This window comes from Pseudopipra pipra, chromosome 12 (assembly GCF_036250125.1).
Source record: "Pseudopipra pipra isolate bDixPip1 chromosome 12, bDixPip1.hap1, whole genome shotgun sequence".
In the NCBI taxonomy this organism is placed as follows: Eukaryota; Metazoa; Chordata; class Aves; order Passeriformes; family Pipridae; genus Pseudopipra; species Pseudopipra pipra.
In genome coordinates, this window is record NC_087560.1 from 21,197,603 (window position 1) to 21,309,442 (window position 111,840).

Sequence of the window (111,840 nt, forward strand, 5' to 3'; positions counted from 1 at the left end):
TGTCCCACTCCCACTACCCGCCCCATGGCACACCACCTTGCCAGCAGCCCCGCAGCCGCATGCCAGCACTCCTGGGGCTGCCACCCAGCACAGAGCCCAGGGGGCTGCCTGGCTTCCCCCCCCAGATGCCCTCCCAGCTGCCCTTGCCCTGGCCCCGCGGTCGGAGCCGCCCAGTGACCGCAGCACTGGCAGGACGAGGTCAGGCCAGCGCGGCAGTCGTCCCCCGCGAGGAAAGGACAAGAGCAGTCATGTGGCACAGGCCCAGGAAAGGCTCCAAACAAAGGCATCGTCCGTCCATCCCTGGCTGCAGCCCAGCCACCCGCCCTGTGTCACACCAGTGTCCCCAGTGAGGTGTCCCAAGGGGAACTGGAAAGCTGGCAGGGCTGGCTATGGGGCTGGGATCTCAGAGAGCAACAAGTTGGGGACCCAGGCAGGGGATGAGCAAGGACATGGAGGAGGGTCTGCATGTCATCCCCCTGCCCGCAGGCAGCCCCATATCTGCCCGTGGGCAGGGGCACCAGGGCGCTCATGGGGGCCACGGGCTCAGTGGGGCAATGTGCCATGTTTCCTTGTGCTGCCCCCAAATGTGGGAGCTGCTGGCCTGCAGGCTGGGGTGGGGGCTGCAGTCCCCCCTTCAGCAACCATCCGACTCCCCCGAGCCTGCTGCAATGACCCTGCCGCGGGACCCCTATGGGGACCCCTGCCCACCCAGCACTGACCAGTGTTTTGGTGCCCACTATCCCAGCAGGTGCTCTGGGCCCTGCTGACATCCAGCTGGCAGCCACTGGCTCCGAGCGTGCCACCATGGGGACACCCATGGCCATGGTTACCCCAAACCTCACAGAGCCATGGGTCACCATGAGGTGCCCAGAGCCATGAGTTACCCCAAAACTCCCAGAGCTGGGTGTCACTTCCAGGATCTCACCGTGATGCCTGGGGCCAAGTGTACAGGCACCAGCTGTCCCCACGGCCACCCTTGCTACTGGGCAGCCTGAGAAAGGACCCTCAGTGGGTGCTACCCCCTAAAACCACGCTCCCCGCCCGCCCCACGGCGCTGTGGGCCCCTGGCTGTGGAGAGGGGGCTGGGACATGCAGCCTCGGGGACACCACCATGGCCCCATTTGGGCCAGTGTCACTCCAGCAACGGCGAGGGGGGTCGCAGCCCAACCCTACAGCTCCCGCCCCCAGAGCTGAGCCCGAGTCAGGCAGGAGCTGCCGCCCGGCCCCTGCCCCCCGGGACCCCCGGGACCCCCGGGGCGGGCCGGAACGGGGAGGGGCGGGGCGGCCTTTGTTGTGCCGCGGGCGGAGCCCCCGGAGCCGCCCCCGCACCGCCCCTCGGCGCCGGCGGGGAACACCCCGCAGCCCGCCCCGCTGCCGGCGGCTCCCGCCGCGCCCCGGAGCCGCCGAGCCGGTGAGCAGGGGGGGCACCGGGCACGGGCGGGGATGTGTGTGTGTGTGAGGCGGAGGGAGAGAGAAAGGGAGAGAGTGTGTGTGTGTGTGCGGGGCTGTGTGTGTGTGTGTGTGTGTGTGTGTGTGTGTGTGTGTGTGTGTGTGTGTGTGTGTACGTGTACGGACGACTACGTGTGTGTGTGCGAGGTTGTGTGTGTGTGGCTGTGCGTGTGTGTGCGGAGCTGTGCGTGTGTAGGGGGATGCGTGCGTGCGGGGCTGTGTGTGTGTGTGCGGGGCTGTGTGTGTGTGTGCGGGGCTGTGTGTGTGTGTGCGGGGCTGTGTGTGTGCGGGGCTGTGTGTGTGTGTGCGGGGCTGTGTGTGTGTGTGCGGGGCTGTGTGTGTGCGGGGCTGTGTGTGTGTGCGGGGCTGTGTGTGTGTGCGGGGCTGTGCGGGTGTGCATGCACAGGGGTGGTGTGTGCATGGGCACGGAGGTCCCCGAGAGATGGGTGCACAGGGGATGGTGGAGGGGCTGGGGTTGCGGGTGAGTGTGAGAATGTGTGTGTGTGACTGTGTGTGAGTGTGCATGTGTGTGCCCATGTGTGTGACTGTGTGTGGCTGTGCATTTGTGTGTGCATGGGTAAGCGTGCATATGTGTGCGTGTGTTCGTGGTGTGTGTGTGACTGTGTGCACCTGGATGTGAGTTTGCCTCTGTGTGTTTGTGAGTGTGCCTGTGTACACGCGTGTATGTATGTGCAAATGTGCTTGTGTGTGTGTTTGTGTGTGTGTATGTGCAGGGTGCAGGCACACCGGGGGCCGTTCCCTCAGCCTGTTCCAGACGTGTGTTTGCTGCCCAGGGTGTGAACACCCCGTGACCTCGCTGCGTGTGTTTACATGTGCCGGGTGTGCGTACGCCGTGGCTTGGCCGAGGGTGTGGAAGCACAGGCACGGACGGTGCTTGGGATGGGTGTCATTGGCTACTCGTGGGGAGGCATGTTAGTGCACGCTCAGGGGTGGGACACACGTGTGCGTGGTGTGTCCCACTGTGTGCTGTGCCCTGGACACCTGCACACATGCTGTGTGTCACGGGCGTGTGGCCACAGCACCTGAGGAAGTATTGGGGCCCAGGGAGCCCCTGGGCTGGGGGCGCAGGGAGAGTCAGCATCCCATGGGCTGTCAGGTCACTCCATGGGCCCCAATGCCTGCTCCACCCGGGCCTGGGGCTGCTTGGGGGGCTGGCACCCCCTCTGATCCAGGCATCACCATGGCAAGGGTAACAAGGGTGCCGTGGGACCAAGGAGACCAGTGCTTGTTTGGGCTCTGGAGAGCCCAAACTGACTGGGAAGGGGGCACCCATCCCTGAGCCAGAACCCCCCATTCCTGCACTCCGGGGTTCTGATGTGCCTGTGCTTGGGGCCCACCACCTTGCTGCCCACCAAGGGTGCTCACTGCCAAGGGTGCCTGCTGGCTCTGCTCTGCCCTGTGCCAGGGGTGCCTGACAAGCAGTAGGGGCTCAGGGAAGCATCCCATGTATCCTGCAGCCCCCTGGGCAGGCAGTGCAGAGGTGCAGGCAGGCACTGGCATCATGGGGGACAACTGGGCTGTCCAGTGGGGATACCCCATGTGGGGATACCCCATGGCCCTCAGAGCTGAGCCTCTAACATTGTGCAGGAACAATTGGACAAGTGTGTGTTTTGGGGTACCCGGTGCCCTGGGTGCAGGGTCCCCCACAGCACCCTGCTGGGGCAAAGGGGCCTCTGTGGGGCAGTGAGGGGCTTGCTGTGTGCCACCATCAGACAGCATCAGCACCCCAGCCTGGAGGTCCTGGCAGCAGAGTCTGAGCTGGTGGCAGGCCAGGGTCATGGTGGCAGCCCAGCTTTGCCCCATGGGAGGCTCTTGGCTCAGGCAGGGTGTCACAGCTGGTGCACACGGAATGAGGGATGCCCCGGGGCCCTGTGGGGAGCCCTCATGCCGCAGGCCAGAGGCTGCCCCAGCCCCTCATCCTGCTTGAGGCCTCTCCTGGGGGGCTGGTGGGAAGCAGCAAAGCTGAGCCATGCTCCAGCTGCGGCCATGCCTCCAGGTATCCCCATGCAGAGAGACCTGCGATCTCCGAGCAGCTGGTGCTGAGCAGCTGGAGCTGGAGCATCTGTGACTCCGCAGGGCCCACAGCCACACGCTGCAGGTGTGTGTCACGCGTGCTCACACGCTGTGCATGTGTATGGCCAGGAGGAGGGACCGCCTGCTTCTGTCTGGCAGCTCCCACAGCCAGCCGAGCCGGGGGCGCGTGTGTGAGCCCCGGGAGCTGGGGAGAGCCCAGGCACGTGGGCTGCGTGCGAGCCGGGTGTGGGTCTCTGAGCAGGGGCCATGCCCACACTGCTGCCCATGCTGGGGCAGGCTGTGGAGGAAGGTGGGAATACACAGGCAGCAGCAAAATCGAGGCACACGCAGCCCTGTCCCCGTTCCCTGCAGGCAGCAGCAGCACTCAGCTCCACCACCACCTTCCCAGGCGCCCGCTGCCAGTGGAACAGGGCGGCAGGCACTGGCTTTGGAATTTGGTGCAGAAACCACCACCCCACCTGCCCACTGACCCTAGGCTGTGTGTTTTGGTGCTGCCCAGACACCCGGAGTGGTTTCCCCATGGCTGGCAGCAAGCAGGGAGGGTGGCATGGCCACCGCACGAGTGCGTGCCGGTGCCTGCAGCGGGGCACAGGGCACGCACGGGCCTGCGCGGGTGCAGAGTGGGACAGGGTGCTGCGGGTGCCCCCGGCGTTGCCCCACTGGCAGCTGCGTGGGCAGGACGGGAGATAAATGGGAGTTTGGCGTAAACAGCCCCAGCTGCCAGCAGCACTGGAGCGGCACTTAAAGGCGCAGGCTCTGGCCTGGCTCCACTGCCTGCTCCTGCCCTCCCTTCCCACTCTGCCTTCCCTCCCTCCCTGCTTGACCCTTCCCTCTTTCCTTGCCTGCCCCTTCCTTTCCCTCCTGCTCCTGTCCCCCCTGCCCACCCCAGAGCAGCTGCCCTTCCCACAGAAGGGTTCTATCCTTGCTGTGTGCCATCACACCGTGGTGTTGGCACTGCACTCCCACGGCCATGTACAGGTGACGGCTCAGACCGCAGAGTCCCCCAGGGTGCCGTGGGGTGCCATGGGGAAGGGGGCCATGTCTGCAAGGGGAGTGCCTGCTCCCACCCCACACAGGGTGACATGCCTGGCTGATTCCTGTCTGTCTGTGGCACTTCCCGGGCAAAGGGTGCTGATAAGGCCGGGGTGGAGCTTTGGGGCTGTCCCGGGCCTGGGAAGGAACGTCGGGCTTCGTCAGGCACGGCAGGAGCAGCAAGAACAAGAAGGAAGCAAGGCCAAGGGGGACAGCGGGGTACCCCACAGTCCCAGCCCCTGAACACCAGCCAGGTACAGCCCAAGAGCCGGCACTGTCCAGCAATGCTGAACAGGCAGAGTGTGCGAGTGTGGGCACAGTTTTTCCAGGAATGTGGGCACAGCCACTCAAGGAGCATGGCTGCAGTTGTCCGGGGAGTGTGGGGAGTGCTCCTCCTATGCAGGGGGCTCACAGGGTGTCCCACCAGTGGGGTGCCAGGGCTGGGACTGGCCAGGCAGGGCATGGGGAGTGGTGGGAAGGGCAGCGGTGGGCACCCCAACCCCAAGAGAGCTGTCTGCTGCAGGGTAGCCCCCAACCTCCATCCCTCTGTCCCCCTGTCACCTCGTTGCCATGGCAATATGAGGAGCTGTAATTAATAACAGTTGCGTGGGAGCTGCTGGCCGGGCGGGCAGCACTCCCCGGGGTGTGGGGGCTGCAAATCCTCCCCACACCTTGGCCGGGAACAAAGCCCACCGAGGGCCCGGGCAAAGGGTCCTGCCCAGCAGTGCCTGCTCGGCAGCATGGCCACACCAGGACCCCCGGGACGGGCACAGGGGATGGCAAAGGATGTGTCCCCTCTACCGGGTGCTGCCTGTGGGGACACCGGTACGAGCCAGTTCTGCCCGTGGCAGGGCTGGCACAGGCACCCCGTGGGACCCCAGTGTTCCCGAGGGAGGGCAGGGAGCGCTGGGCTGTGCCAGGCAGAGCCCTCAGCCCCAGCAGAGCGGCCATGGGGCACAGCCTGAGCTGAGGGGCTGGGGGGGCTCTGGCAGCAGCCGTGGGGCCGAGCTGTCCCCAGGGCAGACAGACACCCCCAGCCAGTCCCTCCCGGGCCATCCCCGGGGTCCTGGGTCCGCCGGTGATGGAGGGAGGTGCGGGGAGTGGCGGGGACAAAGCCCCGTCCCCTCCGGACCGTGACGGCCGCGGGGCGGGGACCAGGGCCGGGTCCCACCGGGGCGGAGCGGGGGCGGTACCGGCGGGAAACCGGCCGCCTCCTCTTCCGAGCGGCCCGCCCCGCCCGGGGCACCGGCGGGACTGGGGCGGCCGGAGCGGCTCGGTACGGCGGGGAACGGCTCGGCAACAGATCGGTAGTGCTCGGTCGGTTCGGTGCGGCCGGGCGGGGCTCTGCGCGTGGCCGCCCCGCCCGGTGCCGAGTGGCGGGCGGGCAGCCCCGGGGCCGGGCGGGCGGCGGGGTCGAACCGGGCCGTACTGTACCGTACCGAGTCTCTGAGCCCCTTCTCTTCCTGCAGGTCTGCAGCGCCCGGGCGGCTTCGCGGCGGCGGCGGAGGCTCGGCCCGGGATGGCGACCCGGCCGGTGCTGCCGGTCCTGGCTGCGCTGCTGCTCTCGGCGGCTCCGGAGCCCGTCCCGCGGGTCAGCCTGCCCTACGGTGAGTGTCCGCTAACCTTCGGTGGGTGAGGGCCCGCCGGCACCGGGGGGGGACGTCAGCCGTCGCCGGGGGCTCTGGCAGGCGAGGTCCCACGTCCCCCCGGGCTCCCCGCGCCGCGGGACGGGGCGGCCCCGCGTGGAAACGCCGTGTGACAGTGCCGAGGCTGCACAGCCCCTGCCAGCTCCCCGGGACACGGGGGGACACGGGGACGCCCTCGTCAGCGGATCATGGACCGAGGGCTGGGGCAGAGCCCCGGGGATGCTGTGGGGCACAGGGACACGCGTCTCTGTGTCCAGACCCGCACCAAGGGCGGGAGGGTCTGGGGCACCCAGGGGTGCTCATGTCCCTGCACGCAGGGCAGTGGTAGCAGCCGTGTCCTGTACAGGATGGGATGGGCTGAGCCGGTCGGGAGGCTCTGCCTGTGGGCCCCCTCCCCGCTGAGTGTGTCCCCGGGGCTCCCCCAGCCCTGCACTATGCTGTGCTCAGCTCCGGGCAGCCCCGGGCCCCACTGAAGGCCCCTGTCAGCCGCATGGCCCCAGAGCACTGAGGGCTGGGGAAGGACATCCGGGAGGGTGCTCAGCTAGGCAGAGCCCTCACAAGTGGGGAGCCTGGCTGCAGCCCCCTCCTGCCCTGCAGAGCCCCCCAGCAGCCGGCACAGGGTGGGATAGCAGTGGGGCACGCTCCTTGGGCTCAGCCTTGGCAGCTGTGTTGGGACGGGAGGGCTGCCCACGGGTGTCCAGACTGGCTGCACTGCCAGGAGAAGGTGGCTGGATCCAGCTGCCCCCGGCCAGTGGAGCCCATCCCATCCTGCGCTGGGCAGGGCCTGGGAGGGTGCCGTGGTTTGGGCAGCTGGGAGCACTCCCTGGCTCAGCACGCTGTGGCTCGCTGGTGTGGACGTGGCCCCACCACATGCTCCCGTGACCGCTGGCCATGGCCATGGTGGCACCAGCAGATGTGGGACCCGCCGAGCTGGACGGGAGGCTGGAAGCCAGCACGATGGCCAGCTCGGTGTCGTGCTGTGCTGTACTGTGCTGTGCTGCCCAGCCCTGCCTGCACAGACCAGTTCTGCCCACCTGAGAGGCTATGGGGCTGCAGCCACAGGCAGTGCCTGAGGGTCCCAGCTGGACCCCAGAACTGCAAGAGGAGCTGGGCAGGAGGCATGGGCCGGTGACCGGTGTGTGCCCAGTGGTGGCTCCCGTGGAGCATGGCTGCATGGGGCTGCAGTTAGTGGGAGGGAGGAGCTGGGAGCTGCTCCCCTGGGAGCGCTGGATGTGCCTGCAGCAGGTTTGTCTGGAAGAAGCAGGTCGTGTCCTGACAGGTCCCTGGCAGCCGCACCAGCAGCTCCCCATGTCAGGACAGCTCTGCAGGGCGCAGGGGCCCTGCTGCCCCTCTGCTGCCATGCCCACCACAGGTGGCATCGTCCCAGCACTGGGGTGCAGGACCCCTTGCAGGGGATGCCCTGGGGCATTGACTTCCCTCTCTCTGCACCACTGTGGGAGAACTGGAGTGGGTGCTGGGGCAGGGGCCAACTGAGTCTCGCAGGGTAGGGGGAGATGCTGCCCCGTTCAGAGGCATTTGAGGTGTGTGGAGCAATGGGGGGGAGAGCAACAGGGTCCTGCCCCTCAGCACTGTTGCCTCACAGGTCCTCAAGCGCTCGTACTGGCTCTTACCTGGCAGGGACTGGCAGGAGCCCCAGGGCTATCCTGGTGGGGCTCTGGGAGCAGGCAGGGGGTCGGGGGAGGTCGGGGAGTTCCCAGGGTGTCAGAGGTCAGGGAAGTTGGCAGTATGAGTCAGCCCAACGTGTCTCGCTGACACAGCCAGGCCCATCTGATTCAGAGCAGCAGCAGGAGAGGAAGGGTTTCCGGGGCCAGGCCGCCCACGCGGGACAGGACGGGACGGGCACTCCCTGACTCAGCACAGCCACTGCCCCGTGTCCGGCACAGGCTGAGCCCCAAGGGCCAGGGTGGGCAGCATCGGGCTGAGCCCTGAGTCCAGCACAGGCTGAGCTCTCTGATCTCTCTGATGCTCTCCCTGCTGCGATGTTGGGGTCCCCGTGGGCCCGGGCTGGGCTGAGCCTCCTGCGCCACAGGGCTGAGCCCTGGGGCTGTGTGCAGCTGGGCAGCTGCCCCAGTGCTGGGCAGGGCTGCTGCAGCATCCCCAGGGCCTGGACACAGCAATGCCTCATGGCTGCCCTCGGGCACTATTGTGGCCGTGCACAGTTCACCGCAATGTGTGTGGTGCCACACGTGTCTGGCAGCATAGGCCAGATCCAACCCTGGTTGCTCTGGGTGGATGGCACGGCCGAGGTGCTGAGCAGATGGGCCGTGGTGAGGAGTCTTGGGGGTCAGGTGCCCATATGAGGCTGATGCCAGTCACTGTCCTCCCAACAGACTCAGCCGAGCGGGTGGTGCAGCGGTTTGAGGCACCCGGCGTGTCCAACTACACGGCCCTGCTGCTGAGTCCGGACGGCAGGACCCTCTACCTGGGGGCACGGGAGCTGCTTCTCGCCCTTAACACCAGCCACTTCCAGCCCGGTGCCCCGGCTCGAAGGGTGAGCTGAGGGATGGGATGGGCTGCCCGCAGGGAGGGAGGGGGCACCTAATCAGCTGGAGTGCAGGGCCTGCCCTCCCCACCAGCATTTTGGGTCTGAGTGAGCTGCTGTATTCAGGAGCAGCCACCCCGGAGCAGGATGGTTGGCGTGGGGAGGACATGGGTGCTGGGGATGAGACCAAGGAAGGTGTGGGTGGACCAGGCAGAGACAAGGGGCTCCCAGTGACTATCCCCTCTCCACAGTTGCTATGGAGTGCGGATGAGGAGAAGAAGAGGCAGTGTGTGTTCAAGGGCAAGGACCCCCAGGTGAGCCCCACTACCAGTGGCTGTCAGGGGCTGCGGCAGAGTGGGCAGTGCCCGTGCAGGGTGGATGCGGGTGGGAGGGCTGAGCCGAGGGCTGAGCCAGCTCCTCTGACCCCTGCAGAGGGACTGTCACAACTACATCAAGCTGCTGCTGCGGCTGAACAGCACCCACCTGTACACCTGTGGGACCTGTGCCTTCAGCCCAGCCTGCGCCTACATTGTGAGTACAGGAGCAGGGCCCCACTCAGGTCCCCCCACGCTGATGGGGCCCTTCAGCGGGGTCCTGGGCACTGGGGTGAGCACTGCCAGCTCACAGCCTTGTCCTGTTGCAGAACATGCAGCACTTCAGCCTGGAGCGGGATGTGTCAGGGAAGGTGCTGCTGGAGGATGGGAAGGGACGCTGCCCCTTCGACCCCGAGTACCGCTCCACGGCTGTCATGGTCGGTAAGGCACACTGCCCTGGAACTCTCACTCTCCCTGTGCTGCCTCAGGACCCTTGCCCTCCCTGTGCCACCCTGGCACCCTTACCCTCCCTGCAGTGCTCTGCGACCCTCGCCCTTCTCCCCGTGTCTTACCCTCCCTGCATCTGCCCCACCAAGCTGAGCCAGGGCCGGGCTGTCATGGACCCTGGTGGGGAGCAGGGCCATGCCAATGGCATGTGCTGGGTCTCAGCAGGAGCATATCTTTGGTAGATGGAGAACTCTATGCCGGGACTGTCAGCAACTTCCAGGGCAACGAGCCAACCATCTCCCGCAGCCAGGAGAACCGCATTGCCCTCAAGACCGAAAATTCCCTCAACTGGCTGCAGGGTGAGCACTGGGGCTGGCACGGTTGGTCAAGGTCCTCGTCCCCCAGAGCGTGGGAAGCTGGGGATCGGGCCAGTAGTGCTAAGGGTCCCTGTGTCCCCAGACCCAGTGTTTGTGGGCTCAGCCTACCTGCGCGAGAGCCTCCCTGCCGGCAACCCTGAGGGCGACGACGACAAGGTCTACTTCTTCTTCAGTGAGACTGGAAAGGAGTTTGACTACTTCGAGAACACCATTGTCTCCCGCATCGCACGTGTGTGCAAGGTGGGCACAGAGCAGTGGGGATGCATGGGGGACTGTGCCTGGGGTATGACTCACTGTTGGGGTGGGGGGTATGTGGGAGCACCCTGCACATTTCTAGCCCTCGGTGCCTGGACCCCTACTCCACTCACCCAGCCCCTGAGGCTCCCCGTGGGCACAGCTGTGGTGTCACGCCCTGACCCGCTGTGCCACACAGGGGGACCAGGGCGGGGAGCGCGTGCTGCAGCGGCGGTGGACGACCTTCCTGAAAGCTCAGCTGCTCTGCTCACACCCCGAGGATGGGTTCCCCTTCAATGTGCTGCAGGACATCTTCGTGCTCACCCCGGGTGAGCTGCGCTGGAGGGACACGCTCTTCTATGGGGTCTTCACCTCACAATGGTGAGTGACAGGGACCTGGGCCACTGCGGGGGGCAGTGCAGGGGGTTCAGCAGAGGCAGAGGCCTGATCTTGCCACGGGCTCTGCCTCTCCCCACCAGGAACAAGGGGGGGCTGGGCTCTGCCGTCTGTGCCTTCCCCATGCGCAGTGTGCAGCGTGCCTTCGGCGGGCTCTACAAGGAGGTGAACCGTGAGACGCAGCAGTGGTACACGGACACTGGCCCGGTGCCAGAGCCCCGGCCAGGCACAGTAGGTGCCCCCTTGGCGCCTGCCCAAGCGCAGGACGCGACACAGCCCCTCGCGCTCTCCTGGTCCTGGCGGCCGCCACAGCAGAGCCGCCCACCCACCCGCTGCCCTGAGGACTACCGAGCCCCTTCCTCTCCCCCACAGTGCGTCACCAGCCACACGCGGCACCTCAAGATCAATTCATCGCTGCAGATGCCAGATCGGGTGCTGAACTTCATCAAGGACCACTTCCTGATGGACAGCCCAGTGCGCAGCCAGCCGCTGCTGCTGCAGAGCCGCCGGCGCTACCAGCAGATCGGCGTGCACCGCGCGCAGGGCCTGCACGGCACCTACGACGTCCTCTTCCTGGGCATGGGTGGGTGCAGGCAGGCTCTGGTGGGGCAGAGTGTGCACTGTGCACCCTGGCCCCACTCAGCACAGCCCCTCTGTTCACAGATGATGGGCGGCTGCACAAGGCTGTGCGAGTGAACCACGGCGTGCACATCATCGAGGAGATCTGCCTCTTCCCTGACGGGCAGCCCGTTCTCCAGCTGCTGCTGGACCAGGACCAGGCAGGAGCCAGGGCAAGGGGGGAGGGACACAGGGGGCTCAGCCTGCATGAGGCAGGTCCTGTCTGTGGGCTGGGAGACAGAGACCTGGGAGGGCAGGGGTGTGCAGGAACCCACCCCCTGACACTGCCGTGTTTCTTCTCACAGGGCCTTGTCTATGCAGCCACCTACACAGCAGTGGCCCAAGTGCCCTTTGCCAACTGCAGCCTGTACCGCAGCTGTGGGGAGTGTGTGCTGGCACGGGACCCCTTCTGTGCCTGGAGCCGTGGTGCCTGCCGCAGGGTCACCCAGCACCCCCCAGCACACCCACAGTAAGTGCTCACCCATTCTCCTCCATTCCCCTGCATCCCGCAGCACCCCACTGCCCTGACACCTGTCTGTCCCCAGGCTCTGGGCACAGGACATCGAGGACGCTGACACGGAGCGGCTCTGCCAGCTGGCCAATGCCTCCCAGCCCCGTCCCCGCATCCTCCTGCCCCCAGGTGAGCTCCTGTGGGTGCCACCATGGGACTGGGTGTCTCAGGGGCTCCCACACAACCCAGGCTCCCAATCTGCACCCCCATTACTCCCCCATCCGCATCCAGGGTCCCCTCGCTGACCATGAGTTCTGTCTGCAGCCTCGGGTGCCCCATGCCAGCGGATCCAGCTGCCGCCCAACGCGGTGCGGCCGCTGCCATGCCGGCTGCTCTCCAACCTGGCCTCGCGGCGCTGGCTGCACGACGGGGCACCTGTCAACGCGTCCTACTTGGTGCTGCCCGACGGGGCCCTCATCCTGGTGGGCAGCCCCGAGCGCGCCGGCACCTACGAGTGCTGGTCACTGGAGGAGGGATTCCACAAGCTGATGGCCAGCTACTGTGTGAGCGTGCAGGAGCTGGGCCGTGGGCCGCTGGACCCTGGCAGGAAGGTGGCCTCCGGCCATGGTGCCCTGGAGACGGTCAGCACGTCCCGGAGTACCTCGGCAGTGGGCAGCGCCGCAGCACGGCTGGATGGCAAGACCTACTGGACTGAGTTCCTGGTGATGTGTGTGCTCTTTGCTGCCGCCGTCTTCGTGCTGGCCCTCTTTGTCCTGCACCGGCACCGCGATGGCATGAAGGCCTTGCTGGAGCCTGGAGACCCAAGCCGGCACCAGAAGCCACCTCGCAAGCCAGTGGAGAGCCTGCCCCTGAATGGCAGCAGCTTGCCCAGTGCGGCATCTGAGCACAAGGGCTACCAGGCCCTGCAGGACAACTACATCGTCAGCACCCCAGTGCACGAGCCCTCGGGCACGCCACGCGCCTTCTCCGAGTCAGAGAAGAGGCCCCTCCATGTCCGGGACAGCTTTGTGGAGGTGTCTCCTGCCTGCCAAAGACCCCGGGTGCGCCTGGGCTCTGAGATCCAGGACTCAGTGGTGTGACGATGACGAGAGCCAAGCCCTCGCCCGTGACCACCTCTGCTCTGCTGAGCCTCACCGGACCGTGCCGCGGCCGGGGTCTGTGTTGTCTGTGTGTGCATGCCTGGAGCCTGGTGCCCATGGCCTGCGGCAGCACCCACCAGCCAGTGGGGTCTGGACCCCCGGGAGCTCCCTGGGCATCACCTCGGTACTGGCAACGGTGGGTGTGAGGGGTGCTGCATGCCTTCCAGGGATGTCTGCGGGACCGTGCCAGCCCAGCGTCCCCACCATGGGAATGGACACAGTGCCTGGCTCGGGCTGCTGGTGCGGCCCCGGCTCCGCAGGGCCCAGACCCCCTCTATGCAGAGAGCAGGAGGGGGCAGCCACAGCCTCCTCGCACCCCGACTCACTGTGACGTCCTGCTGTGGGACCCAGGGCCACACGTGCGGCCAGGTGGTGCCGGCCCCGTGGCATGTGCTGTGTGTCTGTGTTTGGTTCATTTTTAATACGTGGAAAATGTGAATTGTGTCCGGGGAAGGGGGCAGGGAGCAGCTCCCCCTGCACGGGGTGGGCAGGGACACCTCATGGCCCCATGTGCGTGTGCAGAAATGTCAGTGGTTTTTATATAAAGTCCAAGTGTCTCCTTTGGACATGTGGTGCAGTGGGGCTGGGCGACTTCCCAGGCTGGAACCATCCTGGTGGCCCCACGGAGAGGAGCCATGTCCGGCTCTTGGTGCAGCTGGGGGAAGATCTGCTGTGGCTGCACCTCACTCAGTCAGGGCAGGAGGGCCATGCTGGCTGTCAGACTTGCAGAGTCCCCATGTGCTTGGCTGAGCGTTGGGCCAGGGCACACGGGGCCCTGCAGCACGGTGGCTGTGTGCCTGCACAGCTGCCCAGGGCTGTGCCAAGGGTCCCTGTGACCCTCTGGCAGGGTGTCACTTGAGCAGCCATTGGCTGTCTTGGGGCCGTGCCTGGAGGCCCATGCTGCAAAGGGCAGCGTGGTGGAGGCAGAGCAGGGCTGATACTGTCTTGACACCATGAGAAACTGTGGAAGGCAGAGGTGAACAGGACTAAGAAAACTTGGTGCCTGGGGCTGGGAGTGGAGCAGCCTCCAGCAAGAAGGGGCTGTGGCAGCCCCCTTCCCCAGGACCATGGTGTTGTGCTGCACATAGGACCCACTGCCCATCTAGAGAGCAGCAGGTCCTTGTCCCCATCCCACCTGGCTGTAGGCAGACCCCAGCTGCTTTGGTGGCAGGACCTGACTCCATGGTAGCTGAAGACCAGGACTGGGACTACGGTGCAGTGCTGCTCATGAGCCCTCACACACCTTCATGCCTGGGAAGCACCAGCTGCACCAGGACGGGGCTGACGGAAGCAGTGAGTGCTGCACAGAGCTGGCGTGTTGAGGCAGGATCACCCCCAGGGACCAGCACTGCCTCACTCCCAGCTGGACCTGCACACTGTATTTCCAGCCCAGCCTGTTCTGGGACATCAAAAAAGCCACCGGAGGCGTTGGCTGGTGCGCTGCCAGCAGACACGGCCCTGGGGCCACAGGGGCACAGGCCTTGGCGGGCAGATACCGTCAGCTACACAGGGCATTGAGCTGGAAGGGCCAGCAGCACAAGGAGCGGGAGACAGTGTGAGAAAGAGCCATGCCAGTGCCCCAAGCTGCTTCTTCCCAGCACAGGGGCTCTGCAGGGCCAGCTGGAGCCCAGGCCCAGGCCCCTCACCAGCCCGATGGGGCCGCTGGCTGCGGGCCAGGGCAGAGCCGGTGGCTGAACGGGCACAAAGGGCCCCAGCGCTGCCCACAGCGAAGGCCCCGCTCGCCTGGCCGGGATTTCCCTCGGTGCCTCTGACCAGAGCACCGAGATCTTTGTGCTGCCCAGAACAATCCCATCATGGAGGAGGGAGGGAGGAAGGCAGGGGGTGGCCATGGAAAGGGCAGTCACTGCGCAGGACGTGGGACCTGTCCCACAGCGGTGGCTCGTATACGGGCAGACGGGCCTGGCAGGGGCCCGTGTCCCCAGCACCCTCGTGGCACCCGTCCCGCAGCCAGACAAAGGCAGCAAAGAGTGAGGGTGAAACCGGAGCCCTTTATTTGTGTCCTCACAGGGGCTGGGGGAGGAAGAGGCCGGCACAGCCAAGCAGCTGCTGGGCTGGAGCCAGAGGAGGGGCAGAGAGGGAAAGGGAGGAAGAGGAGAACAGGCTTTGAGAACGGTCAGTGCTGAGGCAGCACGGGGGAGTCCAGCTGCACACCCGTGGGCTGTGCCAGTGGGGAAGGAATGTGTCCTGTGCAGCCGTGGGGGGACAGCTCTGCTATGGGTTGGCACCTGTACAGTGACACGGGTTATTGCTCAGAGAAACGGCCCCTGTTTGGGTCATTGCTCAGGGAAAACGATCCACAATTTGGTTATTGCTCAGAGGATCCATGTTCGGGTTACTGCTCACAGAAATGAATCCATGTGGCAGCAGGGACGCTCCCAGGAAGATGAGGAAGCTGAGAAGAGGCTGGAGAGGGAGGCAGCTCTCTGCCTGCTGCTGGAAGGCACAACTTGGGAATTGGCCTTAGGGATTTGGGAATTGGTCCCGAGGGCAGGGAGGGGCTGTGCTGGCGCAGAGTGGCCCCAGGCAGGAGCAGCTTAGCCTCCCCCACCTGCAGAGCTGCCCTTGGACTGCATATGGAGTCAAACTGGTGCTGGGAGAGCAGAGGGGCTGCAGGAGAGGCAGATTCCTAGGGCCCCCCACTGTCAGGCACCTGAGAGGAAAGCAGGAGGGCTCCTGCCCAAGGCACTGTGGCATTGCTGGGCCAGCGAGGGGCCAGGCCTGTGCTCTCTGAAAGAAAAAATGGCTGAGCCCACAAGGAGCTGCAGGAGCCAGAGGAGCACTGGAGGAACTGGAGGAGTGGTAGAGAAACTGGAGGAATGATGCTGGAGGAACTGGACAAGTGGTGCTGGAGGAACTGGAGGAGTGGTGCTGGTGAGCCACGGGGCTCACAGGACGATCTTGAAGGAGCTGCAAGAGATACAACAGGTTCTGCACCTCCTCGCTGGGTCACACAAAGAGTTTGTGAGTGCCCACTGCTGCAGGGACCCACGTTCCCACGTGGGAGAGGCTCTGCAGAGCCAGCTTGGCATGCAGAGCCAGCTGGGGATGCAGCTCGCTCTGCCATTATGGCAGACCTGGCAGAGGGCAGCCCTGCCCTCCTGTCACCATAAGCTCTGCCCCAGCTCAGCAACTGGGACAACGAACCCCCAGACAGGCCCAGGGATGGGCTGTGCTGCTGGGCACCACCGCACCTGGCAAAGTCTGGGGAGCGGGAGACGACATGCTGGAACTCGGAGAGGTTGATGGTGCCGTCCTTGTCGATGTCAGACTCCTCCAGGATCTGGGGGGAAAGGGATGATGAGCTCTGTGCCTGGGGCCGTGCAGTGTCCGTGCCCTGCCCGATGCGCTCACGTTTTGGATGAGCTGCTCCATCTCCGCCCTGCTCAGCCGGGACTCCTCGCCCTGCCCCGTCAGGCAGTTCACCAGTTGCTCCAGGTCCTTCCTGTCCAGAGTCCCATCATCATCAAAGTCTGTGGGGACAGGAAAGGTACCTTTTGGCAGGGCCACAGAGACCCCAGAGAGTCACAAGCACCAGCACTGCGCAGCTTCATGCGCATCACTGTGCCAAAACAGCCAGTCCCACTGGGAGTTCCTAAAGCCACCGTCCCCATGGGCAGCCCTCCTGAACATGGATTCATCCCCCCATCCCCTCTTCCTTGAGCTGTGGGGACCCCGGGATACAGCAGCAGCCCCCAGCCTTACCAAAGATGCGGAAGGCATAGTGGGATTTGATGTCGAAGGTGGCAGAGTCACTGAAGACGCTCAGCATATCAAGGAAGTCTTCAAAGGACATGCTGTTGTCCCCGGCCTCTGAGGTGGAGAACACATGGCAGATCCGGTGCTGGAAGGGGTTTGCCTGTGGACACGGGAACGGCTCAGGCAGGGCTGGGCTGGGCTGGCTCCCTCCAGCACACACTGGCTGTGGCTGCTGCTCCAGCAGCTGAGCAAGTGCCCCACTCTGCCACCAGTGCGGCACCCACAGCATAGCTGAGCCTGTCCTGTGCCTCCTGGGATGCACCACAGGGATCCCTGGGATCTCTGGGATCCATGGCACAGCAGGAGGAGGATCCCCGGGATCCTCAGCGGCTCACTGGGGACAAGGAAGCTGTTTGTGGGCACAGCTGAGGGCAGAGCATTGGCACGGTGAGGCCGTGGTGGGTAAACCGAGGCCCTGCCCAAACATGCCCCCACCCAGGAGTAGCAGCGTCCTGTGTGTGCCAGGCACCGTACCCGCAGCTCAGGCAGCGTCAGGATGTGGCTCTTGGGAACCCGCGCGGAGCAGGCGTTCTCCCGCTCCTGCTTTGGCAGCAGTTCACTGAACCTCTTGTAGGCACTTGAAGAGGAAAGAACAAGAGCGGCTCTGTGGTGCTCCCGGGATGGCAGCAGCCCCGCAGCGCTTCCCAGGGCCGGGCGGGTGCATGCCGGCCCGGGGGTCCCCCAGCTGCTCCCGGGGCCAGGGAGAGGAGCCGGCCTGGTGCTGCCCGCCCCAGGGCTGGGGATTCAGAGGGGGCTCGGGGCGGCTCTCCAGTCCCCACCCCGCCCGTCAGGGCGGACCCGGCCCGGCCCGCGCCACCGGCAGCACCCGCGGACCTTTGCCCTGTGACACCCCACTGTCAGGGAACGGCACCGGCACCTCCCGGCTCAGCGGGGCATCACGGCGGAACGGTAGCCCCGGGGCAGGGCCGGGGCCCTCCGCGACCCCAGCACAGCCCGAGGCCCCGGGACTACGGGGGACCGGGGGTCTGCACCCACATCCCGCTCCAGGGGCGGTACTTACAGCAGGATCTCCTGCTTGCTCAGGAACGTCAGCTCCTGCGGGGAGAGTGCGGGTCAGCACCGGGCACCGGGGTCAGTACCGGGGTCAGTACCGGGGTCAGCACCGGGCACCGGGGTCAGTACCGGGGTCGGCACCGGGGTCAGTACCGGGGTCAGCACCGGCAGCGGGGTCAGGGCCTGACCCGGGGCAACGCAGCCCCGGGTCCCTCGGCCTATGGGCAGCTGCCCCCCGGGGTCGCGCCGCCCCCGTGTCCCCCCGGCGCCGCCCCTCTCCGCCGGTGCCGGTGCCGGTGCCGTACCTGGTACTCGCCCAGCGCGTCCCGCGGCAGCAGACTGGCCGAGCCGCCCATGGCGCCGCTTCCGCCGCCTGTCACTCACCCGCTGCCGTGGCAACGCCCCGCGGCCAGGCAGCCACGCCCACCCGTCCCGCGTAGCCCCGCCCTCCCGGCGGACCCCGAGTCCGCGGGTTCGCGGCTGAGCCCGCCCCGCACCGGCAATGGCGGCGGCGCCGGCGGCGGGCGAGGAGCGGGGCGAGCCGAGCCCCGAGGAGTTCGTGTACGGCGAGGAAGATTTCGTGCTGCAGCCGGCCGGCTGGGACGACCCGGACTCCGCGCCCTCCCGCTTCGACAGGGCGCTGCTGGCGGGCTGGAGCGACCGTATGGAGCGGGGGCTGTTCCGCTACCGGCTCGGGCCGATGCCCACCCGCGTCCTGCCCGGCCCCCTGCGCCTCGTGGCGCAGCTGAACGAGCAGCGCAGCGCCGAGCGCCGCCCACCGCAGCCCGTCCGCAGCCTCCGGGACCCCTTCGACCCCGACGCCTTCAACTTCACCCGGCTGCGCCCCGCCGAGCTGCTGCTCCGCCTGCGCCGCGCCGGGGGCCCGGGGCCGCCGCCCGACCCGCTGCTGGTGGCCATCAACGCCAGCCCGCTGGAGCGGGGCCACGTCCTGCTGCTGCCCGAGCCGGCGCTGCGGCTGCGGAGGGGATGGCACCGGGGCTGAGACTGGGACGGGAACCGGCGTGGGTTGCTCCATGGCGGGCCCCACACCAGCACAGGGGCTCGGCAGGGCCAGCTGGAGCCCAGGCCCCTCACCAGCCAGTGGGGCCGCTGGCTGCGGGCCAGGGCAGAGCCGGTGGCTGAATGGGCACGAAGGGCCCCAGCGCTGCCCACAGCGAAGGCCCCGCTCGCCTGGCCGGGATTTCCCTCGGTGCCTCTGACCAGAGCACCGAGATCTTTGTGCTGCCCAGAACAATCCCATCATGGAGGAGGGAGGGAGGAAGGCAGGGGGTGGCCATGGAAAGGGCAGTCACCGCGCAGGACGTGGGACCTGTCCCACAGCGGTGGCTCGTATACGGGCAGACGGGCCTGGCAGGGGCCCGTGTCCCCAGCACCCTCGTGGCACCCGTCCCGCAGCCAGACAAAGGCAGCAAAGAGTGAGGGTGAAACCGGAGCCCTTTATTTGTGTCCTCACAGGGGCTGGGGGAGGAAGAGGCCGGCACAGCCAAGCAGCTGCTGGGCTGGAGCCAGAGGAGGGGCAGAGAGGGAAAGGGAGGAAGAGGAGAACAGGCTTTGAGAACGGTCAGTGCTGAGGCAGCACGGGGGAGTCCAGCTGCACACCCGTGGGCTGTGCCAGTGGGGAAGGAATGTGTCCTGTGCAGCCGTGGGGGGACAGCTCTGCTATGGGTTGGCACCTGTACAGTGACACTTGGGTTATTGCTCAGAGAAACGGCCCCCGTTTGGGTCATTGCTCAGGGAAAACGATCCACAATTTGGTTATTGCTCAGAGGATCCATGTTCGGGTTACTGCTCACAGAAATGAATCCATGTGGCAGCAGGGACGCTCCCAGGAAGATGAGGAAGCTGAGAAGAGGCTGGAGAGGGAGGCAGCTCTCTGCCTGCTGCTGGAAGGCACAACTTGGGAATTGGTCTTTAGGGATGTGGGAATTGGTCCCGAGGGCAGGGAGGGGCTGTGCTGGCGCAGAGTGGCCCCAGGCAGGAGCAGCTTAGCCTCCCCCACCTGCAGAGCTGCCCTTGGACTGCATATGGAGTCAAACTGGTGCTGGGAGAGCAGAGGGGCTGCAGGAGAGGCAGATTCCTAGGGCCCCCCACTGCCAGGCACCTGAGAGGAAAGCAGGAGGGCTCCTGCCCAAGGCACTGTGGCATTGCTGGGCCAGCGAGGGGCCAGGCCTGTGCTCTCTGAAAGAAAAAATGGCTGAGCCCACAAGGAGCTGCAGGAGCCAGAGGAGCACTGGAGGAACTGGAGGAGTGGTAGAGAAACTGGAGGAATGATGCTGGAGGAACTGGACAAGTGGTGCTGGAGGAACTGGAGGAGTGGTGCTGGTGAGCCACGGGGCTCACAGGACGATCTTGAAGGAGCTGCAAGAGATACAACAGGTTCTGCACCTCCTCGCTGGGTCACACAAAGAGTTTGCGAGTGCCCACTGCTGCAGGGACCCACGTTCCCACGTGGGAGAGGCTCTGCAGAGCCAGCTTGGCATGCAGAGCCAGCTGGGGATGCAGCTCGCTCTGCCATTATGGCAGACCTGGCAGAGGGCAGCCCTGCCCTCCTGTCACCATAAGCTCTGCCCCAGCTCAGCAACTGGGACAACGAACCCCCAGACAGGCCCAGGGATGGGCTGTGCTGCTGGGCACCACCGCACCTGGCAAAGTCTGGGGAGCGGGAGACGACATGCTGGAACTCGGAGAGGTTGATGGTGCCGTCCTTGTCGATGTCAGACTCCTCCAGGATCTGGGGGGAAAGGGATGGTGAGCTCTGTGCCTGGGGCCGTGCAGTGTCCGTGCCCTGCCCGATGCGCTCACGTTTTGGATGAGCTGCTCCATCTCCGCCCTGCTCAGCCGGGACTCCTCGCCCTGCCCCGTCAGGCAGTTCACCAGTTGCTCCAGGTCCTTCCTGTCCAGAGTCCCATCATCATCAAAGTCTGTGGGGACAGGAAAGGTACCTTTTGGCAGGGCCACAGAGACCCCAGAGAGTCACAAGCACCAGCACTGCGCAGCTTCATGCGCATCACTGTGCCAAAACAGCCAGTCCCACTGGGAGTTCCTAAAGCCACCGTCCCCATGGGCAGCCCTCCTGAACATGGATTCATCCCCCCATCCCCTCTTCCTTGAGCTGTGGGGACCCCGGGATACAGCAGCAGCCCCCAGCCTTACCAAAGATGCATGGCAAGGAAGTCTTCAAAGGACATGCTGTTGTCCCCGGCCTCTGAGGTGGAGAACACATGGCAGATCCGGTGCTGGAAGGGGTTTGCCTGTGGACACGGGAACGGCTCAGGCAGGGCTGGGCTGGGCTGGCTCCCTCCAGCACACACTGGCTGTGGCTGCTGCTCCAGCAGCTGAGCAAGTGCCCCACTCTGCCACCAGTGCGGCACCCACAGCATAGCTGAGCCTGTCCTGTGCCTCCCGGGATGCACCACAGGGATCCCTGGGATCCATGGCACAGCAGGAGGAGGATCCCCGGGATCCTCAGCGGCTCACTGGGGACAAGGAAGCTGTTTGTGGGCACAGCTGAGGGCAGAGCATTGGCACGGTGAGGCCGTGGTGGGTAAACCGAGGCCCTGCCCAAACATGCCCCCACCCAGGAGTAGCAGCGTCCTGTGTGTGCCAGGCACCGTACCCGCAGCTCAGGCAGCGTCAGGATGTGGCTCTTGGGAACCCGCGCGGAGCAGGCGTTCTCCCGCTCCTGCTTTGGCAGCAGTTCACTGAACCTCTTGTAGGCACTTGAAGAGGAAAGAACAAGAGCGGCTCTGTGGTGCTCCCGGGATGGCAGCAGCCCCGCAGCGCTTCCCAGGGCCGGGCGGGTGCATGCCGGCCCGGGGGTCCCCCAGCTGCTCCCGGGGCCAGGGAGAGGAGCCGGCCTGGTGCTGCCCGCCCCAGGGCTGGGGATTCAGAGGGGGCTCGGGGCGGCTCTCCAGTCCCCACCCCGCCCGTCAGGGCGGACCCGGCCCGGCCCGCGCCACCGGCAGCACCCGCGGACCTTTGCCCTGTGACACCCCACTGTCAGGGAACGGCACCGGCACCTCCCGGCTCAGCGGGGCATCACGGCGGAACGGTAGCCCCGGGGCAGGGCCGGGGCCCTCCGCGACCCCAGCACAGCCCGAGGCCCCGGGACTACGGGGGACCGGGGGTCTGCACCCACATCCCGCTCCAGGGGCGGTACTTACAGCAGGATCTCCTGCTTGCTCAGGAACGTCAGCTCCTGCGGGGAGAGTGCGGGTCAGCACCGGGCACCGGGGTCAGTACCGGGGTCAGTACCGGGGTCAGCACCGGGCACCGGGGTCAGTACCGGGGTCGGCACCGGGGTCAGTACCGGGGTCGGCACCGGGGTCAGTACCGGGGTCAGCACCGGCAGCGGGGTCAGGGCCTGACCCGGGGCAACGCAGCCCCGGGTCCCTCGGCCTATGGGCAGCTGCCCCCCGGGGTCGCGCCGCCCCCGTGTCCCCCCGGCGCCGCCCCTCTCCGCCGGTGCCGGTGCCGGTGCCGTACCTGGTACTCGCCCAGCGCGTCCCGCGGCAGCAGACTGGCCGAGCCGCCCATGGCGCCGCTTCCGCCGCCTGTCACTCACCCGCTGCCGTGGCAACGCCCCGCGGCCAGGCAGCCACGCCCACCCGTCCCGCGTAGCCCCGCCCTCCCGGCGGACCCCGAGTCCGCGGGTTCGCGGCTGAGCCCGCCCCGCACCGGCAATGGCGGCGGCGCCGGCGGCGGGCGAGGAGCGGGGCGAGCCGAGCCCCGAGGAGTTCGTGTACGGCGAGGAAGATTTCGTGCTGCAGCCGGCCGGCTGGGACGACCCGGACTCCGCGCCCTCCCGCTTCGACAGGGCGCTGCTGGCGGGCTGGAGCGACCGTATGGAGCGGGGGCTGTTCCGCTACCGGCTCGGGCCGATGCCCACCCGCGTCCTGCCCGGCCCCCTGCGCCTCGTGGCGCAGCTGAACGAGCAGCGCAGCGCCGAGCGCCGCCCACCGCAGCCCGTCCGCAGCCTCCGGGACCCCTTCGACCCCGACGCCTTCAACTTCACCCGGCTGCGCCCCGCCGAGCTGCTGCTCCGCCTGCGCCGCGCCGGGGGCCCGGGGCCGCCGCCCGACCCGCTGCTGGTGGCCATCAACGCCAGCCCGCTGGAGCGGGGCCACGTCCTGCTGCTGCCCGAGCCGGCGCTGCGGCTGCCGCAGGCGCTGACGGCCTCGGCGCTGCGCGGGGCGCTGGAGGTTGCGCTGCTCAGCGCCCACCCGGGATTCCACGTGGGCTTCAATGGGCTGGGCGGCGGAGCCTCGGTGAACCACCTGCACCTGCACGGGCTCTACTTGGGTCGCCCATTGCCGCTGGAGGCGGCGCCGGCTGAGCCGCTGGGGCCGCGCCTGGGACTGCTCCGTGCCGGACCGGCCACCGCCTTCCTCTTCTTTGCCACTGGCCCCGCGGCGCTGGAGCCGGTGTCGCGGGCCGTGTGCCGGGCGGTGGAGCACCTGGGCGGCGCTGGGCTGGCCTGCAACGTGCTGGCCACGCGGGGCGACCCTCCGGCGGGGCCCGGCGCCAGCAAAGACCGCGGGCTGCGGGTGTTGCTGTGGGCGCGCCCACCCCGCTTCGGCCCCAAGGTGGGCGAGCCCTTCCCCGTGGCGGTGTGCGAGCTGGCGGGGTTCCTCCCGCTGCCCGCCCCTCCGCTCTACTGGCACATCACCGAGGCAGAGGCCTTGAGCGCCATCCGCCAGCACCTACTGCCCGAGCCCGAGCTGCTGCGCCTCGGCGGAGAGCTGGCGCGGCTGCTGGAGAGCTGATGGCACCGGGACCGAGACTGGGACAGGAACGGGCACGGCTGCTGGAGAGCTGATGGCACCGGGACCGAGACTGGGACAGGAACGGGCACGGCTGCTGCAGGGCTGGTGGCACCGGGACCGAGACTGGGACAAGAACGGGCACGGCTAATGAAGAGCTGATGGCACCGGCACAGCTGCTGCAGGGCTGGTGGCACCGGGACCGACACTGGGACAAGAACGGGCATGGCTAATGAAGAGCTGATGGCACCGGCACGGCTGCTGCAGGGCTGGTGGCACCGGCGCGGTTCCTGGTGCCGCCCGCCAGGGGCCGCTGCGCGGCGGAGGACTGCGGAACTGACAGTCACGTGCCCTCAGCGGGGCCGCTCTGGCTGGCACCGCCCGCGTCTCTATAGCCTTGTCGCCATGGGAACGCGGCGGCCCTGGGAGTGGCGCGATGGCGGCGGGCGGTGGCGGGGGGGGGCCGGGACCGGGACCGCCCTCGGGAACCCCACCGGGCGAGGAGGCCGCCCCTGAAACCCCACCGGGCGAGGAGGAGGCGGCCGCCGCCGCGGTCCCCCTGGACCGTGCCGGTGCCCCCGTCGGCCCCGAGACGCGGAGGAAGCGCAGGCGAGTGCTGGGCCGCAGACCCCCGGCAGGGCCCGGGGAGAGCCCTTCCAGCCCCACCCCGGGGCGCCTCCCGCTGCCTCAGTCGTGCTCGGTTCCGGTGTAGCCCGGCCCCGCTGCTCCCTGCGGGCACTGCCCTGCCGGGGCCCGCCGCCCCCAGCCCCCGGGAGCTTGTCCGGGGACCCACAATAAACAGTTCCCCTGAAACTGCCCCAACGATCTCCCATGTGACGCACCCAGGCGCGGCCCCGTGCCCGGGACCCCTGTGCCCCATCTCCTCAGGGCTGTACCCGATCAGACCTGACTGCTGTGCTGTGTCTGTGTGAGGGATCGGGCTGTGTCCCCCCTCCATCCCGTGCCCACTCCCTCGCTGAGCCCCTGTCTTCTCATCTCTCTCAATTCCAGTGTCCCCTCCATCAACCTGAGCGGCTGCAGGTACGAAAGCGGTAAGTCTGAGGGGCTACAGGGTCCCTGTGGGGTCCCTGAGGGGCCCAGCCCACCCCTGCAGGCTCTGTGGGTGCCTGTGCAGCCGGGAGCACTGTTGGCATCCAGTTCTCACTGTTTTATTTACTGGTGCCCAGTGACTGGGTCCCTGTGGTAGTGGGGAGTTTGTCACACTTTGGACTGAGGTTTCCCCTGGTTTAAAATGTGTAACAGCAGCATAAGCCCTCAACATCCCCCCACACCTGTGTTTGCCAGGTGTCTGCTAAAGTGGGCGAGAAGGGTTCAGTCAGGTACAGTGCAAGGGGGTACCTGGGCTTGGGAACAGGACCTAAGGGCTCTCAGCTGTTTCAGGTAAAGCTGGTGGTGGAACAGTCAGGATCCATACCTTGAACCTCCCCCTGTGCCATCCATCCCCAGTGACTCCAAGGAGCTGGTTCCCCTCCCCTGTCCCGCTTTTCTTTCCTGCCACAAGCTGGATCTTAAAAGAACAAACTCCTGGCCCTTGGGGGGTGTTATTAAGCCACTTTGCTAAGGTGTCTTGGTGTGCACAGACCTCCATCACCTCCCCAGCCCTGCGAGAGCCAAATTCAGACCTGGCACTAACATGAACCATCCCAACAGAGACCCTTTGCCCCAGAGCTGTCTTCTGCTGCCAAAAGACCTTGGATTTGGAGATTAAAGTCACACTTTCCTAAGACTTGTACCTGCCTGTGAAGTATCAAACCCGTGGCAGGTTCAACCCTGCTGTCAAGTGGCCCTGGCACCCCAAGGCAGGTGGAATTAGAGGGCTGAGAGCACCCAGAACATCTTCAGCCAGAGGCTGGGGGTAGGCCAGGTAAAGCTGGTGTTCCTGACACCTCCCAAAGGGTCCCGCCAATACCTTGTACTTCTGAGAGAAGTGCAGCCCGGAGAGGTTTGTTCCACGTCCTGTCCCTGGTTATTTTGGGGGTTTGTCAGTCACTGTGGCTCCCCTGCCTGCCCCTGTCACCGCTTGCCTTGGCACAGTGCGGCGGGCGGCGCAGCACTGCGGGCTGAAGGAAGCGGGAGAGAACGAGGAGTGGACAGTGTGCTGGACAGACACCTCGGTGTCGCTGGAGCGCCTCATGGAAATGAAGCGGTTCCAGGTAAACAAATGGGCTGTCCAGCAGGAATCGCTCAGGGAGGAGGGTAACGCGGGGACTGTTGATGGAATAGCATATGGCAGAGTGGAACAGAGGCATCCAAAGCAGTGCCTGTTACTCATCTGTGCCTCGGCCCCGCACCTTTCCTTGTGCCGTGTCTGTGGTCGGTGCCTCAGGAGAAGTCAGCAGCTGCAGTAGGAGTGGGAGCACTGCCAGCCCTGTAACGTGCTGTGAAATAAATGGGCTGGGATGACAAATGGTTTCTGTGGTGCTCCGGGCAGGGAGAGCTCCAGGGCTGAGATGGAGCAGATAAATCACTGGTGACGCTCAGATAGAGCAGCTGTAGTGCAGTCTTGCCCCTCAGCAGCAGTTCAAGGCAGCTGCAGGCCCAGCCTCCTGCCTGCTCTGCTGCCGGTTCTCTGCAGGGCCGGGAGGATGCATGCGTGCGGGGCTTCTGCTGATCTGGCTTTTTCTGCCCCTCTTTCAGAAAATCAACCACTTCCCAGGCATGATTGAGCTCTGCCGTAAGGACCTGCTGGCTCGCAACCTGAACCGCATGCTCCGGCTCTTCCCCGAGGAGTACAACATCTTCCCCCGCACGTGGTGCCTGCCAGCCGAGTGAGTAGTGTGGGACAGCGCCACGGGGACGGGCTCACACTGGCAGGGGTAGCCTGCTCGCCTGCTCCCTCTGGGCACCAGAGCCCAAATCTTACTGGCTCCGGCACATTATCGTGGTGACCTCTGCCACGGACCTCCTGGTACAGGTGCAGATGTGTACAAGGAAAAGGTGGGTCTGGGAGAGCTGAGTCAGGTCACACAGGGACCAATCTGTGACTCTTGTAGATCAGGAATGGAGGTTCTATATCTCCCCTGTGGACATTTGATTTGTACTGGGCCACAGTGCCATGGTTTCAGTACCCAGCTGTTAGAGTTCAGAGGGTGTTTTTTGCAGCTAGTGACCATCACCCCTTCCTTGCACAGCTATGGAGATTTCCATGCCTACAGATCCATGAGGAAAACCAGAACATTCATCTGCAAGCCCGACAACAGCTCCCAGGGAAAAGGCATCTTCATAACCCACCACCCGGAGGAGATCAAGCACGGGGAGCGCATGATCTGTCAGCAGTACATCTCTGAGGTACCAGGAGAGTCCTGGAACACCAGGGGAGGATTCCAGCCTCCTCATTCTGCCAGAATCCCACATCCTTCCCATGTCTCCCCAGGTCTGCTGGGGGTGGCTGTGGCACAGCAGGGGCACGGCCAAAGCTCTCCCCTCTCCTCTGCTGCCAAAGAGCAGCACAGGCAGATGGGGCAGTTCCTGATCTCACCCTTGCTCCTGACTTTCCTCACAGCCCTTCCTCATTGATGGCTTCAAGTTTGACATGCGCATCTATGTGCTGGTCACATCCTGTGACCCGCTGAGAGTTTTTCTCTACAAGGAGGGCCTGGCCCGGTTTGCCACCATGAGGTACATCGATCGCAGCAGCAGAAACCTGGTAAAAAAAAAGATGTTTCAAAAAACCTCATATAGTATCTGTAGGTGTCAATCCCTAACTTGTCCTAGGGGCATTCCAGGCCTCGAAAAGGTTGGGGGCTGCAAGGATCCCAGCTTGCTGCTTTCCTGTTCTCCCTCTGTACCCCTTCCTTGTTCTCCTCACAGGAGGTATTTCAGGAGGGTCTGAAATAGATCTACCCCCAGATCTAGCCTCACATTTGGGCTGTTTACTGACATTACCACAAAATCATAGAGTTGTTTTGCATTGAAGGAACATTGGAAGGTCTCCAACCTCATGTTCAAAACTGGGTCAACAATAAACTCAGATCTGGTTTCTTGGGGTCTCACCCTAGCAGGTGTTGAAAACCTGCAGGCCAGAGCCCCCCTGGTGCCTCTGGCCATCACCTACTGCTCCCGGCCCTGAGGAGCGTGCTCCATTCCACACCATTCCTGCTCTGCCCATGCATCAGGCAGAAAAGAAGGACCTGGGATTGTCTAATGGGGCTGTTTCTGTTCTCGCTGCGTGGTTCAGAGTGAATGAATGTCTCTCCTGGTTTCCTGCTAGGGTGACATCTGCATGCATCTGACCAATTATGCAATCAACAAGCACAATGAGAACTTCGTCCAGGATGACACAATGGGCAGCAAGAGGTACTGGCACATCCAGGCACCACAGGAACGCTGTGGGACTCTGGTTTACCTCATCTTTCCTGGGGTGGCACAGCTCAGCCCTTACCACCTCCTGTCCCCATGCAGGAAGCTGTCCACCCTGAACACCTGGATGGCAGAGCACAGCTACGACACAACAAAGCTCTGGGCAGATATTGATGACATTGTCATAAAGACACTGATTTCGGCTCACCCTGTGGTGAAGCACCACTACCAGAGCTGCTTCCCCAACCACGCTGCCGGCTGCGCCTGCTTCGAGATCCTCGGCTTTGACATTTTGCTGGACAGAAGGCTGAAGCCCTGGCTGCTGGAGGTGAGGGAGGAGCAGACAACTAAAACCTGGGAGAGGCCTCAGGACAGGGGGGTTGGGATGAACAGGACTCGTTTGATTCAAAAGGGCCACCTCACTCACAGAATTAACCAGGCTGTGAAGCCAAGCACCCTGCTGTGAGTGGGATCCAAGACAACCAGTTTCCTGCACACCCTTTAACAGCAGGGAATTTCCCAAACCTTAGGACCCCTTTTCCTGTAAGAGCACCCTGAGTTTGTGACAGCTGCCCTCTACTTGCAGCCTGTGGGATGGGATCTGGGTGACCTGTGGCACAGTAGGCACCACACTGCAGGGACAGAGTGCTGTGTGTGGCCTCCTGCTTCCTGTCACTGATATAGAGAAGAGCATCCATGGATAGTGTGGGGGGTGGCCAGGGCCATGGGCTGGGAGCTGGGGTGCCAGGTTAGGTTACTTGCTTGTCTTGGCAGGTGAACCACTCTCCCAGCTTCTGCACAGACTCTCAGCTAGACCGTGAGGTGAAGGATGCCCTTCTGTGTGACACCTTCAACCTGATCAATGTGCACGCCTGTGACAGAAGGAAGGTGCTGGAGGAAGACAAGCGGCGGGTAAAGGAGCGGCTCCTTCAGGCCAGCCAGACCCAGACTCTCCGTGAGTCCAGGTATTGCTGTTTCCCTCAGTGCTACATGTCTCCAGTGAGGAGAGACAGGGCATGGCAGAGCAGGGTAATGCCAGGGCTGGCAGGTGAAGCTCCCAGACCCCATGGCACTGTGCAGCCTCTGAGCTCTCCCAAGCCATCTGCATCCTGGAAGGAAGAGCTAAGGGCTCCTCTCTGGGTACCAAGAGATTTGTGACACCTAGTGCTCTGTGCCCCAGCAGAGACATCCCCATTGAGCAGCACCTGCTTGTCACATCCCTCGGTGCAGACAGGCAGGGCCAGTGTCCCTGGGCTGGCAGGGATGCTTACAGAAGGGACCACAGCCCTGCCTCAGGGACCAGGAGCAGCTGAGGGCATGGACCCTTCTCCAGAGCAGGATTCCTTTCCAGGGTTGAGGGTTTCCCCCTCCTCTGTCTGCATGCCCTTTCACAAGGCCAGTGTTTACTGAGCCTGCTGCCTTGCAGGCAAAGCGGGGACTCTCTCCAGCTGCTGTTTCCATATGGAGTCCTGGGATAACCCTGGGAAACACCAAGCACGTCAGCCCTGTGCTCTGCCTGCCCCGGAGCTCCCTGTCGCAGCTCCCTGTCCTCCCTCCGGCTGCAGGCGCAGGGAGCAGGAGAGCAGCCAGGCTGCCTGGCTGGCACAGGCCGAGACCTACGAGAACGAGCACCTGGGCGGCTTCCGGCGCATCTACCCAGCACCTGGCACAGAGAAATACGAGCCCTTCTTCCACCAGGGCAGGTCCCTCTTCCAGGAAACGGCAGCCTCCAAGGCACGAGAGGAGCATGCCAGGTACACTGCTCCTGTGGAGACCCTCTCCTCAAGGGGGGTATGGACACCACTCGCTCCTGAGCCCTCCTGGGGAGCCACTCTGCTGCTTGGCAGGTGTAAGCAAGTGGGGAGAGCAGGAGGGGAAGGGAAGGAGCCTGCACGTGCTGTGGCACCACAGCAAAGCAGTTCCTTTTGGATGGACCCCAGAGAGGCAAGGGCAGCGCTCCATTGACTTTTGGACCCTGGAGAAACCATGTCCCAAATGTCCCACTCCCTTCTGTTAGGCACAGCCTAATCTAAGCCCATTTCTCTTTTTAAAAGTCTCTTTACAAGCATCCCTGGCCTATCTCTTGGCACACTTCTATTATGGGCTGTTTAGACAGAACTTTGGCCTGCAGTAAATGTCTTCAGGTCAAAGGCTGCCCTACAGCCTTTTGCTGTTGTGGCTCTGACTGAGCAGTGAGTGACTCTGCTGTTCTGTGGCAGGCAGCAGCTGGAGGAGATTCGCCTGAAAAACGAAAAGCTGGAAGCTGCCACCAGGAAGAAAAAAACAGAGAGGATCCAGAATAGAAGCACAGCTTCTACAACCCACCTCACTCACAGAAGCACCAAGACATGGGATAGAAAGGTATCTCAGTGTCAGCATTGTTCATGGGCTCTCCAAGGCAGTGACATGCCTCTGGGAGCCATGCTGGGCCATGGATGCTCCCATGGAGCAGAAATTCCAGGTTTGACTCCCTGTATGAAGTCCAGAAAATCGACAGCTTGTGGTGGGCAGCACTTGCAAGCACCAGTGTTGTCCTTTCCTGTTGTGGCTCCCACTAGGATCTCCATCCCACCCCAAGTCTGTGACTCTCCCCAGGGTTGGAGCAGCCCATGGCTTTGTCTCACCTGTGTGTTATCCCAGGTTCAGCTTTGCTGTAGCTCAGGTGTTTCTCTGCCGAGGTGCAGCACGTGCAGTATGACTCCATGCAGCCCCAGGACATTGTGGAACACGAGGAGAAGAGGAGAGTGAATGCTCTGCTGCAGCGTGAGAAGCTGATCCGAGACCTGGGCATCACCAACCAGCTCTCTCGGCTGCTCCCCACAGCTGACAGCCAGGGATCCTGCACCCTCCGGAGCCAGGTAACGGGGTCACCCAGATCCACCCACAGCCAAGGCAGAGGATGGTGAGGAGTGAATAGGGCACTGAGTGTCTGGGGCAGGATGGGGGTCCCGGCTCCACTGCCGGCAGATCAGCTGCTGTGCTCCTGGGGTGATGTGAGTCTGGGATGGTTGTGGGGGTGTACCTGGGGACAACGTGCAGGGGATGCTTTAGTGAACACCTGTACATGACTAGAAAAGACTTTTTCTTCCCATCTCCTGCCAAGGCCTCCAGAGCTAAGCCATGGCCACTTGCCTTTCCTCCTTCCAGCTGCAGTTTCCATGGGATGCCCTTGGGAACCAGGACACCCATGACTTAATGATGGTCATCTCAGTCCTGGGAGGCCCAGCCCATGCCTCAGGACACTGGGTCAGAGCCGAGGCCCTGCAGCCGGACACGCTGGGCCCAGCCCCCAACGACGTGGACACCCTCTGTGTTCGAGGCCGGAGTGTCCCGTACCACACGCGGCAGGAGGGCTCCCGGGTGCTGGGCGGGGGCTGGCTGCGGGGCCGGGCAGCACGGGCAGCCGTCACCCACCCCGAGGGGCTGCTGCTGAGAGACCAGCAGCTCCCTGGTGCCAGAACACAGGCTGAAGGCTGTGAGTACACATCACCTTCCCATGGATACTCCTGGCCTTACCAGGGTGGGAGGAGTGGGCAGGCTGGATGAAGCTCAGAGTGCAGAGGGGCTGCTGTGCTCTGCTCAGGGCACTGATGACCGCTGGAAGTCTCTGCTGGAGGCCATCAGCATCCCATTCGCAGGGGCAGGGATGAATGCGGGTGGATTCCCAGAACCAAGGGTTGATGTATGGGGAGGAGGGAGCGTGAGAAGCCCCAGTGTATGGGAGAGAGTGAGTTGGAAGCACAGCAGATGGGACAGTCGAAGGGGTGCGTTAGCTGCAGTGGGTACGGAGGGGACACGGTGACATAGCATGGCCCCCAACAGGCCCATGCTGCTCTCTGCCCACAGTCCCACCACCCCTCACCCAGCCCTGCTCTGCTTCCCAGCATCAGCTCCACCCACTGGGCAGCCAATAAGGCTGGGTCAGCAGGGCCAGAGGGAGAGCTGCCAGGGCCAAGCCCCACCGGGGAGGGCAGTGGGGACTGCTGACCCACAGAGCTGCCCGGTCTGCAGACAAACCCACATCTGTCTGTGCTGTTCCAGGTGATGCTGCCAGCCCGTCGTCCTCCCATGCAGGCAGCTGTCCCCCAGCATCCCCAGCCAGCCCGGGGGAGGTCAAAGACGATGGCATCTTCAGCTGTGCTGTGGTCCGGGAGCTCCCCGCCGCTGCCGCCGCCGCTCATGTGCAGCACACACGTGCCTCACACCATGGCAGAGCCGCACTGTGCCAGTGTGTCACACACTTCCAGCATGAAAGGCACAAGTAACGTGGCCGAAGGCTCAGCCTTCCTCTTGTGGGTGCTCGCTGGACAACCAGGGCTGCTGGATAGGTTGGCTATCCCCATCAGCCCGGGGCCGGCTGCGGAGCCCCCTGACCGGAGCCTGGGCCCCGCCCGGGTCTGGCCACGCGCCCCGGGCAGCTTCACCTCTGCCGGGCCAGGGGCTGGTGCCTGTGCCCGCACTCCTGGCCGCACAGGCCACCTCGCTGTGGATCCCGCCGGGGCCGCCCCCCGCCGGCCCCGCCCGTTCCCGCTGCCGGTCATGGCGGCGCTGCTGCGGCCCGGGCTGCGGGCGGCCGCGCTCCTCGCCAGGACCCCGCGGCGGGCGGCGGCGGCGTGGCCCGGGGACCCGGAGCCGCCGGACCCGGCGCTGGAGGAGGCGGAGAGGTGCGGGGCGGCTGGGCCGGGGCCGGGCCGGGCCGGGCCGGGCGCTCACGTGTGTCCCCCGCAGGGGGCGGCGGCGGCGGGTGGCGGCGCGGATGGAGCGGCTGCGGCGGGAGCTGGGCGGGGGGCGCGGAGCCCCCGAGCGCGTCCTGACCTGGCAGGCGATGGAGCAGATGCGGTGAGCGCGGGGATGGGAGGTTCGCGCCGCTCCCGGTGACCGCCCCGGTGACCGTGCCCGTGCCCGCAGGTTCCTGCGGCAGGAGCTGCCCGAAGAGTGGCCGCTGGAGCGCCTGGCCCAGGGGTTCGGCGTCAGCACCGACGTGGTGCGGCGAGTGCTGCGGAGCCGCGGCTGCCCTTCGCCGCGCCGCCGCCTGCGGCAGGACCGGCGGGCGCTGAGCGCCGTCGCGGCGGCACCGGGGCACGAGCGCGAGGTGCGCGCCCCCGACGGGACGCTGCTGTACCGACTGCCGCGGGGCTGGGGCGGGCCGGGGCCCGGCGCGCAATAAACGGTGTTGGGACCCGCCTCCGATCGCGCCGCTTCCGCCGCGCCGGGCACGGGCTGCGAGGTGGCGGGGACGGGATTCGAGCTGCCGGGCATGGGCTCCGAGCTGCCGGGCATGGGCTCGGACGTGGCGCGGCTGCTGGAGGCCGCGGACTTCGCGGCCAGGAAGCACAAGGAGCAGCGGCGGAAGGACCCCGAAGGCACCCCCTTCATCAACCACCCCATTGGTGCGGAACCCCCTGGCACCGCGTCCTGCTCCGGAGGGATCCTCAGGACCCCTCCTGCCCCTGAGTGCCGCCCGCCCACGGGAGCCCCTCACCCCGGCCCCCGGGGAAAGCCGTGTCCCCTCTCCCATCCCACGTCCCTGAGCCCCTGCCCTAGCCACGTGTTCTGCTGTGGGTGCTCCCCCCACGCTGTTGCCGTGCAGTGGACGGTGCCCATGGGAGCTGATGAGGGACCCTTGGGGGCAGTGCCAGCCTCCGGGAGTTGCCTGCTTGCCCAGCCTAAGGATTCACCCCTCAGGATGTGCCCAGGGTGGATCTTGGGGACCCCTCCTTGCCCTCTGTGCAGTGCAGCCCCTGTGTAACCCAAGGAGCGGCTGTCCTGGCCCAGAGCTGCCCTTTCTCCCCCCGTGCCCGTTCCCAGCTCTCTGCTCTGGCCGCAGGCGTCGCCAGGATCCTGGCACACGAGGCTGGTGTGACGGACATCGTGGTGCTGCAGGTAAGGCCATGCCCTCCCCTGCCTGCTACTGCTGCGGCAGGGCCTGGCCTGGACCCTCTGGCCCCCTTGACCCTCCCTGGCCCCAGGCCGCCCTCCTGCATGACACGGTGGAGGACACAGACACCACGCTGTCTGAGATCGAGGAGCTGTTCGGGATGGATGTGAGGCGCGTGGTGGAGGAGGTGACAGACAACAAGATGCTGCCCAAGATGGAGCGCAAGCGGCTGCAAGTGGAGCGGGCGCCCGGCTGCAGCCCCCGAGCCAAGCTGGTCCAGCTGGCAGACAAGCTGTACAACCTGCGGGACCTGAACCGCTGCACCCCCCAAGGTACCACGGCAGGGCCCGGCCGTGCCCAGGGCAGCTCCTCTGCCTGGGGCAGGGCTGGTCCTGCACCCTGCACGGAGGGACAGACCTGCCGAGGTCACCCCGGACCTGGGGTGGCTCCAGCCAGGGGCAGTGTGGGGAGCATCTGTCCTGTTGTGTGCCAGTGTCCCGGTGTGGGTGTGTGTGTAGTGATGTCTCAGTCTGTCCCGGGGTGTGTGTGTGGTGGTCATAGAATCACAGAATCAGCCGGGTTGGAAAGGACCTCTGAGATCAAGTCCAACCCTTGATCCACTACTGCTGTGGTTACTAGACCATGGCACTAAGTGCCACATCCAGTCTCATCCTAAAAACCTCCAGGGATGGAGAATCCACTACTTCCCTGGGCAGCCCATTCCAATGGCTGAGCACCCTCTCTGGAAAGAGTTTCTTCCTAATATCTAACCTAAACCTCCCCTGGCACAGCTTAAGACCGAGCCCTTTTGTCTTACTGATAGCTGCCTGGGAGAAGAGACCAACCCCCACCTGGCTACAACCTCCTTTCAGGGAGTTGTAAAAAATGATGAGGTCTCCCCTGAGCCTTTTCTCCAGGCTGAACAGCCCCAGCTCCCTCAGCCTCTCCTCACAGCACTTGTGCTCCAGTCCCTTCCCCAGCCCTGTTGCTCTTCTCTCTCAATATCCTTCCTGAACTGAGGGGCCCAGAGCTGGACACAGCACTCAAGGTGTGGCCTCACCACTGAGTCCAGGGGAAGAATCACTTCCCTGGTCCTGCTGGCCACACTGTCCCTGACACAGGCCAGGATCCATTGGCCTTCTTGGCCACCTGGGCACACTGCTGGCTCCGTGTCTTGGTCTGTCCTAGTGTGTGTGTGGTGATGTCTCGGTTTGTCCCGATGTGTCTGGGGTGGTGATGTCTGGGTCTGTCCCGGTACCGAGGTCAGGGCCGGGGCGGCTCCAGCCGGAAGTGACGTCGTGTTTCCGCAGGGTGGTCGGCGGAGCGCGTGCAGGAGTACTTCCGGTGGGCGGCGCTCGTGGTGTCCGGGCTGCGCGGGACCAGCGCGCCCCTGGAGGGGGCGCTGCAGCGCCTGTTCGAGGAGCGCGGCGTGGCCACGCGACTGCAGGGCGGCCAATAAACGTGCGTGCAGCTCAGCGTCCTGCGTTGCTATGGTGTCGCTCGCTTCCGCCGCTGCGGGTTCCGGCCGCGCCGCGGCCGCGCTCGGGCGTTCCGGGCGCCGTGCCGGCCCCCGCCATGGCTTTCGCCGGGCGCCGCGACGCGCCCGAGCCGCCCGACTTCGGGATCCTGAAGCGGCTGGCGCGGGACCAGCTCGTCTACCTGCTGGAGCAGGTCCGAGGCCGCGGGACAGGGGTGCCGCGGCGGGGTGGCGGGGCTGGGGTGGGCTCGGGCGGGGCCGGGCCCCGAGGCGGGCGGTGGGTCCCAGCCCACGCGCACCCTGCCCGCAGCTCCCCGGGAAGAAGGACCTTTTCATCGAGGCCGACCTGATGAGCCCCTTGGACCGCATCGCCAACGTGTCCATCCTGAAGGTACCGCCGGGCCCGGCGGGCGGCCCACCCCCCCCCCGGCCGCGCTGAGCCCGCCGTGTCCCCGCAGCAGCACGACGTGGACAAGCTGTACAAGGTGGAGACCCGGCCGGCCCCCGGCGCCAGCGACCAGTGAGTGCCCGGCCCGGCCCCGGCGGCAGCTGCACAGCCCAGGCACGGCTGTGGACGGGAAGGGCCCAGCGCAGGCAGGGCCAGGTACGAGGAGCCCTCGCTCCCCTCTGTAACGCAGGTTCTGCTTCCTGGTGCGGCCGCGGGTCAGGACGATGAGGTTCATCGCTGGTGAGTGCGGCACCGGGGGCAGGTGTCCCTCGCCGGGTTCCGGTGCTCTGGGCCGCCGCTGGGAGCGGGCCTGAGAGGGGCTCCAGACGAGCCCCGTGCCCGAGGCCTCACTTGTGCCCGGGGCGTTGGGGCCCCGTGAGCTGTGGGGCCCCGGGCCGAGGGGGGGCAGCTGTGCAGGGGCTGTACGGGGTGTCCACAGATATTGTCAATGCTGACAAGATGTCGGGGAGAAGCAGGAAGTACAAGATCATCTTCAGCCCCCAGAAGGTCAGTGCAACCCCGCTGCCCGTTCCCACATCATACTGTGCCTGCCCAGCCTTTGCACCTCCCACCCCATCTGTTGGCACCAAAAGTTGTGTGTCGCTAACCCAGGAATGTTTAACTAAAATCGAGTGTTATGATGCCTGGGAAGGAGCTGGGCCGCTCCAGAGCTTCTCCCGCTCAGAGCCTGCCTGGTCCTGAGGCTCTCCCCTTCTCTTCCAGTTCTATGCTTGTGAGATGGTGCTGGAGGAAGAGGGGGTCTTTGGTGGTGAGTGGAGCTGTTATGCTGGCTCAGGGTAGCTCTGGCACCGCAGGGTTCCGGTTGAGTCCCAGTATAGGGATCCCTGTGTGGGCAGGGAACACCAGTTGCTTCAAGGGTAGCTGCCAGTCTGTGGGCAGGCATGTGCCCACCACAGCACCAGCCCCTCTCCTCTGCCTGTAGGGAAGAGAGAGGGTCCTGCCACCCATCCTGTCTCTCTGACACCCTGTTTTGGGGTTGTCACGATCCCTGGGGCTGTTCATGCACAGGGATGGGTAACGGTCCCCTCTCCCTGCCCCAAACCCAGATGTCACCTGTGATGAATGGTCTTTCTACCTGCTGCCCCTGGACGAAGATATCATCAGCATGGAGCTGCCTGAGTTCTTCCGTGACTATTTCCTGGTCAGTGGGATGTGGTGGGTGGCAGCCTATCGTGTCCCCTGTGTCTTGGGACAAGGGCAGCATTTGGAGAGCAGGTGTGATGTCCTGCTTGGCCCCTCAGCCACACCACGGGTCCTGTCTGCTCCCCAGGGGTGCCTTTTGGGGGTAGTGGCTGCTCCCACCCTGTGCTGGCCCCTCTGCTCCCTTTGGAGCAGCTTTGGGGACCCAGCATGTTCCTGTGTGTATTCCTGTGCACGTACCTCCTGGAAGCGCCCAGCCCAGGGCCCATTCTGTCCCCAGTCCAGTCCCCTGGCAGTCATTCCCAGCCAGCTGCCCACACACACTCCCTGGTCCCACAGGAGGGGGATCACCGCTGGATCAACCCCGTTGCCAGAGCCCTGCAGTTGCTGAACTCCCTGTACGGCCCTTTTGGGAAGGCCTATGGCATCGGCCGCTGTGCCAAGGTACAGCCGGCACCGGGAGTCCCTCAGGTCCCCTTCAGCTGTGTGGCAGATGAGCTGTCACAGATGAGATGTGCCCACAGAGCTGGCACACCTCCGGACGGCGCTGGGGGCTCGGCAGGCTTTTGGGGGTCCCATCTGCCAAGGGTGGGCAGGAGAGGAGCGGCTCCTGTTCACTGGGGTGTGTCCTGGAGGGGGGAACGCTTGTGCCTGTCCTCCATCATGAGCCTCAGTGTCCCCCGTGGGACACCCTGGCCGTGCCTTGGCTGCACCCCCACCCTGGCACATTCTGCCCCTGACAGATGAGCCACGAGCTGTGGCGGGACCTGGAGGAGGAGAGCGAGGGTGAAGGCCAGGGCAGGAAGCCCGAGATTGGACATGTCTTCCTCATGGACAGAGGTGGGCTGGGGTGGGAGCAGCTGGTGAGAGTGGCCAGGGGGGAGCAGTTTGGGCAGCGGTGGAGGGGCAGGGAGAGCCCCCGGGAGGGCAGCCTGGCACTGGCTCTCCTTGCAGATGTGGACTACGTGACAGCGCTCTGCTCCCAGGTGGTCTATGAGGGGCTGGTGGACGACACCTTCCGTATCAAGTGCGGTGGGTGCCCGGGGACGGTGATGGGGCAGCCGGGGGCTCCGCACTCAGGACAGGGGTGGCATGGGGCTCTGCACCCCCCTGCCCAGAGTCCACAGGGTTTGTGCCCGGCACTGTCGTGCACAGGGCCGTTCCCACAGGGACAGCCCTGATGTGAAGTGCTGCTGGAGGTCATCCACAAGGACAGCCCTTGCTCTGACCAAGCAGCTGGGCCACATCCCCTGCCTCTGCTGCAGCAGGGCTGGTGTGTGCGGGGATGCCACTATGGCTGGGACAAAGCAGCTCTTCACTTTTCCCTGCAGGCAGTGTGGATTTTGGGCCAGATGTCACTTCTTCTGACAAGAGTATTAAGGTGCTGCTCAATGCCCAGGACAAAGTGAGTCCTCCCAAGCCTCAGGGGAAACAGGTCCTCATGGGGGGAGAAGGCAGAGCAGGACATTCCCTCCCCTAAGCCTGAGCAGAAGTGGCCAGGGGCTGCTGGGCCCCTGAGTACAGATTGGGATGAGCTGGGGCACAGAGACCAGGGAAACATGGTCTGCAGGTGCAGCTCCACTTCTGAACTTGGCAGAGTCCCCACACACAGGGGCTGTTTCGTGAATGAGTGTTTTAAAGTTGCTTAAGGAACTGCCATCAAAGGTATTGGAAAAAACATGTTTAATATAAAAGTGACAGCTTGACAAAGTTCGGTGGCAAAACAATCACTCTAATTCAAAATCAACCCAAAAATATATATACGGAGGCTGAGATGGCTGTAGGGGCAGAGAAAAGGATAGGTAAGAGTAAGGAAAAAAAGGAATATGGACTATGAAATGGAATATGGAACATGAAAAAGGAATATTGTGGCTCAACTGCTGTGACTCAACTGCTGTTGAGTCACAAGGTTCATAGTAACTTTTCATCCTGGCCACAATTCAGGTCGGTAACTTTCTATGAAAGTTTAATAATAAAAATATTATTCCACTTGGGTCGAATAAAGCAAGAAAAATAAGTTTCCAAGGCTGTTTGTTAAAAAAACAGAGCTTGTTAGACAGCACTAATTCTTGGGAACAGACAGTGCTTCTGAAAAGCTTGAGAAGAGCTCGACCCAAGTGCTGTTCATAAAGGCTGATCCCTAAGGAGCATTTCTCAGATGATAGTGCGGGGGATGCATCACCACAGGCTGCCGTGCCTCTGGCCAGGGTTTTGGGGCTGGCTGCTGGTGGGCACTGCCCCCGGGGTGCAGCTGGCTGGGCCCGACAGCTGCGGTGCTTCTGCAGGTGTTCAGTCAGATCCGGAATGAGCACTTCTCCAGCGTGTTCGGCTTCCTGAGCCAGAAGTCACGAAACCTGCAGGCACAGTACGACGTGAGTGTCACCCGGCGTGCGGGACACCCGGGGCACTGTCCCTGTGCGCGGCCAGGCCACCTCCCTGACGCGCTCTCCCTTCTGCAGCGGCGCCGGGGCATGGACATCAAGCAGATGAAGGACTTTGTGTCCCAGGAGCTGAAGGGACTGAAGCAGGAGCATCGCCTGCTGAGCCTGCGTAGGAACCAGAGGGGAGGGAGGGGTCCTTGGCTGTACTGCAGGTGCCTGAGTTCTGGGGGAAGGGGGGAGCTCGGGGCCCTACATGTCCCCAGGAGGGGCAGGTGACCCAAGCAGTGGGCAGGGCGGCAGGGGCCGTTGGTGTGTGCCAGTGCCTAAGGTGACAAGCTCCCTGCAGAGCCCATTCCCCTACAAAGCTGCCATCTCTTGGTTCCACAGATATCGGTGCCTGTGAGTCCATCATGAAGAAGAAAACCAAGCAGGACTTCCAGGAGACCATCAAGGCTGAACACTGTGAGTACTGCTCCCTGCCCCCATCTGCACCTACCCCTATCCCAGTCTGTCCCACAGCTCCACTCACCCCGGGCCCAGGCAGCCTCACACCTGGGTGTCCCCAGCATGGCCACTGTCCTCCCAGTCCCTTTGTGTGGGGGTGTGTCTTGAGATCCTAAATAGGGTCAGGTACCCTCTGTGTGGGGGATGGTGTGGGGGCTCTGTTCCTCAGGGCTCTGGGAGAGCGGCTAAGCCCAGACCACGGCTAGGTGAGCTGGCACGAGTCCAGGGTGACAGTGCCTGTGCTCTCACCACAGCACTGCTGGAGGGCTTCGACATCCGTGAGAGCACCAGCTTCATTGAGGAGCACATCGACCGGCAGGTGAGGCCGTGGGACCGGCTGCTCCGGCCGCCCTGTCCTGCCCCTGCTCACCACCTGCTCCCCACAGGTGTCCCCCATCGAGAGCCTGCGCCTCATGTGCCTCCTGTCCATCACAGAGAACGGTGAGTGCCCGGCTGGGCTGGGCTGGAGCAGTGGCACTGGGCCCCAGCCCTGGCACAGAGCTCACCTGGTGCTTCCCACAGGTCTCATCCCCAAAGACTATCGCTCCCTGAAAACCCAGTACCTGCAGGTGAGGGGCTCAGAGAGTCACAACAGAGCAAGGGCTGTGTGGGACGGGTTCCCCTCGCTATGGCTCTGGCCACAAGACACGGGGCAGCAGTGCTCCCCAGGGATGGGCCCTGCCTCTGTGAGCCTTGTCTCTGAAGGACAGCCCCTGCCTCCACAGGCTCTGCCTGAGCCAGGAGCTCTGCCTGTGCCTGCCAGGGGGCTCTGAGCAGCCTGTGCCCCCTTACAGAAGGGACACCCTTCCCATGCTCGCAGCCAGGGCTCCATGCTGATCTGGCTGCTCTGTTCCCAGAGCTATGGGCCCGAGCACTTGCTGACCTTCCACAACTTGAAGCGCATCGGGCTGCTGACGGAGCAGGCGGCTGGGGAGACCCTGACAGCGGTGGAGAGCAAAGTCAGCAAGCTGGTCACAGACCGTGCTGCAGGTGAGCCAGCCTGCTGCCCTCATGTCCTTGGGAGCCTGGCAACAGAAGCTGCTGCCTTAGAGCTGGCTGGAAGCATGTGGCAAATGCAGAGGCTCCAGGCACTGAGTGTGTCCTCAGCAGTGGTGCTGCAGGCAGGGCACTGGGCTATCCACAGGGGCAGTGGGGCTGGCAGCCACCATGGCCATCCTCCAGAGCCCACAGCTCTGCACATCCTGCTGCCAGCCTGGGGCTGGGACGCAGGCAGGGTCTCTGAAACATTTCTCCATGCCATGTTTTCCAGGAAAGATCACAGATGCATTCAATTCTTTGGCCAGGAAGAGCAATTTCCGAGCCATAAGCAAGAAGCTGGGGTTGGTATGTCCTTGGGGGCTGCTTGCTGGCCACAGAGCAGAGCCCATGCCTGGGCTGCAGGCTTGACATCTCAAAGACACACTGCTCAGGGCTGGAGCTGGAGCTGCTGCAGCCACTCTGGGCAGACCGGGGGGCAGTGCCAGCTCCCCACTCTGCCCTTGACCACTGTGGTGGAGGGCTGGGGCTTGCCTTGCCCCCTTCAAACAGAGCTGTCCTGGGGTCAGCCCTGTGGCCTCTGTTGTGGGCCAATGGAGAGGTGCTGGGGTGCTGGTGCAGTGATATTTCTGTCCATGGCCCCCCGATGCACTGCCTGCCCAGGCTATGCAATGCTGGTCCTGGGGCAGTGGGGCAGGAGGTGGGGGCAGAGTGTCTGTCCCTCCTCACCCCCTGTGCCTCTGAAGGGGGGTGAGGCCCCAACCAGGCTGGTCCCATACCCCTGGTGTTGCCTATCCCTGCAGATCCCCCGGGTGGAGGGCGAGTACGACCTCAAAATGCCCAGGGACATGGCGTATGTTTTCGGCGGGGCCTACGTGCCCCTGAGCTGCAAGATCATCGAGCAGGTGAGCTCACCTGCTGCGGGGGAGAACTGGGCACATCCCCTTGAGCCCCTACCTCCCTCGGGGGTCCACTGGGGGTCCCTCTGCCCAGGGCTGAGGCTGATAATGCTCATCTGCTGCTCGGAGCCTCCCGAGCCATGCCCAGCCTCTGTGGCCAGCCTGACCCGCCCATCCCTCAGGTGCTGGAGCGCCGGGGCTGGCAGGGCCTGGAGGAGGTGGTGCGGCTGCTCAATGGCAACGAGTTCTCGGTCTCAGGTAGCGGCTGGGCCGGGCTGGGGGCAGGGGGGCTGGGGGCTGGCGGGGGTCCCACCATGCTCTGTGCCATCCAGACAGCACCGTGGAGGACAACCCCGCCTGGGAGTCCCAGCGTGTCATCCTCACTGTCTTCCTGGGGGGCTGCACGTTCTCCGAAATTGCTGCCCTCCGCTTCCTGGGGAAAGAGAGAGGTAGGAGCTGCCTGCGAGGGGCAGGGAGCAGGCAGCAACCCGGGGGTCCCACTGTCGCAGCGTGTGGCCGAGCAGGGGCCACACTCAGGGCTAGCACTGGCTGAAGTCCATGGGGAAGGGGGCGGTGAGGTACGAGGCTCTTCCAGGAAATGGCCAGGGACAGAGCTGGGAGCGCTGGGGCTGCCCCTGGGCATAGCCGGGGCACTGACAGGTCACATCTCGTAGGATGCAAGTTCATCTTCCTGACCACGGCCATCACCAACAGCGCCCGGATGATGGAGGCCATGATCGAGGCCAGGGCCTGAGCCCTGGGGGGGCCCTGCGGCCCCTGCACCCCCTGCCAATAAACGGCTCTGTTGACGGCGACCGGCCCGGGCTGTGTGCGGGGACGGGACCGGGCTCTGCGCGGGGGTCCCGTCCCGGTGGCCCCCCGGCGCATGCGCAGTGCGGCGCAGGCACCGCCCGGGTGTGGCGCGCGGGCTCCCGCGCGCGGGCTCGTGGCCGCTGCGGCATCGCGAGCGCGCGGCGGCGCCGTTGCACGCGGCCGGACGGCGGCGGCCTCGCCCGTGATTCGATGGAAGAGCCGAAGGTTCTTCGCTGCCATTGGCTGACGGGCGGCTTGGGGCGGGGCAGGGCGCGGCCCGGGTGGCGGTTGTGGGCGGGGCCGCGGTGACACGACAGCCAATCAGCGCGGCCGGGAGGGGAGTTCGAATCGGCGGAGCGGCGGCGTCCGGCGGGAGCGATGAGGAAAAGGTGCGGGAACGGGGGGATACCGGGAACGGGGGGACAGGGAACGGGGGGATACCGGGAACGGGGGGACAGGGAACGGGGGGATGGAACGAGGGACAAGGACCGGGGGGATACCGGGAACGGGGGGACAGGGAATGGGGGGATACCGAGGGGAGACAGGGAACGGGGGGATACCGGGAACGGGGGGATACCGGGAATGGGGGGATACCGGGAACTGGGGGATAGCGGGAACTGGGGGATAGCGGGAACGGGGGGATGGAACGAGGGACAAGGACCGGGGGGATACCGGGAATAAGGGAGACAGGGCGGGGACAGCAACGGGGATACCGGGAGCGGGGGGGATACCAGGAACGTGGGGGAGACAGAGAACGGGGATACCGGGAACCGTGGCTGGGGGTGCGCGGCGCGACGGGAGCCGGTGGCTGCGGGAGCGCTCGGCCCGGAGCCCGCCCTTGGCCGTGACGCCCGCGGTGCCCCCAGCGAGGTCCTGGCGGCCGAGGCCGCGTCCTGCCTGAGCCGGGCCATGGCGGCGCTGCGGGACATCTGGGAGGAGATCGGCATTCCCGAGGAGCAGCGCCTGGAGCGCACCGACGTCGTCAAGCAGCACATCAAGGTGAGGAGCGGGGGCGTGTCCCCGGGTTGGGGGCTCACCGGACTCGCTGTCGAGCCCCCAGCCCGGGACCCGGGCAGCTTGGCATGAGCTCTCTCAGGGCCCCAGGACTGGACCGATGGGGGTCCCTGCCCAGGTGGGAGCATCCAGGGCTGTCACTGCACCTCTGCCCTGGCCCTGTCCCACTGGGGCCCCCACACTGCCCACTCTCACTCAGCCCCAGCAGGGGTCTCCAGTGGTGGTCCTGCTGCTCTGCCTGCTCTCCCTGCATGTTCCCTGCCTGCTCTCCATCCTCACACCCTGCCTTAAACCATGCCTGTGCCACAGAGTCTCCTGGACATGATGGTGGCAGAGGAGCAGAGCCTGAAGGAACGTCTCCTGAAGAGCATCGCCATGTGCCGGAAGGAGCTGGACACTTTGTGCAGTGAGCTCCAGCTGGGCCCCTTTGAGGTGAGGTGTTGCTTTTCACTACTGGGATCCTGCTGCTGCCCTGCCTAGGTGTATCAAGAGGCCAGAGCTCACAAAGCAAACGCCTGTTCAAAACTGGGTGCTTGGTAGAGCCAAGGGCTTTGTGGCTCCTTACAGGCCAGCTGTTGAGAAGCAGTTGTGAGGTGTCCTCCGTCACCTCATTTTGTGTATTGCTGCTCTGTTTGCAACTTCCTGGGGAACATCTTGCCCAGACCCAGGGCTTGTGTCCCTGGACTTCATTGAAAATCCTAAAACATGAGCTAGGTGTGGGAGAGGTGTAGAGCAGAGCTGATTTCTGGCCTCTTGCAGACAGAGGAGGAAAGTACCATCCTGCAGATGGAGAAGAATCTGCGCATGCGTGTGGAGGAGCTGCAGAGGCAGAAGCAGGACCGGAAGCAAGAGCTGAAGGCCCTGCAGGAACAGGACCGGGACCTGTGTGATATCCTGTGCACAGCCCTGTTCAGCATTGACAGCAGTGCCGTGCCCAGCCTGGAGGACCTGGACTGCTACCGACGCCACGTGGCCTCCCTCAACACCCTGAAGGTGAGCGGAGAGACTGAGGGGGTTGGTGAAGGGCCCATGAGGGGCCCACTGGTTCCTGAGACTGCCCCTCACCCCCAGGAGCAAAGGCGGGAAGAGTTCGTCAGCAACAAGCGTCAGATCATCCTGCTCATGGAGGAGCTGGACCACACCCCGGACACCAGCTTCGAGCGGGACGTGGTGTGCGAGAACGAGGAGGAGTTCTGCCTGTCCAAGGACAACATCGTGGCCCTCCAGAACCTGCTGCAGCAGGTACGCCGTGCACTGAGGCAGCATTTGGGGCTGCTGTGGGTCCTGACAGCAGCTGCCATCACAATGCAAGAGTGACGGCTGGCTTTTGGGCAAGGCTGTATGTCAGAACATCCTTCTGGGGGTTTGAGGAGATCTTGGGTCCCAAGTGCATGGCTTTGCGGGTGTAGCAGAGCCAAGGGCTGCACTGACCCCCTGCTCCCCCTGCCTGCAGCTGGAAGCCCGGCGGGCTCTGAACGAGGCCGTGTGTGCAGAGCTGCGCTCCAGGATTGTTGCACTCTGGGAAAGGCTGCAGATCCCACAGGAGGAGAGAGAGACCTCGGCCGTGCACGTGGATGGGTCCAGAGCCAAAACCAGGAGAGCTGTAAGGACCCTGCTATGCCCAAGGCAGGAGGGCTGGGGGTAGTAGCTCCTGGGGCTCTCATGCTCCTGTTTGCTCAGTCAGTGGTGAAGGGAGTGGGCCAAATCCTGCCCTCGTGGGGGGAGGAGCTGGGGGTTGGTGCTGGCAGCTGCCTCATCCTAGAAAGTGGCTTGTGCAGAAGATGAATCCTGTTCTGCCCCTCCTCTTTCTCCCTGACCTGTGCTCTGATCTTGGGAGCAGTTGCAGTTGGAAGTGGACCACCTGGAGGAGCTGAAGCTGCAGAACATGAAATCCGTGATCCAGGCAATCCGGGTAGAGCTGGCTGACTACTGGGACAAATGTTTCTACAGCCAGGAGCAGAGGGAAGGCTTCAGCCCCTTCTATGATGGTGGGTGCCAGCTGGCCAGGCAGCTGTGGGGAGGAGTCCAGGGGTCCCAGCTGCCTTCTGACCAGGCTATTGTGCCCTTCCAGAGGATTACACAGAGACCCTGCTCGAGCTGCATGATCACGAGGTGGGCAAGATAAAGAGCTACTATGAAACACACAAAGATCTGTTTGAGGCGGTTCAGAAATGGGAGGAGAACTGGAAGCTGTTCCTGGAGCTGGAGGTATTGTCTGGGCAGGAGCACGCTGGGTCGTGGGGCAGCACACACCTCTGCTCCCGGGGGCTGAGTGCTCTGGGAAGGAGCAGGGAGACACTGGGGAGGCACAGTGGGCCACTGCAGGGATGAGGTGCTGTCTTGAGCACTGGGGTGTTTATGCAAGGCTGGCTCCCTGGGGGGTGGGGGCAGCTGGGTGGTGTCTTTAAGTCTCTTCTGATCCCCCTTCTCTACTAGAGAAAAACAACTGACCCCAGCCGCTTCACCAACCGCGGGGGGAACCTGCTGAAGGAGGAGAAGCAGCGAGCAAAGCTGCAGAAGACGCTGTCCAAGGTAGGTCTAGCCCTGGGGAAGGAGCTGTGGTCCCACTGATCAGGAAGAAGGGATCCCTGAGCATGGGGACACCCACGTTTGGTCAGTCCCTACACTGACCTCATGTCCTGATCAGCTGCAGGAGGAGCTGGAGAGAAAGGTCCAAGCCTGGGAGCAGGAGTTCAAGGAGCCTTTCCTGGTTAAGGGGCAGCAGTTCATGGAATACGTGTCAGAGCAGTGGCAGCTGTACCGCCTAGAGAAGGAGAAGGAGAAGCAGGAGCGGGTGAGCGTGGAGCTGAGCGTGCTGGCTCCTTCCTGGGAATGCCAGCCTGGGAGTGTCTGTGGTGGGCCCCAGTGCCCCCCAGCTGCTGCCCTGGGCTCTGCCTGCTCAATCCCAGCCTGGAAGCAGCAGGTAGTGGGACAGGTGCCCGTTGCAGTTGTGTCTGTGTGTGCTGAGCCCCTTTCTTGGCCCCAGCTGTGCCAGAGGTGCCACTTGGCTCTGGATACCTGTAAATCTTTGGTGAAATTCCTGCTGCATGGCCTTGCCAAGCTGTTGGCAGGGCAGTGCCCACTGGCAGTGGCACAGAGGTGCACCAACCCCACAGTGTTCAGGTGTGTAAGTGCACGTGTCTCCCGCAGCACCTGAAGAAGAGCCGGCAGATAGAAACGGAGATGCTGTATGGCAGCACCCCACGGACCCCCATCAAGCGGCGTGTCCTCAGCCCCCACACACCTGCCAAAGTAAGGAAGGTAAAATGTCCCTGTGGAGCAGTGCAGCTGGGCCGGGGCCCTGCCCGGAGCTGAGCTCTCCCCGAGCTGGAGCCTGGCCTTGGACTGGCCTTGGTCCCACAGGAGGGGTCGGGGTGCTCTGGCTCTGCAGGGAGGTGTCCCTCGTGTAATGTGTGCTCTGCTTTCTCCTCAGTTCCACGGCACCTCCATCACCAGCACTACTCCCAACAGCACAGTTCGCTCAGCCTTTGGGGGAACCATCTCCCACTCGCCCACGTCTCGGCTGCCGCCCTCTGGGAAGAAGGTGAGGGGCCCTGGGGGACTCCCTGCCCAGGGCTGGGATGGGCAAACCAGGGCGGCACAGCTCTGCCTGCTGTCACCCTGTGCTTCTCTGTTTCCCCTGCCAAGTTCCTGGGGGGCTGAAGCTCCTGTTTGTCTGCAGCCTGCTCCGTGAGGCTGCTGCCGTCCTGGTGGGGAGTTTCTGGGACCTGAGGGAGGGGGAGGGTGGCAGGAAATCTTTCTCCAGCCCAGATTTCTAGTGTACCCCTGTTCCTTGCTGCTGAGCCTGCAGCTTGGGGGACCTTCAAAATATGGTTGTGCTGCTGGACAGGGCCTGAGCACTCTAGTCTAGTGGGTGGCACCCCTGCCACTGGGATGGAACAAGATGGGCTTTTTAAGGTCCTTTCCCACCCAAACCATTTCCAGGATTCTGTGACTCTATGCTATATGTTTCTGAGACTAGAATCCAGCCCCAGACTCCGGAGGGCACCCAGAGCCTGACACCACTCTGGCCTCACAGAGGGACAGGCACTGAAGCTGCCACAGCTCTCCTGCCTCTGCTCGATTCCTGCATCCCGTAACTGTTGCCTCCTCCTGCAGTTTGGCCGTGCCCGGACCCCCAGCCGCACGGCAGCAAAGCCCCCCCGACCCAGGCTGAGGCAGTGGAACAAGGAGAACATGTCCCAGCTGGATGGAACCACCCTGAGCGGTGGGTGCACCCCCACAGCCCCTGCCCAGCGTAACCACAGCGTTAGTTCTGTTGCCAGCACCTATTCTGAGTTTGTGGTAATTCACCTCTTCTAACCCCACCCCCTCCCCAGGCGGCACAGGACAGACGCTTCCCCTTCCCCGAGCACCCCCAGGGCTGTGTCCTCCCATGTCCCCACGCAGGGTGGCTGCTCCTGCCCGTGGCTCCACATGGAGAACTTCAAACTGTGGTTTGGTGGTGGAGGTCTCACACTGCTCCTGCCTCACACGGCCCCTGAGCAGCCAGTGGGGACAGACACCAGCACAGGGGCCAGGCTGGGCTCAACGCCACCCCTGTGTGGGGACAGAGCCCAAGGCCCAGCTCTGCTTGTTGAGCCCGTAAGGGGGACCCTGCTTCAGTCCCACCTTCTCCACTAGTCTCTGGGGGTGGTGGGGTGAGCAGAGCCTGCGGGGGGCTGCCAGTGGATGGGGCTTTGCTCTCTAGGGCTGGGGGGCCCTGGGCAGCCTCTGTCCTTTTGTCAGGATGGGCTGAGCCTGAGCTTTACCTTTGTGTGACAGTGGACTGCCCCAATCTCTTCCCTGTGGCAACTGACCTGGTGTTGGGGCACCCTGTGTGCCCTGGGACTGAGCTGAAGGGTTCCCTGCTCCAGGCTGTGCTCCCGGGCTGGCACCCAGCCTTGGGTAGGGCTGGGGCTGATTTGTGATGGAAGCAGATTCCTGCCAGGAGTTCTCTTCCTCCAGCAGCTGAACACAACTGTTCCTGTCCCCTTCTCCTACTGATGCTGCAGATTTTAGGAGGTCTCTAAACATGGACAAAGAGGTTTAGAAAGGAGACATTGTTTATTCTGAGCAGGGTGCAAGGGGGGGATTCCCACAAATCAAGCACCCAACTATCAAAACTTTTTACTATTTATATTTTAGCAAACAAAGGCATTAACGTTCATTGGTTACAGATTACATAGTTCTGTTATTAGTATTCTATCTCCCCTTAGCAGGTTGGGCTGCCCTCCCTGCCCATCCCGACCTCTCCCTGCGTCCCTACTGACCTTCAAAGCAGTGGCCCTGACCTTGCTACCCCTCCCTCCCTCCCTTCATCCCCCTCTCCCCCTTCTTGTTCCCACAGCGCGAACTTTCAAAGGCTTCCAGCTCTGAAAGCACCTCCCGCATCCTCAACTCCACCACCACCAACGCCTCGTGCTGAGGCCCCTGCACCCGGCAGGAGCTGCTGCTCCAGCGGCACCGCAGCATCGCCCACTCCAGGATAACCCACCTCCAGCTCCCCCCTTGAGAAATTTGCTTTTATTTAAAAAATTTTTCAGGATGTTGTGAATAAAGTCCCTGTACAGTCCACAACTCTTGAGTCTGTTGGGGTGGTGCCTGTGGTGAGCAGGAGGAGGAGAAGAAATGGGGGGAAGGAGGGGTCGGGGGGGGCAAACTCAGCACCCCAAAATCTCAGGTGCGGCTCTGGGAGTCTGAGCCAAGCAGGAGCCACGCCTAGGGCCTGCAGCCTCAATCCATGTCCTGACTGGTCTTGGGGCTGGTCGTGTAGAGCAAAGCTCGCCCTCATCCTCCTCCTGGCGGCAGCCATGGCTGGGGGGCTCCAGGGCCTCACGGCTCCAACACACGGACATAGGTGGTCCAGGGCCCGCACACTACCTCCTCTGCCCGCAGCCCCTCGGCCACCAGGTGCTCAACCCGACGTGCCTGGTCAGAGCTGGCGATGTCCCCATGTCCCAGCTGTCCGTATTTACCTGCAGACACAGTCATGACACAATGTGGCCCTGGGGCCTCACAGGGTGATGGCTCCTGGACGTTTGTGGGGGAGAGGGAACGTGAGAGCCCCCTGGCACAAAGGGGCCCCTCACAGTGATGAAAGAGCCAAGGGTGAAGGAGCAGGAACCAGAAGCTGCTCCTGTGGGGGATGTAAGGTCCCAAAGCCGAGGTGTCACTTACCCCAGCCCCAGGTGTAGAGCTCTCCACCTCCTGCAAGCAGGACAGCACCATCAGCCAGTGCCTGGTGAGCCCCGGCCCCCCTCAGCCCCCCCCTCAGCCCCCCCTCACCCCCAGGGGTGCTGCCCACCAGGTCCCAGTGAGCCCCAGCCCCCACAGCCCACCCCCCCACCCCGAGGGGTGCTGCCCCCAGCCCCACCAGGCACTCACGTGTGACAACAGCTGTGTGTCGGGACCCACAGCTGACCCCACTGACCTCCAGGTCCTGTGGCAGATCCAGCAGCGCTGGGAATGCCTGGATGGAGATGAATGGGGTGTCTTTGGCAGCTGACTGCTCCTGGCAGGGCACCAACTTGGCATTTCCTGTTGAAGAGCTGACTCTCAGGTCCCAGGAGCGACTGGGCACCACCAGCATTTCCTGCAGGCTTGAACTCTGCACGGCCCTGCATTCAGCCGTGCAGAGACCCTGCAGCCCCTGCCCACAGCCCAGCCAGCAGCACCCACCTGTGCACACATCATCCTGAGCCCGCTCCTCTACCAGCGCTTTGGAGGGCAGAGCCAGCTGCCCTGACTCGTTCCAGCCCCACATGTACAGGTCTCCTGCCTCTGCAGGGTGGAGGGGAAATGCATCAGGCAGAGTTCAGCCCTCAGCAGCAGCGCTGGGTGCTGTGGGGGCACCAACACCCCATTCCCACCCCTGGGCCAGGTCCCACCAGGGCCGTATGCTGCCACCAGCGCCCTGACCTCCCACGCCAGGCCCGGCCCTCACCACTAACGCTGGCCGAATGCCACCCGCCAGCTGCCACTGCCCACATGGGCACCCCGGCCAGCGCCTCCACCAGCCGTGGCTGCGGCTCCGACTCCAGCATCCCGTGGCCGAGCTGCCCATGCCTGCAGGGACACACAGAGGGACAGACAGACAGATACCCCCATATGCCACTGCCTCCAGCCCTCATGCGTCCTGCCCACACTCCCCACCAAGCCCTTCCTGCTGCCAGTGACACAGACCCAGCCTCCCATGACCCCCAATGCCAGGGGGGTGCAGCGGAGGCACAGGGCTCAGGTTGGGCAGGGAAGGAGGGTGCCCCCATGCCCTGCAGCTTGGTGAGCTGCAGCAGGCATGGCACAACATGTGAGACAAGAGTCTGTGTCATCGCCCAGTTGGTGTGTGCTGTGCAGCGATGACACAGCTTCAGATTGATCAATATTTTTATGAGTCAGTGCAGTGAGCAGGGGATCGATTGCAGAGCTCATTGGGCCACGCTGAGCCAGCAACCAGCAGCGCCAATCAGTTTGGCCCCCAGCCTCGAAGCACAGGCGGGATCCCACCAGGGACAAGTCTGGGCTCATCCCGGGGAGGCACCAGCTGCCAGCACAAATGTTTCCCATGGTGGGCACAAATGAGGGCAGGATCCAGAGACACACCCTAAGGTGTGTGAATCCTCCCTACGTGGGCAAACTGTCTCCCTGTGTGCTGCCAACCATGGGATGGGGGGCACAGGCAGCGCCAGCCATGGGATGACACAGTTCCCAGCACCATCCAGGCTGGCAGAGCTTGAGATGCTGAAGGAATAGGGAAAGGCCTAGCGTTGGTGGTAGGGCGATGCCAGCACCAGATCCCAGTTACAGCCAGGGGTCACTGGGGAGCAGTGGGACAGACCACTAGGAGCTTTAGTTGTCAGAGCTGGGGCAGAAGCAGGAGGAGCTGGTGGGGGCTGTAGGAGTGAGAGGAGCAGCTTGGCCTGTGTGGTCTGGGGAGCACCAATATGACAGCCCAGACAGCCAACAGCTGTGCTAATGCACAGCACTGGGAAGCATTTTCACCTTCCACAGGAGGAATCAGCAGAGGACCAAGGCAAAGAGACACTGAGAGCTCAGAGACAGGGAAAGGTGTGCTGCAACAGGAAAGGGGCTCCAGCCTGAGAGGGCGATGGCGACCACAGCCAGCAGTAAGAGAGGGGTTACAAAGGGGTGAGCTGGGCCAGCACCTGTCTGTTACACAGCAGAGCTGTCACACTGCAGGACACAGCTGGCAAGGGATGGGTGACAGCATTCTCAGCCGTGTTGAATAACCAAATTCCAAAAAGGTTAATCCTAAAGTACACATTCCCACATATAGAAACCTTTCCTCTGAAGGCAAGAAGGATAAAATAACGTAGTGTCTGCAAAGCAAGAACTCCTGATGTAAACTGAGTTTTGTGTTTGCCATGAGCTGTGTTTGCTACCAGCTGGCCTAGAGCCAGCAACTGAGGAGAAGGGACTGGGGAGTGAAAAGCTCCTGAGCAACGAGGAATGGGGAGGGCACTGGGCCAAGGTACGCAGCTTGTGACACTGACTGATGGTCAGTACTGCGTTTGGCTTCCATAAGTGGCAAAGAAAGAGGAACACAGCATCCCTTCAACCCTACAGACAGGAACAGCCAGTTCCTGCGGCCAAGCCTCATCATGCACCAGCAGAACTCAGGGATCCAGGGCACGAGGACCTGGGGCCAGACTCTCTGGTGCCTCCTTGGAAAACCTGACTGGGGCAGCACATGCACAAGCAACCCCCAAACGAACAAACACCTCCGTGGGAATAAACTGAGCGATGCCACTGGCTGTTAAATGTACCCAAGTTCAGTGGCTGGCAGGTGACATGGGGCTGGAGGCTTTTCCCAAGGGGTTCACTGCTCTCCCACAGGCTATAGCAGAGGGATCTGGCACTGAACTGTCAGACTGATGAAACAAACCTCCAGCTCGGAAACAAAGAGCTGGTGATGGTGTGGCAAGTTAACAGAGGAGCAGGAACAGAGCAGGGACCTCAGTGGTCACACAGAGACACCCAGGTGTCCTTGGAGGCCACCTAGAGGGAGTCACAAGCCAGAGCAGAGGCCCCACAGGAGCCATGGCCCTAGCACGTGCAGAGGAGACACGAGTGCTCATGGGGTCAGCAAGAGGGGACACAGAGGAAATGGGAGCATGGCCAGGCCAGCAGTCCCTGGGAGAAGCTGCGAGCTGGGTTGCCTGTGTCATCAGCATGGGGGTGAGCATGGGGCACCTGGGGCTGGTGCCCCAATACTATTGTCACAACCACACTCCCATATTCTTCTGGAGCCCCCACACCCCCATGGAAAAATCAGGAGGGATATCCCAGCCCCAGGCAGTATGCAAGGGCGGAGGGAAGGACCATAACACAGTAGCACCTGTATGTGATCCAGATGGCTCAAAAGTTATTAACGGAAGCTCAGTAATTCTGTGCAACACAAGGAATAACAGAGGGATCAGGATGCAATGACCAGGGTGGTTATTAGTGAATTTGCTGCTGATCATTTAATCACTTAATTAGATTATGTTACTGTGTTGACTCACCAATTAACACTACAGAGATGTGAACTGGTGTGTCTAAAGCCTGCAGGCTAAGGAGGGGCTCAGTCCCTGAGGTGACCCTCGTCTGGACATCCTCTCACCTGCACCCCACAAAGCCCCTCCTGCATCCTCCAAACTCATTCTGCATCCCCGTCATTCTCTCTGCATCCCCTCAGCACAGTGTTTATCCTGTTGTTCCTGAATCCCCACCCGTGACCCACCAGCTTCCCTCCCGAGACCGCTGCTGCCCCTCTCACGCACCCCTGTGCCCCCACAGCCCCCGCTCACCTGCCGCCGCCCCAGGTGAAGACCTCGCCGGCGGCTCCCAGCGCCAGGGCGTGCTCGGTGCCCAGGACGAGCCGCCGGGCGCGCAGCCCGGCCGGCAGCGCGGTGAAGAAGGGCGGCCGCGGCGTGGCGAAGCCGCCGGGCAGCAGCGGCAGCGGCTGGCGGGGCTCCGGCGGCAGCGCCCGGCTCCAGGCGGGCTCGTCCTGCAGCGCGCCCGCCACCGCCGCCTCCCGCCGCCAGGCGCGGGCCTCGGCCGGGCCCCGCAGCACCAGGTGCGTCTCGGACGGCAGCGCCTCGGCCCAGCCCGGCAGCCGCCGCCGCAGCCCCGCGCTCCGCACCTCCAGCCCCGCGCCTACCGCGGCGGCACTTCAGGGACCGGCGCTGCGGACAGTGCGCGGGGCGGGACGGGGACAGCCCGGGGGTCTGGGAGGCCGGGACGGGAACGTCACGGGGGAACCAGCGGGGAGCATCCCGGGGGCGGGACGGGGACAACCCGGACCGGCAACGCATGGGAACACAGACACAGCCGGGGGGATCGGCACCGAGGGGAAACGGGGACATCCCGGGGGAAGCGGCGCGGTGGGAGGGCGGGGGGGTCTCATCCCGAGTCAGGGGGCGGGGCGGACAGGACGGGGCGAGGGGACAGGACGGAGCGAGGGGACCGGCGCGGGGCGGAAGGGGGACGGGGACGGGAACCGTGCACTGGCCGGCAAAGGGCCGCACCGGAAGGGCGGGAGGGACCGGGGCACCGGGCGGGCCGGGGGCGCTCACCGGTCTCCACGACCACGTAGCTCCACGCGGGCCACACGCGGAGGATCCCCTCGGGACCCGCCTCCAGCCGCCGCGGCGCCAGGCCCGGGCCCGGCTCCCCGGCCGCCTCCTCGGGGCTGAACCCGAACACGAGCCAGGCGCGGGCGGGCGCCGCCATGGCGGGGCGGCAGCGGGAGGGGCGGGACCGGAGGTGACGGCGGAGGTACTGACGGACAGATGGACAGAAGCTGGGCCGTGGTCCAGGAGCAGCTTTAGTGTCATCGGGCGGGCCCAGCCCCATCGCGCCGGTCCCGGCCCCGGCCCCGGGCCGGCCCTCCCGGCTAAGGCAGACAGTGGCAAAGGCAGCGGCGAGTGCCCTCCTCCTCCTCGCCCCGGGACGCCGGGATGGCGCCGCCGGGCACAGCGTGGCCCCAGCTCCGGGCAGTGCTGAGCCAGCCCCGCGGGCGGCCGGACCCTGCCGGGGCCACCCTGAGAGCAGCGTGTGAGCACTGGCCCCGGCAGCGTGTGCCGGAGCCCCGGCAGCGTGTGAGCACAGCCCCGGCAGTGTGTGCAGCGTGTGCGTGAGCCCCACGGGCCCTCAGGCCTGGCCAGGGTTGGGCTTGATCAGGCCATAGGCCACAGCCTGGGCCAGGCTCTCCTGGGCCGCCTGGGCCACTCGCGGCTTGTCCTTGTCCTTGGCCAGCACCGAGAGGATCTCCAGCATCTCGCTGGCGATGAGCTGTTCAGCCACTTCCCGTGCTGCCGCCATCATGTTCATCACCACTACGGCACCGCGGTGCTGCAGCTCGGCGCTGGGGCTCAGCAGCAGGGCCTGCAGGATCTCCAGCCAGTGCACCGTCTGCAGGGGAGTGGGGCCAACATCAGCATGGCCCCTCGAGAGAAGGGAGCCAGCTCCTCCTCCCTGACAGTCCCACATTAGTCAGGCTGAGGGGTCAGGACAGGTTGCCCTCTCTTCTGGGGCCAGCACTGGGACAGAGCTCCAGGCCACCATGGGGAGGGAATAAGGGACACAGGGTGCTGTCCCGCCCCACTGCTGGGCACTCACCACCTGGGGGATGCGCTTGCAGATGGGAGGGTGCAGGGCAGTGAGCATTGCCAGGGTCCCCGAGGCTGCCCGACGCAGCTTCTCATCTTCCTCCCCACTGTACAGGACCATCAGCTTTAGCCGGTCACTGCCCTCTGCCAGGAACAGCTCCTGCACCTGCACAGGAGGAGGATGAGGAGGGGATGGGTGGGGGTGTGGGGGTCCAGCAGCCCAGCGCAGACCCCAGCCCAGCCCAGCCCTCACCTCCTTGCTCATGGCCATGTTGCACATACACTCAGTCGCAGCCAGCCGGATCAGCTCGTGCTCCTCAAACATGTAGCCCTCGATCATGGGCACGGCCCGCTCCTTCAGGATCTTCTGCCTGCAGGGTGGGGAGTGTGAGTGCTCCCTGCCCAGGGAAGCCCACTGGGCCTGAGGGAACAGCCACCTCCCCTCTCCTCCCTTCTTACCGCAGCCTCTCGCTGATGCCGGCCAGGTTGGTCAAGGCCATCAGCCCCTCAAAGTTCTCCAGGCCCGTGCGCTGCAGGTGCAGGAGGCTGACCAGGGGTCGCACCACCTCGTAGATCTGTAGAGACAGCACACATGGGACTGAGTCAGTGCCCACTGCTGTTCTTACACGAGCCCCTGGTTGGCAGACCTGACCCCCATTCCCCAGCCACAGCACTCACCCGCTCCCCAGGGAATGCCATCTCTGGGTTAGAAGTGATGGTGATCTTTGCCAGGGCCTGTGCTGCCTTGGTCTGCCCCACCTCAGTGCCCTCCAGGGACAGTGGGATCAGAGCCTGTGAGCAGAAACAGCAGCTCATCCTGCAGCCAGCCCACAGCAGCCTCATGTACGAGGCAGCAAGTCTGGCCCCTGCAAAGCAGAGACCCCCAGCCCCCCGAGCCCCAGCCACCCAGATCGGTGCAGGGTAACAGCACAGTGGGGTCCCATCCCCTCACCTTGCCTCCTCCCTGCGCAACCACGCCACCTCGGTCCTCTGCCTCCTCCACCAGTGCCAAGAACACTCTAGGGACAAAGTGGGAGCAGCTGGAGCACCCAGACAGCTGCAGGGGGCCCAGGCTGCACCGGACTCCTGGACATTCCCGTTACTGTCCAGGAGCCGTCATTCACCATGGACACGTAAGTTGGCCAGCAGGATGCCAGCAGCCTGGAAACCCAGTTCCCTCCTGTCCCTTGGCACACCCATACCTGGAGATCAGCTCCCGACAGGAGTTGGTGAGCGCCGGGTTCTCACTTTTTACCATGCAGGCCAGAGCCGACACCACGCCGGCCATCAGCAGCTTCCGCACCCGCCGCTTCACGAACTCTGGCTTGTCCTGTCCCACAGGTGGGGTCACAGTTGGCTCAGGGGCACCAGCTGGCTGGCGAGGTGCCTGACCTCACCCCTGTGGGCCCCAAGGACACCCTGTCCCACCCCTCCACTCTCCTCCTGAGCACAGCCATACCCCACTCACCTTGGGGTGCTGCTCTGGAATGTGCTGCTTGGCATACTTGGCCAGCTCCAGCATCTGCGGGTCCGGCTCCTCATGGTCGTAGCTGTTAGTGCAATTCACCAGCGTGGAGGCGACAGCATAGAGCACACTCCTGTCCTCCGACTGCAGTGATAACGGTCACACATCACACTCGTGGCAGGGAGGAGCAGCCAGGGCTGGAGCCCACCCAACATCTTCCACATACCCCACCCCACAGCGTGAGCCCCACACCCCTTCTGGCATGTTTCCCTGGTGTCAGGGTGCCCACCCTGCAGTGCTTGGCACATACCTTAGCCAAGTGGAACATGGCCTGCATTGCTGCCTTGTCCTCCACAAACTCCTCCTTGACATCTGCATCAAAGGTGAGGTAGGCCAGGCCTTCCACAGCCCAGCGCCGTGTGCCTGCGTCAATGGCCTCATTGCAGAGCCACCTGGGAGAACAGTCCTTGAGCCCAGCTGCAGGAGCTCATCTGTGAGGCACCCTGCCCACTCCCTCCACACCCGGCCCCACTCACTTGCGGCACTGCTTGGCCAGCTTCATGGTGGAGCCCTCGGCAAACTGCTTCATGCTGAAGTCAGTGCCGCCAGCAGATCCCAGCTTGCAGAGCCCCTGCAGCCAGGACCAGAATGTGGGAGCAGGAATGGGCACGAGCACCCCAGTGTGCCTCCCAGACCCCCAGCAGGGAAGGGCAGTGCTGTGAGTGGTGGTCCTGCACCCACAGCCCGCCCCGGGGCTCATCCCCGCCGCCCCTCCATCCCGCCGCACTCACCACGAGCGCACGGATGCGGATGCTGTCCCTCTCGCTGTGCTTGTAGATCTCCTTGAGCAGGCTGACGCCGTTGGCTGTGATGAAGGAGGCACGCTTGGCCTTGTCGGCCGCATGGATCAGCGCCTCCACCGCTACCAGCTGGTGGGCCTCACAGACAGAGGCACACAGGGACAGCACGCTGTCCATGATGCCCTCCAGCTCCAGCACCCTGTTGCCTGCGTCCAAGGGGCCCTGCAGCAGGCATGACACCGTCTGGATGGCCCGCAGCTTCCCCAGCAGTTCGTGCCCCTCGAACCAGCCCCTGTGCACAAAGACCACCAAAAAAGGTCAAGCTGATCCCACCTGCTGCCTCCTGCTCCACCTGCTGAATACCCCCACAGTGGGTCTGCAATTGACTTTAGCACTGAGAGTGACAGGTGCTACCAGGTTGCAGGTGACCGAACCCCCGAGCCCCTGGGACCCCCGGCTCACCTCACGTAGTCCTCACACAGGTGGTGGAAGTTTTCCCTCTCGGCATCGCACTTCAGGTCCTCGTACAGTTTGCTCAGCAGGACAGAGGCACTCATCCGGCTGTTCTCCGTCACAGGCAGGCTGCCCGGGCTGCCGCACACCGTGCTGCCCACCTCCAGGATCTTCTTCAGGCCTGGCAGGGGTCAGACACCCTGGTGAGGGGCACATTGGCATGTGCAGAACCATGGCAGAGGGGCACAATGCCCCAGTGGGACGCTACTGGCCATTCCGCTCACCCTGGTCAATCACCCAGAGACTCATGCTGTTGTTGGTCTCCTTTGGTGACTTCCTGGGCACCACCTTGATAAGCAGGTTGAGGGCGTTGTCACGGCCGTGTGCTGAGGCCCCTTCCAGTGCCAGCAGCTCCAGGAGGTGCTTGATCAGCAGTTTCAGGTCCCTAGAGGAATCTTCCAGAAGAGATAGTGCCCAGCAGTCAGTGCCTTGGGCACAGCCTCACCCCCACTGTTGTACAGCTGGCAGAGACGCTGCCATGACCAGGGACTTGTGCCTCCTGTTAACCCTGGACCAAAGCCTGGCTTTGCCACAGGGAGCAGTGACAGGGTGGACAGCAGGAGAAGAGCCCACAGCAGCTCTGCACTTCCCTGGGACTGTCCCCTCCCACCAGCCAGCAAAGGCTGCCCACACTCACCCAGCACCACTGCGTCCTCCTTCCCACGGAAGTCCTTCTGCAGCCCCTCCTTCAGGGAATCGAACATCACATGCAGCAGGTTGCAGGCAGCCAGGGACACCTGCTCATGCTCCACACCCAGCACTGCCGAGAGACGGGGGGCCCCCAGCTCCACCAGGATGGCCGAGGTCTGCAGGTACAAGCACACCTGTCTGCTGAAGGCCCTGGGGAAGCCTTGGCACTTACCAGCCCCTTATCAGGATTCTTCCCTCTTACAAACTCAGGCCTGGCACATGGCAGCTCAGAGCTCCCCTGCCTGACACTTTGCAGCCTCCCCAGCGTGGTTCTCCCCTGGTGAGCAGCGGTACCTACCCGGGAGCGGTGGCCAGAGCACAACCCCACCAGCGTGCGCAGGGCTGCCAGCATCAGGTCAGCCTTGGCCGTGTCCAGCAGCTGCGTCAGCAGCCGCACACCATCACTCTGGAAGATCTTCTCTGCTCCAGCCTCCTCTCGTGCCAGCACGATCAGGTTCTGCACAGCCTGGGAAAGGAGACTCCTGTCTAGATCACCAGTCCACCGAACACAGGAACCCCCGGCAGCCACAGGCACCCGCCCTCCACCGTCTCGGGGAGCACATTCCACAGGGGGGAGCCTGGTCTGCCCAGGCAGCACTGCTAATCCACTGTGGACCTGAGAGCACTGATCCTCCCCTTCTCACCTCCCAGCCACAGCACTACCCCCTGCTCCCTGAGCTCAGACCTTCTGCTTCTTGTCCGCGTCCTCTTCTTTAGGATCCAGCAAGATCTGGAACATCTGCTGTACCTTTGAGTCCGTGCAGGACATGGTCTTCATCTGAGAGAGAGCAGAAAGAGCAACTCAGCCCTCCTTGCCTCCCCCAGCTGTCCACAGCCACAGGGGGTCCGGCAGTCGCCCACTGCCCCCACCACTGACCTTCTCGTGCATGCTGCTGCCCAGCGCACGCAGGGCCTCCTGGAAGGCCTTGTTCCTGGGCTCCAGGCTCACGCACCGCTGCAGGTCACCGACGGCCTGGTCCAGGCGGCCCAGCTGCTGCAGCGCCTGGCTACGGCGGAACAGCGCCTTCACGTCCCGGCCGTCGGCCTCAATGGCTGTGCACAAGAGAGTCTATCGCAGAGCCCCCAGCCTGCCCTGGCCTGCCCTGGTGGGCAGCACAGAAGCCAGCCCCCCTCAGCCCCACTGACAGTACCTTTAGTTGCATCAGCCTCTGCCTTGGCATAATCCTCCTGCAGAGATTTGGGAGAGGCAAAACCTGAGGGCTGCCCAGGCAGGCCCCACATAGACCAACACCCCCCATTTTGGGGAGCAGGGACAGGCTGGGAACACCGTCACTGCAGACTGTGAGCCAGCCCAGCGGGACACCCTGTCCTTCCCAGAACGCAACCCTCAAGGGATCCCTGTGGAGCCCTAGGGCCCCCGATGCTTTTCAGGTGCTTCTGGTCTACTCAGGCCCCTGAAACTCCTTGTGTTCCCCCCCTGCCTCAGAGACAGTTCCCCAGCGGGAGATCAGAGATGCTGTGACTGCCTGGGGACAGCCCCAGGGCACATGCACAGCCCAGGCACAGACGGGAGCATCCTGGCCCCCACAGCCCACCTGGGAGGTGAGGCAGCAGGGGACAGCGGGCAGGGACAGGGGAAAAGGTGAGCAGAGACAACATCTGATAGTGCCCTGTCTGGGACCAAGAGCATTCTACTTGGGGACCGACACTGCCTCCGGCGCAGGGAGCACCTGGCCAAGGCAGACAGCCCCAGCCGGCCGGGCAGGTTCTGCGGGGCCGCCCCGCCCCGCGCTCACCAGTTTCAGGTAGCAGGCGGCCCGGTTGCGGTGCAGCACAGCGCGCTCCGGCGCGGCGTCGCTCAGGCTCAGCGCCTCCGTGTAGGCAGCGAGGGCCGCGCCGTGGTCCCCCGCCTGGAACAGCGCGTTGCCCCGCGCCCGCAGTTGCTCCGCCGTCACCTGCCGACGGGAACCGGTTGGGACGCGGCCCCGGGCTCCGCATCGGCGGCTGCCCGGAGACGGGCCCGGGATCCCGGGACAGGGAGCCCCCGGGACAGGGACCCGCCCGCCCCAGCACGCCGGTCTCAGCCCCGAGCCCCCCCGGTCCCGTCCCGGTCCCGCCCGTCCCCGCTCACCGGCTCCTCCATCGCGCTCGTGACGTCACCGCCGATCGCCCGGGGAACCCGGACGCCACCGCCCGTGTCACGTGACGGGGCGGGGCCGAGCCTGCAGCGCCGCCCCGCGGCCCGGCGGTCCCGGCACCAAGCGCATGCGCCCTCGTGGCCGTCCCCGCGCGTCCCCCCGGCCACCCCCCGCGCTGCACCCCGGGGGCGAGTGCCACCACCCCTGCACCCCTGCCCCGCCCGCCGGGCCCCCTCAACAGCCCCGGCTGGGGCGTGGCAGGCTGGGGGCACCGTGGGAAGGCTGGGCACGGGGCAGGTGCCCTCCCCGGGGTCTGCAGGGTGGGCAGCGGGCGCAGGGCAGGAGGCGGCCGAGGTGGCAGCGTCGGGTCCAGTAGAAGTGGCAGAGGTCGATGGCCATGAGCAGGAGGACAAGGAGCCCGTAGAGCCCAACGAAGGGCAAGGCCAGTGGGTTCCTGCGGGGGGGTGCACTTCAGGAGGGGGCAGCCATGGCCTCCCCCAGCACAGCGGCACTAGGGAGGGCCACCCAGGGCCCAGTGCGGGCTCCAAGGGACATCACAGGCCCAATGCCAACAGCCACGGGAAGTCCCTGGGGCTGTGCTGGGATCCCCGAGCAGCACACCCAGCCACAGTCCTGCTCACCGGAGTAGCTCAGGGCTGGCCAGGCTGGAGAGGTTCACCCCGGTGAGGGCCTCCAGGGCCAGCTGGGAGCAGCAGGACTTGAGGGCGCGCGGGCTGGGCTGGCAGCAGTAGCGGTGGCCGGGAGGGTCAGTCAGCCGTGGGCAGTAGAAGCCAGGGTGGGAGCGGCCGTCACGGCCAACGTAGCCCTCGCAGAGGTGCAGGTTCTGCACTGAGACTGCGGCGGGTAGCAGGGGCTTGGAGAGGGCCAGGAGGGAGTCCCCACTGCGTGAGCCACAGAGCCACACGGTGCCGGCAGGACAGGCTGCCAGCTCCAGCAAGGTGGCCCTTGCAGGGATGCCACAGAGCAGAGCCTTTCCAGTCCCGGCAGGGATGAACTGGAGCTCACTAGCCCCAGGGGACCTGGCTAAAATGACACAGGGACCCTTGGCTCAGCTCTCAGCGTGGGCTCCAGCCCCCCGGCAGTGCCTGCTGCAGCCACGGCCCTGTGTGTGCCGTGACCACCAGTGCTTGCCATGGCCTCAACAAGGGCAAACATGGGTGAGGAGGGTGATGGTGGCAGAGGGGAGGGAAAGCCCTCGGGGACATCAGGTCAGCCCCCATCTCTCCATGCTGAATCTTTCCCTGTTCCCCATGACCCCACAGGGACAGCACTTACACCCCACAGATGTGCTGCAGTGGGACCAACCCCAGCACCACCACACCTCAGCCACCATCCCCAGCATGAACCACCACCTCCCACTGTGGACCACTGCCTCCTAGCACAGATGCCCCCAGCCTCTGTTCTGGGCTGTCAGGGAGCAACCCCCAAGGGACAAAGCTTCGTCAGGGATGGGGAGGACAGGTTCAGGGAACAGAAGGGGCAGGAGTGGGGCTGTACCTGTCCCAAGGATGCTGGGGAACAGAGCCGTGGTGAGGAGCAGCTGGAGCAGGAGCCCACCCAGCATCATCCTGGCCGACACTGAGCAGAGGCAGCTCTGGCTCCAGTGGAGGCAGAAACCACAGCCACTCCTGCTCCCGCCTCCATCGCAGCCCATCAAGAGCCACTCAGAGCCATTAGAGCCTCCTGCACTCACTCAGGCTCAGTCCGCAGGGACCAGGGCGGAGGCGGGAGCATCAGTAATGAGCTTCTGGGGCCAGGAGCTCCTTCCCCACCCAGCCGCGGATCAGCAGCCACAGGGTCCAGGGCCCTGGTTGGGCACCGGGAACCGTCCCAGGATCCAGGAGTTATGGCGAAGGCCATGGGCCAGGCCAGGGCATGGGGTGAGTGCCTGGCACTAGGTGGGGGCAGGTCGCCTGTGCTGCAGTCCCTTGGCACCCACTCCCTCATCACCCACCCAGGGGCAGGGCCCTGCGCCAGCCCCCTGGCCCCCTGCCAGCCATGACATTAGCCAGGCTCCAGCAGAGGGTCTCCATGCCAGGCATCCTCCAGGTGCTGCAAAGGGCCAAGCTGCTGGGGCTGGTCCATGCTGGCTCCATGAACTCAGCCCCTTCCAGGGCTGTGGGATGCAGGACCATGGCCGAGCCTGTAGCATGCAGAGGTGCCGAAGGCTGTGCAGGAATCATGGAAGCACAGAATCATTTAGGTTGGAAAAGACCTCTAAGTTCATCGAGTCCAATGAAGCCAGAACTGAGGGAGCTCCCCCGCCTCCCCCTGCAGCCCTCCCCGCTGGCGGTAATTAGCCCCAGGGGCCAGGGAGCTCACAGCCCCTGCGGTTCCCACAGCAACCAGGAGGATGCTCTGGTGAGGTGGTATCAGCACCTGCCCCTCAGCTGCTGCAGCCTCAGCAGAGACTGGACTGCCAGGCTCACACTGAAACGGGGCTAAAGGCTCTGGATTTGGGAGAGGCCATTCCCATGCTTCCCCCCATCATTGCTGCCAGCACAAGGAGCTGCCTGACTCCTGTCCCCCTGGTTCCTGCTGCCAAGCATGGCTGGGCCTGGCCATGCCACCAGCCTTTCACACCCAGCTCAAGATCTGGGAGCACTGGCAGGGCAGGGACCTCAAAGAGCAGAGGACAGCACAGCTCTGGCAGCCCACCCAGCCCACCCAGACTGACCCTGGCCCCGAGCCAGACTCCCCACCTTGGGTGCTGCCCTGTCTCCCCATGGCGCACTGTTCCCATTCACCTGCACGGGAGGCACAAACCACACACAGACTGGGCCCTTGGAAACAGCCTCGTGTTTCCTACGAGCTCCAGGTGAGCTCAGTCTCTAGTCCACAGCACCTCTCCAGGCAACTGCCCACCACCACCAAACAGCCCCATGCTGCCCCACTAGGCCAGGGGAGCCCAGCACAGGCCCCTGCCCCAGCCACTGGGGTGGCCACACTCCCGGGCAGCCTGTGAACATGGCAGGGCAGCAGTGCCCATCGCACCAGCAGCAGCAGAGCCTGGCCTGTTGCCCCTGCCAGCTGTGCTCAGCCCACCCGGCACCACATTCCGCAGCCTCCGCCCAGCCCCGGCCACAGCAGTTCATTCCAAAATCTATCTGAGAATGTGGGACTAATAAATTAGAAGGCAGCAGCAGCCTCTGCAAGTCCAGCGCCTCCTGCCCGCGCCCACCACAGTGCTGCTGGCCCTGCTCTCCTGCAGTGCTGGTGCTGCTCCCACGCTGCCCAGCCACTCTGCTCCTCTCCCACTCCACACACTACCCCAGGCGGATGCGGAATGTGGCAATTTCCATGGGGTCCAGGTAGATGTTGGTGCTGTTGGAAGCCGTGCCCAGTGGATACATCAGCGTCAGTGAGGTGGGCTGCAGGGAGCCCAGCTCCAGCCCCTGGAACAGGCCTCCCAGGACCAGCTGGGGAGAGAGGAGGGAGAAGAGAGGAGGCCTGGGTGCTGCCTCTGGTGCCTGGGGCAGCACTGTGCCCAGGGCAGCCTGATATGTGGCATGCCAGCCGTGCTGAGGTCCAGCCTGGCTCTGACTCAGTGTGGGTGTGGGGCAGCCTAGCCCTACCTTGCCCTGGCTGGTAGTGCAGTTGAAGCCCAAGTTCTTGGCCTCCAGGCTGCAGTCAAAGCCTTTGCGGTGCAGAATCAGCGCTGCCTCGGTCGAGGGTAGTGAGTCGTCCTGGGGGAAGCCAGGGCGTGAGGCACAACAGTGCGGACAGCAGGGCAAGAGCCCCCCAGAGTCCTGTCACACCCAGGCTGTAGCTCACTTCTGCCTGCAACGTCCGCAAGTTAAGGATGTGGAAGTCGCAGGGGAGGGTGGTGGCAAGGGGCACGAAGGAGCGCAGGGCTGGCACGGCTGGCTTCTCCAGCGCCACCGGCATGACCAGGGCCTCGGCATTCAGGTGCATGGAGGTGATGTGGCTCAGCAGGGAGGGGAAGCTGATGGGGCGTTCGTCCTGCACCTGCCGAGGAGCACACGGGTCAGTATAGGCCTGGGGAGCCACGGGGCCAGGCAGAGCCTGGGCAGGGCCCACAGAACGAACCACTGCTCCAGCAGTGCCCCGAGACCAGGCACCTGCAGGCACAGGGCACCCAGAGCTGCCCCCACCCAGGCAGGACTCCCTTCCCCAGCACCCAAACAGGACCCCATCTAGCTGATGCTCAGACTATGGACCTGCTACGGGCCTGGCTAGGCTAGTGGCTAGCAGCTAGTGCACGAGACAGGGAGAGACAGCAGGGCCAGGCCGGCCATTACCTCAGGGCTGCCAGTCCTGGTGCCAGGGAAGCCCAAGGCTTTAAACATGGAGACCAGTTTGGAAAAGAAGCCGGAGCTCTGAATGGGTGACATGGCGCAAGCATAGAGGGCAGCGAGGGGATGGGACAAGAACACTCTGATTACAAGGGCAACGCAGCTCCACAGGGACAGATCCCACTGCACAGGTCCCACCCTCCTCGTGCCCCCTGCTCCGGGCCCATCCCTGCCTAGAGCCAGCACAATGGGACAGGAGGGGAGCAGATGCTGCATCCCATCACACGTGTGGCTTTCTGCAGGTGCCTCCACCCTGGTCCATCCCAAGGCAAGGCTGGGCATTCCCATCCTGTGGCCTCACAGCCCAGGCACCTTGTTGGCAGTGGTGCGGCGCTCCAGGAGGAGCCGGAATCGGTTGCAGGTTCGCTTGTTGTCCTTCAGCCCCTGGCCCAAGCCCCGGTTGTCATCCTGCATGAGGCGCCGGTCCAGGATCACCTCCAGCTGGCCTGTGAAGAGTGGGTCCCCATGCCCCAGGCTTTACCAGGAGCCAGCCACCCCCCATGGCATGGAGCTCCAGAGACAGCAGGACCAACGCACCCTGTGCCCAGCCTGCAGCACCCTCCTCCCCTACATCCCCTGGGGAGGGGAGCCCCAGCTCTACAGCAGGTCTCCAAGGCATAGGCCTCCAAGACACAGGCCTCCATCTCACCGCTGCGGAGGCTGGAGACTCCCAGGGCCTGGGCTGTGAGCAGCGTCAAGCGGCTCTGCATGTCCTGAATGTAGGCCATGGCAGGCATGGGGTAGAAGTTGGCCTGCAGCGGCAGCTTCCGCTGGTACCTGCGGGGCTGGATCTGTCAAGGGACAGAGGTCAGTGGCCAAAAGTCTCCCACAGTGCCCAGCGCTGGGTGTCGGGGAACTGTCCTGCTGTGGGCAGGTGCTGTCCCTCCCTAGGCTTCCACATACCTGGAAACCATTGAGGTCCGTGAAGAAGGTGGTGTCGCTCTCAATGTCGGTGCTGAAGCGCAGGGCCAGCTCCTTGTTGATGTGGTCACGGATGTCCACCAGGCAGGACACATCCAGGGACAGGCCCTCCACCCCTGCAGGTAGGCAGTGAGGGGCTGGGCCCCACAGGCAGCATTGCCCAGCACCACTGGGCCAGCGACACCCCGGCACCACCTCAGGATCTCACCTGGCACATTGTACAGCCGCACCATGGTCTGAACGTGCTCGTAGTAGCTGGCAACCTCTGAGAAGAGGGGTCCCTCCGTCACCCGCACCACTGGGGGGTTCTTGGGGGCATAGGGCTGGGAGGAAGGAGCGCTGTGCTAAGGCTGCTGCCTGAAGACAGTCCCGCAGGCACGGCTGCCAGCTGGCTAACAGGACAAACCCTATACCTTGGCTTCTCCATCAGGCAGGAAGAGATAGGCCCCACTTTTGTCCTTGGAGGTCCTGGTGCCGTAGACAAGGAACTCGCTGCTCACTCTGTGCCCCTGCTCCTCCCCAGCTCTGCGTATGCTCTGCGGGTGCGGGCCAGCACAGCCATGAATGCAGAAGGCAGCAGGGTGACCCCCTCCCCTCCTCCACTCCAGAGCCCCACATTCACCTGCAGCAGGCCCGAGTGCCCTGAGAAGCAGGCCTGCAGGTGCTGGTTCTCCAGGCAGAAGTCATCGGCAGCAGCCGGGAAGACTTGCAGGGGCACGGCCTCAGGCTTGCGCACAGGCAGGTCCCGACCGTGCAGGTACAGGCGCGTGGAGGACCTCAGCGTGGCATGGCCGTCCAAGGACCTGTGCAGCTGCAGCACACGCAGCCCCAGCGCGGGCAGGCGGGCCAGCACAGACACCTGCAGGCAGTATGGGGACCTGAGCCAGCCCCCGTGCCTGGGGACGGACTGGGAGTCAGTCGGGCAAAGGCCCCCCCCTCTACTGAGGGGAGACGTGTGTGGGGGCCTGGTGGTTTGACAGCTGTGGGAGCTTGTGTTGTGGGGCAGGGACAGAGCAGGGCTGACAGAGTATCCTGGCAGTATGCAGGGATGGGAGGCTGGCATACATGGTATGTGCAGGCTGAGGATGGGGCAGGCAGTGTCATCGGGGCATCCTGTACCTGGTAGACGTCAGGAACCACTTCGGTGGCGGAGCTCCAGGTTGCACTGAGCTGGAAGGGCAGGGGCCGACCCTCCTCGGAGAGCACGTGCACATGCGGGGAGTCCACCAGCATCGTCACCACACTCAGGCGTTCCTGCTCCAGAGGGTTGAACACCACCAGGAACCTGCAGGGGGTCACCCAGGGATGGCATCCCAGCCCCACCGCATCCCAGATGCCCAATGCCCCACACTACCCACAGGTTCACTGCATCCACCCATAGCTTCACAGCATCCCAGATACTCCATCACTGCCTCTCCACAGCCCCACAAGTCCCTAAAGCAAGGCATGAGGCCCTACCGGGGTGAGGTGTCCAGTTTGACCACTGTCTTCTCCGGGAGGGAGTCCTGGCTGGGGCGCGTGTCATCCTGGGGAGAGGAGCAGTGAGAGTTGGGGTATGCCCACACCCTGCCAGCTGGGCCCAGAACACAGGCACAGGCTGGGGCCCTTTCCCCAGCCACGCCTGCATAGAGTTGTGCTCCTGAGGGCATGGGGACAGCATAATGAGGTCCAGGGAGCCAGGGGCAGGCACTGCTCACCATGCTGAGGAAGGGCGCAGCAGGGTCATGGTGATATGTGTCCTTGTCCCCCAGCACAAGGAAGTGTGCAGCGTTGATGATGACGCGCTTCAGGTTGGTAAGGGAGTGGAGCAGCCTGGGGCACAGGCAGAGTGAGCCACCCAGGGCCATTCAGCCACCCAACACCCCCCACCTCTCCCCAGCAGAGGAGCCCCAAAAGACCCCTACACCCAGCCGCACTCACAGCCCTGAGCCCACCAGCCCCTCCCTGACAGGCTCTGAGGGTGCTCCAGCCCCCACACACACCGGACTCCGTAGTCCACAGCTACAGCCTCCTTGGCAGTGCCAGTGATGGCGTCGTGGTGCTGGAAGAGGCCCAGGTTGCGTCGGGCGTTGCTCAGCAGGGCGTAGTCGGAGAGCGGGTACCTGCCGTCGGCACTGGCATGGCGGGCGTGGGCGAGTGCCAGGCTGTACAGGATCTCTGCCCCCCTGCACAGGGACAGGGTCACAGAGGAGCTCTGTCCCTGTGCCCCAGTGCTGCGGGGGCTGGCCTGGACGTGCCGGTGGGGGCACACACTCCCCTGGGACTGGGCAAGGGTTTGGCACTGCCTGGCAATGCACCGCAGTGCATTGGTGGCTGGTGCAGACCTGGGGGCTGCTGGAGCTCCCAGATGCTGCCTAATCATCCCTCACCCACGCCCTGCACACCCCCCATGCTCCACAGCCCAGTCTGCTGCCCCTCACCGGAGGTGGGCCTCTAGCACCCGGTCCAGGCTCTTGTAGAACGGCCGGGAGGTGTAGTATCCCGTCCAGTAGTGGTCCTCCCGGTCAGCATAGGAGAAGAAATCCCCAGTCAGCACTGGGAACCCAGGCGGCCTCATCCCCGGCACAATGCCCATCTTCTTATACAGGGCATCAAAGTAGTCAGAGAGCGTCCCAAACTGCGCCTGCAGGACAGCACGTGGCCCTGAGCCAGGGCTCCCATCAACTCTCCCAGCACTGCCCACCCTCTGGCTACACTCTGTGGTGGCCTCCTGGTGCCCCCAGCCCCACTGAAGATCCTCGCACGTACCTGGACGTGGAGGTCGGGCCGGGAATTGAGGAAGTCGAAGATGCGCTGGTAGTTGAGGAACTGGGCGTCCCACTCCTGCGGCTTGTCGTATCGGAAGTCATCTCCCAGGGGCACCAGGAGCACCTTGCTGCGGTACAGCTTGGACTTCTTGCGGTACTGGTCCAGCAGCAGCTGGGCTCTGCATGGGGGCCGAGGCATGAGACTGGCCCTGGATAGGCCAGCGGGCTGGGAGCCATGTGCCCCTGCCACACTCACCGCTCCGCCACGTTGGCATCGGTGATGGCACGGGGAGGAACCTTCCAGGGGCAGTTGATTCGGCCTCCAGGCAGGCGCTTGAAGTCAAACTGGCAGCAGATCTTGGGGTCTGGCCCACAGGTGTGGGGCACATCGTAGCTGTAGAAGGGCATCATGTGGCAGAAGATGTCAGTGCTGGTGTCTGGATCTGTAGGACCAAGGACAGGTGAGCACCAGCAATGGCTCTCCCTTGCCTGTCCCCGAGCAGGGGGTTCCAAGGACAGCTGTCGGACAGAGCAGAGTTGGAGCCCAGAGGACACAGCAGCCTCCCTCAGCATGCTGGGCACAGAGGCAGATGGGCAGTCACCCTGGGGCTGTCCCATGGGGCAGAGCCATCGCCTCCTGGCGCTCAGCTCATCTGCACAGTAAAGTGGCTGGTAGCCATTCCCTGCTGCCACTTGCCCTACAGGGCCCCTTCTGCCGTCCCCTCCTGGCAGCCTCTCACCCCACGTCTGTCTCCACATAAACTCCAGGTTCTGGGTGGCAGCAAAGTGCTTCTTGATGGCATAGTGCACACGCTGGATGAGCATGGCCGTCAGGTTGGAGCGCTTCAGCAGGTAGGGCATGGTGGAGCTGTACCCAAAGGGGTCCACGGCCCAGCCCGACCGCGGTGTCACACCTGGAGGCACAGAGACCTGTCAGCCCGTGCTGAGCCAGCATCACCTCCTGTGAGGAGGATCCTGCCAGGGCCAGGGTGCCAGTCAGCATTGTGCTCCTCCTGCTCAGCACCCACTCTGCTCTCACCAATGTTCTTCTCTAGCCACTGGTGCCCCTCGATCAGCTGGTCAATCATGGCGAAGTAGTGGGAATTGGCCTCGTCGGGCATCACCCAGCCACCTGTCACCATCTCCAGCTGCCCATTGCCCACCAGCCTGTGAGGGGGACACCCGAGATGTGACCAGAGTCCCACGTGAGCCACATGTCCATGGCAGAGATCCCCTGCCTTTAGCCACCTGGGGCCCACCCACAGCCCCCACAGCCACTGCTGCCATTCCTCACTACCCATGCTGACTTCACACAGAGACACATCCCTCCACAGCTCAGTGCCAGCCAAGGCCCCTGCCAGAGCGCATTCCCACATAGGACAACACCCTCTGCTATGTCCTCCATCCCTAGCTCTCTCAGGGCAGGGGGCTGACAAGGGGGCCCTGTCCCACTATACAGTCCTGCCCTCCAGGTCTCCCACAACTCCAAGGGTGCCCTGGGCCTTGCACTCAAGTTTCTCAGCCCAATGAGCACAGGCAGAGGCACAGGGTGAGACCTGCCTCCCCCAGCCCTCAGTCCTTACTGCAGAGACCCTGGTGCTGGCAGCACCCAGCTCTCACCCCTCACTGCAGTGGCTCTGACATCTGGTGGCACTGGGAGGCTGCTGGCAGTGCCAGAGCACCCCATGGTGAGCAGTGCAGGGCCCACGGTTGCTGCACTGCAGTCAGGGCAGCCTTCCTGTCCCCAGGGCTCTTTCCTGCCCTACCTGCGCACTGCAGCCCGCTTCTGGGCACTGATGTTGTCCCACCACTTGGAAAAGAAGGAGATCTCGGACCAGATGAAGCGTCGGCGTGGGTCCTCCTGCATCTTCAGCACCATGCTGTTGAGGATGTGCTGCGTTTGGTCATAGTAGTACTTGTCGAAGGTCTTGATCCAGCCTAGCAGCACAGCTGGGGGTCACTGTGGGGGCCCAGCCCTTCCCTGCCAGCACTATGCGGCAGCAGGGGCTGGGCCAGCCCTTCCCCTCCTCTGCTGCTCACCTGGGTCATTGTGGGAGTGCGGCACCACAAACACCTGCAGAGGTTCCATGTCCCACTCGTTGGGCTCATAGGTGATGTCGAAGCCCTGCTTCCAGACACCGCCATCCTGGTTGTCAAAGGGCAGCAGGGAGTACACAGCCAGCATCTGTGGGTGGGAGGCAGGGCTGAAAGATCCCCAAAAGAGTAGAGCCAGGACCCCACAGACACCCAGGTATGGACCCCCTGTGGTAGCAGAGCCACCAGCCCCTCACCTGCAGGTCTGGGCTCTGTCCCTTGCCCCCCAGGGCGAACTGGCAGTCCTGTGGGGACACGGAGAGGAAACTTGGACGACTCTCAGGGGGCAGCACCCAGGAGCCATTTGGGGGGTGATGGGGCAATGCCGGCTGCCCCTCTGCATGGGCCGTCAGCTCCAGCACCGAGTCCTTGATGTGGCTGATGATCTCATGGTTCTCCTCCAGCAGCTGTTCCAGCTGCTCGATGCGGTTCTGTAGCACTGAGATCTGGCTCTGGGGGGACAGAGGCCACGGTAAGAGCCAGGAGGTCATCCAGAGCTATGGGGAGCCAGCCTTGCCCCTGGCAGCCGAATGGTGGGAGGCCAGGGCTGGCTCCCCATGAATTTCCCTGGCTGAATGTCCCTGTTTGTCATCCCATGGCCCCTCTCACCCACCCCAACCCCCTCAAACTCACCCTGGGGAAGTTGCCCCCACTCTGGTGTCGTGCAGGGTCGTGCTGTACCCGGTCCAGCATCAAGTAGAGGGAGAAGACGGCCACGCAGAAGATGGCAGCTCCACACACTGTCACCTGCTTCTTCAGCTTCATCACGAAGGGATGGAGGGACTCACCTGCGCCGGGATACGGGGAGGGGGGCACACGTCGGACGGCGCAACCCCCCACCGCGGCCTCCCGCCTCCTTCTCCGAGCACCCTCCCCGCGTCCTACTTGGCTTAATCCGGTGCTGAGTATTTATAGCTGCGGATGGGGCTGGGGAAGGGGCCAGGGCCGGGACAGGCCGCGCGGCCCCGCCGAGCCGGGCAGCGCCCGGGGCCGCCGCGCTGCAGCCCCGCGGGCCGGGCCGGGGAGGGACCGGGGAGGGACCGGGGAAGGCCAGGCCGGTGCCGGCGGGGACACCGCGGGCGCTCCGCTCTTACCCCGGGCGGCTCCGCGGCCCGACCCCGCTCCTCACATCGCCCGCCCGGGCCCGCCGGGATGGGCCAGGCCAGGCCAGGCCCCGCCCGCCGCTCCGCCCCCGAGCGCGGCCCCGGGGGAGGCGGTACCGGAGCGCGGCCGGGCCGGGCGCCCCGCGGAGCGCCGGGGTCGGCACGGCCCGGACCCACCCACGAGCTGGCCGCCCTCCCAGCCGCGGGGCCGAGCTGAGATGCCGCTGCCTTATCCCTGTCCCCTGTCCCAGTGCCCTGTCCCATTCCACCACCCCATTGTGCCCTGTCCCAGTGACCCGTCCCAGTACTCCCCATCCCAATGACCCGTCCCAGTACTCCCCATCCCAGTGCCCTGTCCAAGTGCACCCTGTCCTGGTGCCCCACCCTGGTACTTCATTCTGGTGCTCTATCTCGGTGCACTCTGTCCCCGTGTGCCCTGTCCTGGTATCCCGTCCTGGTGCATCTTTACGGTGCTCCATCCCAGTGTCTCGTCTCTCAGTGCCCCATCCCAGTGCAGTACAGACCCATATCCCCTCACAGACTCCAGACACGCAGCTGTTTATTGAGCAGGATGAAGCCGGGCAGGAGCTGCATGTGCTGTGACCTCCACCCAGGGCATGCGGGAGCCTCTGGAAAAGGAAAGGGGCACAGGCACCCACAGCTGCACCACAGCACGTGCTGCCCAGGCAGGGTTCTGCTGTGCCCCCAGGCACTGCCATGGGATGGATCCAGGGGCTCCGTCACTGCCCAAGGGAGGGACACTGCTGCGGGATTGATCCAGGGCCCCTGGTGCCCCCATCAACGGTGCCTCTTGCGGATGGCAATGAGGTCCTGGTGGATGGTGCTGAAGCTGGGCCGCTTGTGGGGGTCATACTCCCAGCAGTGCTGCATCAGCTGGTACACCTCCTCAGGGCACTGCTCGGGGCGGTCCAGCCGCACACCTGAGGTAACAGGGATGGGAACATGGCAGCCTGGACCACCAGTCCCTCACCCCCCACAGCCCCATCTAGCCCTCCCATGGGCACAGCTCTACAGTGGATCTGCTGTGCTGGACCCACAGCTCACAGTGGCCCTTGGGAGCCAGCCTTGGCTGTGTCCCCTACCCTGCTCCACTGCCTCCCGTGTCTGCTGGTTGCTGAGGTTGGCATAGGGGATGGCACCCAGGCTGAAGGCTTCCCACAACAGGATCCCAAAGCTCCAGACATCGCTCTCCGAGCTGTATCGGCCTGGGGACATGGAGCAGGATGAATGGTGGCAGCTGTCACCACTGACTGGTTGTGCCTTCACTCCTGAGGGCTGGGGTACTTTGGATCTCTGCCTCCCTCCCCAGGATCAGGCGCATGGGAGTGGGACAGTGCTGGACTCCTGGCTCCCAGCTGAGCTGTGGGGTACCAAGCTGTGCCCAGCACCATCCCATACCATAATTGAGTGCTTCAGGGGCCGTCCACTTGACAGGGATCTGCTTCATCCCCCCTGTGGAGGCATAGATGCCATCCTCCTCCTCCCGTGACATCCCAAAATCACTGATCTTCAGGGTGTTCCTCTCCGTCACCAGGCAGTTGCGAGCAGCCAGGTCCCTGTGGCGGCCCCAAGCCATCAGCCGTGCACCCGGCTGTTCCTGGGGCTCCAGGACAGTGAGGGTTCCGGAGCTCTCCCTGCCTTGCCAGGGCCCACCTGTGGATGCAGTGCTTGCTCTCCAGGTACTCCATGCCAGCAGCAGCATTCTCTGTCATCCTGACCAGCTCCTTCACCCGGAGATGGGGCCCCTCGCTGCGCAGGAAGCTCAGGAAGTCCCCCCCTGCACCCGGATTGTGGAGCTGGTGGGTGCCTGGGCACACCCATATGGGCTGGGGGGCTGTGGGTCAGAGCCACTCACCCTGCACCAGCTCCATGACAATGTAAATGGGCTGTTTCTGTGTGCAGACACCAATGAGCCGCACAATGTTCGGGTGCCTGTACTGCTTGAGGATCCTGCGGGGACAAGGATGAGCACCGCAGTTGTGTGTGAGCCCAGCTGCCTCAGGCACAGGCCACCCAGTACCAACTCCAGGGTGCTCTACCGAGCTGGCTCAGGGATACAGCCCTCAGCACATCCCCTGCTGCAGACCCAGCAGGGTTGAATAGCCCCAAGGATGGATAGACAGGACGAGACAAGCACACTGGCTGCACAGACCTGGCTTCCTGAAGGAACTTGGCCTTGAGCTCAGGCGGGAGGTTTTCCCGGCAGGATTTCACAGCCACAGCGGTGTTGTCAGCACGCAGGCGGCCACTGAACACCTCCCCAAAGTTACCCTGCCGAGACACAGGTACACTGGCTCAGCTCACCATGTGGCCCAAGGAAAACCCTGTTCTTCTGTAGACCCCTGTGGGGACAGCTGGGCCCTCCCCTACACCCCACAGCACCTCGACTCACCCGGCCAATGCGCTCCCCCAGCAACACGTCTTCGTGGTTGAGCACCCATTTGTCCTGCAGCAAGCAACACTGGTGAGCTGTCCCCCAACCCACATCTCCCTGCAGCCCCCTCTCAGACAGCCCCAGAGGGGATCCCCAGACCTCAGGGTCCCCCAGGCCTTAGTCCCCCCATCTAGCTGGAGAAGCATGCCTGGGGCCCCCAGCCAAGCCCTGGGAAGACGAAGGGGTCAGGCAGGGCTGCCCCTGCTCAGGGGGCCAGTCCCCCTTCCCGCTGCCTGTGTCACCTTGGGTACAGCCCTGGCCAGGACGATGCCACTCTTGCGGGTGATGGGCTGCTGGCTCTGCAGGAGGTGCTGGATGAGCAGCGGGATGGTGGGGAAACTGTCCCCCTCCAGTCGGAACATGTTCTGCAGGAAGGGCGTCTGAGGAGTTGTGCCCAGCGGGGACCCCTGCCTGCTCACGTGGGGTTACCCTGGCCTTCCCCCCCCCGCCCATGATCACTCACATCGGCAGCCTGGATGATGAAATGCCGGGGCTGCCCATCCCACAGCACGCTGAGCACATACTCCTGCTTGCCCTGGCTCTCCCGCACCAGGAAGTCCCCACTGCAGGTCAGCAGCTCCTGCACCTCCGAGCGTGGGATGGCCCCGTGATACCAGACCTGCTGGCACAGCGGCTTCTGCACCTCCGGGATCAGGGGCACGGGGGGGGGCAGCTGGAAAGAAACAGGGTGAGCCCAGCCATGTCCGTCCCTGAGTCGTGCCAGAGGTTGGCAGCAGTGGTGCCCGGAAGCTGTGCCCGGGGTAGAGCTGGACGAGAGTCTGGAAGGGCTGGAACAGGGAGGGGAGGGGGCTGTGAGGCCAGAGGGGAGGGGGGCAGAAGGGCCAGCTGGGTGGAGAGCAGGGTGACTGGAGGTGCCCAGGGACTCACCGAGTACTTGGGGCTGAAGATACCCGTGATGTGGTTCTTGAGGGTCTCTAGAGCACTGGCCCCACTTCGCTCCTGCTCCTGGGGGAGGTACAAGCTGTGCGCCAGCTGGGGAGGGCCCCATCCCCGCCACTCCCAGGGCATGGGAGGCAGGACTCACCGTGGAGGAGACAGACTGCCGGTCCTCTGGCACAGGCAGGGCAGGCAGGGGCTCTCTGGCCCCCAGCTCTGCCAGCTTCCCTGCCAGCATGTCCCGCTGTGCCTGCAGCTTGGCCTGGGTGCAGAGGCAGCCCTCGAGCTGCTGCTGTGCCTCGAGCAGCCCCTGCCGCCTGCTCAGCAAGTGCACCCTGGGGAGGGGACAGGGTGGTCAGCACCCGCCGCCCTGGCCCCTTGCTCCCCCTCCACTGCACCTCACCGCTTCCCAGGGCTCCAGCCCTGCTCCTCTTCATGGATCTCTGCATTCAGCTCCCACACCTGCTGTTCCTTGCTGCTTACAGCCTCCATGGCAGCCGCCAGCTCCTCCTCGACTGACGTCAGGCTGCAAGAGACACATGCCAGCATGCTGAGCCCCTGCTCCTAACCTGCCCCTTGCCTGTGGCCAACTCCACTCACCAGTGCTGGACGCTCTCAAGGGTCAGCTCATTCAGCTGCAGTTCCCCTGGTGCCAGGCTCTCTGTCTCCTCCAGCAGGCTCTCATCAAAGGACACAGTTGGTGGCACCTCGGAGTCATACCTGTGGACACCCAGTATGGCTCTGCCTCCATCTGCTCTGTGCTGGCTGCCAGCAACTGTGGGTGGCAGGGCCGTGCCCGGCAGAGAGGCTGCGGCTGCACAGGGCCGTACTGGTGGCTCTGGATGAAGCTGCTGTACTCAGTGGCAGGGTTGATGGCCTCGATGGCACCGGCAATCTCATGGTGAATGGCAAGAACGTCCTCCTGTACCAGGCTGCTGATGCTGCAGTACTCCCCAAGGATCTCCTTTCTGCAAGAGCACTGCTGGTTCTGGGGAACCATGGGGGTGTCCAGGGGTTGGCAGTGGGGTGAAGGGCTGGCAGGGGGGTGCAAGATGGGGAGTGGGGCATGGGATGGGCAGTGGGAAACAGGACAAGCAGCAGGGGGGGCAGGAATCTTACAGGATGAGGACCATCTCCTGCTGCAGGTTGTAGAGGGACTGGTGCAGGCTGGGCAGCACCCGCTGGTAGTAGTGCTGGTGGTGCAGTGCAGCTGCCTGCACGGCCAGCACATATTGGTTGTGCAGGGCATAGAGCTTCCAGAGGCTGCGCACATACTTCTCCTTTGCCTTGTCCCGCTCTTTGTCTGTGGGGAGAGGCCGTGGAAAACACCAACCACCAGCACACCACCAGTCCCAGCATTGCAGCACATCAGTGAGGGGCAAGAACACCTGGCAGGGCTGGGGCAGGGGCCAGGGGCTGTCGAGCTGGGAGAGGGTCCCAGGGCAGGCAGGGCAACCAAGGCTGGGGCAGTTACACTATGACCAGGGATGCTCCTGAATCACAGTGTGGTTTCCCAAAGCCTCTGGACTTTTGCCTATCTCCTTGGGGGCCAGGCTGGGCTCTCCCCATGCTGCCCACCCCAAGAGTCCCCACCCGCTCCAGGCTGGGCCATGATTCCCACAGGGTGCAGGATGCTCCAGCCATACTTGGCCCACAAGGGGAGCTGGGAGGGGATGCAGTGGGATGGAGCTGAGGGCCAGGCTGGCACCTTTGCTGGCCTCCTGGTACTTGCGTTTGGCCTGGGCGCTGTCACGTGCCAGGCTGCGGTACTGCGCCTTCAGCTTCTCCATCTCCTGCTGTGTCGTCTGGGGAGGGACACGGTCAGGGAGCGGGGCCAGGCCACGGCCTCACTCCCCCGCTGGCCCCCACATACCCTGGTGTACTCCTGGCTGAGCAGCTGCCACTGCTCACTGAAGGTCTTGCGCAGCTGCTGCTTGTCGCGGATGAGCAGGCTCAGCTTGGCCAGCGGCCCTGCCACCAGCTCCTCTGCGTGCTGCCGCAGGATCTGGCTCAGCGTCTCTGTCCGGCTTGCCAGCACCCACCAGGTCTGTGGGATGCCAGCACATCAGGAAAAGTGTGGGGACAGCACCCTCCAGCACCACACCAGGCTCTGCAAAGCATGCTCCTGCTCTGGGGCATCCCTACCTTCTCCATCTGGCCACCACGGTCACCACGGAGCTGCCCAGTGCCCTCCTGCTTCTCCAGCTGGGAGAACATGTGGTGCAGCATCCCTGCGTACTCCCGGTCGCTCTTGGCACGCTGCGACATCCACTTCTTCATCAGCTCCAGGAGACGCAGCTCCCCGTCCTGCAGCCGCAGCAGCGCGCTGTGCCCCCGCGGGCACCACAGCTCCGGCCCGAAACCCATGGCACCACCGGCTGGGTGGGGGGAGGCTGTGGGGTGCCAGGCCAGGCTGAGTCACGGCTGCTGCCCTGCACTGCCTGCACCAGTGGCCAGGGCCCTTTGTCTCTCACACCCTCCCGCCTCGTTGCCTGGCCTGAGTGGCAGGGCAGACCCTCCAAGCCCCCTACAATCAGCCTTGCAAAGTGCATTCAAAGCAGTGGGGTGAGCGCTCCAAGCCCTGTGGGAGCTGGAGCCTGCAGGGACAGTGCCAGGGAGGAGGAAGTGTGGGGTGAGACACAGCAGTGTCACCTCTGCTGCGTGTGGGGCTGCTCCCGAGGGCAGCACAGCTGTGCCCCCCACTCCAGCTGGGCACCAGTCCCTGTGCCTGTGCTGCCTGTTGGCACTGCCACCCCTGTGCCTGCAGTGTGGAAGCTCCCAGGGACCAGGACACAACTGGGAAGCTGGTGAGAGCAGGACAGGGTGCTGAGCCCCAAAGGAAAGTGCTGAGCCTGGACATGCCTCAGCAGCCGGGACTCCAGCATGGCCATTGGGAGCCAATTTGGGAAGCAGCTGGGAGCCAAACCAGTCCCAGCAGTGGTCCTGGGGTGCTCTGCCCCTTGGCAAGAGCACAGCAGGAGCAGGAGAATGCTGGGGCACCTCCCTGCGCAGGGCAGGATGTCCCCTGGCACAGCCCTTGACCCTGCCGAGAGCCAGGGCCTAGAACCCCCCTGCCCTACAAAGGTATCCCCCGTCCCTGCCAGCCCCCTGCTGGGGCACAGGCCCTCCAACCTGCGTCTGCTGTGAGGTCCCCGCCGTGGGGCTGCTGCTGGCGTCCTGCTGGAACCCGGGCTGGCGTGGTCTTGACCCCGTGCAGCTCCAGCTCGTGGGGAGGAACAGGAAACCCGGGGCTGACCATACAGCCATTGCGAGATTTCCTGTGCTTCCTCCCCTCCCTGCCAGTCCCTGCACCCACGGCCAGCACTGGCTCATGGCTGTGCTGCAGCTGGGCAGCTCCCAGCCCCGTCGCCCCTCTCAGCTGCTTCCCACCAGGTCCTGGCACCATCAGGGTCCAGCCCTGTGTACTCAGGGCTCTACTACCACCGTGGAGCCTCCACTGAGCCCTGATCTGCGAGGGTCCCACCCAGCAAAGCCCCCTCAGCCATGCCTGGTCCTGTCTGGCCCACAGCCTTGCTCCATGCCTCTGCATCCCCAAGAGGCTGCAGGACGTGGGGGTTCCCCAGGGCTCTGTGCAGTCCCACTGAAGGGTGGCCACCCTGTCACCACCCCCAAGCCTGGCCCACATGACTGGGGAAAGCCTCAGGACAGAGCACCACCAGTGCCACTGCCAAGTGCCACCACATATCTCCATTGCTGGCACAACCCAGGTCAGCTCCACTCTGCTCAGCCTGGACACTGCCTGGGTGTTTTGGGCTGAGCCCCCCGCTGTGCCCAGCAGGGAGGCCCCAGCTCCAGAAGGGTGTCATGGTCACTTGCAGGACACTGTAAGACCAATTCCACTTTTAGAGGAAGTCAGGAAAAAAGTGTGTCAGGCAGGAGCTTTGCTGACTTGCCTTCCCGGCTGAGCAATGTGGGATGGTCATGCCATCCCTGAGCAGGTCCATGGTAGCCAGGGGCTGCCACGGTGATGCTTCTCCCATCCCCAGCATCCTCCCGGGGGTGCACGGGTTCCCTCCCTGCCTGTGCCACGCTTCCCTGGAAGCCCCGAATGCTGCCCGCCCCCAGCCCGGCCTCGCGCGAAGAGGAAGAGCAGGGTGAGCTGCAGAAGAGGAAGAGCAGGGTGAGCGCGCTGCCGTCCCTGCACGCCGCGGGGAACTCGCTCCCGACCACAGGAAGCCGCTGTGGCACAGCAAGGCCGAGAGGCTCCACAGAGAGGAGCTGCCTCTGCGACCAAGCGCTGCCCCGACAGGCCCTCCTGTGGGGGACGGGACCCTGCAGGGAGCTTGGGGAGGCTGAGGTGGGCTGTGTCTGCAGCTTGGCCACGGCACGAGCGGGTCCCACGTCCAGCCTGCCCATCCCTACACCAGGGGCACCGTGCTCCAGCTGCAGGCTGCTGCAAGACACGGGGGCTGCAGCTGATCCCCAGGCTGCAGGGGAGTCTCAGCCTGCACGCTGTGGGAAGAGGTGGAAGGCACCCAGACTTCTGAGCCCCCACCCCTCCTCCACCCACCACAGCCAGTTCCCGAATTAGCTGCCTGAGCTGCAGGTCCTCATAAAAAGCTGCTTCCCCTTGCTCAGGTGAGGGACGGTCCCTGCCTGTCCCTACCGCATCCGCTGCCACACAGCAGCTCCTGGCTCGGGGGGGGGGGCTCTGCAGGCAGGGCCCAAGGCCCCTCTCCTGCAGCTGCAGCACAGATCCAGGTGCCCCTGGGGCCTGTGGCCCCCGTGGCCAGGCTGCCACCCTGGTCAGGGCACCTGCAGCACACAGAGAACAGGCAGCGGAGCTGGTTTGCATAGTTCTGAACATTTAATAACTCAGTCTCTCTAGCGTTATATCCACATCCATTAAATTAAAAACAGGCTCAGGAGGCAGCTCCTGGCTGATTAAATTACAAGAAAAAATTACTGTGCACCAAAAAGTTGTTATAGAAAAATAGTCCTGTGGCCCCCAGCCAGCGGCTCCATCCGTGGCTGGCGTGGGTGGGAGCCCGTGCCACGGCCCCAGTGTGTGGCGGCGGACGGCAAAGGGGCTCGCGGCACCAGCCCCCAGCCCGCGGGGAAGGGGCAGCGAGGGAAGGGGCTCCGGGGGGGAGCAGAACGGATTGTCACCAAATGGGGGCAAGGCACATCAGGGGGCTGGGGCTGCAGGGACGCCAGGCACTGCCTGGCACAGGTGGGGTGCAGGCAGAGCTGGGGCAGTGCTGGCACCAGCGCTGCCTGAGGGCAGAACACGAGGGGCTGGGGCAGCCCCCCAGAGCAGGGTCTGTGCGAGGGGTCCCTGCCCAGGCTGTGGGCTGCACCGCAGGCACGAGGGAAGGCGGTGCCTGGCCCCACACTCCCCGGTGCCAGGGCTCCTGCCCACTGCAGGCAGCCATGGTGGGATGGGCAGAGAGTGGGCAAGCAGGCAGCAGCAGCCGAGGCCTGGCCATTATTGCTGTTGGAAGGGCACCGGTGGAGGCGGACAGGTCCAGCCAGGTGGCAGGGAGCCAGGACACAATGGACCAAGCCAGGGCCGCAGTCTGTCATGCCAAGGGTGGCAGGCACAGGGGGACACCGTGCCATGGGCTGTGCTCAGCCCTGGGGGCAGAGCCACCCCTGCCCCAGCCAGCCCACCCTGAGCCATGGCAATCGAGAGACCCCACATGCTGCCCACCCTGAAGGACTCAAGGGACCCCAAGCAGCAGCTGCCCGCCCAGGGTAGGAGACACAGCTGCCAGCACAGGGGCAGGGTCCCCACAGCCACCAAACACCCCAGCATGTGGCACAGAATCGATGCGGGGCTGGGAGAGATGGTGCAAGATTGGGACAGTGCCGTGCTGGAGATGGTGCCAGCAGGGCCGTGCCAGGCCACCCAGGCTGGGGCAGAGGGACAGTGCCAGTGGGTGGGAACCCCAGGCTGCTGGAGTGCAGGAAGGGGACAGGGGCAGAGTCTGGGCCCCTCGGCCTCACCTGCCCCGGCCCCGTGGTGCTGGGCAGGGAGGAGGGAGGGGCAGGAGGGCTCATCAAAGGGCACTTTGGTCTCTGATGAAGGCAGTCCTCTCACTGTGGGCCTCGTAATCCTCACCGTCCGATTCGGAGGGGCCCTCCTCCTGCCAGATGTCAGAGGGGAGCCCCTTGTAGGAGATGATCCCACTGTCCAGGGCATAGACCTTCACGCCCCGCAGGCTGAAGCCTGACCGTGCCTGCAGCACCAGGAAGATGGTGACAAAGATGACAACAATGAGGACGCAGCTGAGGCTGGCGATGAGGACAGGGAGGTTGACTGGAGAGGGGGCCTCAGCTGGCCCCTCACCATCTGCCAGGGCAGGGGATGCACGGCTGCTCTGTGTCTGGTGGGAGCAGGAGAGGTCCAGGCTGCTGAAGTGGGAGTGCGCAGGGCAGGTGAGGCACTGGTTGGGGCCAGGTCCCACACAGGTGGCGCAGGAGGGGTGGCAGGGCAGGCAGAGGTGGGGCGCGATGGGCTCCACGCTGTTCTCCAAATTGTAGTGCGTGCTCTGGACACCGGGCGCAAAGCCAGGAGGGCAGTGCTTCAGGCAGCTCTTCTGGTGCAGGTAGTACCCCTCCTCACAGACTGCGGGACAGGCAGGGTCAGCGCGGGCTGGCAGTCACCTCAGCCCCCCGTCCCCTCCCCACCAGCTCCACACTCACCCACACAGGTCTGGCTGGGGGTGAGGGTCTTGCAGCCACTGCTCTCCAGCTGGTTGGAGAGGCTGGGGGAGTCGGTGGCCGTCCCATACAGCACAAGTGTGAACTTGGTCAGCGTGCCTGCAACGATGCGGGGTGAGGACCACCAAGGTGCCTGTGAGACCACCCATGCTTGGGACAGATGGGGGGGGGGGCCTCGTAGTGCTCCCCTTCACAGCTGCCAGGGGACAGCAGGGCTGTGTGCACTACCTGGGAAAGTTCCTGATATGGGGCCATGCCCCTGCACAGGGCTGCCCACGGGGCAAGGGGGTCAGGCCAGCTGGCATGGGGTCACCTGCTGCCCAGATCCCACTGCCCCAGAGGGGCTGCATCCCATCTCACATGCCCAAATCCAGCCCCTCCCCAGCCAGGTCACCCAAAACATCAGAGGTGTTATCGGCCACTCAGCTTGGGAGCAAGGGGGCGAAGCTGGGTAACAACACAGTTCCCATCTCAGAGGGAGGCAGTGGAGGGGAAGGCTGAGCCCTACCATAGTTGTTGGCGTCACTGGTGTTCTCAATCTCCAGCACCCACTCTCCAGAGGGGTCCTCATCCCACGAGTGTGTCGTCATGAAGGCCCAGTCATTGAAGCCATCAGCCGAGAAGTCGTGGGGCCTGGGTGATGGGGGCAAGAGGTGGGTGCCAACATATCCTAAACTCACCTGTGCCAGCCCGGGTCGGGGGCCAGCCTGGAGCACCCCACAGCCTGGCACCTACCTGGCAGCCAGGAGGGTGGAGCGGGTGCCCATGGGGCTGACCAGGTGGATGGCCAGGTCCCCACGCCGGTTGTAGGACAGCGTCAGCCTGGCCTGCGCGTGTTCCAGACGGCTGATGTAGTTGGCTTTCCCCAGGCAGGCGTCCACCTTCCGCCGTACCTCCAGGCGCTTCCCAATGTCCCTGCCGAGGTGGGGCATGAATGAGGCCAGTCCCAGACCAGGGGGACATGACAGAGTGCCCCAGTCCCTACTCTCCACTGTGGGGCTCTGTGGCTGTCCCAGGGATTAAGCACTGTGTGCTAGGGCAGCTGGACAGGAATCAACCCTGCAGTGGATGGGAGTGGCAGCATCTCCGTGCCATTTCCCGACGGGTGCCGACAGTGCCCCAGCTCCAGGGTACGAGGAGGTCTGTGCTGCCCAGAGCTGCCTCCCCAGCCACCACCCTGTGCCAGCCCTGAATGGGCCCTTTATTCACACATCACAGGCCAGCTACACCCTGCACAGCATGGCCAGGGACAGGACGGGCACAGCCTTCCCCATCCTGCTGCTGGCATACAGCTGTTCTCCCTACCAGCGCCGGCTCTGGTGCCAGTGCAGGATGTGCCCAGTGCATCCCCCCTTGGCTTCATCTCCAGGGGGTTAGGGCAGGGACCAGCCCTGGCTCCCTCCATGCCCAGGCGCCCCCAGGGAGCGCCCCAGATGGGCACAAGATTGGACATGTTGTGCTGTGGCGGCAGCAGCCAAGCAGGAGTCAAAGGAGCTTCTGTCTGGCCCCTGAAAAGCCCCTCTGTCCAGGGTGACTGGTGCTGGCTGTGCCCCGACTGCAGCGCCCCAGCCTGCCCACACCCGCCAGCCCAGCCCCACAGCGGGTAGGCTCAGCAGCTGACATCGGTGCTGGACAGCTCGAGGTGCCTTTCCCAGCTCTCCCCAGGCTCTCGCAGGAGGATGCTCTGGGGGTCTCAGCAGCAGCTCAGCCCCTGCTCTGAGCCCAGAGACTCTCAAGTTCCCGTGTGGGACAAACACTGGGTGATGCCCTCCCAGGCTCACCAGCCCTACCTGGGCTCTGCAAGGATGTCGATGACGCACTTCCTCTGAGGTCCCACTGTGGTCCAGTTCTTGGCCAGGCTCACCATGGCCCCAGCATCCAGCAGACCGTAGCCGTAGGAGTGGCTGACTGTGGAGAAAGAGGGTACACTCCTGAGGGTACTCAGTGGGGGACATTTGCCCAGCCATGCTGCATGCTCACTGGGGCCCCTGCTTCCTCCACCCACCAGGGCTGCCAGTGCGCTCTGCCCCAGCACCCCCAGGCTAGTGGTGCGTGTTGGAATGGGAGCCCCTGGTCCCTCCCCAGCACCCTGGTACCTTTGCGACCAACACCGTTGGTGACCCAGTCATTGGCATTGAGGTGAGCTGGCTTTGAGGTCTGCACCACCAGGTGCTGCATGTCCCGCCAGGTCAGGTTCTTGCTGCAGGGAGACACAGGGCTCAGGTCAGTGCCAGCTACTGCTGGCCCCATATAGGTCTGTGTCCAGGTGCCACTGCCATGTGGGGCTGGCACAGCCACCCCTATCCAGCCCCCTCTGTCTTGCCCTTACTTGGCTTCCAGGGCAAGGGCAATGATGCCAGCGGCCAGGGGTGCCGAGGCTGACGTCCCAGTGTGCAACTCGGTGCATTTCTGTCTGAGGTCAGTCGTCACCTGCGAGGAAGAGTGCCGGGCTGGGTGCTGCAGGCCCATCCCACCCCCGGAGCTCCAGGCCTGCAACAGCCCCTACTCACAATCTGCTTCTCGTTCTGGTTGCCGCTGCTGTACGTGGTGGCGAGGGTGGAGGAGCAGGCCTCGCTGTACCAGGGCACGTTGCCGTACTGCGTGGTGCTGCTGATGGACAGTGTGTAGATGCTGTTGGTGTAACCGTCGCAGTTGCAGCTGTCGTGCTCACGGCCCCCGTTCCCGGACGCCCAGACGAAGATGGAGCCCAGCCCCCCTCGGCCCTAGCAACAGAGACAGGGTGAGGGCCGGCACCAGCACTGCTGCAGGCAGGAAGCCCCAGGCTGGAGCTGGGGACAAGTGGATGGTGACAGTCTCGGGGCTCCTGCAGCCTGAGTGGAAAAGACTGAGCAAATGCAGCTGCGACACAAGGGACACCAGGACACCCTAGTCACAGCCTCGACAGAGGCTCCAGGCTGCCCCAGTGGGTGAGACATCAAGTGGCAGGAGGCCCTGCCAATGTGATGCTTCAAAAAGCCAAAGCCTTTTTCCTCTCAAAAGTCACCCAGGCTGACTCCGCCTCCATGGGATTGCAGCGCCTGGCAGTGCTGAGGGAGCCCACGGCACAGTCCCAGACAAGGCTCGGCACCCAAACGAGGCAGCTCCCCTTGCAGCAGGCGTGACAGAGCCAGAGCAGCACTGCTTGTGTGTCTCTGTAGGGAATCCCGGGCAGAACACAACAAAGCTCCCCAGACAGACGACACTGCCAGCACATGGGGATAGTGGGGGAGGACAGGCAGAGGAAGCGAGGGTGAACAGCTGGCACAAAACCAGATAAGAATCAGCAGAGGGCTTGGGAGAGCAGGGAGAGACCATCCCTCACAGGAGCCCTCCCAGTGGGGAGCATAGGGCTGCTTGGAAATGCAGCTGGGAGGAGTCCTGACTCAAAGCCATCACACAGGAAGAACAAGAAAAACCAACAGAGCCCGATCCAGGATATGGACTGGTAGACAGTTCATCTCGGGAGGGCCAGGAAAACGACCAGGGCAGGCAGAGAAAGGGAGACTTGGGGGAAGGGGCGGGAGCCAGGCCAGTGGCCCCTGGCAAACCTTCCTGCTCACCTGGCTGACCCCACGGAAGAAAGCCTCCTCTGCCAGCCGGGCCGGGCCATCCACAGTCTTGCCATCATCCTCAGGGCCCCAGCTGGCACTGTAGATGTGGATGTGGTTGGGGTTGAGGCCCAGGGAATGGGCCTCCACAGCATCAGTCACCTCCCCATCCAGCATGCGCACGCCTAGGGCCAGAGAGCAGACGTCACGGGCGACTGGACGGGGCAGGGTGGCCACGGTGCCGCTGGCAAGAGCCCTCCAACCCCTGCTGCCACCTGTGCCACAGGCTGTCACAGGGCTGCTCCAGCCAGCAGTGCTGAGGTCCCCGGCTCAGCTGCTCCAACGTGCCCTCAGCACCTGCAGGGCCCAGCACAGGGCAGGGCAGCACCCACCTCCGATCCTGGCATTGTAGGCCACGCCAACACCACAGATCCCGTTGTTTGCCACGGCAGCCACTTCCCCGGCACAGCGTGTGCCATGTCTGCAGCCAAAACAGGACACAGTACGCTCGTAAGGGGCACAAGGAGTACAGGGCTGGGCACTGGCTACAGCCCCAGCAACCCCCACCCATGCTGCCTCCTGTCCCCCTGAACCAGGTGGCCAACAAAGGCTCCTCCACCTGCCCTCCTGCTCCAGAGCCAGGGCACTCAATGGCACGCACTGGCAAAGGGCAAAGGATGCTGCTCATGTTGGAAAGGGAGTCAAGGGGTTCCCCATGGGGCAGAAGTGTGCTGCTAGCCCCACAGCTTCCTGCAGGCCACAGGGGGTGGCACTGGACTGAGTCCCTGCTGCACCTGAGCTCTGCATCCTCGCCACTCCCTCCTGCCTCACCTGTTGTCGTTCATCTGCGTGTAGCGGGGCTGCGGGTCTGGGTCCTGGTCATTGACATCAAAACTCGCCCCTGGGTCCTGGAAGTCAAATTGGGCATTTGGACCCTGTCTACCTGGGCCACCGAGCCCCACTGCCCTTGCTCCATGACTGTTCCACAGTCGGTCTGTGCAGGGTGGGCAGGCTCCAGCCCCACCTCCATGTCCCACCATGGCGCGCAGCAGCCCTGCCCCTCGCAGACCCAGGGCTGCCCCGTGCAGACACAGCCACCCGGACCGGCTCCTGTAGCACTCCGCCCTGCAGCATCACCCACACTCACATAGTTGGCCTCCAGGTCAGGATGGTTCTTCTCAATGCCATCATCCAGGATGGACACCACAATGCCCTTGCCTGTGTATCCTTGCTCCCAGGCCTGACGCACGTTCAGGTCCCGCTGGTTCGTGTTGTACTGCCAAGAGAAACCCTGGCACTAGGAGCTGCACCCAGCCATGGGGACTGTGGCAGGGGTGTGACCAAAGCCCTCCCAGTGTTCACCCTGCTCTGCTGTGGGTGGGAACGAGGAACCCTGGTGACCCAGGCAAAGGGCTGGGCACAGCAAGCCAAGGAAAGCTGCTCTGAAAGCAAGACTCAGCCCCAGACTCTGCTTGGGTCCCAAAGACAAGGCTCCCTTTGCAGAGATCAGGCTTGTGCCCAAGTTCCAGGATGCAGACAGGGGCACAGACCCATTCCTGGGCCAGGCAAAGGGCTGCACCACGCTAGTTCAGGCCTGGGCCCTCCCAGCCTCCTGGCAGGGAGCCACAGCTCTGTGAGCAGAGCCTCTTCCCTGAGGTGAACCCTTCACACAGCACCAAGTGGCTGCCTCAGGCCTTCCCCCTTCTCTTTCTCCTCCCCACCAGCCTGGCAGCAGCTGCCTGACAGCAGTTCCTCAGGTGTCGAGTCTACATCCCCAAACTCACACTCACTATTGTGACCACACACCCCTCGTCACCCAGCACTCACCAGGTACCACTGCTGTGGGAACTTGGGGTCCGTGGGCTCCATGAAAACGTCTCGCTTGGTCCTGCGCTTTGCCACCTGCTGCTCCAGCCACTGCACCTGGGGGCAGAGATGGCATGGGGTCCCCCACCGCCCCCTCATGCCAGCAACTCCCTGGGACCCCACCCTGAGCCCACCTGGAGGGGCTCTCCCTGGGGAGCTCACAGACAGCCCTGGCTTGGCAGAGCATCAGACCTCCCAGAGTTACGGCAGCCCCCAGCCCGGCCCTCCCAGCCCCCTGCCCAGTCGTGCCTCGCACAGGCTGCGCTCCAGCAGAGCGGGACGGTCAGAGCGCTGAGCTCCGCTGAGCTGCGAGCTGCCAAGAGCCACCGTGCCACACACCCTGCAGGGCCTGAGCCGGAGTCCCCCCATACTGCTGCACTGGGATCCAGCACTGCCCTGCAGATCTTGTCCCATGTACAAGGACACAGAGCTCTCCCAGGAGCAGAGGCTGCCCGGGGCCCCGGGACTGAAGCAGACCACAGGCCAGTGGCACTGGCTCCACCACGCCCCTGCTCTTGCTGGACACACGCTGGGCTTCCACCAGGGTCTGCCAGGGGATGGTTAAGGCAGCTCAGCCCCATTCTGTGCCCAGTGCTGGCTCACATGCCCGTGTGAAGTGCCCGGGACCAAGGCCAGGCCCTCCCCCGCACGTACCTGCGGTTCCCTGGCCAAGCGGCTGTGCCAGGGCTGGTGGGGTGAGAGGGAACGCTTCACCACACCACGGTGCCGAAAGTGGTAATAGTCGCCAAAGATCTGCAATGGAAAAATGCCGTTCATGGGACAGACACGAGAACCTGGTCTCCTCAATTCACTGCCCCCCCACCTGCAATCCTGAGCCCCCCACTCCAGAGTGGCAGCTGGTGCTTGTGTCCAGGTACATAGGGCAGCACCTCCTGTGAAAGGCTGTGGCAGGTGGTGACAAGGCAGCTGGGGAGACCCTGGGGCCACAGAAGTGCAGCCTCCACACACTTCATCCTCCTGTGGGTCCCCACATGGCAGCAAGTCCCAGATTGTCCAAAAAGGCTGCTGCCCTAGCAGGAAGGCCCAAGGCAAGCAATGACAGGGAGAGGTGGGCCTGTTGAAGCCAGCCTGGGTGAGGCACCAGCCTCAGGAGACAAAGCCACAGTTCCTGTCCCAGCACCAAACAGCTCCTGGTGGAAGAGGGTCCCAGGGGCTCCAAGCCCCTTGCCCTAGGTGGTCCCAGCCAGGGCAGGGTCTGCATCAGCCCCTGCACCCACCTCTGCATGCCTGGACAGGCCACTGGCAGAGGCCTTCTCATCAAGCACCCCACTAGAGCACCCACCCAGTGCTAGTCTCTACATGGGGCACAGCCAGCTCAGTGGGGCAGAGTGGGGGGGGGCACACAGGCGTCCAACCACAGCAGGGTCTGACCCCCACTGCCAAGGAGCCAGGCTGTGCTACCCCAGCTCCACTCCCACGCACGCAGGGACAGCCCAACCTGGTACTCCAGCACAGTGGGGACTGGGGCAGGCTGGGACCCCAGCACAACCAGGCTGGGGCAGGAGGCCGTGTCACTGCCCAGACAGTTATTTTTAAACTCCAAACCCTCTCCAGCACTGTCATTTCCATATCCCTTCCCGCACGTCCTGGGGCTGGCGGATGCAGTGGCCCCACCCCAGCCACCCAGAGCCTCCTAGCCCAGCAGCCAGCCTGGACTGTGGAGAAGTGGCTGAGCACCCACCCAGCCCCCTGGGAGCCACGGAGCCCAGGCAGCAGCTGCAGGCAAGATTCGGCTGCCTAGGCTGTGCCAGAGCTGGCAGGGCTGGGCTGCAAGGGCTGTAGGAACATGAGGACACCTTGTCCTTCTTCATCTCAGGCTGCCCCAAAACAGTCTGTTTGTGGCTAACAAATCTCCCCAGCTTATCAGAGCTCTGCAGATGTGCTGCCAGTCTGGACAGCCTGGGCCAAGCAGGGAGGGAAGGTGCACCTGGCTGAGCAGCACTCTTAGCTTCAGGGCAGCAGCTACGGGTTGTGGTCATGCACTTCACCCCAAACTCTGGATCTGTTCCTCTGGCACATCGTGTCCCCCCAGAATAGCCTGGGATGCCTGGCAGTTCAGAAGCCTTGGGAAGGTGCTGAGGTGCAAAGCCTCTGCCATGGGCTGGCGGGGGAATGCAAAGCGCAGGCTGCTTACCCTCCCCCAGCATCCCTCACCCCCTCCAGGGGTACAGACAGAGCCCCAATTGTTCCTGCACACAGATCCTGGCTCTGCCTGGTCATCCGACTGGATTAGGTCTGCACAGACAGTGTGGTGGCAGCCAGGAGCCAGCCAGCCCACACGCTTCCACCCTAATCCCTATAGTCCCTGTCCTCGGCAAGGGCAGAGCCACCCCCCAGCACCGTGTGTCCCTGGTGCCATCTCAGCACTGCTGCCCAACCTCCTGCCACAACTTGAGGCCACCCCAGCCAGCCTCAGGGCCAGAAGGCTGCCCACACGCCTGCTCACAGCCCTGGGAGAGGGTCAACATGTTGGACCTGAAGCCCACTGGTTTGGGAGACAGGAGCACCCTATCCCAGGCTGGCACTGTCCTGCCAGCACAGCCCAGAGTGGGCACCAGTAGTGCCCTTCCCTGTGTGCCCCTCCTCTGCACAATCCCAGTGGTGCAAACCCCCATGCTTCCACCCCACTGCCACACCCGCCCCCCTCCTCTGACCCCACCTCCCCACCCTGTCCCCTGGGTCATCCTCAAGGCCACTGGCACCAGTCACGGGCCCTGCCACCCCTCTGCCCGAGGTGCCGCTGGCCCCCGCTCTGCAGGCAGCAGTGGAGCCGGGAGTACACCAGGACAGCATGGCTTCAGGGACAGTGTCCAGACGCCAGGCTGAGGCCAGGATCCTCTCAGATAAGGACCCTGGGGGCCTCTCACTGGGGCACTGCCAGAAGCACCCAGTCTCCCCCCTCCCAGCCTGACTGTGCATCCTGTCCCAGCAACATGCACCCCAAGAGCAGCAATCTAGAAACCTCCTGAGGACGGAAAGCCTGGCTTCTTCCAGCCCTTCTCTTCCCACCAGGCCACTATGGCCCCTCTGCAAAGCCCAGGCCAGACAAGCCTTGTCTAGCAGCACAGACACTGGGACAGGCTCCAGCATGGGAGAAAACATGCCCGGACCAGGAGCTCCCGCCACAGCCCAGGCTGTCACAGCACGCAGGGCTTTGCCTGCAAGGACGGCCTCACTGCAGCTCCACTAGCTGTGAGGGGCCAGAGAGCCAGGGAGAGGCAGCCTCCAGCTACAGCACCATGGTGTGGGGAGAAGGCGAGGGCTGAGCTGGCACAGAGCCTCTATGGCTCACTGGGACAGACCCCAGAGAGGCCTTGGCTCCCAGCTGAGGCACAGGGCCCTGCAGTGGTAAAGACACAGCCACAGAGCCAGTGCCCCTCGGCCCTGGCAGCCAGGCCTGGGACCTAGCACCACAGTGGGACGGGAAGCCCTGCCAGGAGCAGGCTGATGGCATGTCAGCCCCATGCACACTCCAAGTGGTCTTGTCAGAGATCCGGTCCGGCGGGACATGCCCTGGGCAACTTTCCCAGTCCCCTCTGCACAGCAGTAGCTCTGGCCTGACAAGTTCTTTCCCCTGAGATCGGCTCTGAGCCACTTCCATGCTGTCAGCACCTGTGTGAGGCCGTGCCACGGCCCCCACAGCACAGACACTCTCAGTGGAGACCAGCCACAATCCCCACAATTCCCTCCTCTGGCACAAGCCCCAGAGGATTCAGGGCTCCCTGTCCCGGGGCCCTGTGTACCTAGCGCCTGTGCAAGGCTCCTTTCAGACCGCAGGAAAAGGCCCTGCTGACTCCTGCAGTAGCCACCTTTCCACCACCACAGCTCCCAGCAGCTGCTCACAGCGAGGTCCTGACACCGCAGCTACCAATTGTGCAATTTCCTCTGGGATTTCACCCCGTGCTTCCTTCCCGGAGAGCCAGCTCGGCCCCAGCACAGCCGCACGAGCTGCCTAGTCCCTGGCTGAGGGCAGGGAAAGCAGAGCATGGCAGGGACCTGCTGACACACCTTCTGCCAAGGCCAGTTTAGGGCCAAGGACATATGGCTGCTGTCAGACCCACTCGGTGAACACCCCAGAGGCACTGCTGCAGCCCTGGCTGAGCCGAGGCCGTGCCATGCTAAGGCAGCTCACACCAGCGGGAACCAGGAGCCCTCCCATCCTCCACCAGCACACAGCACTCCCAGTCCAGTTCTTTCATGCTGAGACGGGCTTTTCCTCCATCTCCCTCCAGCAGGGAGTGTGCCATGCCATGTTATGCCACACCATGCCATGAGACCATCCCGCTGGCAGGGGGAAGCTCTGGCTCCATCCAGTTAATTGCAGCCCTTGAGTCAAGGCAGGGGAAGCTGGAAGGCTACAGCAAACAGGCACAAACACCATGGCCCTGCTGCCAGAAAGAGCACCCCAAGCTGGCTCCAGGGCCAAGCTCAGTGCCCATCCAGACCACGGCAGAGGACGCTGGTTCCATAGGGAGAGGGAAGTGGAGGACTTACCGGGCCCAGGTTAAGGAATCCATGCTTCCTGGCCAGCCTGTCAGCCTCCTGGGGCCCCGCAGGGACAAGCACAGCCCAAGTGTTGGTGTAAATATGCTGGGCCAGCACCTCCTGAGCCAGGAGAGCAAGGGCAACCACCAGAGTCCAGAGCAGCAGCAGCGAGCAGGGCCTCAGATCCATCAGAGAATCGGGGTTCCTTGAGCTGGGGAGCAGGAGGGTCCCAGGAGCGGCAGGTCCAGTGGCCTCCCAGCGTCAGCACTCTGAGGCGTGCCGGCCTCTATGCCCTGCTGGTTCCCACTCAGCCCAAGCCCTCATGGGGCTGAGCCCACAACAGCACGGGAACAGGCCGTCTGGGACAGCAGCACGATCTGCAGAGAGACAGGGCAGTAGTCAGGCCCAGGGTGCCTCTTCTCAGACCCAGGGAGGGCAGGCTATATCTTGCTGAGCCATGGCTCTGGCACTGGGCAAGGGGGCCCTGGCACATGGCACCCACTGCCCACTGTGGCACATGGACAGCCGAGGAGGCGCCTGGCTCAGCGGGGTGCCCAGCATGCCTGCCTTGGCACTGAGCTGCTGTTTACCTTGCCTGTTGCCCAATGTTTGCTTACAAAGACAGGGAACCAAATGGGAGGGGAGAGGGAACCGAAGGAGGGCAAGGGACACTGCTCCTCCTGCCACCACTACACCTGCTTCAACTGGGATAGGAATATCTGGGCACAGAGCTAGGAGTAACTGGGATGGGAGGCCTGCCTCTTCAGTCCCAAGGGGAGATGTAGATGTCCCCAGCCACTGTGCGAGGAACTCCAGCTAAATTAGAGACTGGAAGGAAGAAAGCCACGGGGAGCCTCTGCTCTCCAGTTAGCAGACCCCAAGCCCACACCTCCACAGACATCGACCAGGCAATGCCTGGCAGCTGTGCCAAGCGCTGCACTGCCTGTCACCAGCAGCAGCTCAGCTCTGCCCTTCCTCTGGAGCACAATATGGTGACACCAGTGTGACTCATCCTCACAACAGGGAGAAAACCAGGACCAGGAGAAAGGGCACGCTGTCACCTCCAGCACAAACCCAGGGATGCCCGGGGATCGCTCACACATGGGAGGGCAAATCCAAGAAGTTAGTGGGGACAGAGTAGGGAGTGGCCCACCCAGCGCCAGGGAGCCCATGACATGACGGTGCCGGAGCGAGCTCCACACATAGAACTCCACAAGGGCTCTGGAATACCTGGTCACGCTTCAGAGACAACAGGAAAGGTGAGAGCTAGAAGTGCCCAGAGAAGCCCCATCCCCCTCCGGCCACAGCGAGCCGGGAGCCTGCGGTGCCGCCAGTGGAGCGAGCTCCTGGCAGCCGCCGGAGACCTCGCCGCAGGCTGCGGCACAGGCAGTGCTGCGACTCCGGCACAGTGAAGCTTCCCCTCAGCCGGCCGCGGGCCGGGCCGCCCCGTCGAGGCACCCGCCGGAGGCTGGACGGGAGTCCCGCGTGCAGACCGTGCCAGGGCCCACAGCAATTTCCCGTGGGAAAGGCTTCCAGAGCACCTAAGGAACGGAGAAAGCTACCGCAGGAGGAGAGAGCAAGAAGCACAGACAAGAGAAACTGTCTGCCGTGGCCGATCTCCACACCAGCACCGGGCCCCGGAGCCGGGCAGCCTGCCCCACCTCGCTGGTCGCGGCGCCAGCAGCCACCCCGCTCCGGCGGCGACCGCTCCACGTGGGGACAACCCTGACCCGGGAAAAGAGCCCGGACCCCGGGAGGCCTCCACGACGGACCTGGCGTCTGCGAACCGCCTGGCGCGGGCACAGCCAGCCCGGGCCCGCACCGGCGGGGCGGCTCCAGCGGCGGAGCCCCGGGCGGCGGCGGCCGTGTCGGGGCCGCGGGCGCCGTGGGACGCGGCCTGGTTCCTCCTCGGCCTTCCGCAGCGGCGGCTCTGGCCGCCCCCGCCGCACCCCCCCCGGCCCCTCGCCCGCTCCCCGGTGCCGCCGGGCAGACGGACGCGGCTCCGCGGGGCCCGCACGTCCCCGCCGACAGCCCCCCGAGCCCGGGCCTGCCCGCGCCGGCCCCGCTGCCGCCGTCCGGGTCCCGCCCGGCAGGGCCGCCCCAGCTGTCAAAATGCGAGGGCCGGCGGGTCGAGCCGTCCCCGGCCGGCGCCGGTCCCGCGCCCTTACCGCGCGGCCTGCCCGCTTCGCTCCGTCTCGTCCCGCCGGCGGCCGGGCCCGTCTGTCGGCGGCGCCGCGTCACGCCGCGGGGCGCCCGGAGCGCCCGCCCCGGAGCCCGGCCCGGCCCAGGCAGGGGCGGCCGGGGCGGCCGGCGGGGCCGCTTGTTTACGCCGCGCAGCTGTCAGCGCCGCCCGGCCCCGCCCCGACGGCCGAGCCACCGGCCCCGCGCGGCTCCCTCGGCCCGGCCCGGCCCGGCCCGGCCGCCGCTCCGCCGGGCGCCGCCGGATGCCGTCACCGCCGCCCGCCCCGCCCGCCCCCTCGCCGCAGCGCCGGGCCCGCCACGGACCCCCGGCACCCCCTCCGAGCTCCCCGCCCGCGGCACCGCCAGAACCGGAGCCGCTCCCCCCCGCCCGGGGGACGGGCACGGCCCGGGGCTCAGCGCAGCCACTCCTCGTGGGCCTGCCCGTGCCCACCCGGGGGGTACCTGTGCCAACCGAAGCAGGAGACCTGGATCTGCCCCGTGAGAGCCGTGACCCCCATATGGGCTCCCGGCGCTGACCAGGGGTACGAGGGCACCTGCAGCAAAGGGCACACAGAAGACGCCCCCGTCTCCCGCCTGGTGCAGCAGGTGGTGGGTTGTGCTTCAACATGGGGCTGGTGAGACATGAGCCCAGTCAGACCAGCCTGTTTCAGCCCTGGCAGCCCCCGGAGAAGAGAGCTCCCCAGCCAGGCTATGGGAATAACACCAGCCTTCCCATGAGGTCCGTACCATGGGGCTGTGGCCCCAGGTCAGTGTGCAGCAGCCTGAGAGAGAAACTGTCTGGAAAGCAGCAACACAAGGAAAATCCATTAGCCCTGTTTCAGGAGAGAGACTTCCACCAAGGAGAAAAGGTGAGAAGTGAAAGGACTTCAGTCATTTGTAAAAACAATCCACTGTGTCACAAGCAACACAAAAGCAGCGGAACCCAAACTGACCTGAACCCAAACCTGAATCCTCCGCGCCTGCAATGGCTCTGGCAGCCCCAAGCAGGAGCAGGTCCTAGTGCTCCTTACAGAGGAAAGGAAGTCACTCGGATATCATGATCGAGATCGTGAAGCATTAGCAATCGCACAGGAAACAGTCACCTTGGTAACTGAAATGCTGAGAACAGCCCAGAAAATCTGGCACAGGGCAGGTTTCTGTGCTAACTGGGTTGGTTCCGCAGGGACTCAGGCTGGGCAGACCCCAGCATCCAGCCCAAAGAGCTGCACCAGGAACCACCGGCCACAGGGGCTGTGGTACCCCAGGCCCACCCTCAGGGCCACGGTCCTGCTGGGGGGCCTGGCACGCCGTGGACAGGCAGCACTCACCCCAACGCCACCTCAGCGTGCTTGGAAGTCGTTCCTGCAGCCGTCCAGCCCAGGCTGGCCCTTGGTTGCACAGCAGAGCTGGCCATGCCCCACGGAGTTATATAGAGGATATGTGGATGGGGGCAGGCCCAGTGGTGGGAGGTGGGCTGGTAGGCAGGCTGCCTGCCCCACCCACGCACCTTATCTTCCGATGCCTCCTTTGGGCACCTTTGGGCACCGGCAGCTATGCCAGGGCAGGTGAGGCGCCACTGCACCTGGCCCTGTGACATATGGTGCTGGGGAGAGGAGCTGACAAAGGGCCCTTGTCACCGTGGGCTTACCGCAGTGCCGCGGGGCAGACAGGCAGGAAGCACTGCACTCTTACATAAACCGCTGGCCTGGGACCTGCGCTGACCCCGCTGCCCTGCCAAAGACAACGCCTGGCCTGAAGAGCACCTGGCTGTGGGTGGCACAGTGCCATGGGCAGGGAAGGGACATGCTGTCCCAGCAGCCCCCCGGAGCACAGCTGCAGATGGAGCAGAGACAAGGGCCACCAGCATGGATCTGGGCGGCTGCTGTGCCCCCCTCACCTCACAGGACCGCCTGGCAGGACCTCTCTGCCCCAGCCATGGTGCAGCAAGGGGGTGAAGCAGTTACTGCAGCCATGTTTGCCGGGACCATGAACCCTCCTCTCAAACTTGGCGCCATGGCTCAGAGGCACCAGCACACCCCAGGAGACAGCAGGAGCAGCTGCTCCATGCAGCAGTGTACCAGCAAAACCACAGCCCTATTGCGAGCCAGCCGCACTGTCCCGTCTCGCAAGGTCTGCCCTGCCAGGATCCCCTGGGGCCCACACTACAGGCATAGGGGCCAAACTTCTCGCTGGGGCTGGGAGAGACCCCCCCGGTACTGAGCACACTCTGCGGTGTGGCCCAGCTGCACACACAATCAATAGAAACCCACTTTCATGGAAAAATCAGGTCAATTTTTGGCTTTCAGGTTGCAGAGATTGAACAAACTCAGCAATGATGCAACTGCCCATCTGCATGAGGTCTGTGGGAGGCAGAGCAACACAGGGCTGCACCCCTGCCTGCAGGCACAACAGCCCAGGGGACCCCTGGGACTGCAGGCAGAAGCAGCCAGTGAGTGGGGACCAGCAGAGGAAGGGCAGAGGACCCACACAAACAGCAGAGAAAATGAAGTAACAGGCAGCAACGGCAGGCAGAAACATCGGGAGGGACAGAATCAATACCTGAATGTTTACCTAGCACAGAGCAACCCGCTCTGCCTCCCCCTGTCCTGTGCCAGCACAGGGCAAGCCCACAGCCCCTCTGCTGTGCTGTTCAGCCCCTTCCCTGCACCCGCCCTCACCCTCTCCCAAAGCTGAGGCTGCAGTCCCTTTCCCTGGAGCCTCTCCAACCCCTCTCCCCCCTTCCCCCCGGATGCTACCAGCCTGAGACTGCCGTGGCCCTGCCAGGAGCTGTGCTCCGCAGGGTCCTGCTGGCTCCAGCGGCTCTATTCCTCTCCAGCTCCCAGACACAACATCTCACTGTGGCCACATGCAGGGACTCGGGCCCAGCCTGAACACTCTGACCTTGTCCTGCGGTACAGCCTCAGACACAAACTGAGTGGCTTGGGGGAGTTCTGTAACTTTATCTGCCTCTGGCTTTGTCAGCAGAAGCTGTAACGCTGGCAACGTATAGACCTACCCCAGCTCTGCCCCTGCTCTGGGCTGTGGTACGTGAGCTACCATCACCTATCCCATGACAGCACCCTGCCATCACCCGCCATGCAGGTGCGGGGACACCTTTCTGCAGCCCGAGCACCATGAGGTGCTTGTGGCACTCAGGGTGCTCCACACAAGTGACACATATAGGAACACGAGTACACGTGTGCAGGGAACACCAGGCTGGGAACCCACCTATGGCCCAGCAGCAGGAGCCCTGTGTACCCATGGGCTTCAGTGGGCTGGGAAGGGGGTGCTCACAGACACGGACAGACAAACCCAGCCCAAAGCCCGGCAGGCACAGCTGGCACAGCACTGCGAGGCAGACTGGCCCATATTCCAGGCTCACTCATGCCAGCAGCTGCCAGCCTCCCGCAGCCTCACACCACTGTGGGAAGGGGGGGCTCAGCCCTACTAAGTGCCCCCCACCTCTGCTGCAGCCCGGCTGCCAACAGCCAAGCGCTGCAGGGCTGACACGTCAGCAGCCACTGTGCTGGGGAAAGGGGACGTGGGGCAAAGACATATCATAGCCAAGGGTGGCTTCTTGCCACAGCCTCCAGTGCCGGCGGCCACAGAACCAAGCGAGGCTTAAAGATATTTCCCTGTTTGCCCAGGTCTTTACTTTTGCCTCACCTGAATGGGACAGTACGTGCTTTGTGTGCAGTCCCCAAACTTCCCCTTAGCTGCTGTGGCCAATTGTTTTTCTGAGCGCTGTTGGAGCTCCCTCCTTGCCCCCTGGCACAGGACTCATCAGGTGGGAACACACTGTGACAGTCCTCAACATTAACTTCTCATCAGATGACCAAACGCAGAGTGGGAGTTCCAGTTGTCATCTGAGTGCAAAGGCCAGAAGCACACAGGTCGGCTCTTGCTCATTCCTGGTGGAGGCTGGGGAGAACCTTCAGGTGCTGTAGGATTATAAAGCCACCAATGCCTCAGTTGCTCAGGCAAACCACCAGCTCCAGGGCATGAAGGGAGCCCCCCACACCCCATCTGGTGCAGGGACACACTAAAGCAGGGGAGCCCTGGAGAAAGCCCCCAGCTCTGCCTGCGGCAGGAGCGGGACAGGGAGACCCTTCCCCAGCACCACAGCAGGGACTGAGCAGGAATGGCTGCTGGGTGCAGCCAGCTGGCATTGCAAGGGGCTGGGCCCACCTGCCCCCGTGCCTGGGGGCAGCCACCCCTGCCTGCAGCCCTGCCGGATCATGGACCCGACCGGATCTGACCAGCCCCAGCATTTCTGTGGGCCGGGGAAAGTGCCGCAGGAGGGAGCCGGCCTCAGGACCTCTGCAGCCACTGCTGGGACCCTCCATCCCAGTGGAACTGGGCCCAGACTGGGATGGTACTGCTGCCAATTGGGTCTGCTCTCCCCAAGACAGGCTCCACAAAATCCTTCCAGAGGGACATCTCCCAGTCCAGACCAAGGACACTTTTTCTGCACTCCCTTATGGATTGTGCTCCAGTGCTGACCCACCAACTGGAAAACACATGTGCATTGGGCCTTCCTCACTGCCAGGGCTGGCCTCGCCCCACACAGCCTCCACTGCACGGGCACAATGGCACCTGCTCCAGCACTGACAGGGCAGGCACCCGCCAGTGCAGAGTTAAGCACAGCTCTGCTTCCCAAATTCCCCTGCCAGCAAGCAGATTTCATGGAAGATAAAATACTCATTCTTAAAACCTCTTCCTTTCTTCAGCAGAAGGTAGCAGGCAAAGGGTGGTAGATGTGGCTGTGGTGGCTTGTGCTGTAGTTTTACCCAACTTAGAAGTCGTTATCTTCTGCACAGGATGCGAGACATCCTTCGTCAGCCAATCGCTCTGGCGCTGTGAAACCTCGAGCCCCACGGAAGCTGAGACATGCTGACACGGGCAGCCCCCGGCTGCTTATGGAAAACCCCGCATGGCTTTCTCGAAGCGGCCGTGGCCCTGACCCTTCCCCACACATACATCACTGCACCGATGCCACCAGGAATCCCAGGGGCTCCCCCAACATCGCTCTGCGGCACGGCGAAGGGTCCTGCTGCGCCGGCAGCAGCCCTACCCCAAGCGCTGGCGTCCCCGGGGGCTGCGGGGGGACACACGGCTGGCCCGGGGCCACTGGTCCTTGCTGCCCAGGAGGTGGGGACCCAGGCGGCAGCGCTGGGACTCGGCGGGGCTGTCTGGCAGCGGGCAGAGCAGTAGGGCTGGGGCCAGGGCTGGCTCTGGCTGTCGGGGCCAGAGCGGGAGGGACTGGGCAGCTTCAACAGTAGCCACGACCACCCAGCCCGAGCCCTGCCCCGAGCAGCCGCCCTGGCGGCGGGCACAGCACAGACCCACGGGCCCCGCTGTGCACTGAGAGAGCAGCAGTTTTTCCAGGCTGTGCCGGGGGAATTCAGTACGGGAATGCGCCAGCTGCAGGACGTGGCCCACAGCCCAGCAAGTTACGGAGCCCCCGAACCCTCGGTGTTCCAGCAGCGGCCGCTCAGACCTAGCCCCGCACGGAACGCGCCCTCCCCGAGCGGGGGGGAGGCAACCGAGCCGGCCGGGGCTGCAGCCGGAGCCCCGCGGCGCTCAGACACGGCCGGAGGCGCCAGAGCCCCGTCCCGGGGATACCCCGCGTTGCCCCGCCGTGCGGTGGCCCCTCGGCCGGCGCCTCGCCCTGACGCCCCAGTGGATGGCAGAAAATCTGCAGCGTGCGGGACGGAACCTCCCCCGGCCGAAGGCGGGACCCAGAGCGGCCAGGGGCTCCCCCGCCCCAGGGCCAGCGGCCCGGCCCGGCAGTGACGTCACACTGAGCGTCACTTCCGGCTCCCGGCGCGGCCCCGACTCCGGTTCCGGCGAAAGCGGCCGCGGTTCCGGTTCCGGTGTTGTCAGCGCCGCAGCTCGGACCCCGCTCTGCCGGGCCCCTGCCGCCGCCACCATGGCGGTCCCCAGCGCTCTCATGAAGCAGCCGCCGATCCAGTCCACGGCGGGCGCCGTGCCCGTCCGCAACGAGAAGGGTGAGCGGGGGCCCGGGGGGCGCGGGGGGGGCAGTGCCGGGGGGGCGCGGGGCCGGGACCCTCGGTGACGGCCCGGCGCTCGCAGGTGAGCTGTCCATGGAGAAGGTAAAGGTGAAGCGGTACGTGTCGGGCAAGCGGCCCGACTATGCGCCCATGGAGTCGTCGGAGGAGGAAGACGAGGAGTTCCAGTTCATCAAGAAGGCGAAGGAGCAGGAGGTGGAGCCCGAGGAGCAGGAGGAGGAACTGGCCAACGACCCTCGGCTCCGGCGCCTCCAGAACCGCATCGCAGAGGACGTGGAGGAGCGGTGAGTGACGGGTGAGGCGGGAGCTGAGCTCCCTTTGCCTGGCAGGGGCTGGGGAGCCTGCACTTTTCTGCGGCACTGCAGGGAAGAACTGCACCGGGCAGGAGCTGGGAGCATTGTCCGGGCAGTGCAGGAGAGTCCATGACTCTTCTCACGTCCATGTTGCACTCTCCCTGGGGCTCCTTTCCAACCAGGAGCCAGCCAGGCAAAGCCCCACATCCAGGTGCACTTGAGGGGGTGGTGGCAAAAGCAGGCTCCAAAATAGATATTGGTGCAGTGTGCTGAGGCTCGAGGCAGTGGGGAGGGATAGTGTCATGTAAAGTGTGCTCTGGGGAGGGAGCACCAGGTGCTGCTTGCCTCCTGTGGAGCTGCTGCTGGTTTTGTTTCCAGTAACAGGGAGGCTTCCAATTGAGAACTCCATTCCTACTCGAAGCATGGACAGTGAGGAGCTGCCTGTGCCCAGCCACTGCAGCCTCCTGGGAGAGCACGTCTCAGTTCTGTCCACACCTGGCAGTGCCAGTGCTTACCTTGCCAGGAGCGATTCCTGAACAGCCACCTTCCCGTAGCCTCTTTACATTACGAGTGCCATGGGTTAATTGGGGCCTGTTGCAGGCTTGCGAGACACCGCAAAATTGTGGAACCTGAAGTGGTTGGAGAAAGTGATTCGGAGGTGGAGGGGGAAGCATGGCGGCTGGAGCGGGAGGACACCAGTGAAGAGGAGGAGGAGGAGATCGATGATGAGGTGCGCTTGCAGAGCTGGAGAATGGGCCTAGGGAAACTGGAATGGCACAGGCTGGAACTGCCCTTTGCACAGATATGTGGGTTTTCTGATGGAGCTGGACAAGTGTTACACTTGGCCATGACTTACCTGGTCGGTGACCATCCTCTTGCATGGGACTGGACACTCAGAGAGGCCACCCTGCATCCGGAGGGGTGGGTGTATCTTCTCAAAGCCAACACTCCAAACATCATGCGTGTTTTACAGAGGAGAGAGGGAAGCGGTAGCGGGGCTGGTCTCTGACTGCTCTGTGCTGTTCCCCATTAGGAGATCGAGCGTCGACGTGGGATGATGCGTCAGCGAGCGCAGGAGAGGAAAACGGAGGAGATGGAAGTGATGGAGTTGGAAGATGAGGGTCGGTCTGGAGAAGAATCTGAGTCAGAGTCCGAGTATGAGGAGTACACGGACAGCGAGGATGAAATGGAGCCACGTCTCAAACCTGTCTTCATCCGCAAGTAGGTGACATGGTTGCACGGGCCGGCCCTGGCAGGGACTCGGGAGTGACAAGCTCGGGGCTGAGCAGACCCTGCTGCCGCGGTCCCTTCCTCACCATGGGGCAGCCGTTTGCCTCCCCCAGGTGGGATGGTTACAGCCTGGCAGGGCATAGCTGAGGAGCGAGAGGCGATCCCTGTACCCACAGCCCCTCATTGGCTGTGTTGTGTCACTGCGGGATCACGCTGTGGAGTCTGAGCGGAGCCCTTGGGTGAGGGCTGTACAGTGGCAAAGGGAGGTGGTAGCCTCGAGAAAGGGGAGAGGCCCAGGGCTCAGCCTGTGCTTGCAGAGGGCAAAGGCTGAAAGCGGCCGCGGTGCGGGAGGGGATGGAGTCAGCAGGGGGCCAGGCAGCTGCGCTGGGTTGCGGTAGGGCTGAAGGCTGTTGTGGTCCTGCTCTCAGGAAGGACCGGATCACAGTTCAGGAGCGAGAAGCGGAAGCCCTGAAGCAGAAAGAGCTGGAGCAGGAAGCAAAGAGGATGGCAGAGGAGAGGCGCAAGTACACACTCAAGGTGTGGAGGGTTGGGCTGGGGGCTGCGGGGGGCAATCACTGCAGCAAGTTTAGCTTGGACCTCGCTGCAGATCGTAGAAGAGGAAGCAAAGAAGGAGCTGGAAGAGAACAAACGCTCGCTGGCAGCACTGGATGCGCTTGATACAGATGATGAGAATGATGAGGAAGAGTATGAGGCCTGGAAGGTCCGTGAGCTGAAGCGCATCAAACGGGACCGTGAGGAACGAGAAGCGTAAGTATTGTCTGTGTAGACACAAGGCTTAGAGCCCACAGGCTCCTCTAAAAAAAAAGCACCTTTTCCTCAGGCTGCCCTTTGGCAGCAGGGTCCCAGCTGGACCAAGTGCCCAGAGCCCTTCCTGCTTGCCCTCAGGGCACCTTTGCTCCCTGACAGTAAATGTGTAACCCCTTGGGTGGTAGCTGGTGACAGCTGCTGTCCTGGGAGCTGCCCTGGGGACGCGGGATCTCAGCGGCTTCTCTCTCACCCAGCATGGAGAAGGAAAAGGCGGAGATCGAGCGCATGCGGAACCTGACGGAGGAGGAGCGCCGAGCTGAGCTCCGGGCCAACGGCAAAGTCATCACCAACAAGGCAGTGAAGGGCAAATACAAGTTCCTGCAGAAGTACTACCACCGCGGCGCCTTCTTCATGGTGAGTATGCCAAGGGTTGGGCATGGCCACAGGGGCTGTGCCAGACACCAGGGCCACCTTTTTGGTCTGGGGAGCCTCCCCTATCCTGCAGTACTCTGGGGCTGAGGTTGCCCTGGGACAAGAGCCAGCCCTCAGAGGCATCACGGGGCTGAAGCTGACTCAGCATGACCTCACCAGACCCCGTCAGGTTGAGGGTTCCCAGCTGAGATGAAGTCAAAGCTGCAGAGCTGTCCCTGTGCTGCTGTCTGGGCCACAGACCCAGCCAGAACCAAGCTAGCTCCATGTGGGCTATGACCTGCGCGTTGGAGAAGTGGCCTGGGGGACAACACTCACATTCCCCCCTCCAGCAGTAGTTAATAGGGCTGCAAGTACTATGGCAGCCCTGGCAGAGCAGCGATACAAGCTGTGGGCAGCTCCCCCACTTCTGCTGGTGCTGGCCGGAACCTTTGAGGCTGAGCAGACATGTCCTTTTTCTGCAGGATGAGGATGAGGAGGTGTACAAGAGGGACTTCAGTGCCCCAACCCTCGAGGATCACTTCAACAAGACCATCCTGCCCAAAGTCATGCAGGTGGGTGCATTGGCAGAGGGTGCCCAGCCCACGTGCCAGACCAAAGGGTGGGGGTTCTGGGCAGGGGGGAGCAGCGGGTCCTGCAGCCACCCTGAGCAGCTGCTCACGAGCTCTTCTGCTCCCCAGGTCAAGAACTTTGGGCGCTCAGGGCGGACCAAGTACACACACTTGGTGGACCAGGACACCACCTCCTTTGACTCTGCCTGGGGCCAGGAGAGTGCACAGAACACCAAGTTCTTTAAGCAGAAGGCAGCAGGCGTGCGGGACGTCTTTGAGAGACCCTCAGCCAAGAAGCGAAAAACCACCTAAGGGCACGGGCAGGAGGGTCTGGCGTGGCTGATGCTGGCAGGAGGGCACTGCCCTGCCAGCTGTCGGAGCCTGGGCAGGGACAGAAGGGACTCGTGCCGGGACTCCTGTGGTGACAAGCTCTTCCTCTGCCCGTGCTGTGCCTGCCCTGATGTGGTGTCCCGCTCCCGGTGCTGCACAGACCAGGTGGGCTCCTTGCCTGTGCGCTGTAGAGGACAATGGTCTGTGATGCTGGCCAGGCCAGGCCTGTGGACAGACAATGTCCCACCAGCTGCCAGTCTGTAGCCTCAGCAGCGCCCAGCAGGCCATGCAGGCGTGCAGCAGTACCCCTAGATCCAACACACCAACTTCTGGAGAAATTAGAGGACTTTTGTACCCATCTGTTCCACAACACCTCCCCTTTTCTTGTACTGTCCCTGGTGTCAGTCTGGGCCCTGTTTTGGGGTGGGCAGCGGTGATCCTGTCTCCTTACCCTGTTCCTGCAAGGTTTGGCTTTTCTACCTGTGTGGGGTGGGGGGGTTTGATTAAAGATGATTTTTCTTACACGCTCTGGCCCTATTGTTCTTACAGACATGGCCACGTGGTTCTGCGCCTTCCTGCGAGCTAGGGTGGGCACCAGCCTGGGCAGGGCATGCACGGGTGGCTGTCACTGCTGCCTCAGGCCTGGGCCTGGGCCTGTGAAGCCCCGGGGGGGTGAGGTTAAAAGAGGGGAGTGCAGCAAGTGTTGGTGCTCAGGCAGGTCACCTTGTCCTGCTCCAGTCATGGGTGTGCCCAGCCAGTACTGCCAAAGTGATGCCACACACATCTTCCCACAGGCTGGGCCCTGCCTGTGGGTCCCAGGAGCCCTGTGGGACCTGCTGGGCAGGTCCTGGCACTGCGCAGACCACAGAGACAGCCCAGTCTCACCAGTGCCTTTATTGGTGCAGTGAGAGTCATGCCCGTGGCCCGGCTCAGTTGGTGAGGGTGATCAGGGCCTCTACCACGTTGCCCATGTGCTCGCGCAGGCTGCGCTCCGCTGCGGCCCGGGAGATCTCCATCTCCGTCATCTGCAGGGAAACCACAGCCTGGTACAGCAGCTGCAGGGCCCCACGGGCTGGGCAGGGGGCGGTGGACGGCAGCTGCCCGGGAGGGCGCCTGCCCGGCCTCAGGGCACGCGTGCACCAGCCCCCTCCGTGGGTGCAGTTTCACCCCCAGGTTTGGGACACGACACGGCTCACCCGGTGCCCCGCCTCTACTCACAATCAGCTCCAGGTCCTCCTTCTTGATGGTCACTTTTGCCAGTTCTTTCTCCCTGCGACAAGAGACAAACAAAGCTCCGATGATCGACAGCCCTCCCCGGTCACTGCCCCGGCGCAGCAGTGCGGGGTGTGCGCTGAGAGGGGGCCGGGGCCGGGCCGGGCCGGTCAGACCGGGAAGTCGCGGGCCGGTGTCCGGGTGGGCACTGTCCCCAAGCCCCGAGCGAGCGCGGGCTGTTACCTCTCCTGCTTTGCTTTCTGCTCCCGGGATCTCCGGTCTCCGATCACCGACATGGCCTGCCAGAACGAGCGCAGTCACCGCGCTGCGCGGCACCGGGCGGGTCAGCGCCGCGCCGGCGGCACGGGCACGGGGACCGGCACCGGGACGGACGCGCAGGCTCGGTGCTCAGGGCCCGGCTCGGCCCCACTGCAGGCGGTGCCCAGCCCCCCACCCCGGCCCGGTCCCGGCCCCGTCCCGCCGCCGCACCGTCTCCAGGTTGGAGCTCTGGATTTCCTTCTCCTCCGCGTAGTCCGTGACGCGCTCCAAGTCCGCCGCGCCGCTGTCGTGCTTCCGCGGCTTCTCGGCCGCACGCCCGCCCGCCCCATCGCTGCCGCCGCCGGAGCCGTTCGGCTCCGTCTCCAGCTCCAGCTCCACGTCTCCCTCCGCCGCCATCCCGCCGCCGCCGGGAGCCGCTTCCGGTCACGTGCGCCGCCGGCGGAGCTAACGGGAGGCGCGCGCTTAAAGGCGGTGGGGGGGGCCGGGACCGCCTTCGGCCCTGGTCCCGCCCCTCCGCCCGGCCTGACCCCGCCCCCGGGGCCGCCGGGCGGCCGTGGCTCGGTCCCTCCCGGTGTTCCCGGTGCTCCCAGGCAGTTCGGTCCCTCCCGGTGCTCCCCGGGCGGTTCGGTCCCTCCAGGTGCTCCGGGCGCTCTGGGGCCGGCGGCCCCGGCGCTGCCGAGACGCGGAGCTGGGCCGGGCGGGCGCAGCCCCGCCGCCGCCCTCCGGTGCCCGCCGGCGCTAAGCCGGGATTACTGGGTCGGCGATCCCGATTTGGCTCCCGCCGCTGCCACACGGATGATCGGACGGGCCCGGCCGCAGCGAGGCCCTGGCCGGGTTTCGGGCGCTGCCAGAGGCGGGAGGCGGCCGGGCCGTGGCCTTGCGCCCCCGAGCTCGAGGTGCGCTGGGTCAGCGGAGGCCGCACCGGCAGCGCGGCCCCGGCTGCCGCGGATACGGCGGGTCCGCCCCCGCCGCTCCCTTCCCGCCCGGGTGTTACTCACCCACCCGATGGGGACACCGCGTCCCTCGGGCCGGGCTGCGTGCGCAAAGCCGGAACGGCTGCGGAGCAGCCGAAGGAAGGTGACGGCAGCCCCAGCATAGGGCTCCCTGCACGCCGTGGCTCGTCCCCAATCTCCTGCCGACACTGGGGGTTCCCGCTCACCGCTGGATGTGCCTTATGCCATTCCCCTACCCTCGTGGTATCCGTGTCCCTCTGTGCCTGGGGGTGCTCCAGACCCCCAGTACCCCCACACTCCCCAGCTCCTCCGCACAGACCCGGGGCATTGCTCTGGGATCGGGGTTACATCATCGGCAGACCCCACGTGCCCCCCAAGCCCGCCCATGCCCAGGCCGGCTTCCACGGCCTCGTCCTGCCCAGTGAGGGGCCGGGGTGCGGGCAGGGCTGCCCATGGCCGGGGATCACTGGACACTGCCCACGGAGCGTCCCAGGGGTGGCTGCCGGGAGGGAGCAGCGAGCAGATGGCAGGGCGGGCCGAGCCGACAATCCTCTAATCCCATCAGCGCCGCGGGGGCTGAGCAGAGCCGAGCCGGGCCATGGCGGGCACACGGGCACACGGCTACCTCCTGCACCCGCTGCTCTCCCAGGTGGGACTCGGGGCCTGGCGGGGCTGGGAGTGGGGCTGGGAGCGGGGCCGGGAAGGGAGGAGATGCCGGGCCGGGCTGGGGGGCAGTGCTGGCCCTGCGGGATCCTCGCTGACCGTGCTCCCCCCCAGCTGTGCTGCGGTTGTCATGGGCTCCGCATGTCCACGAACACGCGGATCCTCTACACGCTCCTGCATGTCCTGGCCTCTGCCGTGTGCTGCCTCATGCTGTCCCGCACTGTGGCCCAAGCCATCACAGAGAAGGTGACAGCAGGAGCTGGGACATCCAGGGTGCTGGGAGTGCTGGGGGTCCCCTGGGGTGATGAGGGTCTCAAGGATACCATGAGTGCTGGGGATACGGGGGTGCCAGACACCCTGGGGCACCCAGGGGCTTCCAGGAGAGCACTGGGGGTGCCAGAATTGCCAGGGAGTCAGGAGTACTGGGTTGCTGGGGATAGTAACAGGGCTGCTGGGAGTGACAAGGGTGCTGGAGGTGTCAAGGGGGAAGGGGTGCAAGGAGTACCAAAGATGCAGGGTGTTGGGGGTCCCAGGGTTACTGGGAATGCTGGGGATATCAGAAGTCTGGGTGCACTGGATGCCATGGGTCCTAGAGGGTGCTGGGTGGAAGCACCAGCAGCCTTGTCCTGTCACCCACCATGCCTGCAGGTGCCCTTCTCCGTGGTGCTGTGCCAACACCTGCCTGGGGGCACAGACTGTGAGCGGCTGGTGGGCTCCTTGGCCGTGTACCGGGTCTGCTTCGGCACCTCCTGCTTCCACCTGGCACAGGCTGCCCTGCTGCTCAACGTGCGCTCGAGCTCTGACTGCCGCGCGCAGCTCCACAATGGGTACGGGCAGGCCATGGGGCTGGAACGGGGTGTCCCAGGATGGGGCTGCCAGGGGCTCTGTCCCACTGACGTTCACTGCCCTGCAGGTTCTGGCTCCTGAAGCTGCTGGCACTGGTGGGCCTCTGGGCTGCAAGCTTCTTCATCCCAGAGGACAACTTCATCCAAGGTATGTCCCCCACCCCACCCAAGCCGGAAGCCCGGGCATCCCTCACAGCCCCCACCTGCCCTTAGCTATCCCCACCTCTCCCCCCAGCCTGGCACTACACGGGTGTCTGTGGGGGCTTCGCCTTCATCCTCATCCAGCTGGTGCTGATCACGGCCTTTGCACACACCTGGAACAAGAACTGGTGAGTGCCGGGGTGCCGGGTGGGCACCCACCTGCTGCCACCACTCACACGCTCTCCCACAGGCTGACGGGCGCCGCACAGGATAAGCGCTGGTACCTGGCCGTGCTGCTGGCCACGGCCGCCTTCTACACCCTCGCCTCTGCCGCCTTCTCCTTCCTCTACAAGTTCTACACCCACCCGGCCGCCTGCCACCTCAACAAGGCGCTGCTCACCATCAATGGCAGCCTCTGTGGCATCATGTCCTTCATCTCCATCACGCCCTGTGTGCGACTCAGTGGGTATCGCACGGCACAGTGAGGGTTGCCATGCTGGATGACCAGCTGCGTCCTGGGTTAGGGGTGGCTGTGCCCCCCAGCTCAGGGCCAGCACTTGACCACTGGAGGAGAACCCATCTCCCCAGGGCTCCTGACAGCCCCTCCTGTACCTTGGTGCAGGGCACTGGGCAGGGGGGTGGCATAGGGGGCTACCCGGGGCCCAAGCAGAGCTCACCCACCAGCTTATGGCACACCAGGGATTCCAGTGACACCTCTGTCCCCACCCTTGCAGAGCAGCCGCGGTCAGGGCTGTTGCAGTCCTCAATCATCAGCTGCTACGTGATGTACCTCACCTTCTCTGCGCTGTCCAGCCGTCCCCCGGAGAGAGGTGGGTGCCCCCACCCACCACCAGCAGCCCCCACCATGGTGCACTCCTGTCTCACCTCTGCGTCCCCGCAGTGCTCTACAAGGGCCAGAACCTCACTGTCTGCTTCCCGGGGGTCCGGCAGGACGAGCTGCAGACAGAGGACACCACCGTCGCCGTGCTGGGCGCTGCCATCATGTATGCCTGCGTGCTCTTTGCGTGGTATGTATGCCCAAGGCACAGGGTGGGCAGGGCCCCTGCAGCACTGTCCCACCAGGCACCAGCTCTGCTGGGCACAGCCAGCCCAACTGGCACCATACAAGGACCCCCATGGCCAGCAGAGCTGGGAATGTCCCAAGGGGTGGCAGGACCAGAGCAGATGGGGCATTGGTGGGTGGGCAGGGGCAGCACAGGGACCCCAGGTACAGCACAGCAGGGTTCCTGCAGCTGTGGGGGATCCATGGGATGGGCTGAGGGCCTGGCACAAGGCAGTGGCTGCCTGTGTTATGATTTCTGTCTCTCTCCTGGGCACAGCAATGAAGCCTCCTACCTTGCCGAGGTTTTCGGGCCCCTCTGGATGGTCAAAGTCTACAGCTTTGAGTTTGAAGTGAGTACGAATGCAGTTGTGCCTCGTGTCCTCTTGCCACAGGCACCCCAGACCCACCACCCCAAGCCTTTGTCACAGTCCCAGCATGGGGCAGGTCTGTCCAGCCAAGCACAGGGGGCTGCCCAGAGCACACCCACCTGCCCCAGTGCCAAGGAGGGCTCAGCCCAGCCACCGTGGCCACGGGGCTGGGCAGCCACCACTCTGCTGTCCCTGCAGAAACCCTCCTGTTGCTTCTGCTGCCCCGAGAAGATGGAGGAGGAACTGAGAGGTGGGTGCAGAGTGGGTGCAGGAAATCAGGCAGAGCCTGTGTCCCAGCCTGAGGGTGCCAGTGAGGGGGGCATGCAGGAGCTGCCGTGCCCCTGCGCTCTCCCAGGAACCGAGCAGACGTGTGAGCAAGTGGAGGAGAGTGCTAGGGGACAGTTCCTTGTCCAGGATGAGCAAGACCGGGTGGTCTACAGCTACTCAGCCTTCCACTTCGTCTTCTTCCTTGCCTCGCTCTACGTCATGATGACCCTCACCAACTGGTTCAGGTAGGGACCCACACTGCTGCCCAGCCTTCCCTGCTCTTGCTCCAGCCCTCTGTGCCAGGCCATGATGCTGTCACCAAGCTGGCGCCTGCTGGGGACGCGCAGGGCTCTGTGCCCACAGACCTGCACTGCTCCGGCCAATGACCAACAGCAGCCATGCAGTGCAATGAGGTCTGCAGGGCTGGAGGGTCCATGGCAGGTGGGACATGCCCAGTGATACGTGGCTGCTGGGACACAGGGTGACCTGGTGTCTGCAGCTGGCACAGGAACCCTGTGTCAGCATCCCTCAAGCACCCAACACCTGCCCTCTCCCACCAGCTATGAAAACGCGGTGCTGGAGACCACCTTCACGCACGGCAGCTGGTCAACCTTCTGGGTGAAGGTGTCCTCATGCTGGGCCTGTGTCCTGCTCTACCTCTGGCTGCTGCTGAGCCCCTTCTGCCTCCACAGCTCCCCACAGCACCGGCGCAGCAGCACGGGGCCGCGCGTTGTGCGGCGACGACGTGCCCCGCAGCGCATCAACGTCTCCACATAGTCCCTGCCAGGACGAACTGTACCTGGGGCTGGTCCCTGCTGCACCCTGTGCCCTGGCACTGCCTAGTCCTCCTGGCCTCCCCTGACCCCCCATCCCAGGAGATGGTGGCATCTCAGAGCCTGAGGGGAACCTGGAAGGTGAATGCTTCCAGGGATACTAACCCTGTGCTGAGCCAGGACCACCCAAGGGGCTGGAGCAAGCCAGAGGCAGGTGTTCAGCCTGGATGCCCTGGCACCCACAGGGTGCACTCAAGGAGCAGGGCTCTGCCTGGCCACCCCTGCCATGATGTGCTCACTGTAAATACCTCCTTCAATACATTTTTATACAAAACTCTGAGCTGAGCCTGTGCCATCACCCCACACAGGCTGCAGCCATAGGGGGGAAAAATGGGGTGCCTGCAGCACCCCAGCACTGGCCACACAGCAGCCATAGCTGAGGGCACCTTCAGGGTGGCCACGCTGGAGAGGGGAGACAAGCAAGAGGTGCTGAGCACAGGCACTGCCCTGGGACTGCAGGAGGGTATTCAGCCTATGGCCACTGCTCCCAAGGAGGGCACAGTGTCAGCAGGCCACAGGATCACAGCGGCCCTGGGCCCCCACCTACAGAGCAAACATGGTGGGGTGGCTCCCTGGGGCCCACAGCCCCAACTGCACCCAACAGGCCCCACACTGTGATGGTGGCAGTGGGTGCAGGACAGGGATCGACACACATCGCCAGGGCACCCACCAGCCTGGGGATACCGTGCTGCAGGAGGTGAGGGTGGCACAGCAGGGTGGATGCTGTTGGGGTCCAACTGATCCCAGTGCAGCAATGCAGCCTTTGTGGGGTCCCTGATGGAACAGTGGAGGCTGCAGTGCCCCAGGGCTGCCCCTCACACCTCTCCTTTCCCAGGAGATGCAGGAACCCACACGGGGCTCGGGGATGGGCAGCTGTGGCACCAGCTTGGGGACACTGGCCAGGTAGGGCTGGGGAGGGGGGTCCCTGCAGCCTCTGGCACCCAAGGACTTCCCAGCTCCCACCAGAGCATTGAGGCAAGGGACCTGCCCCTGGCCCAGAGAGGGACACAGGTCTGCTCGCCTGCAGCTCCTGGGTTCAGGCCCCCTACTGTACACATATCACCCAGCAGGCCCCCAGCTCCTCAAAGTGTGAGGCAGAGGGACCCCAGAGCACTGCCAGATGCTTTGTCGAGAGGAAGCTTCCTGCCTTCACCCCAGAGGTAACCAGCGCACCCCATGTGATCCAAAGGGCCAGGCTGGGGGAGCTGAGCACACTCCTGTGCTATTGCCCAACGCCCTTGTCTCAGCAGGGGTGTGATAGGAGGGAGGGACCCATGCCCCTCTGTCCCATATATCAGCTGGTGCTGGCAGGGGATGGGGACACGGGAAAGTCCAGCTTCCTACTGCAACTCTGCATGAACAAGTTCTAAGGAGACATCCCCAGCACCACTGACTCCACAGCTGGGGCAGAGGAGCAGGGCCTGATTGTCCCTCCTGGCAGGAGTGGACTTCCAGATCAAGCAGCTGCTGGTGGATGGGGAGCAAACCACACTACAGATCTGGGACACAGCTGGGCAGGAGAGGTGAGAGTGCAGGGCCAGGGGTCCCAGGGCTGCACCAGGGTTCCAGCAGCTGCACCACACCAGGCAGTCACTGCACCAGCAGCAGTGACACCCCTGGCCCCAGGTACCAGAGCATTGCCCCGTCCTACTTCCACAAAGCCCATGGTGTGCTGCTTCTCTACGACATCAGCTCCCCAAGCAGCTTCCTCAGCATCCGCCAGTGGATTGAGGACATCAAGATGGGAAGGGTCCAAGAAGCACCAAGCCCTCAGGAGAGGGTAGGAGCCTTGGGGCTTCCAGGGGGTTAGGTTGTGCTGTGCCCTGGCCTGTCCTGGGGAGCAGGAATGAGGCAGGAGAGAGCTTGGCTGCTGCCAGGCAAGAGGGGCCTCCAGAAGCAGCAAGAGCGCTTTCCT

General features: G+C 64.2%; 17 protein-coding genes across 33 annotated transcripts; 8 read left to right on the forward strand and 9 right to left on the reverse strand.

Annotated features, from left to right (window-relative positions):
- Window positions 1–1,338: 1,338 nt before the first annotated feature.
- SEMA4B (semaphorin 4B) lies at window positions 1,339–13,248 on the forward strand. 3 transcript variants are annotated; one of them, XM_064669379.1, is made up of 15 exons: window positions 1,339–1,411; window positions 6,006–6,143; window positions 8,534–8,694; window positions 8,937–8,999; window positions 9,118–9,216; window positions 9,329–9,440; window positions 9,689–9,805; window positions 9,906–10,063; window positions 10,257–10,438; window positions 10,537–10,684; window positions 10,826–11,036; window positions 11,117–11,232; window positions 11,377–11,540; window positions 11,617–11,711; window positions 11,847–13,248. In XM_064669379.1, the coding sequence occupies exons 2-15, from the start codon at window positions 6,056–6,058 to the stop codon at window positions 12,620–12,622; spliced, it is 2,490 nt and encodes an 829-aa protein (XP_064525449.1). In that variant the 5' UTR covers window positions 1,339–1,411; window positions 6,006–6,055; the 3' UTR covers window positions 12,623–13,248. The 3 variants fall into 3 exon arrangements, with proteins under 3 accessions (XP_064525449.1, XP_064525448.1, XP_064525450.1); XM_064669378.1 differs by lacking the exon at window positions 1,339–1,411 and adding an exon at window positions 5,603–5,843; XM_064669380.1 differs by lacking the exon at window positions 1,339–1,411 and adding an exon at window positions 5,754–5,812.
- A 1,423-nt stretch (window positions 13,249–14,671) lies between these two features.
- Window positions 14,672–17,879, reverse strand: CIB1 (calcium and integrin binding 1). Its single transcript, XM_064669415.1, has 7 exons — window positions 17,779–17,879; window positions 17,481–17,515; window positions 16,934–17,036; window positions 16,406–16,559; window positions 16,055–16,173; window positions 15,895–15,983; window positions 14,672–15,610 (listed from the first exon to the last, which is right to left on the reverse strand). Exons 1-7 carry the CDS (start codon window positions 17,827–17,829, stop codon window positions 15,589–15,591), a joined length of 573 nt encoding a protein of 190 aa, XP_064525485.1. The 5' UTR covers window positions 17,830–17,879; the 3' UTR covers window positions 14,672–15,588.
- A 2-nt stretch (window positions 17,880–17,881) lies between these two features.
- GDPGP1 (GDP-D-glucose phosphorylase 1) lies at window positions 17,882–23,259 on the forward strand. The gene is made up of 3 exons (XM_064668267.1): window positions 17,882–18,471; window positions 21,526–22,049; window positions 22,159–23,259. The coding sequence occupies exons 1-3, from the start codon at window positions 17,976–17,978 to the stop codon at window positions 23,257–23,259; spliced, it is 2,121 nt and encodes a 706-aa protein (XP_064524337.1). The 5' UTR covers window positions 17,882–17,975.
- LOC135421129 (calcium and integrin-binding protein 1-like) lies at window positions 18,911–22,099 on the reverse strand. The gene is made up of 7 exons (XM_064669416.1): window positions 21,980–22,099; window positions 21,658–21,692; window positions 21,111–21,213; window positions 20,655–20,745; window positions 20,297–20,466; window positions 20,137–20,225; window positions 18,911–19,852 (listed from the first exon to the last, which is right to left on the reverse strand). Exons 1-7 carry the CDS (start codon window positions 22,028–22,030, stop codon window positions 19,831–19,833), a joined length of 561 nt encoding a protein of 186 aa, XP_064525486.1. The 5' UTR covers window positions 22,031–22,099; the 3' UTR covers window positions 18,911–19,830.
- A 35-nt stretch (window positions 23,260–23,294) lies between the features above and the next one.
- TTLL13 (tubulin tyrosine ligase like 13) lies at window positions 23,295–32,760 on the forward strand. Its single transcript, XM_064668268.1, has 16 exons — window positions 23,295–23,865; window positions 24,268–24,308; window positions 25,312–25,624; window positions 25,779–26,045; window positions 26,409–26,565; window positions 26,780–26,923; window positions 27,488–27,573; window positions 27,679–27,904; window positions 28,351–28,541; window positions 29,142–29,330; window positions 29,796–29,937; window positions 30,255–30,434; window positions 30,724–31,051; window positions 31,618–31,837; window positions 32,305–32,415; window positions 32,485–32,760. Exons 1-16 carry the CDS (start codon window positions 23,693–23,695, stop codon window positions 32,741–32,743), a joined length of 3,027 nt encoding a protein of 1,008 aa, XP_064524338.1. The 5' UTR covers window positions 23,295–23,692; the 3' UTR covers window positions 32,744–32,760.
- Window positions 32,755–34,930, forward strand: HDDC3 (HD domain containing 3). Its single transcript, XM_064669414.1, has 4 exons — window positions 32,755–32,966; window positions 33,404–33,459; window positions 33,546–33,786; window positions 34,765–34,930. The coding sequence occupies exons 1-4, from the start codon at window positions 32,834–32,836 to the stop codon at window positions 34,911–34,913; spliced, it is 579 nt and encodes a 192-aa protein (XP_064525484.1). The 5' UTR covers window positions 32,755–32,833; the 3' UTR covers window positions 34,914–34,930.
- A 37-nt stretch (window positions 34,931–34,967) lies between these two features.
- On the forward strand, window positions 34,968–42,135 carry VPS33B (VPS33B late endosome and lysosome associated). 4 transcript variants are annotated; one of them, XM_064669401.1, is made up of 23 exons: window positions 34,968–35,125; window positions 35,242–35,322; window positions 35,390–35,451; window positions 35,570–35,619; window positions 35,819–35,886; window positions 36,103–36,148; window positions 36,447–36,541; window positions 36,880–36,984; window positions 37,284–37,380; window positions 37,495–37,572; window positions 37,872–37,945; window positions 38,826–38,912; window positions 39,000–39,090; window positions 39,309–39,383; window positions 39,680–39,744; window positions 39,812–39,866; window positions 39,948–39,994; window positions 40,283–40,415; window positions 40,696–40,769; window positions 41,225–41,326; window positions 41,503–41,578; window positions 41,653–41,769; window positions 41,995–42,135. In XM_064669401.1, the coding sequence occupies exons 1-23, from the start codon at window positions 35,030–35,032 to the stop codon at window positions 42,072–42,074; spliced, it is 1,854 nt and encodes a 617-aa protein (XP_064525471.1). In that variant the 5' UTR covers window positions 34,968–35,029; the 3' UTR covers window positions 42,075–42,135. The 4 variants fall into 4 exon arrangements, with proteins under 4 accessions (XP_064525471.1, XP_064525472.1, XP_064525474.1 ...); XM_064669402.1 differs by having other exon boundaries at window positions 35,393–35,451; XM_064669404.1 differs by lacking the exon at window positions 36,880–36,984.
- A 252-nt stretch (window positions 42,136–42,387) lies between these two features.
- PRC1 (protein regulator of cytokinesis 1) lies at window positions 42,388–48,727 on the forward strand. Of its 4 annotated transcripts, none has more exons than XM_064669406.1 (14): window positions 42,388–42,522; window positions 43,000–43,132; window positions 43,457–43,579; window positions 43,907–44,140; window positions 44,219–44,389; window positions 44,601–44,750; window positions 44,988–45,135; window positions 45,219–45,355; window positions 45,584–45,679; window positions 45,795–45,941; window positions 46,298–46,408; window positions 46,581–46,691; window positions 47,267–47,452; window positions 48,498–48,727. In XM_064669406.1, exons 1-14 carry the CDS (start codon window positions 42,512–42,514, stop codon window positions 48,573–48,575), a joined length of 1,836 nt encoding a protein of 611 aa, XP_064525476.1. In that variant the 5' UTR covers window positions 42,388–42,511; the 3' UTR covers window positions 48,576–48,727. The 4 variants fall into 4 exon arrangements, with proteins under 4 accessions (XP_064525476.1, XP_064525478.1, XP_064525479.1 ...); XM_064669408.1 differs by having other exon boundaries at window positions 47,267–47,416; XM_064669409.1 differs by having other exon boundaries at window positions 47,267–47,375.
- On the reverse strand, window positions 48,196–54,015 carry RCCD1 (RCC1 domain containing 1). Of its 3 annotated transcripts, none has more exons than XM_064669411.1 (7): window positions 53,725–54,015; window positions 52,957–53,305; window positions 50,094–50,215; window positions 49,829–49,930; window positions 49,581–49,687; window positions 49,328–49,357; window positions 48,196–49,125 (listed from the first exon to the last, which is right to left on the reverse strand). In XM_064669411.1, the coding sequence occupies exons 1-7, from the start codon at window positions 54,002–54,004 to the stop codon at window positions 49,027–49,029; spliced, it is 1,089 nt and encodes a 362-aa protein (XP_064525481.1). In that variant the 5' UTR covers window positions 54,005–54,015; the 3' UTR covers window positions 48,196–49,026. The 3 variants fall into 3 exon arrangements, with proteins under 3 accessions (XP_064525481.1, XP_064525480.1, XP_064525482.1); XM_064669410.1 differs by having other exon boundaries at window positions 49,535–49,687; XM_064669412.1 differs by lacking the exon at window positions 50,094–50,215 and having other exon boundaries at window positions 49,535–49,687.
- UNC45A (unc-45 myosin chaperone A) lies at window positions 53,959–60,419 on the reverse strand. Of its 2 annotated transcripts, XM_064669399.1 has the most exons (20): window positions 60,320–60,419; window positions 59,985–60,143; window positions 59,379–59,415; window positions 59,105–59,280; window positions 58,913–59,005; window positions 58,526–58,693; window positions 58,175–58,343; window positions 57,762–57,932; window positions 57,487–57,658; window positions 57,016–57,316; window positions 56,761–56,855; window positions 56,535–56,676; window positions 56,228–56,368; window positions 55,962–56,089; window positions 55,712–55,778; window positions 55,438–55,551; window positions 55,219–55,334; window positions 55,013–55,130; window positions 54,770–54,925; window positions 53,959–54,562 (listed from the first exon to the last, which is right to left on the reverse strand). In XM_064669399.1, exons 1-20 carry the CDS (start codon window positions 60,329–60,331, stop codon window positions 54,302–54,304), a joined length of 2,796 nt encoding a protein of 931 aa, XP_064525469.1. In that variant the 5' UTR covers window positions 60,332–60,419; the 3' UTR covers window positions 53,959–54,301. The 2 variants fall into 2 exon arrangements, with proteins under 2 accessions (XP_064525469.1, XP_064525470.1); XM_064669400.1 differs by lacking the exon at window positions 60,320–60,419 and having other exon boundaries at window positions 59,105–59,296; window positions 59,985–60,097.
- A 44-nt stretch (window positions 60,420–60,463) lies between these two features.
- On the reverse strand, window positions 60,464–61,914 carry LOC135420621 (protein shisa-like-1). The gene is made up of 3 exons (XM_064668269.1): window positions 61,845–61,914; window positions 60,968–61,394; window positions 60,464–60,780 (listed from the first exon to the last, which is right to left on the reverse strand). The coding sequence occupies exons 1-3, from the start codon at window positions 61,912–61,914 to the stop codon at window positions 60,561–60,563; spliced, it is 717 nt and encodes a 238-aa protein (XP_064524339.1). The 3' UTR covers window positions 60,464–60,560.
- Window positions 61,915–63,129: 1,215 nt separating this feature from the next.
- On the reverse strand, window positions 63,130–71,639 carry MAN2A2 (mannosidase alpha class 2A member 2). Of its 5 annotated transcripts, none has more exons than XM_064669394.1 (24): window positions 71,520–71,639; window positions 71,059–71,213; window positions 70,623–70,877; window positions 70,372–70,516; window positions 70,098–70,269; window positions 69,371–69,498; window positions 69,072–69,245; window positions 68,588–68,774; window positions 68,333–68,510; window positions 68,005–68,207; window positions 67,567–67,749; window positions 67,282–67,396; window positions 67,043–67,110; window positions 66,704–66,869; window positions 66,207–66,443; window positions 65,998–66,120; window positions 65,793–65,907; window positions 65,567–65,700; window positions 65,313–65,454; window positions 64,976–65,109; window positions 64,610–64,687; window positions 64,122–64,316; window positions 63,923–64,033; window positions 63,452–63,766 (listed from the first exon to the last, which is right to left on the reverse strand). In XM_064669394.1, exons 2-24 carry the CDS (start codon window positions 71,188–71,190, stop codon window positions 63,614–63,616), a joined length of 3,528 nt encoding a protein of 1,175 aa, XP_064525464.1. In that variant the 5' UTR covers window positions 71,191–71,213; window positions 71,520–71,639; the 3' UTR covers window positions 63,452–63,613. The 5 variants fall into 5 exon arrangements, with proteins under 5 accessions (XP_064525466.1, XP_064525464.1, XP_064525465.1 ...); XM_064669395.1 differs by lacking the exon at window positions 71,520–71,639 and adding an exon at window positions 71,311–71,417; XM_064669396.1 differs by lacking the exon at window positions 64,610–64,687 and having other exon boundaries at window positions 63,130–63,766.
- A 293-nt stretch (window positions 71,640–71,932) lies between these two features.
- FES (FES proto-oncogene, tyrosine kinase) lies at window positions 71,933–79,040 on the reverse strand. The gene is made up of 19 exons (XM_064669417.1): window positions 78,013–79,040; window positions 77,026–77,273; window positions 76,754–76,927; window positions 76,589–76,685; window positions 76,000–76,183; window positions 75,711–75,848; window positions 75,481–75,600; window positions 75,284–75,406; window positions 75,029–75,215; window positions 74,872–74,949; window positions 74,447–74,656; window positions 74,226–74,348; window positions 73,942–73,995; window positions 73,702–73,820; window positions 73,405–73,499; window positions 73,203–73,326; window positions 72,948–73,105; window positions 72,632–72,754; window positions 71,933–72,469 (listed from the first exon to the last, which is right to left on the reverse strand). Exons 1-19 carry the CDS (start codon window positions 78,590–78,592, stop codon window positions 72,327–72,329), a joined length of 3,078 nt encoding a protein of 1,025 aa, XP_064525487.1. The 5' UTR covers window positions 78,593–79,040; the 3' UTR covers window positions 71,933–72,326.
- A 646-nt stretch (window positions 79,041–79,686) lies between these two features.
- FURIN (furin, paired basic amino acid cleaving enzyme) lies at window positions 79,687–93,910 on the reverse strand. Its single transcript, XM_064669418.1, has 16 exons — window positions 93,656–93,910; window positions 91,497–91,864; window positions 87,636–87,734; window positions 86,943–87,038; window positions 86,263–86,391; window positions 85,947–86,023; window positions 85,508–85,596; window positions 85,128–85,300; window positions 84,078–84,290; window positions 83,897–83,997; window positions 83,664–83,767; window positions 83,358–83,475; window positions 82,303–82,482; window positions 82,076–82,200; window positions 81,550–81,666; window positions 79,687–81,472 (listed from the first exon to the last, which is right to left on the reverse strand). The coding sequence occupies exons 2-16, from the start codon at window positions 91,674–91,676 to the stop codon at window positions 80,904–80,906; spliced, it is 2,370 nt and encodes a 789-aa protein (XP_064525488.1). The 5' UTR covers window positions 91,677–91,864; window positions 93,656–93,910; the 3' UTR covers window positions 79,687–80,903.
- A 5,591-nt stretch (window positions 93,911–99,501) lies between these two features.
- Window positions 99,502–103,823, forward strand: MFAP1 (microfibril associated protein 1). The gene is made up of 9 exons (XM_064669422.1): window positions 99,502–99,679; window positions 99,765–99,984; window positions 100,594–100,723; window positions 101,027–101,214; window positions 101,652–101,760; window positions 101,831–101,991; window positions 102,246–102,405; window positions 102,885–102,974; window positions 103,101–103,823. The coding sequence occupies exons 1-9, from the start codon at window positions 99,601–99,603 to the stop codon at window positions 103,281–103,283; spliced, it is 1,320 nt and encodes a 439-aa protein (XP_064525492.1). The 5' UTR covers window positions 99,502–99,600; the 3' UTR covers window positions 103,284–103,823.
- A 357-nt stretch (window positions 103,824–104,180) lies between these two features.
- On the reverse strand, window positions 104,181–105,241 carry HYPK (huntingtin interacting protein K). Its single transcript, XM_064669424.1, has 4 exons — window positions 105,003–105,241; window positions 104,757–104,812; window positions 104,520–104,571; window positions 104,181–104,326 (listed from the first exon to the last, which is right to left on the reverse strand). Exons 1-4 carry the CDS (start codon window positions 105,186–105,188, stop codon window positions 104,231–104,233), a joined length of 390 nt encoding a protein of 129 aa, XP_064525494.1. The 5' UTR covers window positions 105,189–105,241; the 3' UTR covers window positions 104,181–104,230.
- Window positions 105,242–106,210: 969 nt separating this feature from the next.
- On the forward strand, window positions 106,211–110,199 carry SERINC4 (serine incorporator 4). Of its 2 annotated transcripts, XM_064669420.1 has the most exons (12): window positions 106,211–106,394; window positions 106,523–106,654; window positions 107,057–107,235; window positions 107,322–107,401; window positions 107,489–107,582; window positions 107,645–107,856; window positions 108,129–108,224; window positions 108,296–108,422; window positions 108,735–108,807; window positions 109,024–109,075; window positions 109,181–109,337; window positions 109,653–110,199. In XM_064669420.1, the coding sequence occupies exons 1-12, from the start codon at window positions 106,344–106,346 to the stop codon at window positions 109,867–109,869; spliced, it is 1,470 nt and encodes a 489-aa protein (XP_064525490.1). In that variant the 5' UTR covers window positions 106,211–106,343; the 3' UTR covers window positions 109,870–110,199. The 2 variants fall into 2 exon arrangements, with proteins under 2 accessions (XP_064525490.1, XP_064525489.1); XM_064669419.1 differs by having other exon boundaries at window positions 109,024–109,337.
- The last annotated feature ends 1,641 nt before the right edge of the window (window positions 110,200–111,840 follow it).

Coding starts and splice junctions, on each gene's coding strand:
- FES (XM_064669417.1), bottom strand. CDS start 78,592: ATGGAGATATGTGGTGGCACTTGGCAGTGGCACTGGTGGTGCTCTGTC. Junction 77,274..78,012: donor GGACCTCACAGCAGACGCAG/GTTGGAGGGCCT, acceptor GGCACCCCACAG/CCTCCCCCCACCCAGCCGGT. Junction 73,996..74,225: donor TGGCCAGGGCTGTACCCAAG/GTGACACAGGCA, acceptor TGCTTGCTGCAG/GACAAATGGGTGCTCAACCA.
- FURIN (XM_064669418.1), bottom strand. CDS start 91,676: ATGGATCTGAGGCCCTGCTCGCTGCTGCTGCTCTGGACTCTGGTGGTT. Junction 87,039..87,635: donor GCTTGGCCAGGGAACCGCAG/GTACGTGCGGGG, acceptor CTCTGCCCCCAG/GTGCAGTGGCTGGAGCAGCA. Junction 82,201..82,302: donor TCCACCCTCCTGGCTGCCAG/GTAGGTGCCAGG, acceptor CCCATCACCCAG/GCCCCACGACTTCTCGGCTG.
- CIB1 (XM_064669415.1), bottom strand. CDS start 17,829: ATGGGCGGCTCGGCCAGTCTGCTGCCGCGGGACGCGCTGGGCGAGTAC. Junction 15,984..16,054: donor TGGAGCAGCTCATCCAAAAC/GTGAGCGCATCG, acceptor CTTTCCCCCCAG/ATCCTGGAGGAGTCTGACAT. Junction 15,611..15,894: donor CGCTCCCCAGACTTTGCCAG/GTGCGGTGGTGC, acceptor TATCTCTTGCAG/CTCCTTCAAGATCGTCCTGT.
- LOC135420621 (XM_064668269.1), bottom strand. CDS start 61,914: ATGATGCTGGGTGGGCTCCTGCTCCAGCTGCTCCTCACCACGGCTCTG. Junction 61,395..61,844: donor CCCCAGCATCCTTGGGACAG/GTACAGCCCCAC, acceptor CTGAGAGCTGAG/CCAAGGGTCCCTGTGTCATT. Junction 60,781..60,967: donor GCCAGCCCTGAGCTACTCCG/GTGAGCAGGACT, acceptor ACCCCCCCGCAG/GAACCCACTGGCCTTGCCCT.
- GDPGP1 (XM_064668267.1), top strand. CDS start 17,976: ATGGCGGCGGCGCCGGCGGCGGGCGAGGAGCGGGGCGAGCCGAGCCCC. Junction 18,472..21,525: donor GCGGAGGGGATGGCACCGGG/GCTGAGACTGGG, acceptor CTCCCGGCTCAG/CGGGGCATCACGGCGGAACG. Junction 22,050..22,158: donor TGGCGCCGCTTCCGCCGCCT/GTCACTCACCCG, acceptor GTTCGCGGCTGA/GCCCGCCCCGCACCGGCAAT.
- HDDC3 (XM_064669414.1), top strand. CDS start 32,834: ATGGGCTCCGAGCTGCCGGGCATGGGCTCGGACGTGGCGCGGCTGCTG. Junction 32,967..33,403: donor CTTCATCAACCACCCCATTG/GTGCGGAACCCC, acceptor CTCTGGCCGCAG/GCGTCGCCAGGATCCTGGCA. Junction 33,787..34,764: donor GAACCGCTGCACCCCCCAAG/GTACCACGGCAG, acceptor GTGTTTCCGCAG/GGTGGTCGGCGGAGCGCGTG.
- UNC45A (XM_064669399.1), bottom strand. Junction 59,416..59,984: donor CCGCCTGCTACCTGAAACTG/GTGAGCGCGGGG, acceptor AAATCTCTGCAG/GAGGATTATGCCAAGGCAGA. Junction 56,090..56,227: donor TTCCAGAGCAGCACCCCAAG/GTGAGTGGGGTA, acceptor CCTGTGGGACAG/GACAAGCCAGAGTTCGTGAA.
- SERINC4 (XM_064669419.1), top strand. CDS start 106,344: ATGGCGGGCACACGGGCACACGGCTACCTCCTGCACCCGCTGCTCTCC. Junction 107,236..107,321: donor CGCGCGCAGCTCCACAATGG/GTACGGGCAGGC, acceptor ACTGCCCTGCAG/GTTCTGGCTCCTGAAGCTGC. Junction 108,808..109,023: donor TCTACAGCTTTGAGTTTGAA/GTGAGTACGAAT, acceptor CTGTCCCTGCAG/AAACCCTCCTGTTGCTTCTG.
- RCCD1 (XM_064669410.1), bottom strand. CDS start 54,004: ATGGGGCTGGGCCCGCCCGATGACACTAAAGCTGCTCCTGGACCACGG. Junction 53,306..53,724: donor CTACGTGGTCGTGGAGACCG/GTGAGCGCCCCC, acceptor CCGCCGCGGTAG/GCGCGGGGCTGGAGGTGCGG. Junction 49,358..49,534: donor ACACACAGCTGTTGTCACAC/GTGAGTGCCTGG, acceptor TCCTGCTTGCAG/GAGGTGGAGAGCTCTACACC.
- VPS33B (XM_064669401.1), top strand. CDS start 35,030: ATGGCTTTCGCCGGGCGCCGCGACGCGCCCGAGCCGCCCGACTTCGGG. Junction 35,126..35,241: donor TCGTCTACCTGCTGGAGCAG/GTCCGAGGCCGC, acceptor CCCTGCCCGCAG/CTCCCCGGGAAGAAGGACCT. Junction 40,770..41,224: donor TAAGCAAGAAGCTGGGGTTG/GTATGTCCTTGG, acceptor CTATCCCTGCAG/ATCCCCCGGGTGGAGGGCGA.
- LOC135421129 (XM_064669416.1), bottom strand. CDS start 22,030: ATGGGCGGCTCGGCCAGTCTGCTGCCGCGGGACGCGCTGGGCGAGTAC. Junction 21,693..21,979: donor ACGCGCTGGGCGAGTACCAG/GTACGGCACCGG, acceptor CTCTCCCCGCAG/GAGCTGACGTTCCTGAGCAA. Junction 20,226..20,296: donor TGGAGCAGCTCATCCAAAAC/GTGAGCGCATCG, acceptor CTTTCCCCCCAG/ATCCTGGAGGAGTCTGACAT.
- MAN2A2 (XM_064669394.1), bottom strand. CDS start 71,190: ATGAAGCTGAAGAAGCAGGTGACAGTGTGTGGAGCTGCCATCTTCTGC. Junction 70,878..71,058: donor GTGGGGGCAACTTCCCCAGG/GTGAGTTTGAGG, acceptor CTGTCCCCCCAG/AGCCAGATCTCAGTGCTACA. Junction 68,511..68,587: donor GATGCCAACGTGGCGGAGCG/GTGAGTGTGGCA, acceptor GCCCCCATGCAG/AGCCCAGCTGCTGCTGGACC.
- TTLL13 (XM_064668268.1), top strand. CDS start 23,693: ATGGCGGCGGGCGGTGGCGGGGGGGGGCCGGGACCGGGACCGCCCTCG. Junction 26,046..26,408: donor ACGTGGTGCCTGCCAGCCGA/GTGAGTAGTGTG, acceptor TTCCTTGCACAG/CTATGGAGATTTCCATGCCT. Junction 31,838..32,304: donor TTCCAGCATGAAAGGCACAA/GTAACGTGGCCG, acceptor TGTCCCCCGCAG/GGGGCGGCGGCGGCGGGTGG.
- PRC1 (XM_064669406.1), top strand. Junction 43,133..43,456: donor TCGTCAAGCAGCACATCAAG/GTGAGGAGCGGG, acceptor CCTGTGCCACAG/AGTCTCCTGGACATGATGGT. Junction 44,751..44,987: donor GAGCCAAAACCAGGAGAGCT/GTAAGGACCCTG, acceptor TCTTGGGAGCAG/TTGCAGTTGGAAGTGGACCA.
- SEMA4B (XM_064669378.1), top strand. CDS start 5,618: ATGGAGGGAGGTGCGGGGAGTGGCGGGGACAAAGCCCCGTCCCCTCCG. Junction 5,844..6,005: donor AACGGCTCGGCAACAGATCG/GTAGTGCTCGGT, acceptor CTCTTCCTGCAG/GTCTGCAGCGCCCGGGCGGC. Junction 10,439..10,536: donor GGGGTCTTCACCTCACAATG/GTGAGTGACAGG, acceptor TCTCCCCACCAG/GAACAAGGGGGGGCTGGGCT.
- MFAP1 (XM_064669422.1), top strand. CDS start 99,601: ATGGCGGTCCCCAGCGCTCTCATGAAGCAGCCGCCGATCCAGTCCACG. Junction 99,680..99,764: donor GCCCGTCCGCAACGAGAAGG/GTGAGCGGGGGC, acceptor CGGCGCTCGCAG/GTGAGCTGTCCATGGAGAAG. Junction 100,724..101,026: donor AGGAGGAGATCGATGATGAG/GTGCGCTTGCAG, acceptor GTTCCCCATTAG/GAGATCGAGCGTCGACGTGG.
- HYPK (XM_064669424.1), bottom strand. CDS start 105,188: ATGGCGGCGGAGGGAGACGTGGAGCTGGAGCTGGAGACGGAGCCGAAC. Junction 104,572..104,756: donor CAGAAAGCAAAGCAGGAGAG/GTAACAGCCCGC, acceptor CTCTTGTCGCAG/GGAGAAAGAACTGGCAAAAG. Junction 104,327..104,519: donor AGGAGGACCTGGAGCTGATT/GTGAGTAGAGGC, acceptor GTTTCCCTGCAG/ATGACGGAGATGGAGATCTC.